The sequence below is a fragment of the Toxotes jaculatrix genome, chromosome 12, assembly GCF_017976425.1.
Source record: "Toxotes jaculatrix isolate fToxJac2 chromosome 12, fToxJac2.pri, whole genome shotgun sequence".
Taxonomy (NCBI): Eukaryota; Metazoa; Chordata; class Actinopteri; family Toxotidae; genus Toxotes; species Toxotes jaculatrix.
This window is the reverse complement of record NC_054405.1, coordinates 7,630,113-7,769,891: the sequence shown is the minus strand read 5'-3', so window position 1 is coordinate 7,769,891 and position 139,779 is coordinate 7,630,113. Positions and strand designations below refer to the sequence as shown.

The window sequence follows — 139,779 nt, the reverse complement described above, 5'->3', positions numbered from 1 at the left end:
CAGCTCATGGAGAGCATTCATAGATGCATAGTTGACGTCTCTATAACTGAAATATAAACTAGATAAACTGTATTATTACGTCATTACTGTCGCTTGTAGTTTTTCGCAGGCCATCCTCTTCCTGGCCTCGACCATGCTGTATATGTGCGGGCGACAGGAGTACCTCGGCTTCTTGGTGCTGTGTCTTGCTCTGAGCTGGGTGAACCTGCTCTACTACTCCAGGGGTGACAGACACATGGGCATCTACAGTGTAATGATACAGAAGGTAGTCCACACAGGCTGAGCTGCACCACAGTGAACGTCACAGTGAACGCTCTCAACCCTGAAGCCTTTTGTCCCTTTTTGCAGATGATCCTCAGTGATATCCTGCGCTTCCTATTTGTCTACGTTGTCTTCCTCTTTGGATTTTCAGCAGGTATTTTCATTTTTCCTCTGCAAATGAAAAGAGTCATTCAAAATTCTCTCAGGCCTGAAAATAGAACTCACAAAGTAATATTATCAAGGTTTTACTTAGTTTTTATCGATTTGAAAAGTTGCGCTCTCTTACAATTACTCTCCAAAACAAATAACAGGAGCTTTGAGTTAAGAACTTGTACCAGCATCACCACAATCATCCTCTTCTTGTGTCCTGTCCCAGCGGTGGTCACCCTGCTCATAGAGCCTCCTGCGAGAAACACGACTGAAAGTAGTACACGGATGGGTCTCTATGGTCCCACTGGCTCTGATGAGGAGTGCGTGAAACCCACCTTCAGAAACATCTCTTACACCACGCTGCAGCTCTTCAAGTTCACCATCGGCATGGGTGACATGGAGTTTACTGAGAGCTACCAGTACAAGGAGGTCTTCTACGTGCTCCTCATCGGCTACATCATACTGACCTACATCCTGCTGCTCAACATGCTTATCGCCCTCATGAACCGCACCGTGGAGAAGATCACCGCAGAGAGCACCAGCATCTGGAAGCTGCAGGTGAGGCATCCTGAAGGTTCATGGGGTCATGTGAGTGTCTCTTACAGGAAGCTATGGTTTGACCGAGTGCTGTGACTGTTTTCAGAGAGCCATCACTATCCTGGACATGGAGAAAAGGCTGCCTTGCTGTCTGAAGAGGAGGTTACGTTGTGGGGTGCTGAAAAAACTGGGCACAGCTCTTGGCGATGACCTTCGCTGGTGTTTCAGGTTCACTTCTTTCAGATGTATATTTTCATAATATACATAAATAAAGACCCTGAAAGCCCAGCTGCTGTGTGGAAAACACACAGCTGAAGCACATATAACCTATGCTTGGGCCATGTTAGGGGTGTGGCTGTGGAGACGGCAACGTAGGTCTGTCCCAACAGCACTGCCATGTTGTTGACCTTTGTGGGTTTGATGTCTCAACTAGACAGCTGCACAGATTTCCATGAAATGTAGTACAGGCAACTTTTCATCTAGGCTGAGATTTTTATTTGTCCAATACTTCTACGTGCAGAACTAATGACATTCCCATCAGCCTCAGCTGCACTTTGTTTGGTTGGTGCTAAGCAAATACGGGCATGCTAACATGCTGAATTAAGATGGTGTATGCTGTAAATAGCTAAATATAAGCAAGTTAGCATTATCATTGCGAGCATGTTAGCAGGAGGGTTTAAGCAAGTGCTCAGATCACTGCTGTGAGTAAATAAAGTCTTACAGAGCTTCTAGCATGGCTGTAGTATCTGAGTCTTGTTAGTATATAAATGGTGCATATTCCAAAACAATGTTGTGTATAGTGAAGCTACTACATGTAATCTGCAGTGTGTGCTGTACCTGCTGGACACTGAAGTCACTAAGCCGCAGAGTCAGAGTACAAGTGATTCAATAAGCCCTCCCACCCCCAGCAGATGAATGCTGCCCCGGATAAAGAACAGAGAGAGGAACATGATGGTTGAATTACATTTCCATTCGTTAGAGTTATTAGTGACAAGCAGAGGGAAGTTTTGTGATGGCCTGCGCTATTCATATGCCCTCTGCTCAGTAGTGGCCCAGTATCGTCTCCTGTTGTGCTGGATGAGACACAACATCTGTGTGTGTGTCTATAAATGTCTGGGTGGGTTTGTGTCAGGAAGGTGTTGCTGTGAGAGGTGTAGGGCTGTCATCTGACCTATACAGTTATACAGTTACTATACAGTTTTTTATAGTAACTGGGCATGAGACATTCTCTGCTATATTGCAAGGTTTCATCTCCTAACATTGAGCACTAAAAATCCCTTGCACCAAACTGTTTGACTCTACAGAACAATCTCCTGAGCAGCAAAAAAAAAAAAAAAAAGCAAACAAAGGTTTAGGCTTGAAGATTTAACTAAAAATGCAGCTGTGTGAGCAGGATCGATTGAAGTGCGGCACACTGTTCTTCATTAATTTGCCTTCTCTGACAGCTGACTGATGTGTCACACAGCAGACAGTAATTGGAGCATGTGTCTCTTCGTGTCGTCTCAGAGTGGAGGAAGTCAACTGGAACAAATGGAACATCAACCTGGGCAAAATCGATGAGGATCCCGGCTGTGATCATACAACATCGCCTGGTTTACACTCCCCGCAGCGCAGACGAAACACAGGTGCACAAACATGGATGCAGATTCAAGGTTTCTAAATGAGAACATGCTTTTTGGTAATTCTGCTCTAATAACATTTCCTTCTTTTTTCCACAGGGAGGAGCTGGAGAGGCTTTTTCTTGGAAAGCAGACGGCAGCGGCGCACAACTCAGCCCACGGAGATGAGTTTTGTGAACACCCCACAGGTCTAAAGAGACAGCAGAGAGCTTCACTCTCAGCCTGACGGACTGGAGCAACGAGGCGTTCAAACCTAAAGACAGTGTTCAGTTTCAGTTCCCCAAGAAATTTAACCACCATGTGTTAACTGCCTTTCTGATACTGACTGATACTCCACTGCCAGCCTGATCTTCATCTCTGAAGCAATATTTCACCGACATGAGCATAGGCGAGGAGGATTTTGTAGATATGTCTGACTGATATAATTATATTAACAGGTAGAAATTGTGAATGCTGAATGCAGCAAGGAAAACATGCATCTGAAATACAGTTAATTAACCAAACCATTTAATCCAAAGGCTTATGCGCATGCTGTTTCTGCCAGGATGCACATCCTCTCTGCAAAAAAAAAAAAAAAGGTCATAACCTGCCAGCACCTATGGCATCGCTCAAAATCCTTCATGGAGTAATACTGATCACGAAGGTGCTGATCCTGCCCTCCTGCTGCGTGCCCTTTATACAAGTCCCATTTTCATCACAGCCAGACAAGCAAAATCTACTGTAGCCAGATCGTCCTGCGGATTTCACAGCTTGCTTTGTCTCCCGTTCTTCCTGTTTCTATTTGGCAGAGGCAGGCTCGGATAAATGGCATGAAAGCACAGCAACTGGTGCTACAATCACCACTCGTCAGCACTGGGCTGTCACAGTCACAAATCATATGTGGGTGAGACGGCCCCTTTTGAACCGTTCAGCCACTTGTTAGGCTGACTATGTAAGAAATGAGAGTATGAACAGTAACCCACCTGAAGAGCAACTGTTAAAGTTACTGTATCTAAACCCATGAGTCACCTGTGGTTAGTTCAGACATGTTCCACATCATCCAAACCACAGTTAAGACTCTTTTCAAAGCATAAATTAGAACTTTATTTTATTATTACAATATTACAAAAAGAGTAGCACAACTCTCACGCTCTTGCCTCTTATCTGTCGTACAGAATGACACAAAAGAAAGGCTCATGGACCTTCTTCCATTTCACAGCAATAGTACAAGGAACAAAGGAAAATAAAATTTAAATAACAAGCAAATCAAGTATTATAAATAGTCACAACTGCAAACTGAAGCTTTGAAACTTGGAAAAAAAAGTTACAGCTCTGTAACTACACATTGCTAAAATATATAATTACAAAATATTACTCCTCTTCTTGCGTTCCAATAATAAAGAATCTCTAAGGAATTGCCTGTCTATTCAACAAAACTTCATTAAAATAAAAAGACCAGAAAAAAACAATGCTGTTTCTGTGTTTCCTTACCATCTTTTCTTTCTCCTTATTGTTTGGGGTTTTCATTAAAACCATGCTCATTTGCAAAGGAAAGTCCAAGGACCAAACACTTAAGGCTTTATAAGGGCTGTTAGGGAGTTAGGTGAACAAAACATGGGCGTTGTCGTGTTTACACACACACACACACACACACACACACACACACACACACACACACACACACACACACACACACACACACACACACACACACACACACACACACACACACACACACACTCACCCTGAACTCTACCCACATCAGCAGGCAACATTCACACACACAATCATTAAATTTTAAAGTTACAGTAGTCTAGTAGGTAAGCCAGTGTACAAGAAAATAAACAATGCATTTGCTGTTTCACTTTAAACTTAAAAGTCAGTTGTTTATGTCTGAATGATCTTGCAAGTGATCAATTTGGTCTTTTCCAGGCAGACTTCACATCAGAATCAGTAGCAACTACACAACTTAATACACTTAAGTTCCTGCTGTCAAAGGATCAAAACTCTGGTTAGACTCGTAGTTAGATTCTACATGACATTAGTAACACTATCACTAGTTCTACTCCAGAGTTTTGTCCTCCTAACTAACCCATCCCCCTTCAATACCTGCAAAACAAATGATTTCAACATTCAAGTAATACATTTTTTCATGGATACAAAAACAATCTGAAAAGGAAACAAAAACAAAATGGCACATCTTCATAACAGTGGGTCCTTGTTAACCTGACTTTGGCCATTTTAAGGTTTGAGAGTTAAGCTCTCATGACTTCTTCTGCACTGGTTGCAGTCTTGTTGCCAAACCTTCCTGGCATTGTCAAAAGTCTTTTTTTAAACACCTGAATTCATTGCAGCATTTTAAGCAGAACAGAGAATCCCCCTTTTTAATGTATTTGCTCCCTGCTGGATCTTCACTATGTACAAACAGCTTGATTATATGTTTCCTTAACTGACAGAGAGGAATCAATCTTGAATAGTCCTATTATACAAATAAATAATTACATTTAAAAAGAATAAAACCTCTGTGTACATGTGCATACCACAAGCTGTACTTTGTAGTCTCCAGTGTCTGTTAGGTTTGCATTGAAACAAGATCATGACTCTCTCTTATGTTCTCTGATGACTGTGTTTAATCTTGAAGTTACTATGAGAATTGAGCGTTAACACCAAAATCAAAATCAAGTCACTTGTCTAATCAAACAATAAAATTCCTGACAAGACCCCGTGAAAAACATCCGTCGGTAGATGTTTTGTTTTTTGTTTTTTTTTTTTGTTAGTGGGGGATCTATCTGGTTTTCCTCTTTCTTACATGCATAAGAAAACATTACTGAAAGATCTGAAGTTGAAATAACAGCATCTGTTCAGATCCAGGCACACAGACAAACAAGTGTGGTAGAGGAAGAAGCAGGGAATGACACACACAGTAGACATGTACGCACACGCACGTGAAAAAGTTCCCTAAAGTGCCAGGTAAATGCACTCATTAACAAAAATAAAAGTAGCAATTGATCACTTGCAAGATTTATTTAAAAAAAAAAAAAAAAAAGAACAAAAAAAATACTGTTCTTCATTAAATATATTAATTTACCCTCTTTAACATTAGCAGTCATTTGTTTAAGTTAGCAATTTAGTTTTATTCATGTGTTTCCTTTAAGACTAAACAAAAGGGTTTGATAACTGTTGTGTAGACAAGGCCATAGCTTATCTGTACCCTGGGTGCTGGATGAGAGCGGTTCTGCCATCCCCAACCTCTAGACCTACCCTGCTCAGAGCAGGCCTGTGCATCTTGCCCATCAACCCTAGATTCTGATCGCGGAAGTAGGGCGTCTGGAAGTCCCCACCCAAGTAATCTGCCGTTTGCATCAGAGTAGTCTGGGCGGAGGAGGCGGAGGAGGAGCTCGCTCCTAGCCTGTAATGGGGAGCCCCAGGGGGCCCACAGTCTAGCGTGGTGCACCCCCCTGGGCCCGCACCATGGAATGACATGGCTACGTCCTGAGACCCGGAGCTGTCACTGTTGGGTGTGGGTAGGATGCTGCTGTTCCAAATGTGGGACTGGAAGTAGTGACCATTAGTGTAGTGGGCCATGGGGCCGGGCATGCCGTTGTTGTTGACAGGGGGAGAGGGGGTGGGCCTCTCTAAGGGAGGTTTCAGTGTGTAAGGCTGACCCACGCACACCTCTGCAGGGTAGCCCATGCCCTTGAAATGGAAGGCGGGGTCCCTGGAAGGCTGCTTGCAGAGGTGGGTCCCACCGTTCTGGATGTGGGGTACATGAGCCAACTGGTGCTGATTCCAAGAGCGCATCTTCTGCTGCTGTGTGTTATGTTGTATCTGCTGCTGCTGATTCTGTTGCGGATGCAGATGCGGCTGCAAGTGGTGCTGCTGCTTGAGATCAGTGTGGCTGGAAGGCAAGTGGTTCATAGCAGCCACGCTGGGTGGAGGGTGAGCTCCCACTGGGACCGTGGCTTTCTCTTGAGGGCCAATAATGCAGTTGGGTGGGGGAAAGCCAGGGGTGGCAGGGTTGCTGTGCATGGAGACCCTGGAGCAGGCGCTGATAAGCAGATTGCGACTGATGGGGCTAGGGTTGGCGATCTGGCCCTCGCACATGGAGGTGGCTCCTGCACCTTGGGCTCGAGCTTGGCAGAACTGGTTGATCTGATGCACAATGGTGCTCAGGTCGGCCTGGCGGCCCTGGTGCAGCCCGGCAGCCATTGAAAGTGGAATGGTTGAGGTAGAAACGGTAACATTGGGTGGTGCGTCGCCATCTGGCAGCTTTCTGCCCCCCTGCAGGCCAGGTGGTGGCTGCTGCTGAAGGTGCTGCTGCTGAAGCATGACAGTAGGGGGCCCCTGTGGATGCCCAAGGGCTGGGTGCTGAGACAGAGTCTGAAGTCTGGGTGGGCCCTGAGGGTGCTGGGCCATGGGAGGAGGGTGTCTGAGGCTCTGGGTGTGACCCTGGTGCTGAGGGAGGGGCATCTGTAGAGTCTGAGGTGGGTCCTGCGGTTGAAGGGGTAAGCTTTGCTGTGACCGGGGAAGGTTTGGCAGAGGTGGGTGGTGGTTTAAAGTGCTGGTCGAAGCCACTTGGTAGGGTCCAGTGGGAGGGTTCATGATGATTTCAGGGTGCAAGCGAGCCCGGCTGCCGTCAAAATCTTTCACGATACCTTTGACCGTGGGCACCTTGACGATGGCGAGGAGGCCTGTCTTGGCACTGGCCTGAGACGAAGGGTATGGGCTGTAGCGCTGGCCTGACGTATCCAGCCCGTTTACTGTGCGGCGCACGTGGTTTCGCTGGGGGACCTTGACGCTGTTGGGGAAGATCTTGATGGTGAGGGGGTTGTTGGCAACCTTCTTAGCATATGCATCCAATTCTGCAGGGGTTGGAAATGGAGCGGATCTCATCCTTTGTGTGGTGTCCCCTGGGGTGGAGGACAGGACAGGTCAGAGGAAAGACAGAGACAGAAAGCAGGAGGAGCCCAAATTGGAGAGATTAAGAGAATGGAGAGGAGAAAGAGGCACCACGAGAGAGATAACAATCCAGTGTACAGTATATGCTACAAAAGAGCACATCAGTTGTAATCTGAGCGGCTGAGAGGAACCTGATTTGGACAGTGCTCTCATATTCCATACCTTACTGTTTTTCTCCTAAAACCCTCACAGCTTCCATCTCATGAGGCCAAAGAGAGAGATTTCCAATCTCATTCTCAGCTGAACTACTAGTGCCGACACATCCCCTGTCTAAAATCCAATTTTGCTGTAGCGTCTGTGACTTTGAGGTCAGGAGCTTTTAGTGGCCTTAATTGACGTAGCATCCGGGCAAACAATAAGTATGCAGCTGAGGAGGGGGGCCGCGCTGCTTGATACTGACTCACAAAATAAACAAAGAGTGAGCGAGGCAGCGACGGTCCCCTGTGGCTGCTTTGGGGAGAAGGAAAGAAAGAGATAGACGCAGAGAGCAGAGCTCCATGACAGCAGACAAGTAATCAGACACAGCAGCAGCGTCTCTGATCTGCAGGAACACCTCCCAGGCCTCAGCTCGCAGACATTTGTTATACCTGCTAAGCACCGTGGTTAAATTTAACAATGTCAAAGTGACAATGTGAACATGATTATGTGTTTGTGCATGTGTGAGCGCGAGGGTGTGTTTCATTCATGAGCCTGTTTAAAATGCAGGTGTTGGCTAATGTGTCAGTATCTTGTGCGTAATAAACCCGTTTTCAGGCCGGGGAGATGTGACTGTGTGTTTCATTTTAACGCAAGTGTGCTCGCTTCCACTTCCTTCACTAACACAACAAAAGGCAGTGATAACAGTTTAACTGTAGAGAATGACCTACAAATCACCTCGGCCCCGCCAATCTGACCTTCTTACACCACAACTTCCAGACTGACGGACATGAGCGCAGGGATCACTAGTTACCGAGATACATTTAACTTACTTTTTCATTAGTTTTGAAGAGGGGCATTTTCAGTTCTGGTAAAATAGATGTTGTCACCACAGCTACTTCTCTCCGTTGTTGAGTGAGCAGTAACTTGAAATGTCTGAATTGCTGGCAGAGGTCTGCGGTTTCATGCGGCCGTGGCTGTTATGCTCAGTCTCACAGAAGGCGGACTGGGCTTGTGGGATGAGGGACGGAGCTGAACTGTGAGCGCTGACACGGCGGCACCGAGAGTTGTGCCAACTGACTAATTAATTCCTGCTTTATTTGTGAACAGGAAACAATGGGCAGCGATGTGCGGGGCCGGTATGGGGCTGCACACAGGGGGCTCCTGTGACTAAGTGTTCAGCCTGCTGATGGCAGCCTCATTAATGCAGGGGTCTGGGCCAAGGAGCTGGAGCTCGACACCCGCCATCACTGAGGCCTAATGTCTGTCGCTGAATAAATGCCAGGGTAAGCAAACACAGATAAATGAACACTTACACACAGGCACACGGGCATGCTGAGGATGGACTTCACCTGTCAAACACAGGTGATGATTAATGACCTCATTGGAAATTATGCCCTATACAGTGACACGTACAATACATAAGATTTTAGGCAATAAAACTCAATAAAACCACACTTTGATAAATGCAACTTGTTTGTTATCAGTATTCGAGATATATTTAGAGCTTGTGAGATTCTGGCACAGCCTCTGCAACTGTTGTCAAAACCTCATGTCAGTGTAGCTCTAGAACGGCTTCTGAGTAGGTGGGAAGAGAGTATCATCAGCTGTTGAAATGAATAAAACATCTTTAATAATTTCATGGGAATGAGATCTTCTGGATGAAACCAGGATCGTGGACAGCTTGAATGAATGTTGAAGAACGCAGTAACTTTGCATCATCATCATCTGTCAGGGTTTGGGGATATCAGGGTGCACACTGAGCCGAGATGGATGGGATACATCGGGGTAATTAATACAAGCATGTAAAACTGATTGATCAAAGCTGTAACACTGGAACAGCTTCAACAGAGAAAAGAATAACATTTGGTTTGAGCACAGGTTTCTAATTTGAGGTCAGACTCAAATAAGTAATATGCAATTTCACCAGCTGTTCACATGATAGATTTACCAAGATTTGTCTTCTAATAAAACGGACCAGGCTTTGTTTAGTAGAAAATCCATTAACTGTGGACATGATGAGGTGGTAATGACGTGTAAATTTAATATAATACATGAAAGGAATGACTAATTAAAATAATTGCTGTTATTAAACAATGCACTATTTTTAAGATAGAGAGAAAAATAGCTTTCACTTAAATAAAGCAAGAAAAACAGCAGCAAGCATGTAACTGGGAACAGTGTTATTTCTTTGCCACTGGCACTTGTATAATGAGTTTTATACTTAAGTTGTAAGACTCAGGCAAATAGCAAAGAAAGCAATGTCTATGTCTGGAAACTGACCAATCCATTAAATTGGAAAAGGGATTATACATTGTTAACAAAGCTTAGGCGGGTATTTTGAGGGGAAAAAAAGCAAATCAGAAAGAAGATTTTAACAGAACCGCTGTAAAATGTGCAATGAAATTGGTAAATTATTGTTTAGAGCAGTTTCCCCTAACAGTGGATAAAATCGACCTCTTGCCGTTTACATCTGTTTAAGAGCCCTGGCAGCTGTTGATTATGTGTTCTAGTAGGAAAGTGTAGCTTATTAGCATTTCAACCTTAACCTGGAACCTGGATTAGTTGAAGTTTAAAGCATCAAGGCAGGGTTAATGAGGATGTGAGTGAAGTTTGTAGGCGGCTGCTGGTGGCTACAAGCATATCATCTCTCAGATCTCCAGCTAAGCACGTTCCCAGGGAGGGAAATGGGGGAAAGAGGCCAGTCCAGCCATGCATTAATTACCCCGCTGCTAGTTAGCTAGCTAGAACACAAGTGCACAGTCAGCAGGCTCTAATTAGGGTTTCTTTTATTCAAACTACCGTTTTCATTGAACAAGGTTTAAGCAGCAGGGGGCAGGGGCTCATGCTGCTGTAAACTGCAATTTTCACACAAGAGAAGGAAATTAGGACTGAGGCTTCGGTGTCAAATTAGATACGTGAATTTAGTTTCTCACATGAAGAAACCTCCTTACATTTTTGCAGACTTTTGAAAAGAGTATCCCATGCTGATAGATCAACATCGCAAGACCTTTGAAAAATGGAAAATATTATGAGGAGAGGAAGAAAGGGTGGTTGCTTTTGATCTCAGTAGGGACTGAGATGTGAAAATCAGCCGAGTGGTCCAGCTGTACTCACTGTTTGTTCTGCCTGTAAGAACTCAGGACGAAAGGGCCACTTCCTGGTACTTGAGTCATCGTGCCTGGAGGATGAGCCGTTTTCTCCGTGACCCAGTGTCTCTTAGCATACCTGATCTAGTCCTCTGACAGCCTTTACATTTCACAGCCATCGTCTGTTCACAGTCACTCCCTGATGATAAATAGAGCAGCTGCTCTGGCCTTGCCTCTGACAGCAACCTGCAAGCTCGTAACTTTAAATGACTCTGCTATGCACAGATTCACCCGCAGGAGAGAAGGCGATCTGGAGCGCTTAGAAAATAGAGGGAGGGGGCTGTCAAAGAAAAGATTCTGTGGCACAAGACTTAGCGTTAGAGTGCAGTGAATAGATGAATGGATGGAGGTCAAGGATAAGTGAATAGGAACACAAATCGAAGCTAATTATGTAAACTCTCCCTCTCTCCAGCATATTTTTTTTTTGTGGGAACTAGAGAGTACAGAGTATTGAATACAGATTTCAAGTGACAACTAGTCTATGAATTTCCCCTAAAAGCAGTCAAGCACATCTCTTATGGAGCTAAACTGTCAAATTATCTTCCATGCTGAGTAAACGACTGGGCTCTGGAGAGACAATGAGTCCTGTGGACAGCTAGGAGCGAGAAAGAAGAGTAACTGGAGGGTTGAGGCCCGGTTCTGGCTGTGTGGTAGCGCACAGGGAACTAATGCCTCAAAATGTGACAGCTGCACAACCTACAGACATGCAGAAGGTGATCTACAGGGCCTGGATACTAGGCAGTGAGGGCGGCAACCTGAGAGTGTACAGATTTTTTTCTTTCTTTTTTTTTTTTTCTTTTTTTCCTAAGGTACTTTGATAAAAATGATTTAGTCTAAATGAAATACAGCTCCATGGCTTTTGATGTAACACCATGTCTGTTAATAGTACTTTGAAGAACAGATGAAAAGGAAAAGCATTATGAAAGAATGACGAGGAGAAAGAAAAAAAAAAACACAGATTGAAATTATACCTCTAGGAACGGCCGTGCAGTGGGAAGCACGCTCCATCACCAAAATGGATTACAGTGTTGGGCAGAAAAACAAATTGAACTCCAGCTGCCCCTCGTGCTCTGATGTGTCTTAGAGTGTCACATAAAGGAAGAGCAGAGAAACAGTGATGGCTGCACCATGTCACAAGCCTGTCTGAGTGAGGCAACAGACGCTGGCACTTAGCAGACTCCCTCACGCTCACTGATCTCCTGGGGGTTGGCTGATTACTGTGATTCTGAAATTACAGTCTTGATGAGCTGGAGCATTTTACAAAAAAAAAAAAAAAAAAAATGCTGCAGAAATGGGTCAGGCTGGGGTTGAGTTTCCACTCAGAGAGAAACAGGCAGGCGGAAAAGGAAATGTAGACTTTTTATGATCAAACAAACAAGCTGACCAACTGGATGGACCTTAATCAATGTCTAGGGAGTGACTGATCTTTTGGGTGCATCTAATAAAGCTTGCCAGTACAATCTGAAGTATGAATGTGTGCAGGCATATATATATGAAACCATATATATCTCACCATTACAACATGTATGAATACAGGAATTTATATGAATGTAAATTTGAATGTATTTAAAAAATAATAAATGATCATTTGCACTTTTAAAAATGGTGAAATATCAGTTTCAATGTGTTTAGGCTGAAAAGACAACAGGTACACCACAAAGACAACAACACTGACTTATAGGTACTGTTCCCATTCATCAACTTGTCACGCATTAATGTCCTCCAGAGCCAATTAGTCTCAGCTCTCGCTACTGATTGCTGACTTCAACTCCCCATTCGTGCTGCTGCCCCTCACACCCTATAGAGTCCAAGTCTGTCAGCAGTTGAGTTGCAAAATTTAAACACATCGAATTAACTGGGCCAGCTCTGACTAGTCTGCTGTTAAACCGGGGCAGCAGATTGCGTCTTAAACTCACTCACATTACAAGATCATCAGGGCAAAACCACTCAGCCGCAATCTGTCTGCGTGTCTGACAGAAACTGGCTCGTCCTGATGGTGCAAAGTAAGTGAGACGGTCAGATCTAACACATGAATACGCCAGTAGTGTCGTAGTGAGCACACAGGACCACACTCTTGTAGCAGACAGATCTTCAGGGGCGATAAGAGAGGGAGGGAGGAGAGTGGGCTAGTTCACTGTTCATCAGCAAATTAATGGTGCAGTTCTTCCTAATTTCCCTTGAAGACAGATCTATGGTCCTGGAGCACAAAAATATTCTTTCTCTCTTTCTGATTTTAACACAGAGCTGCAGAAGAGAACCAGGCCAGGGCTGGCATGGGGATCTGACGTGGGGTGGGCAGCAGGATTGTAACAGCTTGGTTTATTGTGTGGGATGGGGGTGGCAGTTAATAGTGTGTGTGTGTGTGTGTGTGTGTAGATCAGTACTTACATTTCTGAAGTCCAGTGTTCATCTGCGTGTGGGGGAGAAGCTGGAGGGGGAGGTCACCTGGCCCCGGCAGACAGGCCAGCATTTCACACAGACACTAATGCAACATGGGACACACACTTCTCCTCACACTGCAGAGAGAGAGAGAGAGAGAGAGAGAGAGAGAGATGGGGGGGGGGGGGGGTCAGCAGGCAGACATAACTGCAAGGCAGCACATGGTGTGTGGCGATACAGTGGCTGGGTCCGGACTAATAGAACTCTGTGGCCTATCCCCGGAGGCACGGGGCTGAGGGAGACATAGTTACCTTTCAATTAGAAACTGATTCACACCTGGAGCATCAGGTAAGGTGACATTTGATGCCAATAACAACTTCAATTAAACATCAAACAGCTGAAGTAAAACGGGCAGACTGGGCCTGAGGGGCAAGCAGCTTTAAATCGACTCGGTCCCTCCTCCTCCTCCCTGCCCTGCATGTTAGTCAGCTAGCTGGACCCTGCTACCTGAGCTTTACCTCTCCGTCTCCACCGGACCATGGCGGAGGAAATTAATGACTCCTGTACACTCGAAAATAACACACTCAAGATGCCTGGAGCTGACAAGTTAGTGAGTCTGTGATCGATACTGCAGTCCTCCAGACCTCAAAGCGGCCTTTATTTTGGGGACATTAAACAATGGAGCCGGCTCAGGATGTGGTGAAAAGAAATGAATAAACAGGGCTACAGCTCCAATAAATGCCTGCCACTATGTGCAATAACCTGATGTAATAGAGAGGGAGAAAACGTTAGCCATGCTCCACTTGGCTTACCGCTGTATTCACAACACCACAGATGCTTGCTTAATCAGCACTGAAGAACAGTCAGGGAGCAAATTAAGTCTACAGAGTCCGTGCCCTCCCCTTTTGCTGTGTGACATCAGAAGAGGGCGGCAAGTGTGCACAGACAAACAGCGTCTATGAGAGAGGCAATTACCCACAAAACAACCTTGGCATGCCTGTCTGCCGCAGGGTGATGGCTTAAAAGTGTCTTCCCCCCTGCAGGGAGAAGAGACAAGTGGAGGAAAGAGTGACAAAGCGAGAGAGAAAGGTGGAAAGAGAGAAAGACGGGTGGCAGGTTTGGGGTGGTGGGGTGCCTGAACTTGCTTTAAAAAGCAGGAGCTCAAAAAGGTCAGGATGACAGCTCATTTAAATCCTCCCTGTGAGAGGAGAAAAAACAAGCCTTAATGAAGCTGCCAGTTCTACACAGATACCTGAGAGCGTTGCACCTTGGGGTGCTGCAGGGGCTGGGCGACAGGGGGGAGGAGAGGAGAAAAGGGTAGAGAGAGGGGGAGGACCGGTGGGTGGTGGAGCTGCAGTCTTGAGACAGATCTGAGGCTTTTGGGGGTGTTTTGTGCCGCTGATGCTGCGTCACCTTTCTGTTGCCCAGCCTCCCACTCCTCTCATCCTTCTCCCTTTCCCCCGCTTTCTGATTTACAGCCTGGACCGCCATATGGCAGCAATCCCTGCCCTCGATTCAGCATGTCACCATGCATTAACTTTAATTGGCCTGATATGTTATTCTTTTCCCTCGGCCTTGGAAGGATTTTAGGTACATAGCGCCTTGATGTCAGCAGGCAAGATTTCCAGCCCTGTCTCATTTATCAGGGTGCCAAGATTTCACACAAAGATAACAGCAATCTCTTTGACAACAGGCAGGTTTGGGGTGGAGGCAAACTAAATATCAAATACAACAGTGTCTTCGCTAAGGGATTCAAAAGCAAAATGGTGGCAGGAGAATGAAATGCTGTGGGAAAAAAGAAAAACAACCAACATAAACTGTCAGTTCATTTGTTATAAGAACACACACATCAGCACACTACAGGCAAAAAAAAAAACAGCCAACAGGCCATCAGCCCACCCCCTTCCTGCCACCCCCACAGCGCCCCTGAATGTCAGAAAACTGTGCAGTGGGGAGTGTAGCGGCAAAGGTCAGCCTATGGTAATGCCCCAGCTGACACTCTGCTTTAGAGCGGGGAGCAGGAGGAGATGAAGCCCGACAGACAGAAGCCTGACGTCTACCGACTCGCTTATCAGCACCACTGCCACAGCAACTTCAAATATACATCACACGCCAAACGCCGGCGCTTTCTACAAAGGCAAACACCCACACGCAGGCTTTTTTCAACACATTACACTATTTGTAACAGGAGCAGGATGACTACACCTGGCAGGGTGTAAGTCCACACAGGGACTGAGCTCACTAAAGTTGGAGGTGTCTAGCTCCGCTGCTGGCCTCTGCTGAGTTCTAATTACCCTATGACCACCAGGCAGGGGGTTCAGACTGGTCTGGACATGGGCTTGACCCTCCAATCATCCATCCACCCAGGCAAGTAGGTGTCTACCCCAATGGCTTAGTAGCCTTTGTGATATGGAGACACAGCCCCTCCTGTCCCGAGCGGAGAAAAAAAAGTTGTCTGTAGAGGCCCAGCCGAGCCAGCTGGGCAGACTGGTGGAGCAGGGATTGGCTTGGTGGAGTTTAGCCAGGCGTCTCACACTATCAGTCCCATGCAGACAGACACCATGGGGTTCTCAGAGTATTAGGGGGGCCCCCGTGACTCGGCAAGTCTCCACCAGCTACTTATAGAACTGTAATAAAAGTGTGTGAATAACTGTGTGGCTTCCATTATAGACAAATAAAGGCGGGCAGACAAAGCGGGACTTGAGCAAGTGATGCACATGGCTTGTGTCATGTGTCAAATTGCTCCCATAAAAGCTGACCTATATTTTCTTTTCTTTCCTCAGTGGGGAAGTAGAAAAAGAACGACATCTGAAAGTACAAAAAAAAAAGAAAGTGCACAGAAGAGAAGAAGGAACAGGATAGATGGAAGCCATTTAGGAAATTAGACCAGCTGACTGCAGTTATGTGCAGACTGCTTTGATCAATATCCACTCCATCAGCGATGAGCTGCATTTGTTAGAAATTTGGGAACAGCATCAGGCTACCTGCATAGGAAGCTGTCTATTAAAATATCCAGCGGCAGTAATGCATGAGGAACAGCGTGGATTGTACGCTAAAAATAAGCTCATTAGGAGGAGAAACATACAACAATATTAGTGAAGAAAAACTATAAAGAAAAAAAAAACAAGGTGAGAAAGTATGTTTGCTCGTTGGTTGAATATTAGCAGCTTTTCTATACCAATTAAAAGCAAAAGCAATTAGGAGAACCAAGTCACCATGTTGTACATGGCTTGTGCTAACGGGTGAAGGAGAGGAGAGTAGAGGAGAAAGCAGGCTGCTGTTATTTTAATTGCATGTTTACCCCCAGGTTATGGGTCTGAAATAGAGCCAAGAAAAAAAAAATGTTGCAGTGGAAATTCAATGCAACTTCACTGTGTTGATTCTCTCAGGGACAGAGAGAGTGAAATTACTTTTCTTTGCAAGCAGAGTCTCTGAATAGGAGGTAAAGAAAGAAAAGGAGCAGGAAGAAGAGAACAGCTTTTTACCCTTGAATACCAAGCCAGAGCATTCTGTCAAAAGAAAGGGGAAAAAAGCCTTGGCTTTTGAGCATGTTAGAAAGAAATAACACTTTGGTATGGCCTTCATTAGCCCGTCAGACTTTAGCAACAACGGAGGTAGAAAAAGATTTCTGCTACTAGCAGAGGGCCACAAGCACGTTAGGCTGTGACAGGCTGGTTCACAGTCTCACACAATGGATCCTGATGATTCCAGCACATCCCGAGGCGCTCGGGACAGGCCGTTTGCTTTTTGAGTCAGCAAAGACCCCCTCGTCAACCCGCAGCGTTATCTCACACCAGAAGAGAAAGGGCGAGAGACGGGGAGATGGCCACGATAGCGAGCGGAGGGTGGAAGCGAAGAGAAGACAACCAACCCAAACCCAAGTCGCACACAGACTGAGAGTCTGTAAAATAGCGGTTTCCAAGTTGCAAGACACAGTGTGTCAGGGATAAAACTGTCAAACAAGGAAACTGCTGCAGTAGAGTGGGAGAGGGGAAGACAGCTACTTGAAACTACTCTTCTTTAGAGGGAGGGAGCGGCCTGCAAAAGAACTGGGAGGCTGTATGAACACTCAGTAACTAACTGATGAAAAAGTGACAGTTCCCTAAGGTGAGATGGTGGATATGGAGCGAAGACAGACAGCGTGCCCCTAGAATAATGCATAGTCCACAGCTGGATCGGATAAATCTTTGCATACGTATCAGATATGGAACGCTGGCTTCACAATGAGAACAGCAGCTCTTAGAGGAGCTGTGTACCATGAAACTAAGAAAAGGAAGAACACTTTGAAAGTATGATGCCTCCTCTTATCAGAGTGACCTCATTCCTCCTCTCTTGTCTTTACATCACTGGTTTGGAGCCTGTGGCTCGGCCTGTTGGATGACGTCCACGGCCGCTCGCAGTGGAGAAGATGACAGCACCGGTGGCGAGTCGAGAGGATGAGAAGATATCAGACAGTGAGTGTCCTGGCCTGGCCTGGCCATCTCTGCCAGAGCTATGTCATTGTCATTACCCGTTCACCACGCCAGCGCTGCGAGGACAGCCAGCCAAGGTCCATTCTTCAACTTGGGGTCAGTTTCAGTAACAGCCACTTAAGCCCACTTGGCTTCCCAAAGAGCTCTACAAATGTGGAAGGTAGAGCTAAGTGTGCTCAGTCATGTCAAGCCTGGCCAAGGTCAGGCGGGCAGACAGAAAGTGCTGGCAGCGCCGCATGCGTGGCGTCATGAATGCCAAAATGCCGGGGCCCCTGGCTGTGCCGTTTGACAGACATGTTTACACCTGATAGAAAATGCAGTGTGGATGGCCTGCCAAAACAGAGGGGATCCAAAGCGAGGGGTGCCAGCCTAGTTATTTATTTATCTGTTGAAAATCCATCCAGAGTGCAGCCAGAAGCTGGGCATGCCTCAGTGAGGAAAATGCCAGCTTACTCTCAGACATGACACTCTTAAACCACTTGGGAGTGAAAAAAAAAAAAAGATCTGACATGTAGTGAAAGAAAAAAGCAAAGATCTCTTGAAGCAGCTCTAGAAATTGGATTTGATTCACGTGTATTCTTAGTACATCTCACACTAATCAATGATTAGCACATGAAATGAGTCAAATTAATCAGAGGCTGCTCTGAAGACCATGTTCAGAGGCTGGGCCTGTTCTTACTCAGCACTGCAGTTAAAATCCTTTGACTAGGAAGCTGACGAGGAGGCAAATGTGAATCACTATGATTCTGAATAAAATTTTCTGCTAACCCAGAAGATCTTAGGATATTTCACTGGATAACTAAAGAAAACTTTGACCTGCTAGTAGTGGTAGATTTAAAGACAGAGCATCACCAAATTCATTAAGATCCATCCTGTAGGAGCCATGAACATCTCAACAAAAGTTCATGGGAACTGTGGTTGGGGTATTTCAGAGGACCAAGGCTGCCTTCCCTTCCCTCTTGCCACGCTACACTACAGTTTTCGATACAGCAGATGACAACAGAAACACTGAGAAGCACAGGAATGCAGGTAAGCACCACAGAAAAGACTCTTTATCTTCCGGAGAAACCTGAGTCATCTCGGAGATGGTGCTCATACATATGAGATCAACGCTGCTGCTTTCATCTCCTCGGTGTGGTGCCACCACATCTGTGTAATCTTCACATATCCCCCATATCACACCAGACAACAATGTGCTGAGTCACATGCTGCCGGGTCAAATGCAAGACTCTGGGATTTGGTGCAGGGCTGGGATGGCATGATTAGAACAGCACAGATATACAGATAGCAAACTACTGCACTCCTATCTGTGTGTGACAGAGCGTGTGCATTGATGAAATTCACCAGACTTACCGAGGCTGGTTTTTCAAGTTGCTTGCTTGTGTGAATGCTGCAGTTATAAATTACATAGCTGTGGTACAAGCAGGATGGAGAAACCTAAACAAACACATGAGCTTATGTTGACCTGATCTACTGCAAAGATATTCAACGGACAGAGACATGTGTACCCAAAATGACTTCTGAACTACATCTCCTGCTCTGTAGACAAACGTAGACCCCTCTGGTTCTGACAACAAATTTCCATCTTCACATTTCCCAATTCCTACAAAATAATTCATCTGAAAACACAGCGTACGTGTAATTCTCTTCAGGTCTGAAACTGGGCCCAGTTGCCCATCACAGGTTTAAAAGTAGACTTCCGAGCCCTTTCTAATTATTTGACTGTAAGTCAGCCAGGCCTTCTGCCTGGTTAGTGGGAAATAACTCAATGTGCTGAGAGCTAAAGCGCGGCAGCATTGTTCCAGCTGGCGGAAAAAGGGGAAATGAAGATGGAGTGGTTTGATTTCATTTGTTAGCAGGTGCATCCATTTTGTGTTCTTCCCCACACCCACCTCGCCTCTCTCAGTCAAAGCGCTTATCAGAAATTGGACACCCCAGTGACAAATTGAGCCTGCGATTAAAGGGAGAAAGAGGAAAGCTTTGTTAAGTGCTGCTGATTGGGATCCCAGGCTACCCTCGCACACCAGAGGTGTGTGTGTGTGTGCATGTGTGTGTGTGTGTGTGCATGTATGCTTGGTACAGAGCCAATAGCAGAGCTGACACCACTACCACCTCTTCTCCCATTTTCCCCTCTCTCCAGGTGTTCCCACGGCTTACATTTCTGCTCTGAGTACTCAGCAAACAAAACCAAATCAATGCAGCTGTTCGCCCATTTTTCTGTATCTCTCTCTCTCTCTCTCTCTCACACACACACACATACACAAGTATATATATTGCATGCATAGGAAATTACACAAGCACACATACATACAGTATACACCAGTGATTTTCCCCTGCAGGAGTAATGACTTCCTCTAGTATTTCCAGTACCTTCTTGACGCTGTGTTTAACAAAGAAAAAAACGTAAGTATCTGTGTTTGTCCCACTCAGACCCATATCATTGACCCAGCATTAACCAGCCCTGGCCTGTTTGTGAGCGTGGCTGGGCAGCTTTGGGTTGGGGGGGGGGGGGGGGGGGGGGGGGGGTTGTTGGGGTCAGAGCAGCTCTGCTAGGCAGAACTGTGCAAGCGCTGACTCTCACAAATCATCCTAAAAGGGCTTAACGCACAAAACCAGCTCCCAGTGTTGTGCAGGCCTGCTGCAAGACATTTATCCACTGTACCATTATACTAACTGCCCTCTCTCCCATATGAGCCGTACATATACCAACATACACACACATACAGAAGAAAACCTTAATTAGACTTATGCCTGGTCCAACACTGCAGGAAAACTCACTCAAACAATTAAACCCCTCACTATTCTGCACTAAAAATACAATTTTATTTATGATAAGCCTTCTTTTCTAATGTCGCCATGTTACTCACATGTTGCACACTATTGGTTCAGACACCCTCATATCTTAATTTAACTGTGAGGTGCGACGTAATGATGAAAGTGTGAGTGGTGTCTACATCTGTAAGAATAGCATCGGTTTTTAGAAGTTAGATTCTGTAATAACTCAGGGCCACTCAATTATTTATGAACACTGGCCCCCAAAAGAATTTTAGTGAACCAGAGCTTCATCTTTAACTCTGTTATTTTATGTGCAGTTTAATTTCTTATTGTTAGTTTATGAAGGTCTTGACACAGGCCTTTGATACAGGCCAAAGAAAAAGCTCTCACTGAGACTGTACTGAAGTACAGTGGTTCAGTTAGAAAGACTGGATCATTGAGATGAGTATCTACAGGATGTGATTTCACAGAACCGGTGAAAATATTCTGCTGCCTCGAGGAGTACAGCCATACAAGTCAAGAACAAATCTCTACATGCCGATTCCAAACCCTGCTGTGTGCGCGGTCAATAAAAGCTGATCTGTCTCCATCTTGTGTCTATGGAAGGTCGGTAAGGTCAGCCGCCTTCACGGCAGCTCTGACATTCACTCTGGCCTCCAGCGAGACCAAACGAGTCCCCTTCGCACCTACAGACCAGCCGAGGAATAAATGAGATCTTTCTCCACCGGACAGGGTTGTGTGAGATTTGTTCCTTTTGCCCCTGGCGACACACAAGACATTTGTGGTCTCCTCTTCATCTCCTGTGTATATGTGAGCACCTCTCCGCTGCCAGCTCTTTCCCCAGCACACACCGGCTCGGGGCAACGGGCAGCCAGCCTGTGACTCTGTGGAGAGCCAGGCAAACACAGGCCTGGCGTGGCAAACATCTCACGTCCGTGTGTGCATGGGAACATCTGGCCCTCCCAGGCTCGCAGGGGCCTCCGTCTGTCTGCCTGTCTGACTGTGAGCCTACACACACTGTTGGTGTGTACTGGTGTTGTCATGGCACCAGAAATTTTACTCCCACACAGGTACAAAAGCAATCAGTACAATACCAAAGCAAACAAGCCAAATGTCACATAACAACCACAGCACTATGTTATGATTATTAAATGACTAATTTAACAGATTTGTTTGCATCTTTAGCGTAAGCACTCGTATTCTGGGATGTCAAACTGCACTGACATCCCAAATCCATGAGCTAAATAATTCTACATTCTGCCCCTGATCCCACTTTAGGTGGATTAAGATTCAATTCTGAATTTCACTACATCTGTGTATCGAACCTTTTCATACTGAGTATTGAAAACTGTCAGGTACTCACAGCTAGCATTAAATGTCTGTTAGATGTGTTTTCTTGGTTACATATTCTTTTTGTTAAATAGTTCCTGTAGTTTTGCCAATTCTAGATTGTTTTATAAATTGATTTTTTTGGTATATTATGCTGTGTCATGTATTGAAACACTAAAATATTAATATATGCATTGAACACACATTTATAATTCCAGCCATACCTGTGGTTTAGGGCTGACTGAAATTCTGAACTATTCCTGAAGACATAAAGCTTAAATCAAAACACTCAGTCTCTTCTTCTAGTCTGTACCAATAAGATAGAGTCATATGAGTAATAGACTTAGTCCAGCTGATAAAAACTCTTTTTCCTATCACTCTCTCTCTTGCCTTCTTGCAACATGCCCGCTCATACAGATCTCCTGCAGCCGTCCAATGATTCAAGACTGATGAGGCATACTCAAAGGTCTATGCCATTGAACACCGCATTAATGCACCCAGCAGCAAATTTTTTGCCATCGACCCCCGTTCCCTTCAATAAGGACAGAGCTATCAATCAGGCCTAGATAGCCGACACCAGACACAGGCTGATGAAGTAGGGGACTTTGGAGCTAATGACAAATGGATCTCTGAGATATGGTCACAATATACTATGACAGTATGCCGAGAACACTTGACCTTTAAACGAAATCCTGGGCCACTTTTTGCCGACACTGTACAAAGCAAAAACGGAGAATATGCAAACTGCTGTTGCTGTTCGGAAACTGTGGTTATTGTGTGAGAACTCCTGGGTCCAGCTGAGAGTCTCAGCCCCGTCACTCTCGGAGCTGCCTCTGACCAGCCCAGCTCCGCTCTTTATTCACACCAAAGCTCTGGGAGTGACCTTCAGCAGGCCTGCTAGTCCTGCTAATTGGGGTCTCTACAGAGCACAGCAATCCACCCCTCCCTCCCCTCCCCTCCACACTGCTCTGTAGGAGGGACTGTGGGGCAGAGGCAACAAGAGATAGCAGGGGCCTGTGTTAACAGCTTAGTGAGGAAAAAAGTGAAACCTGGGCTTAAAAACTGAACTTCAAAACACACAATTAAACTTTAACTGCACTGAAAGGGAATCAGTAACACAAATGAGTCCTTTATAACATGGATATTGAATAGATAAATTCAAAAAAAAATATAATCTAACACTGACCAAAAGATTTTTCTGAAATTAAAATATATCACAAACTCTTCATAACTATAGAAAAAAGACCTCATATTGGGATAAAAAGGTTATGGAGGAAGCTATAATTAATTTAGACATTTTATGTCTAAATGCCATAATATCAAGATGATATACACTACATGATTAAAATGACAGATATTGACAGATGAATGACAGATAAATGACTGATATGTTAAACACCATTTCACAACAGTTACAAACAGGGCTGCAACAAATGCTTCATTTCATGTCAGGAACTGCTGATTTTTTCTCAGTTAACTGACAGTTATTTTTATTAATGTTATTATAGAATGCTAGAAAAAAAAGTATAAAATGTTCCTCACAGTTCATAAAGCCCTAGGTGATGTCAACGGATGTCTTGTTTTATGCAACCAACAGCCCAAAACCTGAAGATATTCGGTTTAACAGCAAATAAGACTGAAATAACAGCAAATCCCATGGTATATTACTGACTGAACAGCAAATATCTACTAAATTAAAACTGTGACAAAAACATGATGGTATTTAAAAGGAAATGTAGGTCAGGCAGGTCAATTTTATCTGTGGGCCAACAGGATCAGTGCTCTGCTCTTGGGAACACGCAGGGAACAATGACACAGGTAATTTCGAGCAGGCTCGGGCTGGTTGCAGCTGTGCCGAGCTTGCCAACACGACACATCATCGTATCAGGGTCACTTCCTATCAGTGTGATCAGCACTCAGTAATAAAAGGGGAAGAAAATGTACAGGAAGTCATCATGTAAAAACAAGATACTGAGAGCCTTTGTGCTGGGAAAGAGTCAGTGGACTGGTTTTTCAGAATGTTTAAGGTAAAAGACACTTTTCTGAAGGCACTGAAAGACATACAGTAAACCTGGAAACCATTTTAAAGTAGGTTTGTGACAGATCCAGTGAATCAGACTTTGAGCAGGAGTGGCCTGAATAGAAGGGTCTACATTTAATTTGCTAATCCATCATTCCAATTGTGCGCAGTAACAAAGGGAGAGGAGAGTGGTGGGGCATTCAGAGGCAATGGAGCATGCTGAGGGGTGCGTGTGTGGTTCTCCATGGAGCCAGAGAGGCCGTGGCCCTTGGCCCTAAAAGCCTGGCCGCCACTGGGGAGAATGGACTCTGATGAGCTCAATATAGGCAAGACTAATCCCTTCATGTCCAAAGAATTGTTTAACTATGTTTGACTGATTAACCCAAACCCCTCGATTCCACTTACAATCTATTTGTTCAATCAAGTTCCCTGCACTCATCATGCTGCAGTGTGTGGGTGGTGATGGTGAGAGAGAGAAAGAAAGAGAGAAAGAATGACAGAGGGAGAGAAACAAAGGGGGCTACAAAACAATCCATTTGGAGGAAGCATACAGAAGTCAAAAGGACAGCTTTTTTGTTCTACTTGCAATTCTCCAAATGCACATAGCACATGAGTTTCTGCGAACCAGCTGTTGCTAACATTCAAAGGTCAGAGAACTCTTGCCTTGAGAGATTTCAAGCAGAAAGGCTGCAGCAGCGTGTCAGCATACTGCTCCAACACAGTGGTTTTTACCAGTTCATGGGAAATGGAAATTTAAAGGCACTCTCTCCTGCGTGGAAAAGAGGTTGCCAGGAAGATTAACCCAGCTTCCTTTTATAGCCTCTGACAAGAGGTTAAATCACACATTACACCGCCTGAAATGTCTCCTAGTAATTAGATCAAGAATATTACTCTCTCTTCTTCTCCTTGCAGACTGCAGCTGATCAAAGCCTAATGATGGTGTCAGTGCCATAGGCAGTGCTGGCTGGGTAAATCTCCCCATCGGGATGGCAATCTGTCAGGGCCGCAAGCCCTGCTAAACAGCGCAGGACATGAGTACAATGGTGCTTGACACAAAGTAGACTAAATGAACCACATCTTTTCCCAACAAGCTATCCATCAGCAGTGGACCATTAAAATTCACAGTAATGATTAAGCATCTCTTTGTTTTGGGTCTAAGACTGTGTGCTTATATGTACACAGTCAGCTGAGTTGTATGACGCGCCAGAGATGCTGGTTACATGCATGTGAGTTTTACCCCAATAACAGTGACACCCACCACCAGCATATCTGCTGTCTTTCCATGCCAGGGTAGATCTAAGCAGCACCTGGTCCCTCCATGGGGTGAGGGGGCTACTGGCTATTAATTACAGAAAGCCGACACGCAGCGCAGGCAAACCCTCGCAATGAGACCCTGGGACGTCAGATACACAGCAAGACGAATGCTTCTCTGTCACACAGCAACATGACCTGCCTCAGGACTCTTAGCACACGAGCACTTTCAAGTATGCTTTTCAAAATGTGGCCCACCCTTCTTCCTCTGCCTCCACCCCGTCTCCCTCTCTATCTCAATCACATTCTGCGGATGTTACACTACTTCAGGGGATATTTTCTGACTAATGCAAAATGGTTGTGCAGTAGCATGATAAAAGTTGACATTTTCCTTTTCTAATTCAATGCTTCCTTTGTAAACAACCTCGCCTTTTTATGTATGCACACACACAGGCTACAAACACATCACACATAACGGTCAATTTCACTATTTGCTTTCGAACTCAATGGCCACAAACAAAAGGGGGAAATGGCAGGAGATATGCCAATCATTTATCATTGAAAGATGTCTGACAAAAGACGCCTTAAAAACCTGACAGCTTTTCTTTTCCCCAGCCTAACCAGCTCCTGAAAAAGGGGCCCCAAACAACAGGCTCCAGCAAGAGGTCTGACCCCAGTTTTAACCCCATACAGGTGGCACAGTGCTAACACAGGAAGCAGGATGGCTATTCAGAGGACACAGGGAGAACACGTTCTCACCCGAAGACCGACACTCAGAGATCATTTAAGCAGACACAAAGACAGCTCAATGCCAGTTAAGTGTATTCTAATGTGTTGAAAAGCAAATCCCCTTGAACACATTACTGGTAAAGACTTGTTCTCTGTGTGGACTAAAAGCATCTGGTGAAGGGGGTTTTGAGAGTCGCGGTGTAGAATAACTGTGCAGCAACATCGCATTATGCTGCAAAGGCTGCTGTCAGAAATTTAACAGTTGTGGTTCAAAGTTTAAGAAGAAAAGTTTTAAACCTTTTAATGCACAAGGGGAAAAAGACATACATCTATTGTGCAAGCAACAATCTCCATAATAAACCTAATAAAACCCTGCAAAGATCATCTCAGTTCACAAAACCCGTAATGTCAAGTGTGGTCGTCTAGTTCAGGAGAATAATGCGGCTCCTACACGATTGCTGCTCAGTTGAGTCCAACTACAAGACTGAACTATGAACTGTGATTACAGCCAACATCCCCCCGCAGAGCGACAACTGCATCTCTGCACATTCCAGGAAACACAGCCAGCTGAAGACAGCAAATACACAAGAGAGGAGGAGACATAAACAACGTAAGCTAGTTTGAGAGCTGCACCGATGTTTACTGTCTCACTAAGTGCATTTCATCCCCTCTGCTTTCACAGCAGTGGCGGTATTTCAGCATGCAGTACAGAGGGGCTGCTGATGCCACAGGTCTGTGTACAGAGGGCTCAATCACAGGCTGGAGAGACTGTTTGGACAATGTAGGTGTCAGACACACTGCCTGTCTGGAATAACGATTCAGTTCAGCCTCTACAAGACATCCTCTAGTTCCTTTACAGTGAAGGTTCAATAAAAAAAACAAAACAAAAAAAAAAACAACTAACTGACTGTTTTTGGAGTGTAACTGTTGAAAATCTAAGGAGAATTTCTGCCTTGTTTGACTTGGTACATTGCTATCAGAGAGAAAGGTCTGCATTTGCTTCAAACAGGCAGTGAATGACATACCAGAGATTAGCCTCTGAAGGTCACAGTCTTAGCCCATCCTTTCAGCCGCTTTTCACAACATAACCCTGGGCCCTTTTGAACAACAGGAAGAATGTCATCTGGTTACTTTTCAAGGCACGGAGATACCATTCACTGCGGCCAACAATGGCTGCAAACAGCACCAGAGGGTTAGGAGGTTATAAAGGGCCCCATTCTATGTGCCACTCGCTCTCCGGTACACTGGACGCACACAGAAAAAACACACCCACACACTGAGGCCTGGAGAAGTGGTGTAACCGATGATAAACTGAGGAGGGTCATGGCAAAGTGCCTTCCACTGACCGCTCACCTCAGCTCTGCCTTCGTTCCCTCCCCAGCACAGCTCTTAGCACCCAGGCCTTCAGATGCATTCACCGCTTTGTCACTTGGGAGATAAGTGTATGATACCTTACACCCTATCCTTCGGGTTACTGTGTCCTGTTAAAGATTACAAAGAGCAAAACACTGAGTTTTTCACTACCATTTTCACACAGCTACTCTCTTGGCAAGACGACAAAAAAAGGGATTTTTAAATACCTAAAAAACATGAATGTCATTGTATCTTAAAGCAAGAGAGAATGTAAGATAACTGGGCTTACAGATAAGAATTAGGAAATGCAACCATGGAACACAAATGAAATTCTGGGAAACAAAACTACCATTTTAATAAAAAAAAAGAAAACATTGTACAACGGCGTTCAATGACAAGACTTAAAAGAAAATTATCTGCTATTATTCAGGTTGTAAGACGTGTCCCAAAAAGGACCTCAGACTACAGCCAAAGCTGAAATCCTTCACCAATTTAGTCTCTAATGAACCCTCTGAAATATTAAAAATAAAGCCCAATTAGCTGACAGCATTTTACATCTCATCCCTCTCTAATCCTTCGGTAGCTTAGACTTATCTAATGTCTGCGCCAACTATGACACTTTGAGTTCACTCTCCTTCCTTCCCCTCCTCTTGATATCCCCCACAGCTTTACTGGTGCTTTGTCGTGGCATTCTTTTTGACCCCCACACACTGGGTCAGACTCTGGTGGAGGCTAATGATGCCCTGATATGTCCAGTTGGCATGGACGTTGGAAAACTGCAGCAATAACAGCGGACATGCTAATGGCATCTATTAGGATTACTTAAGAGTGATATGAGACTCGCCTGGCAACCTCTTATTACAGAGGGCTTGGTATTGGGGGTGGGGACTGTCTGTGGAGGGTCAGTGATCCGATTGAGACGGCCTTATCTTGTGTCATAACCAGATAACAGTATCTGCCTTGCTCTTCTGCTGTTCCTGTGAGATGGAGGTGGATAAACAGCCCTGTCGTCTCCAGTGCCTCCGACAAGCCTGATCAGACAGATGCGGTCCTAAAACCAAGCCCTGTTCCTCCTGCTGCCACGACTGCTGTTTTTGCTGTGCATGTCACCGGGAGGCTCAGATTCTTCCCAGATTGCCCTGCAGCTGAAGACACAACAATTTCAGAGAGCCCTTTGGTCTTGGTGTTTGTAACATCAGCTTGCAGCACTCCCTGGCTTAAGGCCTTGGGTTTGCTGATTACGCAAACTACCCAGCAATAGTGGGGCTTTTTGCCCTAATTGGACCTGCCGGCTAACATGCAAATCCATGCCAAAAAAAGCCACAAAGAACACAAAAATGTAGCAAACAAAGACACAAAGTGTATCGTCAAATCAGGCCTATCGCCTGCAGTTATCTGGCACAACATTAAACAACCCATGTGAACCACACTAAATAACATGCAACAGCTGACCCACAGCCTGAGCCCTGCAGGTCAGTCCCTTGTCCTCAGAGGTATCCAGAAGTTGCCCGTGATGTCCTAAACACCTGATCTGGATGTATCATGTGGCTGCAGTTCTTTACTCCCAGCCTGACCTACGTTTGACCCTCACAGTGTCTCCTGACTTTGGCCACTCACACAAAGGCTACCAAACATCTGCTCCCTGTCTGTAACCAGACTCATACAGCTGAGAAGGCATCGGGTGGCCTCACAGACAGTCTCTCCAAATGGTGGGTGGCTGAGTGGGTGAGTGTGGGCCGACAGCTGCACCGGTCACTGGAGGACTGAAAGGTGGAGCCGGCTGGTAGATCATTGGTACCTGGGAAATCTCTACCCTGCTGCCCGGGATGGGGGGGGGGGGGGGGGGGGGGAGTAGACAGCCTCGTTTAGCAAATGGATGATATTCAACAAATGCCGCTCATCTAAAAACGACCGGGGTGAGGAAAATAAAAATCTGCTATGCACATGAACTTCACAGACAACACCTGCAAGAGATTTAACACACACACAGACCCCTGCCGGAATATGAAAGGAACAAATGTATTGCATTGGGGAGAGTGCACGGTTACACATTTCCAATTCAAGTACCGTCTCTAAAATGCTACATCAAATGACTGGCTTTGAATACACCAAAATGAGCAACAGCCAAGTGGCTCATTCCAGCACAGAAAATCATTGCATCAAAAATATGCTGGTTAGTTGAGCCATTTCACAGTCAACAATCACAGAATCAGGACTGTTACTAATCAATGTATTTTAATGAGCTCCCTGTGAATCCCAACAACAACTGAAACATAAAAGCTGCTCAAGTTCTCTGGTTCACTCTTTGTACCTTGTGATCTGTTATTCATAGTCTTGCTCTGAAGTCTCCATGAAATAAAGCAAGGCTTTGATGTTATCCTCTTATTACTGGTGTCTGAAATGAGACTAATGTTGGGAATCAGACCGTTTGGCTGTCATGTGTCGAACCCTCTCAAACGCAAAACATCTGGGCTTCAGTGTAAGGTGATCAGAATGATTGATTTTGCTCTGTGAAACCAATCATAGCTCACTAATAGGTGCTTTGCTGTTTGCTTACAAGAGGAAAGTTTGATAGAGTAAGATTAGTATCTAGAAAACTGTGTGGGCGTGCACATTACATTCATACCCTACTCGCTGCTCTACTTTAAAGCTTCCACTCAAGTAAGCTTAAACATGTAGGTGTGTGTGTTCCCCACAATATGTAATTTTTTTCTTCAGTGTTTTAACCTCGTCTACAGGCAACTGTAGACTGAGCGGCTAAAGCAGCCAAGATGCTACACAAGTATTTTAGAGGAAATTACTCTTCTCTGCCCACAATGTAAATCAATATGTTCCAATATACTTGTCAGTGGTTGGCTGGGGGGGAAAAAAACAAGGCAAACTTGCTTTCCTGTCATTTCGCCCTCAGCAAAAACTCTGACAGGGCAAAGAGTCAGCACTCGACTCATGGGCAGCTGAGGAGAGACACTTTGAAAAGCCGTGCAGAGATCTAATTAACACATGCATTCAAGTGGTATTTCAATTTGGTGAAACACTGTAATTTTCTACAGCGCTGACCAGCATGACATGAACAAATGAACCAGGTGCTCCTGACATTTGGGCTTATCTGGCCGCCTTTATAAGTAAGAGAAAACGCAAGTCTCTTTTTTTTTTTCCTCCCCCAGACTTAAATAAAAGTAAGCACATGCTCAGGAGCACACAGCGAAATTCATTAACTAATGCACTAACGTCAAACTTTTACTTTAAACACTAAGCTTTCAGCTACACAAACTATATACCGTATGCATTGTAATAAGTTATTAGCCTTTGCATCACAATATCTCACAGCATCTGTGAAGCATTTTACTTTCATTCTTCTAGGTATCTGTCAGATTGCTGTCATTAGAGGCAAACTGCATTTTACAGATGGGGAGAGGCCTTACAGTCATTTGTTTCTAAGACCTAATTAATCTTCATTGTGCTGGGAAATATAGCACCCCAATGCAAAAAGGGTTCCTTCTACACGATAATTGCAGAGAGTCTAGGGGCCTGATTTTCCCAGACAACATGGTCTGAAATTTAATTATCTGCTCTTCGGAAAATGTAGGGGAAGAAAGCTACATTGCAAAACTGTACTTTTGGGCAAGTAATGTCAGGCTGTTGTTTGAGTAAGCACAGGATGTCGCTGAGCACATCCTCCCTGCTGACATAAACTTAACTGTATCACATTTGTTGTGGTGAGGAAAAGTTTAATGGCGTTTTACCTTTAGAAAGATTTTTTAAAAAAAAATAAAAACATTAAAAAATAAAATTATCATTCAGGTGCAGGCATGCAAATGTGGACGGAACAGATTTTTCTGTCTCTCCGACAATTCTCCACAACATTTCCACAGTTTTATCATCTTACCATGTGCAGCGTGAACCCGATCACTTCCATAGTCCAAGTCAGTCACAGAAGTGTTGGCTTTACTGCGGTATGTTTTCTAATCATATCCGTCAAGCTCCATGTCATTATAGACCGACTACAACAATAAAGCCGGAGACAGAGCAGCCAAAGACAACACGGACAGGCTGTGGCAACATTAACATTCCGCCGTGTAAAGATCAGGCTTGGAGGGGGGAGAAACATCGATAGGATCCCATTAGTTAAGTGCGCCCTTAGGATACCCGAAATTTGATCAGAGACAGACCTTTTCCTTCCAGACGCGAACCATTAGACGTTATAGCCCAAAAAGAAAAAGGAAAAAAAAAAGAAAAAGCTGCTCTCCTCTCCTCTCCTCTGAAACTACTCCTCCTGCACTCCTCCTCCACCTCCTCAGTGGTCGAGGTTGTGCGGCAGGATCAGGATGAGCCCGGTGACGTCAACCTTTTGTTATCACCTTTAACACTTGCCTTTGCAGGTGGAAACACTTTCTCGTGTCGATATATTAAGAGGCGCTATTCGCAGGCACGCGGCAGGCGAGCGAGAAGCGTGCACAACATCTGTATCACGGCTGAAGATGACTGACACTAAATTTGGATATGTGCATGCATGTCCTCATGGCTGTATCGGATACTGGCCGCGGGAGACAACTTAGTGACAGCTATACCATACTTTGAAAGCCAGGAATAGGATAAGATGACCACACTGCCAACTTCCAACCCACAGTCCGGCTCAGAGGATCTTACAAAACTACCTGCACCCCGTTAACGAAATTTACAACGATAAAGATGTGGTCACGTTGATGATTTGGCAGGCTAATGGAGCACCACACAGTCCTCAATGGTTGCTGTCATATAGCAAAAAAAAAAAAACAAAAAAACCCCCCCAAAACTACTAGCTGACCAGCTCAGCAACACGAGCCCAGTTTCATTCAGTTAACACCAGTTTCCAACAGGAATGTGTGGCTCCTTCAGTGCCCGAATAAAAATAATGTTTTGGCTCACGAAGAGGCAGCTGAGCCGTAAAGACTTACAGCAGACATACAGACAGTACAGGGGAGCAGTATAGTAGCTATAAACCTGCATGTTGCCAGTGTGCCAGCTGACTGCCCAGGCTCCTGGCTAGCTAACCTAGCCAGCCAGTCTGAAACATACACAGTCCCATTGTTGCCTTCTCAACCTTTCCTGACATTTATGCCACAATTTGAGAGGATGTCACACAGTACCGGGCAGCAGCCGTGTTATTAAGATACAACTACTTACTCTCCGTGTACCTCTGCGAAAGGCATCGTTTAGTACGTCGCCATGGTTTAAAACGGACAGATTTTCTCCCGTTGCCCTGCGCTGCCGAATCACTGCTGCTGCTGTCTGCGGCAGCAACTTTCGGCGCATGCGCAGTACCTGGGACAGTTCCAGACTGCGCTGTGCGCTGCGCAGGACAAACGAGGGGTTTAAAGGTACAGTCAGGGTGGGATTTAATTGGACGATTAAATATTTGTACGAGAGTGGGAGGCGAAATTAGTGAAATGACACAAAATAGATGTCGATGTTCAATCATAGTGCCTGCTGCGTGAGATCACACTACATGTAAAGCTCTTGTTTAGCTGTGCTCTGCTGCCTGTCCTCAGGGCTGCTTAACAAACTCCGTATAAAAAGCTATTAAAATTTAAACAGCAATTTTTAAATGTACTACATTTAAATGACAGCTGTGGTTACTTTGGAAATTTAGTGAGTTCGTAAAATATGGTATATTTTTATTTGATTGATTAAACCCAAACCCAAACTTGTTAAAATTAGGGAGATATGTAGAGCATACATATATATTGATATAAAAAATGAAGCACATATGTACATATACCTGGGTTTATGTACATATATACATTATATCTTCCATCCGCAGCATAAGTTTAAATCATTTTCATGCTCTCATCAAATGATTCAGTGAGCCTTTGTGCTCTGAATGGGAGCGTCTGCACTTGTGGTGTTTGTACACCAATCAGTTCAGGTTTTTCCTTTTGGACCTGACACTGGCACTATCAGTTTGGCTAAGTAACATTAGGGGTACGTATTTGTGATGTGGGTGAAAACGTTGAATCTAGATAAACTCTGAGCTTCAAGATGGGGAGCAAACTTGTGGCAAGGATGTCACAAGTCTCTGACATTGTCATTTGTCATTTAATAATGACAGTCATTGTGTCTTGCATCAACATCTTCAGTTTACCTTTCAAAAATACGGCTTGTTCATGCATTTTACTGTCCCAAATGTAATGTTCATTTGATACACTGGCACCAGATTTGCCCTGAGTTGTATTACTCTTGGATTTTGTGTCATTGAGCTCTTCACATATTGTATTATGCATCTTGCTGGGAAGATTAAACCCAGTGAGATGACTCGACGGTCAATAGTGTCACATGCTTTGTGATTTGATGAAAGGTTCTATTTGTGCAGCCTGATGTGTATAGCTCCCTAATCAAAGACTTATATTTCTGTGACAACTAAAATAAATTACTCCATTACAATCGCCCACCTGCCCTCTCCACAGTATTGATACCATTTTATTACCAGAGAGAGACAGATGGACAACACAGAAGACTGTGGCGAGTTACGGGAATGCCTGAGAATGTGTGTGCTCATGGCCATGTAATGTCATGTCAGGTTAGAACCTGCACAAAAGCAATCAGAAAAGATGATTAGAAAGAAGATTACACGTGTTCAACTCCACAAACATTTCAGAAATACAACACTGCAAAGGATAACTCCATGGCCTGGGTTCCAGTATGGACTGGGCCTATTACAATACTCTAGCCAATTTAGGCCTGCAAGCTTCACTTCCCCCATCAGCAAGTGAAAGAGGGGAGAATTTAGTCTGAAAGCCCAATCACACACAGCGCTCTGAGTTCAGCAGGTGGGGAAGTAGCAGCAGCAGGCTCCATCAGGCAATAATACAAAGTTAATGATGCAGAATGGTGTCTTTCTCCATACCAAAGAAGACGTCAATACAGGATGTTTAAGAACGCTGTTCCTAATTACGCTTTTTAAATTCACCACTGACGTGATTGATGATTTCAAAGGGAGGCATTATTGATCCACTTCACAGACAAGTTCCATCGATTGCAAGTCTAGAATGAATAAAAGTTTTTTTTCCCTTTATCTCCCCCACTGAGAGAGAGATTGTACAATCAGAGCATCAGTGTGACCTATATGGGTAGTTTGGGAGCTAAATCACCTCTTTTAAAAAGCAGTCTGAACAAGAACATACAGTATAGAGAAGTGATTGCCGGATCGTGGGACCTTGGGGGACCTTCGTGGCATCACATAACAGTCAAATCTCGCTGCTTTCTCATTTATCAGATGTGGAAATTCATCCATCCATTCATTAATCTGTGGGATCTTTTACAAATAACTTCTCTGCGCTGGGAGTTCTCAGCGTGAAAAAGTTTAGCAACGGCTGTTTTATAGACAGTCAGCCAGCTGCGCAGCATCACGACTCTCCCTGCAATCAGCGGTGATGGAGTGATGGATGCTCTGACGCGCTGACAGATTGTTTTTTCCCACCTCTGCTCCCTGCTGACATGCCCCACGGCTCGTGCTTCTTATTCCATGAACTTTGTTATTCCTCATGAGCAGCAAGGTCTTCTTATTAGTGGAAAGCTGCCAGTTATTGCATGTCTAATCCCTGATAGCGTTATTAGCAAATCAACAGGGGAGGTTTCAAGAGCAAAAGCTCTGTGTCTGACATCACCTGCTTCAGCTGGAGAAAAGAATTCAGCATATTCAGGGACATCTGACCCATACCCCGTCAATACGGTGTGTTCTGTTTAAATTACAGAAAACAGGATTGATCAGGAATCAACAGCACACTGAATTACAGCTCACTGAGAGAGGTTTTCCATAACACCATGATGAATCTCATTGGCAAGTGCACTTCAAATGGCAAAGTGGGCTACAGCTTATGATTAAATGGTCTGCAGGCGAAGCCTTTTTGTCTTTTTTTTTAGAGAGAGAGAGAGAGAGAGCTCTTTCTGAAGGCCAAAGTTAATGCAGTCATAGAAAGAACTCTGATACACTCCCACGTGAAATGGCCATGTGAGGAAAGCCCGGAGGGAGAAAAGGCCTTGAATGAATTTGAGAGGGAGAGAGTGGGAGGGAGGCAGATAGAGAGAAAGTTCAAACATTACTGATCCTCAAATATCCTTTTGGTTTCTGGTTCAATTGGAATTCAGCAGTAAGTGTCTGCTAAAAGCTCCATTTTTGTTGCCCCTCCATTGCTGCTGAGCTTTTAGAGTTAGATGATGACAGATTGTGAGCTACCTGATATCCTTCATCATCCTCCCCAGTGGAGGTGTTTGTTCCGCCCCGAGCAAGTCCTCGAGGACTAACAAACAGCCGGCGCGTTTGATGGACTATGGGGAGACATCTGCTCTGCCTGGCTTTGCCATACAGAATGAAAACAACGTATTACAGTTATCAATCAATATGCAAACGGTGTCCTTTGAGTCTGATGATTAACCTTACAGACTTCGTGGTTATCAAGTCATTATATAAACTTGTCATTGTGAATTAATACTGAAGAGTTACGGGGTGTGACTGTGGGATAATGCCGTGTTTTTCCTCAGGTTGGCAGGTTGCTTTAAGCACAAATGCTCCCTATATCCTCAGCAGCATTGTCACAACTGTGCTTCAAGCACCCTCGGGGATAAGCTCTGTTGTGTGTACTCAAGGGACAAGAGGGAAGGAAAAAGTCTGCTCAGTGCAATCTGATTTGTGGTTATAGGCGCACCATCCCTCACAAAGTAATCTAGAGAATATCGCCCGAGCCAAAAGATCCTCTGAGCGCCGTCATCCATTTTAAACTGCGAGTTGCTCGTGTCTGCAGATGTGTTTGTGCATTGTGATGAGCTGATCTGGAACTGCCGTCGGCTGATTTTAGCCTCTGAATAGCCTACCTGCTGCAGACAGGTGGTTCCCACACCAGGCCGCCCGGAGTGTTGAGGCAGTTACAGAGGACGTGCTGCAAAATGACACGTGGCTGTTGTTTTATTTAGTTATTTCACAAATGAATGTACACGTAAATGTAAATTAACCCTGTCATTATTTTTACTCAGTGGTTTTACAACCTGTGGAGCAGCTTTTTTGATTTCTTCTCTTTCACGCTGATGCTGTGAGTCCAACAGCCTCCACAGACAGCAGGAAGACGGCAAACTAATCATTTGAAGAACTGGGCGCCAGGGGGCGGTGTAGCCTCCACCCTGACCCCTGTGAGGACGCTCTTCACAGCGGAAGACGTTTGTCTTTGGTCAAAGCAACATGGTTTCACCCTGTGGACAATGTGAATGTAAACAGGCAGGGCCCAGCTCTTAGACGATAAATACTGTCAGAGCAGCAGAACCACAGCGGTCAGCTGTCCTCAGAGCTGAATGGCTTTCAGGGTGTGCGCCCGGTTTTTCAGAGACTCCGTCGTCCTCTGCAGACGGGTCGCTGTGTCCGGTCCTCAGGAAAGTGCGTCATGGTTTCTCACAGCCGGTCAGTGCTCATGTGTTTTTATATGTTAGCAAGGAAACATACAGAATGGTTAAAATGTGCGCTTCAGACCTCAGCAGTGGACTCTGAGCAAATCAAAGCGCCTCTCCGCTCCTCTGTGTTAATACACGAATAAACACGGTATTATGCTGCTTTTAATGTACCTGTGTCCACTGAGGCGGTGTGTAGGGGGATAGTCAGACAGAATAAGAGACAGATAATAACATGTGAGGTGGGAAAAAGGTGTAATTTTCTATTTGAACGCTGCATTTTTCACTGTTTCTACTGCATCAGCCTGACAAGGCAACACCCAACAGTACAAACACAAGTAACTTATTTTCCTAAAATTATTCATTTTCTGAAGTCCCCACCTCCACCATTTATAAAGACATATTTTTAACGTATTGCTCCTTTAGTGGGATGTTTGAACTATGGAGACGTGACTCTGCTGAAGCCTCCAGGTCTCACACACTGAGAATGGGTAAAATAGCAGACATCCTGTACCCAGCAGTTAACCTGATGAAATGAACAGTGTTTAAATATTCATATGTTCTGTTTTTAATGAAGGTGAAGGAGCAGATGTAATTTGAAGATTTTTTTTTCTTTTAGTATTTTTATGTCTTAATACATTTCTTCTCTGGGATCTTTAAAAATTTAGTTGGTTCATACATTGGGCAGCCTGGGTACAAATGGGTCACCTGCACTACATCCCTGCATTTGTTTAATGCATACTTGCTTGCTAGCAGTCTTCTTCTTCTTCTTCTTCTTCTTCTTCTTCTTCACTGCCTTTACTGGCGCATTGCAAGGTTTGCTGGTGTTACCACCACTAGCAGTTTATCAGTGGAAATTAGTGTGAAACCAGATGGAGGAATTGAATTATGCTGCCACATGCTCATTCACAGCACTAACAAAATGAGGACACACTGGGTAAAAACATTGCTCTGTAGCCACCAGTGGTCATAAACGCCACAGGGTGACTTTAAGGTGCATCACATTTTGGTAAAAGTTGAAAATATTTATAGCAAATTTTGGTTGATCTCCAAAAGTCTAATCAGTCTGCACAAGCACTCCAACACTTTATTGGAATGAGATGTTTCTGTGAAAGATTTTAAGACATGATACACATCTTTGACAAGGACCATCTGAATGCATGAAAACACTTTGTCAGATTAACATCCAAGTAAGCTCAGTCAGTTACCTTGAAGCCCTGCTGGCAGCGAAGTGATGGAAATGTTGATGTCTTTACAGGAAGCGCTGGCTGCAGCAGAGGAGGGAGGAATGGATTTATCTTCACTCCTGCTTGTTTTATTACATCAGAGGCGTTTCTCAACAGACTGATGAAAGGCAAAGCAGCACAGGCAGGCGGCAGCTTTTATCGCCTCCCAGCTTCAGTTCCACCGGACAGCGGTAACCAGACCACTGCCTCGCAGATTTACAATCCCAGACTCATTCTGATCATTCTGGCCCAGCCTGTTTCCAAAAACTGCAGACGTCATCCTTTCACCAGTCTCATGTTCTAGTTCCCGTTTTCACTGCTTTCATATTCACTCTTGGTGTCTGTCTCATGATTAATTGCATTTGTATTTTTTCAGGTGAACAAGTATCTTTGTTGCTGAGACATCCAGATCAGCCTGACAACCCAAAAGTTTTGAAGGTGGCTATAATAGGTGCCCCGAATGCTGGGAAGTCCACATTGTCCAACCAGCTGCTTGGCACAAAGGTCTCTGTCTTAACTGTTTCTCTTTCAATCCTCCGCACTGTAATGTGTCTGTCTCACTGAGGAGGAAATGCTGCTTGCTTTGTTAAGTCAGTGCATCTTTTCTTAAAGGTGTTTGCCGTGTCCAAGAAAGTGCACACGACGCGGTCACGTGCCCTGGGTGTCCTAACAGAGGGTGATACACAGATAGTAAGAGCTTTTTTATTTCCACGTCTCTTCTGATGCCTTTCAATACCATTGAAAAGTCAAATGCTTAAGTTAGTTATATGTGTATTCTTTTTTTTAAAATAGATTTTACTGGACACTCCTGGTCTCACATCTCCAACAAAGGTTAAAAGGTGCCTTTCTTTTTTTGGATTGTTGATTGTTGGTGTTATTCAAAGTCTGTAGGCTCCATACAGTGTAATGTATGAATGAACCCTCTGTTTCCACAGACACAACCTGGAGAAGTCTTTGCTTGTGGATCCCTGGAGCACAGTCAAAGAAGCTGACCTAAGTATTATATATTTTTACTCTGAGCCATTTATTTGTTGAGTTGTTTTTTTTTTGGTGTCATAGATTGATTGTGCTTAGTTTCAGTGGTTTATAATTGGAATTGTTTCCAGTGGTGGTGGTGGTGGATGTGGCAGACAGATGGATGCGCAGCAGGCTTGACTTTGAGGCGCTCAAATGCCTGGCCCAGAACCCAGACATCCCAGCAGTCCTGGTCCTTAATAAGGTATTATTTCCCTGATACTAATACTGAACACACATGTCACATTATCATTAACAACCTCAACATCCTATTTTAAATTTCTTTGAAGTAGCTGAGGAAGATTCTAAAGTGAAATGATAAATGATTAGACTGTGTCTCAGTGCTCACCTGCACTGTGGTGTCATATAGGGGTCTTGACTAATGCTCTTCTCACTTTAAGGTGGACCTGGTGAAGGCTAAGGACAAGCTGCTGGATATCACAGCGGAGTTGACTTGTGGTGTGGTGAATGGACGCAGAATGCGGGTCAGACCAGTGATCAAGCCTCCATGGGCCGAAAAGATGCCAGAGAGGGATTCAGAGTTATCGCTCGACGAGGACAACGCAGGGCCCGAGGGCAGTGCTGAGCTGGACTCTGTGCTGAACAAAGAGAAGCTGAAGGAGCTGAAGAGCCAGCAGGGCTGGCCTCATTTCAAAGATGTCTTCATGCTCTCATCTGTGGACAAAGAGGACGTGGAGACGCTGAAGGTATACATTAGATTACGGTCATAGCAAGAAATTTTTTATTGTTTGTTTTTTTTATATATATTAATGTATGTTAATAACCATGCTATTTCATTCTTGTAGAACTACTTTATGGTTGCCGCCAAGCCAGGATCATGGCAGTACCACAGTGAGGTCCTGACCGATCAGAGTCCAGAGGAAGTCTGCACCAATATCATCAGAGAGAAGCTTCTGGAGCACCTGCCCCAGGAAGTGCCTTATTCAATGACACAGGTGACTAATGAAGCAGTTCTGCGGGGACTCGCACATGACAATACGCTGACAGCTAACTGACAACACCTATTACACCCGACTGCACTGATTCTGTGGCCTGGTAAAGCCCTTCATACTCACCTTCACTCTGCGTGCTGTAGTGTGCTTTGATGCAGCTATTGCTCTCAGCCTCCATCAGCTTCACTTCTGCTTTCTGCATACATCTTACAGGGCCATGTCACCTGTGTCATTTCCCACTCTAGCTTTCATTTTTATTGCTGTCATTGTTGCTTATCATGTTGGTGTGTGTTTATTACTTTTGCGTGGTACAGAGCCACACCAGCAAGTCAGACTGTAGATTTTTTTTACTTTGATATCATAACCAGACTCATGTGGAGGACATCTTCAACACGCAAGCAAAGGAGTCTGGGATATGTAGCAGCTGACATTTCCTGTTCCACTTTCATCACCTGTTCCCTTTAACCCACACTGTACTGGCTTTTTGAGAAATGTGTCTGACTTTTAACATTTAAATGTCTTTGTTTTCAGTCTATTGAACTGTGGCAGGATGGAGAAGACGGTGAGGTCAATATTTCAGTGAAGCTTTATGTCAAGAAAGACACTCACATGGTAAGTGCTCTCTGCCGCCTGCGTCTTGGATGTAAATGTAGACTCATCTGTAAACATACAGTATGTTCAGCTGCAGCATCGAATCCTGCAGAATGTCCCGACGTAGCCTGTTTATTGTCACAATCTGATGCCAAGCTGAATGTTTCCCTGTGTTTATTTTTACAGTTATCAGATGTAATGTGAATGTAGGACGAACAAATTACGTTAGAAGAAGTACCACCATTCTAAAAATCACAGTTAAACTAATTCCAGAGGCTGAGTCAGCGGCAGCCACGTGACTGGAGGAAGCGAGGTGGCATCTGAAGCTTCTCCGATAGCTTCTGATATTCGTTTGTTGTTCCCCACGTACCTTGAGATTCCTTTTTCCTTGTGTTTTTAACTTGTAAATATTTGAGCAGCTTTTCTGAGCCATACATATTTGATGGCAACGAATATTTGAAGCTACATCTGTGCCACTGAAATGTTTCAAGGCGTGGTGACCTCCAAGAGGAGTGACTCAGACCAACACCGTTCTTCAGCTTTTACATTCAACAAAGACAGAACTCCAGAAATGGACATAGTTTTAGAACTCACAGGGACAACTGACCAAAGAAGTCATCTCTACATCTTCAGTTTTCTTTGACTAAATCCAAAATGATATTTTTTGAGTGTAACGGCTCAGTGCAGCCTTAGACAAACCTCACACAGCCTCAACAAGAGGCTGTATGTTGGTATTTTTGTATTTAGCAATATCACAATACTGTTTTCCACAGGGACGTTTTAGATCTAAATGTATGTCAAATAAATACTACGGGCCTGTCTATGTACTGGTGCCTGATGTTGCTGTGTTTCTTGCGTCTGCAGCGGATGGTGATTGGCACAGCTGGCCAGATGATAGCACGGATCGCCCAGGAGGCAGGCGAGGACCTGAGCCGCATCTACCTGAGGGAAGTAAAGCTGAAGCTCTCAGCCAAGCTGAGGAAGTGAAGAGGGTGGAAGGACTTTAATGTGGTGAAATCCTGAAGAGGGGGAGAGAGAACCCGCAAACCAGAGGAGTGAAAAACAAAGGATAAGATCTCGTCATGAGTCTGAAGCGGAGTTACGAGGTGGAATATACTGTAACCACAGTCCCAGAGCTCTCACTGAGCTCGTAGCTCTTTAAGGAAAGGAAATCTGATGGTTTCATCAGCAGCATTCTTTCATGCAGTCCCATAAGACATAACAGATTTTTATGTATAGATTGTACTGTCATTATGTGAGAAAAATGTGATAAAACTATCAGTGCTGTAAAATAAAATACTTTAAAATGTATTTTTTAGATTTTGTGGGGGGAGGGGCATTTTATGCCTTTACATGATAGCCGACAGTAGAGAGCTGACAGGAAATGACAGGAAGGAGGAATGAGCGGGTGACGTGCAGGTCCTCAGGTCCTCAGCCGGATGCACACCTGGAGCATTGTGGGTCATTGCCAGGCCTTAACCTCCAACCCACAGGGTACTCCATTCCATTCCCACTCCAACCAGTTATTCACCAGTTTGATGTCTCTCAGTCAGTGAAATGGAGAAAACATGTTGATTAAAAGCAGCTGACACAGTGTAATGAATTATAGGCGTTTATTTAGCGCTGATATATTTTAGGTAACAAACATCACACAGACTCTCATCAAATGGATGTTTTGACACAAGTTGTGACAGTGTGTTTATGGCTGAGCTGGTCTGGCGAGCTGTGAAAAGGCCGATGGTTTATCTTTGGCTCTCAGAGCTTTTTACTTGGCGGGTGCCTTGTGCAAACACGGACTGTAGATAAAATGAAGTGGGATCTGCACAGTCATGTTCACTCAGATGTCCCTGATGTACCATCCACCCCTCTTCCCTGCACTCCCTCATCACTTTAGCCTTCTCCGCTGCCTTTGAAGTGTGGCCATCCGTCCCTCCGACTATCACTTTTTGCTCTGCCGCTTCTTCCCTTTTTCGTCTCTCCTCCTCCCTGCCCCCCCCCCCCTCTCCCCTCTCTACCCTCCCCCCTGCTTTTTTGGCTCTTACAAAGCCCAGCTCTGCCCCCGAGGGCTGAATTGTCTCCCTAATGGATGGCAAAATGGAGCACTAACCTGATGCTAAAATGGGTCAGATAATGGTGATTAGATTCATTCCTGCTGCCTGTGAGTTAACTCGACAGTTACTCATCCGGGGCATCTTGATGAATAACCAGCCAGTGGCCTGAAGCAAGGGCGATGGGAGAGAGGGAGAGGCCTTCAATGTCTCACGGAAGCTGTGTCGACCCCTCAAGCCCTTTCTGCAATGGCTGCTTCCCAGTGATTAGACAAGCCGGTCGCGCAGCAGAGATCGCCACTTAGACAAGCCCAACTGCTGCTTGAAAATATTATAGTTGATGTATGTCAGCCGGCACATTAAAGCAATCCTTCAAACACAAGATATTTAGAATACTGATGATGATGCTCTGCTTCAGACGAGTTTTTAACCAAAATAATGAGCTACTCGTTTGTTTGGGAGCCATAAGCTTTATTTTACATGCATCCAAGTACATTTAAAAATGGGGTCAAAAGATGGTTCTTCAGAAGCTCATGAATAACACATCAATCACAGACTTTTCCTTTTGTTCATCCTGCTGGTCCAGATGACATCGAGCAAGGGCCATATAACCCTTACCATTACTAAACTCAGTAATGGTAACGGTTTGACGGCCCTCCTCTGCAGTGTGTCAGTTAGGACTGAGTGTGTGCTGATAAGCGCCGGAGAGGGAATGAAACCCTGGATAGTACATCATCTATACTGTAGTGTCTCTTTAATAAACTTACAGTATAAGATGATATCCTGTCCAGGGCACAAGACGTAACTGTCAGCGGCGTGTTGCTGTAATCTGCTAGATGAAGGTAGACGACTCATTTGTGATGCAAACAGAGGTCAGTCAATGAAAATAACATGATAATAATAAAGAAACGTAAAGATGATGTTAAATTAACTTATGTATTTTAAGAAAGTTGTCTTTTCAATAAAGTTGCTGTAAAACAAACGTCTTTAAGCCTGTGTCTCCTGCTTCAGAGCCATGGTACCCTATCAGGCCTCAGCCACCTCCTCTCTCTCTGTCACACACTCACCTGTTTCCTTGCAGTGTTGCATCTTGTACGGCTTGCTAACACTTCCCCATTGGCTGCTATTGTCCACGTCAGGTTCACAGTCTTCTAACCGGTCTCCCGTCCGGGCTCTGGCACTTAAAGGCCCCTGGCTCATTAGCATACTGTGATGACATCTGGGGTGGACCAGACAGCAAGGGCTGAACTTTTTTCTTATCTGGTCCTAACCTGACTGCTTCTGTCCACTGATGGTCCACACCCTTATTACACCCAGCTGGACATCGCACAAATATGACACATAAATTCCATTTTCTTTTATACAGCAAATACTGTAAACTGTTATTAGAAAAGAAAAACAGTGGACAGAAGTAAGAACCTGTGCAGATACAACTTTTTTTAATTGATATGATAGAAAAAAGTTATTGGGCTGTTCTCACTAGTTTATAATATTGTTTTGTGCCAAAGTTGTGTTTTAGCCACACCTACAGTATATAAGTGCTTTTCTAAAATAACTCAGTTTTTTTTAATTCTCTGGATTCATTTAAATTTAATCCATAAATTGCTGCAAAGGTTTAATAGGGGGTAATTGAAAAAGGTCAGAGTCATGAAGTGCAGGATGTACACAAGAATACATAGGTATGGTGATTTCTCCAGCATCACTGATAAAAGCACATGCTCCAACACCAAATCAGTAACATAGAAATATTGACAGTATACTCATCTTCAGTTATCACTGCACCACTATTTTAAGGTCGAGGTCATTTATCACAGTTGCATATATATTAAGGACGGACTGGAACTCTTTGTATTTTAACCCAATAATTCAATTCAGTTCTCATGTCTTTGTTTATGGATTCTATACGTGAACTGTGACTTGTTTTTTAGGAAGGTCTGGGCTAGGTGGGATGTGGCGGTTGCCATGGTAACACACTCCCTGGTTAGGGCGTGGGAGCTGGTTCGGGGTGTGAGAGGTCCTCCTGTAGGAACAGATAACAGTGGAGGTAGGACTATCTGGGTGGTTTGGTTTCCCTCCAACTCTTTATCTGCAGCAGAAATGCTTTGGCCTTTTCTACACATTTCTATTTGCTTTTCGAAGATAAGTTTTTTTTCTTTAGTTAGAGACAAAACGAGGGGGAGGGGGGGGGGGGGGCGCTCTCATCACGCAACAAGCCAGTTTTATCGGAAGTGATCAGGGGAACTTGTTGGAGTTTGATTAAACTGTTTGCAGTTAGGATCTTAATAAAATGACATCATATAGAGGCCCTCATCCCTCATTTCTCTGCCCCACTCCCCCCATCCCCACTGGCTCAGAGCAAATATAACATTGTGGAAATACATTTTATATGAGCAGACTGATGAAGAGACATTGTGATCATTGTCTGAGGGACTGTAAGGGTTAAAAGAAATGAGTGAGAATTTAATTTTTCTCTCCCATTTGAACTTTTTTTTCTATCCTTCCATCATTAACTGAGCGTAGTTCATGTCACCATGTACGAAACATCTGGCCGGGAGTAATTTGAGCCACATCATTTATTTTTATTAGCAGGGAGATGGTGTCCTCTGGGAAGGCCACAAACATGGCTGCAACAGCTACCATGTCTCTAAAGGCTGTGGATGTATTTGCCAGGATGTTAATGATGCTGTGATGATGTTTGCACTTATTTCACACTTATTTATGGAAAAATAAATGTGCACTAAATTTAAACTGTGTCATACCACAGCATGTGCTCAAGGAAGATATTATACTTTTTACCCCACCCCAGACGTCTGACAGCTATATCTAACAGCTGCTGTTCAGGTTAACACATAACATTATATCAACAAATGAAAAGCTTATAGAACACAGTGCACAGTGTTATAGATAGAACCAGTGGTGATAGTGATATGTGATGTTTATAATATTTATTATTTCCAGGTTTCCAGTTACTTTAAGTTTGATTTTTTTTCTTCAGTACAGAAATGAACTGAACAAACATCAACTTAAAAAATCTGAATTAAGTCATAGTTTTGGAAAGTAGCAGTGTTGTAGTATTACTGGTAGTTTAGTCATTAGTCATGGTTATTTTTAATTAACAGCAGTACTGTTGGAGTTTGCTGCTGCAGGATCAGTGCTCTCAGTCAGTGTTTGTCAGGTGACTGTGACTGCCCCCTGCAGGTTGAATATGAACTGTGTGTGGGTCAGCCTGCACAGTCATGTCCTCCTTCAGCTGAAGCTGAACACAGACACAGCACAGTATGATGTAGATGGTGACAACAACAATAGCAACTAGATAATTTCCCTTTGGGAAATCGCGAGAGTGGTGCATTGCACTGCTAGTAATATTGTGTGTCTTTGCACTGCTAGTATTGATACCAAAGCATTCTTGTATAAGTATTTCTGAGTGTGTATCTATATGAGTGTGTGTCTGTGTGTGTGTTTGTGTGCCTCTGTCAATATGGACTGTGTGTGTGTGTGTGTGTGTGTGTGTGTGCTGAGGCAGCTCACAGGTGCTCTGACGAGCTCATTTTCGGCCGAATCGGGCCTGCCAAACAACTGCTATTCATGGAAAAACAAAACATGGTATCGCTAAACAAACGGCACCATCAAAGAGAGAAGACTTTAAGGAAGACCTGAATCTATTTTTTATGGTCCTGCTGTCTAAAATGTGGATTTTACAGCGAGTTTACAAAAAGGGGATTTTCTGCTTTTCTCCAAAAATCCTCTGCTCGATTAACATTGGAGTCAATGGAGCAGTTGAGAGCTCCTCTTGTTGCTAAAAGGCACGCCAAAGAAAAACCGTAAATCCTACAGAAAAAATGAACACATTGTGAGAGAGAGGACAAGTGTGGCTACAACTTTGGAGAATTTCACTGCTCTAGAGTAAATTTTGTGGGCTTAGTCGTCGTGTAAAAAATTTCTTAGAGTTTTTTTTAAAGCCTCTCCACTCTAACCTCCCACTCTAGCCTGGAACATTCCGCAATACACACTCATTGAAAACCCTGAAGTTTTTCAAAATCACTCATGATCAGTTAGAGCTCACAGTTTAAAAACTACACAACTTAGGAAAAGGTTGAATACACCCTGAATACACGAGACTTGTGTCTACATTTTACAGTTTGAATGGTGTTTCTAGGTGAAAGTATGCCAGAGCAGTAGATGTTTGAAAAAGGGGGAGAATTCGATGATAATTTGCGACTTTCTTGACCTTTTCCCATTCATTCTCTATGGGAAATTTTTCGCAGTTTTTTGCGAATAACTTTGCGAAACGTGAATATTCTGTAGAACAAAAAAATAGCACACCGAGTCCGATCGAGCCGCACGTTTTGATGTATCATTTGTTAGTGTGCGCTCAGCGGTGTGGGACGAGTTACGAACCGAAATTCGGGAAGGAAGAAGAAGAAGAAGAACCGGAAGAACAATAGTGTGCATGCAAAGCAGTGCACCACTAATAAAATCACCTTTCTCAAGATAATACAAAAATCATGCAGAGGAAAAGGAAGCAGCCAAACACTGCTGATATGACGACAACTTCCACTGTTCAGTACATGAGGCCATGAAAAGCAACATGAAACAGCAGCCTGGTGGAGGTCACTGACCAGAGGACACATCTGCTCCTGGTGACCCACGGCTTTTTTTTATCTCTGCCTTCATGTGGTGGCGGTCTGCTGGCAAGAGGAACGACAGCATGCTCAAACACACAGCAGAGTCCCCTAATGATGGTAACAACGGTGCTTATCCTCGTCTGATGATGAACCTTCCAAATATTTAGACAGCTAACTACATGTTTGAAGTTGTTGTGTTTAGACTTTTTAATAACTCTAAGTTTTATCTTTCTTGCCACCGTTTGTTTTATTATAAATTACATTTTGCATGGACAGTATATGCTGTGTGAAATCCTCTTGAACTATCAGTGTGAGATGCCAAATCAAACCTTCCTGATCTAATATTCTGTAAGTGACAGACACTGAGGCCAACAGGAGGTGGCATAGCATTTATTATAGGGAGACACACAACACAGACTAACATGAACACATGCTTAAAATGCCGTGCTGGATCACTTTTCCAAAGGACAGTGTTACATGAGAAGCCACAGGAGAAATCCACAATATAATCTGAATGGAGATTACAGATTGTTTCCATCATAGACAACACATGGACAGATGCAGACAGGAGGTTTGGTGAAGGTCTGTAATGTTTGGTCTCAAATGCTACTTGTCACAGGATGTTGCCACTATTCTGATTAAACAATGCAAATTAAGAAAATGAATGTTTTTAGGCACACAATATAATGGCCAAAATAATGAATGAATGGCCCAGATTCTACAGGAAAAGCTGTTAAATGCTACTTGACAATCTACATTTCGATTTAATTAGCCGTGTCATATACATGTGTTCCCTTATACATTTGTAGGACTGAATGTCATAAAGTACATAAAAGAGAAAAGGCAGAAAGAGCAAAACTTACAGTTGAATACTACATATTTATATATATATAAAGTTCACATATTCTACAAGTCTTTGTCCTACAGTAAATTCATGATAGAACATCCCATTAGTATTTCCATGTGTATGATTGACACTTGACAAACTGCACATTGAAGTTTCAATGACCTCCACACTATTTAACAAAGGCACTGTGTATAGAAACTAAATCTGTCTCTAAATAAAAGGATTGCAAAATATAATATTTTAGTTTTTTTATTTTTAATCCAGATGAGCCACCATGTTTTTCTAGTTTTAAAGTAGACTGCTAGAAACGGGTGCAGCCATTCACTGAGGCGTACAAAGGTTTCATGTTGATGTCTGTCAGTCATAGTGATGTTTGTCTCGGCCTCACAGTGCAGTGAGACAGCGGAGGACTCTGCCAGGCTGCAGTGACTCATCACACAGTAAAAATGGGGCAGTGGATCCATGGTCGGGTGATCTACATCAGGTTTGAATGACTAATGACTGATATTAGTTGGTACTGATCACATACTGGCCATTTCAAATTACGGTAAAGAAACTGGTTATTAACATTGGTGTGTTTGTGAAAAGCATGGCAGTGTTTTCACCAACACTTACAGCAGCTACGGAGACACATCAGAATTTGGAGGAAACTGTAACATACTGTATGTGTCAAAACAGAAACAAGATGAAATCTGCTCAGACCAAACCATCCACACACCTTATGTTTATTTCACACAAAATAAGAAAAATAGTGTGATTATTATAACTTTATAATGGTCACTGATTAAAGAAAAAAAAAGAAAAAAGGGCAGCCAAATGTAACTGTGTGCATAGTAAGCACGTTGGATTTCGCAGCAAAACAACAGAGGCTGAGATGAAAAAATTAATTTCTAACAGGCAGCAACAAAAGGCTCATTCAGTTTAAGGAGTAACTGAATAGGGGTTAAAATCCCTCTCAGATCCTGCCATCTGGAGGCTGAAACTTACAGCTTGTTGCGCACTGATCCCACACCACAAGTTTGAACCGCTGCATTGGTCACTGGCTATCATGTGGATTTCCATGTTTAAACGTTTGTAACAAACTATATGTAGTAATTAGACTGACCCGATCAACACGAAAAAAGAGTTCATGATTCACTTTGATCTACATGTCGCAGTAGGTGCTGCTACTTCTTCGTCCTTACATGTAATCATCACATCACATTTACCAAACTGAAGACCACCCGAGCACAAACACCGAGTACGGTGTTTACAGTCTGATCACATGCTTATTTTTCCAACTTCCCAATGAATGAAACCATTGAATTCCTGCTTTGTCATCACAGACTGGATGTGGTCAGAGGTGCAACACAGCAGCAACTTTCAGCCAACAGAGGTCAGAGGTCACTATTCTGTCATTAAAAAAAAATAAATTTAGTGTGGGGTTATTCTTGAAAATTACAAAATATGTACACAGCCTGCAAAAGCGAACTTTTCAAACAACATCTGAGAAACACGCTACTACATGTGAGTAAGAAGGAGAACAAACACTTCATCTCAGGAGGAGGAAAGCAAGAGTCAGGAGTAACAAAATGAATTAAAGCGCAGACCCTGAACGTGAACCATGTGCTACTTGAGGTAATATGGAAATGTTCAGTAAGCCTGGCAGGTGTCCAGGGTCTCTGTTAAGGCTAATCTTTTCTAAGTATGGCTTTGTGTTATGCGTTTGCTTAGCATTTCTATCTGCCCGTGGGTCCAAGTGTGACAAGTTACAAGTAAACACCACTGTTAGTAGAAGCAGATGTTACAAGAACAGGGAGCAATATTTAAACATCATCCATCTATAACACAGTGATACACTCTGACATAAATCCAACTAAAGCCAAACCACTGTCCTAAGGTTTGGGCACTTGAGTGGTGAACAGGCACTGCACATCATAACGAGAAGACAGGCAACGTGACGATAAACCACGAGGTAAGGATTTTCATACAAATGATTCAAATATCAGATACTGTAATCTACTGGAAATTATACAATCACAGTGGGTGAAGATCTGGTGAGCGTTAAGTGAAACAGCTTGTTAAGTGTGGTAATCCATCAAGTTCTCTCTGAGTTAGCGGTAAATCTAAATAATCTGTAAGAATCACACTTTAAAGAAAGAGGAAATTAAAAGTAACCTATTTCACACTGTGCTCAGTCTGCTGCAAGCTACTTCACCAGCTGGGCTACGAGCATTAGGTGAATCACGGTTTAATGAAGAGGCAGGAGCTGGCACACTCTGCTCCGCTCCCAGAGGTGAATGAATGTCCTAACAGCTGACAGGGAGGTAAAGCGCTCCGAACTCCAGGCAGAAATTTAGACAGCTCTGGAGAGGAGTAAAATATTCAGATTTGTCCTCAATATTTTGGACTCTTTCCAACACCTACTGTTGACTGTGGTGTCTGAAGACTGTGGGGGTTTTTCTTCTACAAATGATGTTCAACACAACATTAAAGCTGACTTTTGTCTCTGGTGACTGGTACGACTGAGCAGCATTGCAGCATATAATCCTGGCTAACAAATTCAGTGTGATCAAAATCAACGTGTCTAAAACGAGAACTTAAAAAAAACCAACAGATGATACATACAGTCTGGTCCTTTAGAAGGCTCCAGCGTTTTCTCCTTTAGAAAATTAAAAACCTCTTAAAAATACAAAAACCCTCTTGGTTGGTGTCAAGTGTTCTGGTCAAAGGCAGTTGCATAAGGGGTCAAGAGGCTGAAAAAACTGTTTTCATGCTTGAGGCAGATATACGTTGGAGGATTCAGAGTATGAGTCTCTGGCCTGATTCATCACATGGCTGTTTGGCACTGTGGGCTGGTCATCTTCTGAAGCAGAGGGATCTGTGGGATCAGAGGACAGAGGGATCAGCTGAGAGTAAGGAACATAAAGGCCTAGCATACAGTGCCGCCACAATGTTCAGACGCTACAGCTACGTGTTATATTACGCTGTCAGAATCAGAATCAGAAAAACTTTGATCCCCGTAGGGAAATTCTTTCTGTCACAGCATTTCTCCACTTTGGAATTTACATCTGAAGCTTCTTTCCCAAGAAATTGCAGGTGACTGCTGGTAAGGAAAAAGTATGAGAGCATGGATGTTTTTGGACACATTAATCGTTTAAATCAAATTAGATTTTTACAAGGTAAAGTATGACAAGAGCTTTTCAAAGAGTCACATCAGCGCCCTCTGATGGCCAATCATGGCCAACAAGTGAAAGACATTACCCGGAGTCAGTGTGTGCATATCCAGATATGTCATGTACAAAAACTGGTAAAGACTGAATGAAACCTGTAGGAATGATGAAGAGAAGTGGTCTGAAAAAAAACCCACAAATGGTGAAAATCCTAATTACTTACAGTGCATCACTCCTGTTTAGTTAGTTATTATTATTATTATTATTTTTTAAATTACTTTATTGATCTCTTTCACCACCACCGTATCTGTTTTTTGCACTTGGTCGAGGGATCGAACCCACGACCCTGAGATTAAGAGTCTCATGCTCTACCGACTGAGCTAGCCGGGCTAAACACTCACTTCAGTGAATTTTTAGCCACTCAGGGAGCAGCTGAATAAGCTGGAACAACACTGACATGAAAGCACCTTATAAAGTTGTTACGGTGACCGTGTTAGCAAACTGTTGCCTATTTACACAATAAGATTTTCATTTCTAAAGCATAACTATGAGACTTTGTTCATATGTGGGTTGTGAAATTCTCCATGTAGCTTCCCAGGCTGCTTCCTACTCTGCACAGCATTCATGTGCTATTTTGTTAGAAAGTCCCTGAGGACGTGAATGAAAAACCAACAGCACGAAGGCTGTAGCTTGGCAACAATTGTTAAACGTTGGTGAGTGTTAGTGCCCTATGGTCGGTTGTTGTAATAATGTTTTTATTTTCTAGCAAATATGTGCATCGATGACAGTATCATCAGGCTGCTCTGTGATCTATTTTTCGTTCAAGAAGTTCAAACACCCAAACCTTCCAGCAATCAGAAGCAGGTAAACAGCTGACCCTGAAGATAACAGAGTCAACATAAGGATTAAGCTTCAGAGGAGGGGTCTGATGACATATATTAACCCCTGTACAGAACAGTGCCTCTCTCACCTTAGTCAGATCCACCCCAGTGAGGGCGTTGACAGAGACGGGGAGTTCAGCTAATAAGCGGTTCACCTCTCCGGTCACGCGGCTGCCTTCTCCGCTCAGGATGACGATCTCGTTGGTCTTAGACAGGGGTGCAGCCACCTTACCGGCAATCTGATTAAACACAGCGAGCATTTGTTTGTTATTTCACTGACACAGCACTCTTCCACTCCACACCATCTGTACATGTGAGGACTGACAATACTTATATAAATATAGGCTGTACCATTCATTCTGTTCCATTCCTCAGAAAACAAACAAAAAAATACCTTTGTTCTCCCTGTGTTCTCCTTACCAGCATCTGACTAAATTACTGGTATCAAAGTCATCTGTCTGTGAGACTGTAGCTCTCACCCGTGGGCCTGCTAATGCTTTAACAAACACTGCATAGATATTGTAGTGGATTAGCATTACCCTAAATCTGAGAAAATTAGTGTTGTAGCATCTGTAAAGCAGGAAGGACAGTTTAATGACACATATAACAGGCCAGGCATGTTAAGTGCTGACAATGGCAGATCACTTCTCTTCCCCTGGGACTGGAGAGACAGCTGCAGTATCTTTTAATACTGCTGATATATAATTAACTTGGGTGATGACTAGTTTGTTGACACTGGAGTATAAAAATCAATACCAACTCCAGAATAGTAAACAATATTTATCATTTTAACTACATCAACTATGATTATTTATTATTACACTATGTGTTTAATTATTAGCATTCGCTGGGAAAAGCTGTTTAAAGACAACACAGAGGTGACTGTGGTGCCAGTCCTCTACTGGTAACAGTGGGTATTTAACCCAATAAACCAAACCTGGTTGAAATGCTGGTGATTGCTTTTAAAACCAGTGCTGTGTAAATGTGTACCACAGACCTTGGGCAGAGCCTCCAGGACCAGAGCTGTCTTAGCAGCCTCTCCATACTGCTGGTAGGATTCAGCTTTCAGCCTCATCTTCTCAGCCTCTGCCTTTCCCACCGCTTCAATGGAGGCGGCCTCTGCCTCACCGACGCAGCGGATCTTCTCAGCCTCTGCCTGTGCCGTCAGCACCTTCTTTATCCTGGAGGAGGATCAGAGAACCATTAAAAGGACTGTTTAGTCTTTGGTTACATTAGCAGGCTCTCGTGTTATGTTATACATATTAAAAACATTAACATTAACATAAAGCTTAAGCTGGTGTCTTGTATAAGAAAGACGTATTAATTGCTGAATGTTTGAATCCTGTGTTTCAAGTGTTGGAGGTGGAGCTCCTTCTGTTTACATTTGCAGTAAACACTGTGTCTTTAAAGGTATGTTTTGCCAAAAACAAAGTTCAAGAATTGGCATGTTTTTCTAGTTTCCTGTTCCCTTCCTGATTTTAACCGATTTCACTGGTGCTCATTGGGAGCAAAGGTAAGGTATAAAATAATACAGATCAGAGGTGTGTACTGAGATGGGTGAATTGTGTGGGATCCACTCACTTCTGCCCCTCAGCCAGCTGCTGCATCTTGTAGGCTTCAGCCTCAGCAGGTCTCTTCACAGTGGCAATGAGCTCCTTGTCAGTGCGGTCGATCTCCTTCTCCTCAATGGTGATCTGTTTCTTCCTCTGCACCACCTCGATTTCTATCTCCTCCAGACGGATCTTCTGCTGCTCTTTGGCTGCCTGCAGCTCATAAGCCAGCTGAGCCTCTGCTTTCTAGAAAAGGCAGTTGGTTTTATTAATCCTCTACTGTCATGTTTGATTGTTATTGGTAGATTCAGATCTATATTACCTTTGTGTTCACTTCCTGGTTGAAGGAAGCTTTCTGCATTTCCAGCTCTCGTTTTGAGTCGGCCATTTTTGTGTCAGCTAAGAACTTTATATCCATCATCTCTTTCTTGCACTCAGCTTCCTGTAAAAGACAGTGGGCAAAAGGTAATGACAGGGAGATGGATTAAGAGCAGTCTGCTGGTTTTCTAATGTGATTGCTATTAGCTCTTAGCAATCAGAGAACGGATGTTTTTTTAATTGCTATTTGTAGTGCTGTTTGTAGTTTTAATTCCCTCTTAAAGCTCCTCTTACCCTGATACCAGCGTCTCGCTCTGCCTCTGCCACTCCGATGTCTGCATCTCTCTGTACTGCAGCTGTCTGAGTTTTGCCCAGTGAGCTCAGGTACTCCACTTTATCATATACATCCTGTCAGAAAGATAAATAGCAGCATGGTAAGTTATTCAATCTTTATCATTTAAATTTGCATAATTACAAATAGGTAATTCAATGACAGATGCATAATGAAGCAAACTCCATGTCTCTCCTTCTCATACCTTGATGGTGAAGCTGAGGATCTCGATGCCCATGCGACCAACATCAGGTGCTGCCACCTCTCGCACCAGGGTGGCAAATTTGTCTCTGTCTTGGTAAATCTGCTCAACAGTTAGGGTGCCTGAAAGAAGGGAACAGTGGTCAGCGCCTTCACCACCACCACTTCTACAATTATCATAAAGTACGTTTCACTAAAATTGAACACACTAAGATGACTAAGCAAAATGGCCAAAATATCACTGACATTGTCACATATATAAAATCCTTGTTTTGTTGTTCTCCACCAACAACTAATGTAACACAGTAATGATTCAAGCTACAGTCCATGATAATTTCTATGTTCACTGTTTAACACGTGCTCCTCTGATGTAGAGGACGTGATACAGTTTATGTATAAGTAAAATGCTCTTCAGAGCCATTCTGTCTCCCTTGTGCTTACTAGCCATTCATTTGACATCTGAGTGAACCTGATCATTCTGAGTTTGCAACAGGCCCCCACAGAGCCCTGATCCCAACATCATTACCTCAGTCTGGGATCATATGAAGAATGAGAAGACACAGAGACAGCTTAAATCCACAGAAAAATTGTGGCAAGTTCTCCAAGATGCCTATATAGACCAAAAAGATCTGAAGGTCTGAAGATTTGAAAACTAGGTGAATGCACATTAATGCTTTAAAAACAAAACAAAAACAAACACACAAGGAAGCTACCCACCAAGGATGGCACGCAGGTGACCCTCGAGGGTCTGCAGGATGACACTTTTGATCTCCAGGACTGACTTCCCCAGGAACTGTTCGCAGGCGTAACCCAGCAGTTCACTCTCTGTCATCACCTTCACCTGGTGCCAACATGGACAAAGATCATCAGATGAACACACATGCACAACACGAGCACAAATACAGGCACACACAGGTGCGGGACACATCAAAACATGACATGTGCTAGCTTTTGTGGTATCATCCAACAATCATTTTCAATCTAATTCGTTATCAAACACCATTACATCATCAGCAACACAGAGAAAACAGCTGAAAACACAAAAGAAAGTAGAACATACTGGGAAATCAACACATGAATAGAGTCTAATGAAATCTTATAAAGTCTGAAATGCATTAGTGACAATCATGCACAAATCTTGGGTTGTTTTGAAGCGACTTGAGGTAGAAGTAAAACTAATAATCATGCATCATTGCTATTGACTTGGTAAAAACACCTTGCACTGTGATGAACTGATTCAATGCTTCTACAGTAAAAAGGACTAGAAACACATTAATAAAGCCGCAGCAGCAGCAGCCTGCTGCACAGCAGGTGTTGGGGGATGGATGGCTGCAGGGATGATCACTGTAATTGTTATCGTGTAAACAGTCACCATGTCTGATTAAACAGGTGTTTAGAAAATATTGGGCATTACTGACATGGAGCACAGTCTATATGGAGATACAGATCAATTAGATCAATCAGTTTACATTTAAGTTAATTACCCTAATCTCGTATAAATCATCATAGTATGGTGGCTGTAAATTTGACTACAAACCTGTGCCTCTTGGGCTTATGATAATAAGCAAAGCAAGCTCTGTACATACATAACTGCAAATGAAAACGCTCCATGAAAACTTATTGATGGCCAAAAAGAAATGCAAGGATACAGGTCCTGTTCACGTAACAATTACACTGAAGAAAATCTGACATCTAAGGTGGATTCATGGCAATGCAGTGCCAGACACAGCACAGAAATATACTGTATGTTCCTGTTACAAGGTCAAAGAACAATGGACAGGTTGACTTAAATTTGAAGGAATTAAAGGAAGAAAAAAAATTAGAGGAATCATTGACATTAAAACAAAACAAAAAGAAAATCAATGGCAATGACCTGAGGTTCACAAGGTAGACACAAGGGCTGTCAGTGACAGTACAAGAGCTCACACAGACTGTTAAGAAATCAAAAATATATGTAAGACATAAGGTTTTGGGTGATGTACTCCATTGGAGCTGTAAGAAGAGAGAGAGTGAGCTGGGTCCTTAGGCGAGAGGTCTGCACATGGTTTTGTTTTGCAACATGCATTCGTACCAGGAATGAGGGTAACACAATGTCAGGGAGGATGGACGTCATTCCAAGGAAACACATCTGAAAACAGAAAAGGCTACAACCCAGCCACACAGCCACACACAGGACAGCTCAAACAGACAGCAGGGGGAGCCGTGTTGTGGCCGAGACTGGAATAAGGACTTGTGTGCAATGGTAATTTCTTTCCCTTCACTGCTGACATGCTACCCCAACCCCTCCCGTCCCACTCGTGACACCACCCTTCCTCCTGCCTCAAGATACAAAACTGAAAAGCACTTAAAATAAAGAGAATATGACAGAAAACTATTTGTTCAATTCATGTTGTTCTTCAGAGGAACAGAAAATATTTCCTACAGGTGATGGATTTTGTTAAGTCCTTCAAATTATGTGGTTTTACTGGAATTGACCAGTAGAACATCAGAGTAGAGACACATAATCTGGATCAAAGTCACGTGGCAAAATGTGATGGAAGAATGAGATTGTCTTACAGGCAACGAAGTTAAAACAACATCCCAGATTAACATTACGCTCTGGTTTCCTTTAAATTAACTGTGCTGGATGCCTCCCTCTGAGCCTAAACATATGTGCCTCTTTAAGTTAAGAAGGACACACAACCCCTGTTGCCATGGAACACACTCCACAATAGCTGTGGCTAAGCCTGGACCAATCAAACGGTGGCATGATGAGCCTCTCTGTGAAGTGAACCGTGTGAGAGTGGGGGGCTGTTCAGCCTCAAATTGTAAGGTCATTGTCAGCATGCATGTCGGAAAACACAGAGAGGAACACTGGCATGTCTGTGGTCAAAATACAGAACTGATAATGATGCATCATATTCTAAGTGCAAAAAAGAAATACTGGCATGCGGACAAAAAAAGGGAATTGAATAACAACAGGATAATCATTTCAAATGGAAATGCAGAAAACAGTGGCATATTGTTTTGCAAGTTAGTCAAAGAGGAAACCCACCATAAAAAAAAGGAGTTCACTCTATTTATGGAACACAGTCAACACTTGTTTTCATCTGCACAGAAGGTCCAAGGACTGGGACAGCCAACAAGAAGTACGGATTTAGACTGCTGATCAGTGACACATAAAACTGCTTTGGTTAAATTCCCCATAGTATCGTGTTAACTCCCTTTGACTGAAGAGTGGGACAATAGAAACGTTCGCTTTGTCTCAATAGAGAATTCGGACACTACTCTGAATCACTGTTTACTGCCTTTCATTCACTGCGACAGAGAGCGACAATCGCTGAGAGCTGAAGCAGTGGAGATTACTTTACTTGAAAAGCAGCAGATTACTAAGCCTCAACAACGTCCACCAGCATCAGAAACTTTAAGGAGAAAACACAAGCAGGCCAGGATCAACAATCACAGTTCATAGTTTCATGGAAAGGTCACATGGAAAGTGCTATAAGTAAAGAATATCATTTTTATGTGTTTAGTGTCCATGTCTGATGCTAACTTTTAATGAATAAGCACAGTTTCCCAAATAGACTGAAAAAGATACATGGTGAATTTCATTTTAAGGTGGATTTCCTCTTCAACAACATTTCAAGGTATCAGCCTAAAAGAGTTTATTTTGGCACATCAGGTCTGAAAAACCAAGTAACAGATACCAAAAAAAAACATAATGAAGAAAAAGAAAAAAACAGAGATTAACACTAAGATGCACATCAGGCTCTGAAAATAATACTGTGTCAACAAAATGTGCTGGATTACATCAGTGTGGTTGCGCTTCAGGTAGCAGTGAGACAATGACAGTGAAACATGAACCAGGAAGTTCAGTTTGCCAACTGAATTGCACCAATTGTGTAGTCTCACTGAAATGAATAACAAGGCCGTGCTTACTCTGGCACAGTGCTATTGTCAGTTGAACTGCAACTTGATCAGAGAAGTTTACCTGGATGCATTCGGCCCAGATATTAGGATCAATCACGCAGACAACACTTTAACCCAACATCTGTGTGTGTGCATCTACATGTCTCTTGATCAAAAATACAGGTGTACATCTTAACTTGAGCCCTCTGTATGAAATGCCACCTTTGCTGTGATTATGGGGTGATGCCAGAGAAAAGAAGGATAGAGGGGTGGGGGGGGGGGGGGGGGGTTGGGGGGGTTAGTGGAGTCTGAGCTGGCATTCCCAGAAAAGTGTGGTGATTTACCTGAGCCACCCCAGTGACAGTAATAGCTACACCCTCCGCTGTCTCTACATCCTCACACTTGGGCTGCAGGGTCATAATCTCAAGCGTTATCCTGTGAAGAACGTGAAAAAATAAAAAATAAAAATTGACATGTTCGGAGGGAAAGCAAATGAAGGGAAGGACCAGAACACAAGGGAAAAAAAAAACAGGACACAGTGAAGCCATTCACCCAAGGACTCCAGATCACTAACAACGGAGCAAAATGAGATGCAGTCCAAAACATAAGTCCTATCAGATTTAGGTTTTCCTTGTACTTATTTTAAAACGTAGCATCATTCAAATGATGCAGTCTGCATTTTGCATTGGGTTCCTCAAATCATTTTTCAGCCATTTCTACAGCATTCATTCAGTGGCCCCGTTGCCAAAGGTGATTCAGAGTCGAGCTTTATGGTGAAGCCCAAGTTAGTGACAGCTGATTGTCTCCTTTTGACTGCAGAAGAAAAAAAGCAATGAAGATGAGAAGAACAAACACACACAGACAACATTAGCTTGTTAGTTGAACCATTTTCCTGCGTCGTCCTTTGGTCTTGAGCACCAGCCACTGCTTTTTTTTTTTTTTTTTCTTTTATGGTCTTTTGAAATGCATTACCTGAGCCACCCCTGTCACATCCAGGGGAACACCCTCCGAGGTTTCGATATTCTCACAGCGACAGAGGATGGTCATAACCTCCAGAGACATTCTACGCAGACAGGCAGGCAGCGGGAATAGCAGAGGCAAAACAGTAAGTTGGACAACAGCTGTTAGGAATGTCAGTATCCAAGGTCAAGAGGAAGAAGGAGGAGAGAGGGGGTAAAAGACACAACCTGACCTCTTGTTTTTCTGGTTTTAGTCCCTGAGGCTATTTTGTGTATGTTCGTATTGCTGGTGACATCTCTTACAGAGCTGCCACAGCTACAGCTGAGCTACTCCTCCTGCCCCTGCTAATAAATATTTAAATAACCTGGGGACAAAGAGCAAGATCCATAGGTAAAAAACTCAAGTCGGCGTTGACAGGATTCTTGATCCCAGTCACTCTCTCAGAATACATTTTGTATGGAGATTACACAGGAATGTCCTTTAACAAACAATCACATCCTCAGCTTCAGTAATAGTCCGGCTGGACTGTTTATGTGAGGTTATGTTTCAGGGCTGATAAAACAGCCAGAGCTGTTCCTCTCATAACAAATCAAAACTTGCTGTCGGAGTAAAAGATATGGGAGACTGACTGTAGCAACACTTGGAGAGACGACTCTCTGGTTAAAAGCTCCACCTCCTCCTCCTTCCCAGAAGAATTGGATCAATGAGTCACAGGCCTGGACATTAACATGATTACTGCAGCAGGAACGGGAAGCCACACTCCCTCCCCCCTGGTTTCTATAATGCTGTCCAGCTACTGGCTTATGCACACAGGCCTTTTAGCTCAAGTGCTCACTACTGTGAAGAGGAGCAGGAGCATCTCTCCTGTTCTCATCATCCAAGAAAGCATCTACAATATTGACCAGTAAACTGCACACTGCAAAAATGTACGATAGGAACAGATGAGAGGGGATTCCTGGGACAGCTTGTTTCTAAATGAGGATTTATCAATCCAGACATCAACTTTATTCTGTTGTTAAGGTCTACCATTACGTTTCCTAGCAACTAAAGACAAAGAACAGCATTTAATGGGAAACTGGTAACACGAAGGAGACACATTAGGGCTGAGACAGGCTGAGATCAACACCAGACAGAGCAAAGCAGATTAGCAAAGTCGAAACAAAGAGGTAGGCAGACACATAATATTTCTATTATTGAAAACCAGGAGCTCTGACAACCGACAATATTATCATGGGTTAGTTCATTTTCACAAAATTACTGCACGCTATCTTTCACAGTTACTTATGTTACAGTAACAGTTAGATGTTTTAAAAAAGAAAATAAAAACACCTCAGGTAAATGATTTAGGTGAAAAATAAATACACTTCGATAATTTCCCATAATTCTGGGCAGGTCAGTCTAAATTTGTGATGACTCAGACGTGAACAAGTCTAATCACAAGACAGCCCAGAGTCAGTAAACTGTTTCATTACAAATAAAAGCTGATTCACTGTCATTAAAATGGTGACATGTGCCACAACTCTGAGATTTTACAGGGATATATGGGTACATTTTAGAAGAAGCTAAATGCTTCACAGTGGGTTAAAGGTTGAAAAAAAAAACTGTGGAAGTCTACAAAGTGTCAGCGTTTCAGAAGCAGGTTTGGTTTCTTTTTGGGGCTGGACTTGATTAAGATCAGACTAAAGATTTTATTTTCTGGTTTCAAGCTCTGGCAGAGCGACAATTATCTAAAACCCAAATTCTGCTGGTTTATTTTTGGCAAATGAATAATATGCAACTTCTTTTCAGTTTCTTTTCCTTTGTTAATCCTTTGTTTCCCTGACCTCACCATTATATACCATCTATTTATTTTTCCAGTGTTATCACTGAAGCCGGCCTGTTGGAGCTGCCTTTACAATCAGCAGACAGTGATGAGCTGCTGTTTACACATCATTTAAACATTAGTTTTTAATACTGACGTGGTTTGTCTCAATTCACCGCAACTTGTTTATTCTTCAATGGACTGTAGAAGAGTAGGAACGAGAGAACAACCATGTCTCTTTACTGAACGAACTTAGTGAACTTCGTCAGGGTACCTGAGAAGTCAAACTGAAAACCTGCACATTTTAATGTTACACAGACATGAACATGTGTTTAGTAAGTCATTTATAAAAGGTATTTTGAAAAGCTTGGCATATTGTGGTAAAGATAAATATCTGTGTACATTATGCTGTAGACTCTGTTAATTCTTTGTTGTGTTTAAGAGGATCTGTAACTGATAGGTGGAAAGTGGGACTTTGGAACTGAATAAAGACGTTTTTTTTCAGCCTGTGGTAAACCTGTTGTATGGACCTGAAAATACCCTGTTCTACCTGACTGAGTCTGTGAGCACTATGCCACCGAAGACTCCACAGCTCTAAGCGACATTTAAGCATTTTCTCTGGCCTGGAGCCAGAGCAGCCATGTCTTACCTCTGGACGTCAGAGATGAGCCACCAGGCCCATGCCCAACCTCCCACGACATACGTCTTTTCATCTGAGCCACAGCAGCCACCTTTGGAAAAACAATGAAATGCATGTCACACGGCTACAATCAAACTAACATAAAACTGTAAGATCAGAAGGTAGGCCAAATGCAATAGGATAACCCATTACAGCAGCAATTTGATTTGGATTGTTTAGACCATTCACATCACCAGCTAATGACTTTAACTGTCTACTTTCTTAAACAGCTGTAAAAAACAATATTTTGCATGCAGTTAATTTAACACATCCACAAATATTCACAAGAAGGCATACATTTAGAATAATACATAAATACATAGTCCTATATCTACCTGTAGCAGCAAATTGTTTTTTAAGCTTAAAGTAGAATAAATGTATTGAGACCTATAACAGTGACCCAGTGTTCATGTTTTTCTTGTAGTTTCACAGGAAGATGATCATGTGCTGTATGAATGTCATAAAAACAAGCACCACTCACATTTGGCAACCACAGTCTCTAGAATATTGGTTCCTGTGGTGTCACAGTGCACGCACATAGTTTATCTCTGCTTTCCAGTGCCTCTTTTAATCTTTTGATTAAATGCCACCTCTCCCATTCACACAGTTAGGATACTGTCATTTTTCTCAAATCAAGCTCTTAAAAGGTGTAACGCTTGTGTCTTTTAAATGTACATCTCTCTTGACCCACTCTGATTTAGATGTTCCTTTTAACTTGTAATAGTATTTAAAAAAGCTTAATCCGTCTTGTTAAATGCTATGTGCATGTGCTGCAGCATGTGGTTCCTCTGAATTTGATTATCCATCATATTAAATTTTCCAGACTATGCTCATGAATGCAACTCTAACAAATACTTTTTTCTACTCAACACGCACAAACTTATTTTCCTGCAGGGACATGCAGATCGCATCAGAAATAACCTTAATTTCAAAACAGCATGTGCCAATGCAGCCCTGAAGTAATTATAGTAACAACAGTTTTAAAGTGAATGTCAGATCTTTCTAGATGAGATGCACATATCAGTCCCATTCACTGGCCTCAGTCTGATAGTTCATTCTCAAGAGTTTAGTGTGACATTCCCAGCTGTCACACGTTAACTGATAGACAGAGGAGGGGGAGGAGCTGGGCTATCTTTACTCAGACATACACCCCAGCCACCAAACATTACAGCAGGCCATACTGACCCACATCGCCCATGTTTCCACAACATTCCCACCAACAGGATCAACAGGATTCATTATCTTTAGAAAAAAAAAAAAAAAAAAACTAATTTAGGATAATACTGTAGCATGTCAAGTCTAAAGCAGAAATCTCACTTTCTCACAGACTTCACACTATACAAATACTGTACTTTCTGGGTGTGACTGAACAATATCCTCAGGAAATGGCAGCCTTATAATGTGCAGATCAGGAAAAAGATGGAGTACTTGGGAAAGTGAGCAATACTGTTGTCTACACTTGATTTCATGATGATGTCCTATTGAACCAGTCTGTCACACACATCTTCATGTTGCCACATTTCTCTTGTTCTTGCTTCAACAGTTCAACATCTGAAATTTTTGTTGCGTTTAAATATACCGTTATTATACTGACTGACTTTTTTAATGAATTAACTTTCATTTTTCCCTCTTGACTTGTTGAATCCTGAAACTTTGAGCAGAACGTATACCATGAAAAAGATTTTTTTGGATGTGCTCTTACGATATAATTGAATTTATACATACTAGGAGGGGTTTTCAATAAAGGAATGTGGGTAGGACAGGCTTTTAGCATTAAAATCCACCTGACTCTTGCCAAATGCCATTGCTAAATAAACAGCAGGCTGAGGACCTATAGAAATACTTGGACCTACACACCATTTTAGTCCCAGTTGCTCCAGTCTACCACTGGCATAACTGAGATTCCTGCCTGCTTTTACTCTACAGCCGAGGGGGGAGGGGCTCCATGCAAATGAATGAGAATTTACACAAGCTAAAAAAAAAATTGTAACTCATAGTCGTCTTTAGTTTTCTTGATGTGGGGCTCTGTTCTTGAAAAGTACTGCCAGATAAGCTGGTGTTGCTTCACACTAAGCCAATAAAGGAAATTCTGCTTTTGCACTCTTCCTCCTCAAAATACAGAAAGCCATTTTTTTCACTTTGATCAAAATGTACAATTCCCAATCACTCACCTCTGCCCTATGTGCTAACTCATATACTCTTAGAAATTTCTTCACAATGGAAAATCCCTGAGCTGTTTCTATTTTTTGTTCATCACTAGTGGATAGACAGGAAATTGTACCTAACAGGTTCAGTCACAGAAATGTGCAAGGAATCTTTTGTGCACTGCATTGCCAAACCAAATTTGTAAACCAAGGCGAGTTTTTTTTAACAGAGGCAAAGGTCAGGGACTCTACGTTTTTAAATGGGGGGGCTGTGATCGAGATTAAGAAAAGCCCTGGGTGTCCTGTGTCTTAAGCATTAGAAACATTAGCTGATGGTCAAACTAGGAGACTCGTTTCCCTTGTAATTAAATGAATTTGGGTGTACCGTTATTCTTTCTGCAGTAGAGAGACGCCATGTCCTACCTCCACTGTTCAGACACAGACATATAAAGTAAACTCATTTTATGTTTTAGCCCATCCATACATCTCAATTCCTCTAAACAGCTCGATAATGCCTGTTTTGGTGGACAAAAGCAAACCAGTCCCGCGAAAAAATGTTAAACTGAGAAAGTGAGAACAGACGAGGAACCAAAACTGATCTAATCACAACCATAAACACATACTGAGAGGCCACTTGAACACGCATTACAGCAACGATATAATACATTTAAAAAGGATCTTAAACAGAGAAAACGGGCAGATTTAAATGAGAACATAACAGAAATATTTCTGAGGAGAAAGGTGAAATGGTGAATATTATGTGCTGTCACTCAGTTGTCATTAAGAGCCCCAAAAAACGACATTTTAAGGCGAACTTTAAAAAATGGAAATTTGCAGTCTTTCTTTCGGGGACCTGTCAACGGCTGTACATAAAATAATTAGCTGTTTTGTTGTAACATTACATGTAATGCTAGCTTTTCGAATAAAGGTTAGGAGAGTGTTGTGATTATCTCTGTAAGCCCTTTCATCGAGCCTGGCAGGAACCCAAGAAGCCAGAACACATCGTGAAAAAAAAACGTTTTTGTTACCTGAAACTACAAGGGCCTCGTTTGGTCCGACGGTGTGGCAGTTTCCCATTTTACCGACAGAAAAAAATCGTATCCGAACCTACTCGACGCATACAAAACTAATTCGGCGTACAAACACAATTCCCCCTCGTTTTTTTTCCACCACAGTCCCAGTAATTTTCTCGTACAATTGCTCCACGCCCCTGTCAGTGTTTTTTATTTTTTTCCAAGATGGAGAGCCGTGTAACAGAAGAGTCACATGAACCGCAATGAGACGGCGCACTTCCGCTCAAGACTTTCAACATAAAACTCGTCTTGACGAATGTAGTTTTAGTGATCGTTTGGGTTTTATTTGGAAGATTACACTGCTGAGCTCTCGCCTTCGTTTTTCTGTCGCTTGACTCGGCTGATTAGATACCCCTCCTCTCTGTGCTGTCCCTGCTACACAGCAGATGATACGATTTCATAATAATACAATAGGCGTGGTTGTCTTCTCACGCAAGCAGCAGCTAAAGCAGCAATCGCTGTAGATGTCCTGAGGGATCCTTATCACTTAGCATTTCTCTTTTTCGATACCATTGACATAGTCATGGATTGCTGTGATATTGTTATAGCGGAAATATATTTGCAATTCTAAAACCTGAGATAATGCCACTCATTGCAACTCAGCAGTTGTCTCTGTGTCGTACGGTAAACTGGCTAATAAGCCCTGGGGTGGGGCGGTCCGTGCACATGGCCACAGACTCCCAGCCTCAGCAGAATCAAAGTACTGGGTTGGTTTTGATCGGTCAGATGACACCTGGTGATTGTTTATTTGCGGATTTTATCAACTTGCCAAGTATCTTTTTCCACTAAAACCCACAAAAGCGACTGGGACTGCCTATGCAAATCGGGTCTTTGATTTCTCATGCTACAAGTGCAAGATCTTCAGGCTAACATGGAGGCCTGAGCGAAGCTGGTGTGGTGAGGGTCCTCTAATATTATGGACATCTGCTCATAAGGTAACAGGGTTGAGCCATGGGCAATATCCAAACATCTTAATTCCCATTCCTAATTCTTAATCTTTAACTGGGGCGAGGAACTAAAGTATGCCAGTTCCTGCACTGAGTATTAATCTGTGCCCACTCTATCCAGCAGGTGGCCCACAGACACAAGAACAGAATCTCACCAATATAAGTAATGGAATATGTCATAAAAAAACAATTTAAAACAATTTTTGAGCTCAGTGTTAAACTCAGTGTTAAAGTAGATTGTACACCGTTAGGGCTACTCCATGTGGTTTGAACATGATAAGAACACCGGTTAGCTTTTGGATTTGGGTACACGGCCAAATGGACCTGGCCTGCTGGATGACTGACATCCTGGGCTTATCCAGACCTTCCAAAAGACCAGTTCATCTCTGCTGCTGCTGCAGGTGTCAGTTTGAGGTTTGTGTTGTTTGAAAGTGGATCCAATTTTGTCATACTAAAACTAAAATCACAACAGGAAGTGGATTACCCTGCTCAGTTCTTTCCAAACAAAGCTCCTGTCTGATGTCTTCCTCATCCCACAGCCCCACTGCTTTACTTTTAATCCTCTGCCTCTCCTCCATCACACAGACCTTTCTCTGCACCATGTTCCTTCTTCCAGCAGGGTTGGCTCTGGCACAGTGACCGGAGGCACGTTTGTCAACCTGTGATGTTCACCACTGCAGCCCTCTGCTGCAGCCTTCTCTTTTCATGGTGGGCTGCATTTCCTCTTTCACTCAGCTTCCTAGGGGATGCTTCATACATACACAGTAAATCTTGCCCACCTGTCTTACCCTGTAAATCCCAGTGTTTATATGCCATGCATGTTGATACTGTACATCCAATATCCAGTCAGTTGACTTCCTTTGGATAAATGACTACCTGCAGCCACTTGTGTTGTGAGCTGTTTGTACACTGTGTAATGTTTGCCAAATTGAGTAAATGTTTTCTCTAATATCGATAAATATGGTGATCTCTCATGAGTGATGTGGGACAGTGTAGGAAATCAATAAATATCCGACTGGGACATGAGCCTAATTACAAAGACAAGCACAAACAAAGAAAGCTAACTGATAAATGCTCTGTAGAAAGCTGATGGGGCCTTTTGTTTGTTGTTTCTCTTCACTGTGGAGCTACTATCCATACCTCTGTGCTTATAATAAAGGTTATCGCTATAGGAATGTGGTTTGTTTCACCTTGGTGACCCCACCTGAAATCTGTGTTACAGCACAGAACAAAATTGTAATTTTTCCAGACCCTCATGTGTGGCGTACTGCTCTACACACTGCTCCCTTTGTCTTCACTGGGGAGCTTCAGATTTCTAGTTGATGTGAAGGTATTGGTGTGACAGAGGAGCAGAGAGATGGTTTAGTCTGTAAGAAGGCAAAATGGTAATTTGTCATAAAAATAGTTTAATATTTAAGTCTTGTCTGTTTTCTTTGCTTGAGCTTTTTAACTCTGTAGATAATAATTGTTGACCCTATCCTATCAGCTTTGTCAGTTATATATATATATATATATATATCGAGAATTTCCACACTTTTTAACAATTAATGTAAAACACTTACTTTAAAGAAAGTAATCCATTTCACATCCACCTAGAAAATTATATTTACTTGCACTTATTAAATGATTTGTTTTGGCCTTCAGCAGAGTAAGTAATGTAGTCTATGTTGTGAATAATAGTCTTAAAAAAATTTCTTCTCAGAATAAAAACTCAAATTCTTTTGCCCCTGCATAGTTTATATGTTATTCAAAACTACAGATTCGGTGAGTTTTGTAACATCTGTTGAATAAGACAATCATATCCCTCTTCTGGAGCCTCAGGGCTCTGCATGCTGGAGTGTTTCTGCTAGGCTAATCATTAAGGATCATAAAAAGGAAGGTTATATCACCCAGAGACATTTCAATTCTGGCCAACCTTTCCATGGAGTTTGTGGTGACAGAGGGAGCACACATGGATCAGCAGCTCAGCAGACCAACATGGAGCCGGCAGATAGAGTTCACTCTGGCTGGCATTGGCTGTGCTGTGGGTCTGGGCAACGTTTGGAGGTTCCCCTATCTCTGCTACAGGAGTGGAGGAGGTGAGAAACCAAAAACCAGATAATTCATCCACAGACTGAATTATGAAACCAGACCATCTTCTGTATATACGGTATTCACAGGCCTCAAAACTGGGTCCAGAGGTTAACATGATGTGTTGTTAGTGAGCATGTTTTACAAGCTCATACTGTGCACTAAAGATCTGCATGTACAGTTGATGGGAATAATGGTTTGTGTCAACAAAAATGTAAAATTACAAATGATATGAGGAAGGAAATGCAGGCGCATGATGACTTTCACAGAAGTTAAAGATTAGAGGACACCATAAAACTAACACAGCAGTAACTTTCTTTGCCAGCAAAATGTGTGTGACAGTTGACTCGCCATCACTTCCTGCCAGGTGCCTTTCTGGTGCCATACCTGCTCATGCTGGTGGTGTTGGGGATCCCTCTGCTCTACATGGAGCTGACAGTGGGTCAGTACACGAGGAGAGGGCCCGTCCATGCTCTGGCTAATGTGTGCCCACTGTTAAAAGGTACAAAGTGGCATAAACAAATGTTTCCCCTCACTGAAAAGTGTCCAAACTGGAAAATGGACATTTGTCTGACGGTGAAAGACATCATTTTTTTTGACATTGTTTTTGTCTGTCCTCAGGAGTGGGCATGGCATCAGTGGCAATCTCCTTCATCATGTGCACCTACTACAATGTTGTCATCACCTGGGCTCTTTATTATCTCTTCAGCTCCTTCCAGGCACCGCTACCCTGGCAGAACTGCAACAACACCTGGAACACACCGAACTGTACCAGTCACGCCACCAACAGCAGCTACTCCTCCACAGCTAGCCAGGAGTTCTTCAAGTACGTTTCACTGTGTGGGAGAAACCAGCGCTGCTTCGCAGAACATCAGAAGCAGGCTAGATAATAATTACATGACTACAGGATTGCAGAATCACTGTGGTTTCACAAGAAGCTGCTTAGAGAACACAAACTCTGCTGATTATATCAGCAGTGACCAAAAAATGCACAACTGAATACACGACATAAAATTTAACTGAAACCACATCTTATCACAGCCATGTGAGGGCTATCAGTCAAAGTGAAGGTTAGTGATAAGAGTTTGGCAAACACAGTAAATATCTTGAGAAGAGTGGAAAATGTTAAGTTAACCTTTAAATTTCATCAATAGTCTAATGTAAAATGTGGAGGAAAATAAGGGTTGAATTAGTATTGGTTTTCCAGTATGCAGTTTTCACACTGAAGATTTTCATAAAGAACTGACATTTTTCACTGTGAACAGCTTGCTGTTTAGACAGTAACGTGAAACCTCACGTTTTCAAAACGGTTTACTCATTAACTAGTTTAACTGCAGTTAGTGGATAAATGTGGGAATGGTATGAAGGTTTAGGTCAAAATAATTTCTGCTCTAAAGCATCAGCAGTAAACACCAATCTGCAATTCCAGTCAAACTGTCCCAGCTGAGAGTCTATACCCTTCACTCGTGGCTCTGTTAGACTGTAAGGCTCTTTGTAAAGAAGAAAATCAGTTTGTTAGATAGATAAAGGTTCACGTCCAAAATTATTCATTGATCTTTAGCAGTTCAGTTAAAATAAATGTAACTGTAACCATGTGTGTCCGCACCCATCCATGCAGTAGTTACATAAAGTAGTTAGTAGTAGTTAATTAAAAGCCCAACATGTTAACCTTGCGGTGGCAGTAGAGGAAAAGTCTGGGGATCACCAAAATCATTAGCACTGATGAATACCTGTACAAAATTCCATAGCAATCCTTTGACATGTTGAGCTATTTCAGTCTGGACCAAAGTGGTGCACTGATCGGCCAGTATTTCCATCCCTAAAAAGAAAATCAATAGTGATTTCATTTCTGAAGTTAGAATTTCCCATTATAAATCACAATCAACTGACACAAAATCACGTTACAGTTTTCATCCTCTCAGAGCAGAGACGGATATTGCATATATTCTGGCAAATAAACACTAACAGGGGACAAAGGTAGTGCTGATAAAGTGGTCAGTGATCAAGGGTGGTCAGATTAAGACAACATAGAAACCAGAGTGGATCAGAAAAATGAAAAGGCCCAAAATGGAACCGTGAGGTCCACCACGTTAATGCTTCCCTGATTACAATGACTAATTTATCACAACAGGGAAGACATTTGGACTCATTGCTTTGTTAATCCTTATAGTGTGTTCAGTTTTGAGGCACAATGTCAGGATTAATCATCTTAAAAAGAAAAATAACTCCTGGTTGACTTCTTTGAAGATATAAGATGCTGGAGCAGACCAGTGGAGTGGAGGAGACAGGAACGATTCGGTGGGAACTTTTCCTTATCCTCCTCCTAGCTTGGATCCTCATTTACCTTTGCATCTTCAAGGGGGTGAAATCCACAGGCAAGGTGAGGGAATAGAGAGAGAAACTGAAACAAGGACAATGACTGATGGACAGACAGCGAATAACACACCTTGTTTGTCTCTGAGTGCAGGTGGTCTATTTCACGGCTCTGTTCCCGTATGTTATCCTGATCGCCCTGCTCATCAATAATGTGCAGCTTCCTGGAGCATTAGATGGAATAACCTTCTTCATTGTGCCAGAATGGGACAAGCTGCTCTCAGTGGAGGTAAGAGAGAGGAAAGAGCACTCCATTAAACTGGAAATAAATACTGGTTCAGTCTGACCTGTCTGGCACGGGAGAGCAGTTAGCTAAAGATTTATTTTTTTTTAGTATTGGCATAGGTGTTGTTGATTGGTACAGGCAATTATCAGCTGTGTTCCATAGTTTTGGATGAGCATCTTTCTGTGTTGCAGGTGTGGGTGAACGCTGCAGCTCAGATCTTTAACTCCATTGGGATTGGATTCGGATCCCTCATGGCCATGTCCAGCTACAACTCATTCAACAACAACGTTCTGAAGTACCGTAATAAGACAGAAATCTTCGTCCTCTCATTTTTCCCCTTCAGTGGCAGAAATGATCTCTGAGCAGCAAGAAAGTCATATAAAACCCATCTTCTCTCCTTGCAGGGACACCCTGACTATATCCATCATCAACTCCCTCACCAGCATCCTGGCAGGCTTTGTCATTTTCTCTGCCTTTGGATACATGTCTTATCTGCAGGGCATTCCTGTCAGTGATCTGGCTGTGGATGGTAAGAAACTGACAGTACTGGTTTTTGGTATCTTCATCATAGTTTTCATGATCTCATGTCACTGTTCATTCTTTAGAAGGGTCGTGATTTACTTTTTAGTCAGCAATATTACACTGACATCTTGTGTATCTAGGTCCAGGGCTGGTTTACGTTGTATACCCCCAAGCCTTTGCCAACATGCCAGTGGCTCAGCTCTGGGCTGTGATCTTCTTCTTCATGTTGCTTTGTCTTGGACTGGACAGTGAGGTAGTTAAATTGGAAATTGGGGAAACAACAGTGCAACTCTGGAGATAATGTGCAGAAAATAAACTCTGGTAATATGCACTTATCCTGAAGAGCTTAAGTCTAACCCAGGATTATTTATTTATTTATTTATTTTGCCAGTTTGCAATGGTTGAAGTGATGGTGACCAGTCTCATGGATGAATTCTATCAACAACTCATCACATTTTTCAAGAGGAAGGAGCTGTTTGTCCTTGCTGTTTGCGGTGCAGCCTTCCTTTTTGGAATTCCCTGTGTCATGCAGGTACAGACTCTAATTTACCAAACGGTGAGAAGCTCAGATGCACACCTGCAATCACTCAATCAATCAATCAAGAGTGTTTCTCTCTGTCCAGGTGGGAATCTATGTTTTCCAGCTGATGGACCATTACACTGCCATAGTGTCCATCATGTTTCTTGCATTCTTTGAGGTTATAGCCATCTGTTGGATTTATGGTGAGAAAAACATGTTCAGCTATTCCTTCTTTAATGGTCAGTTAATGTGATGATACACAGCACCTTACTCCAAAAGTAGACCTATCTTCCGAATTGTAAGTAGTAGTATCTGACTTTAATTTTCACTGCCACAATACTGTCAACATGCAAATAACATACGTGTGGCTGTTTGCTGACCAGTGAAGGTTTATCTGAAGTTGCTTTCCACTTCCAGGTGTGAAACGACTTTCAGACAACCTAGAAGAGATGACCGGAAAAAGAGCAAATATCTTCTTCAGACTGTGTTGGCTAATAGTTGCTCCTGTGCTGATCACTGTAAGTCAGCAGGTTTAAATTTTTTAAAGTTTTCTAAATATAACTGAGATTCATCCAAAAATGTCACAACTAAACTTTAAATATTTCTATCCGCAGGTTATCCTCATTTTCTCCATCATCCAGTTCAAACCAGCCCGTTATGGGGACTACGTCTTCCCTCCCTGGGCTCAGGGTGTTGGGTGGCTCATTGCCCTGGCCTCCATCATCTGGATTCCTTTGGGTGCCCTTCACACAATGTGGGTGCTGCCTGGCTCATTCATGCAGGTGATCTACATTTACCTTTTACTTGTTCTCCATTCAAGACATGTACATATGTTACCATGTCATGTACATTAATATTATTGGAACGTTTCTCCAACAGAGACTGAAGCTGTCAATCACGCCACATGGCCTGTATGAGAAGTCAAAAATGCCATACTATGAGAGAGGAGGAAGAGACAGCTATCCAGTCATAGCTGTTATCAGCTCCAACATCTGTTCACCTGAAAAACCTCCCATTGAGACAAAGTTCTGATACCTCTGTGTTTTGCACAACTGTAATGTTGTGACTATTTGTGGCAGATTTTTAGGAAGCTCAAGTTAATCAGAAATTGTTTGCCGTTAGTGTTAAATTTTGAACAAACGTCTGGTAATATAAATAAATGAACAGAAGTATGCTACAAAAATTATTTACATGATGGTGAAAAGGTGCTGCTGCATGTCTGCTACGCAGATCATTTAAAATGGCCATTTTTTGTAAGCCTGTTAATTTAATTTGTGAGACTTTGTTGAACTTCTGCTGTTTTGTTCATTTTTAATGTGAGAAGATGTGTAGTGTTTAGAATCTGTTATTGTTGTGTGCGTCTTCAACATCTGGCCTGCATTTCCTCTGTTGTGAGAGCTGGAGAGGAGGAAGGATTGAGTGGCACTCAGTACTAAACACTGTTCTCATTTGTGGACTTTATTGAGCTAAGGGTGCCATCTTTTGGCCATGTGTGTTGATGCAGTTTTGAGTGTTGACAAGTACCACTGTTTAACATTCACAGTTCATACAGCGGAACTTTTGTATTGAACCACATCCCTTAAAACATGAAGCACTGTGGACCAATTCATTTAGGATGACTTATTTATTACGTCAAAAACAGGGCACTGCTGATAAGAATAATATATACTGATGGTTAACGGATGAGTACATGGGTCATGCAACTCTTATGTCATGTCATGTAAAGTGTAATAAAAACATGTCACGAAGTCCACAGCTTGTGTCTTATTTCTGCAGTGACAAGCCGACACTAGCAGTCTGCCTGGTGAACACAACACAGAACATAACTTACTTCTGGGCAATAGTTTTTATTTATCCATTTAATGAGAAATTTCCAATGACCAGTACACATTTCTAGGGTATACTTGTGCACTGAGTTAGTCTCCTCCCCTCAATAAGTTGCCAATGTTTCCTTCTTATAACCCACAAATTAATCAAAAGTGCAGAACTGAAATTACACAGGGAAAGAGGTGGATTATAAAAACTCATGTGCTTCACGGACAATGACATCTCTATTTTATACTTTTCCTGATTCCTTATATGGGGCTGAAAACTGGATAGATCCAAAGAAGGGTAACCAAATGTGTTTGTGAAAACATATGGTGAGTGCAGGTGGCAGGATGGACAGACGGCTGAAGGTTAGTTACAGTGAGTAGGAGACAGTATTGTCTATGGTTAGTGAGAACGAGACCACATCTATATATGATCAAGTTAAAATATTTATAAAAAAAATTATAAACAGCAATTACTCTTTCCATTTAATTTCAAAAAGATATGTCATTTGACCTACAAAAACAAAAAGAAACCAAAAAAAACATGTGCAATCAATGGCATACTCTTCCCTCTGAAGTAATGGTTGTGCAGATGACGTGCAGAGACGAGTTGCACAGCAGCAACTCTCCCCTTTGTTATTTGTTCCTACCGTAGTCTGGAGTCAGCCCAGCTCAGGACTTGGCTCAACAATTCACAAATACCAGGTTGCTGCATTCAGTAGTATTTTCATAGTGGTTTACAAAGTCCACGCCCTTCATTTCCTTGCCCAGCCTCCTTAAGGCTCCAGCCCTCCTCGACCACATCCCTGCAGATCCAAAACAGCTGTAGTTGACTTGTTTAAACCCCCCTCCCCTCCCTTGCCCAGCAGAGGTTGCTAAGGAGTCACCATGGCTGCTGTCTGTCTGCTCCTCCCACAGCTTCCTGTTTAACTGCTATGACACCTGCTCTACTGGCCTCATCTGCACATCTCCAATCTGAGGACAAGAACAAGGGACATCAATACAGAGAGCAAACCATGCACATGACGGTATAAAAACAAGAGAGAGAAAGAAAGAGGTACCTGGACATGAGGAGGGGCACTGAGGACAAATGTGACTGCACTGGCTATGTCCTCTGCCTTCAAACACTGAGAAGTGGAGACAGGAGGGATTATTGATGCAACAGTACTCGGGTTATTTTCACTTTGGGAAAATATACGTTTACTCTTACTTTCATACTCTCATACACCGCGGCTGCTTTCTCAGGATCACTGTTGTGGTGCCGGAAGGCAAACTCTGTCTCCACTATTCCAGGAGATATACACTGCAGAGGAGGGAAAACACACAAGAAATGTACTGATTACTGTTACTACCTGCACGCACAGACAAAAACACACGGTCTCTTATTTTAAAGTAATGGCCTGCTGTATAGAGTAATCTGTGTGGTCCATTATGTTACCACATGCACAGGCCAACAACCAACTTACTGTAGCTCTGATGTGCGTGTTTGCTTCTCGGAGCTCTTGTCGTATCCCTTCAGTCAGAGCAGTCACAGCGTATTTAGTGGCACAGTAGAAATGCTCATCAGCACTTGGCACCATTCTGTGCCCACCCATACTGAAGAAGAAGAGACAGAGATGTTGGAGATAGAATCCAATATCAGTTCTTCAAACTGTTCCATGTGCACCGGTGTGGGGCTCACAACTGGCATTACTTAACGCCTGCTGGATCAAAATCACCTTGAACAAACTGGCTCAGGTATTTTCAGATTCATCTATATGTTCGCTCTGAGAATTGAACGTTGTCCCTTTAAACTTACCTGTTAATATTGATGATGTGGCCGTCATCCACATTCCTCTCCTTCATTGATTTGTATGCCTCACGGGTGCAGATAGACAAAGCTAAGACGTTCACCTGCAGGGGAAGTCATCAATTTCATTTAATCATTTATGCATCAGTCAATGTATCTATCAATCATTTTCAGAACTTATTATTATTAAATCACATTTAACAATGCCATGTGATAAGACTATCAGTTCAGCTGACTGATGTTTACTGGGTCAGTGTGTTAGACCATCTGAACCTGCTGTTTCTGTCCAGGTTGTGGCCTCTAATCTGCTCCTGTAGCGATACCCATAGACGGCAGGTTAAAGCCAACATGGTGGAAAGATAGAGAGGTGACCAAACCAGGTCAACGTACAGATTAAACTCAGGCTAAAAATACACTGCTGTACACATTCATGTGGACTGCCATGACAACAGATAGATGAGCGTTACAAATGCAGGACTCTGGAGACAGAGACTTTAGAGTAGGGGGTCTTTAGTGGTCAAGAGCTCAGTGAATCAGAATGTAAAGTCCCAACAAGAGAAATAGTGCTGGCTTTCATTAGTGGGCCTCTGCCCTGGCAGGCCTTCTCCTCAGAGCCACTGAAACTGCCTCTGTGAGGGGAGGGGATCGGGAACAGTGTGTGTGTCTGTGTGTGTGTATGTGTGTGTGCAGACCCATGTGTCTACACATTTCTGCTTTAACTCTTACTCCACAAACTCAAGGCATCCACACACACTGGACTCCCCCTCTGCTTCTCTATTTGAGCAGGACAACCATTAAATCAACACAACATACAGCAGGGGATAATTCTACCCATCCCGATTCAAAATCACAAGTTTCTTTCCAGCTTGTTTCTGCTTCAGCATTAGTATTTGTGTGTCTGTGATCCACCCACATCGATCATGTTCCTCCAGCCCTCTGTCTTCCCGCTGAGCAACGGCTCATTGTGGGCCAGTCCAGCGTTGTTGATGCATACGTCCACGCCCTTGTGCAGCGTCTTGATTGCTGAAAACATGGACAGGATCTCCTCCTCGTTGGACAGGTCACACTTGTAAGGGATCAGCGTGCCACTGTAGCCTGCACTCTGACACTCTGCTGCCAGCTTCTGAAAAACACAAATCAGATCCAATTTCACAACCTGAATTACTGTTAAAGGATAATAACACAAAATTTTTAAAACACCGCAAGTTGCCATGTAAGTGGCCATAAATTGACTATCAGGACTGAGACACTGTTAGGTAAGAGATAGAAATGATTAACCTGCAGCACCGTAATTAAGACTGAGTCCCACCCTTCACCCTACTGACTCAGACACTGAGAAAGCAGTGAGAACGCGAAGCCATAAAATCAATACCACATCAGTAGAGTCAGCACCACTGTGAGCATGTTAATTGAAATTACACTTTCAACCAGAATCCATATCATGACCCCAGTTGAGAAGAAGCAAGCTTTGTGCCGATGGGATGCCTCTTTCCTCAGGATACAGCCGGGGCTGAGCCTGCAGCAGGCCGAGCAGGCTGCACTCCAACCAGGTCAGCTGGCTGTCCACCACTGCGAGGTTTGATACAAACTGACACAGATACACCCTGCTAGGCACAGCTGCACCAGTCACCTGATGTCTCATTCTGGGTGCCAGTCAGATAGGAGGGGTGCGGGTGATTAGGGGGCGGGGCTGGTGGCAGACAGAGATGATGCACGGCGCTGTGTCACACTCTGCCTGCGTGAGGGAGGATAAAATGTGCAGGAAGTCTAAAGGAAAAATTGACACTCTAAACCTTTAACATCTCACAAAAGCTACTGTGCCCTGCAATAAGCATATTTCAGCACAGGTTCAATGGATTGTGTAACACACCATCACAGCACTCTCAGATGAGCTTAAGTATCCCCGCACTGACACCAGCTCATACTCCAAATATGTCCTTATGAATGGATTATAAACTGGTCATTTAACAATACTGGTTACATAAAAGTGGAGATGGTTACCATCATTTTCCATACAACTGATTTTAAATGTTCAGGCTTGCTTTGGTCAACTCTGAATCCATACTACGACCACTTGGAGTGAATGTTTCAACCACTTATACATTACTTTTAGCCAATTCCAACTGCTTAACAATACTTTTAGCAAATGATTCCACATATCCACCAGCAACTGCAGATGGTACAAGTGCCCCCTGGTTGGGAATCACAGATTTAAACAATCAAAAAGAAATGCTGACTTCGATTTCAGTCCAACATGAGGAAACAGCAAGAACTCCTGTTGTTCAACCACACAAGAAGAGATCCATCACAGCACTGGCAGAGATACTAACTTCTGCACAGTGTGTAATGATATCAAACCAAAATTCAGAGCAGTCGCATGACATGCTGAGGGTGAGACCATCAGTATATAAACACACCAGTACTCAAGCCAACTAAATATTAAAATGTCAGGATTTATATGTACCTATCTGTGGATGAAAGCAGCACCCCAGAACAAAGAATTGCTGATCACAGCAGCCAGTGTAGCAGCTCCTTAAGGAAATGAAGTATACTTTTGAAGCCTTCTTTTTATAATCAGGATGAAATTTAATAGAGGGATCACTTTGGCTTTTTTTCTAACAAAATATGTAATAGAGTGAACGCACCCTATCTCGCACTTGGAGTGTGCAGATTTCCCTGCTCTTCCTCTAAGCTGTTTAACGCGGATTATCCAGAGAGATGGCATTACCCGAATAAAGCTGTCAAAATGCTAAAACACTGAAAACACTTGTTTCATCTGCGAAGACTAAAACTAACTCTTTTGATCATGTTATAGAAAGGTGAAGCTCTCCCTTTTGTCCATTTCCTTGCTGTGAAACTGTGATCACCAATGTGTGAACAGACTGTAATGTAACTTAAAAAAATAGACCTTCAGACTTGCCTATAACAGCCTGTGGACTGATTTCTATGTAAAACATGCAAAAGATGTGACCTTTATGCTCACTCCTGACTGCCTTGCCTCAAGGCCTCCCTTCAGCTCCCCTGAAGCTAACTTTAGCTTAGAAATGGAGCTCGCTAACGTCAACAAATGACAGGCTCCCAGCAGAAAACAAAATGTCTCTTCTTTAGAATCTGTTACTTTGCAGACTTTATGTGCCGTGTCTCCAGTCCAACGTTACTCATCCCACTCCTGTCATCTGTTCATAACTGACGTTATTTTGGTGTTATCATTGTCTCAACCCACTTTTGTATCATGTTGAAACATTAGCAAAATGAGAGATGTGATGAAAACTATCACAACAATAATGAAGCGTGGCAACACGTTATTTATAATATTCAGTCTAGTTTACTAACCGTTAGCATCATCATCCAGAAAACTGAAGCTCTGCTGACACTGCTGAGCCTCTCAGTGAAAGCTAGAAAACAATGATTGATGAAGCTTGCCAGCTAGCTAATGCCAGCACATAATTTGAATGCAGTCATCTTGTAATGACAATGGATTAGTTCTACATCAGTAGCCCATATTGTGCTAACTAACAAGCTGATAACGATGTTACCCTCTATCAATTAAAAAAACATTAGCTAAAATATAGCCTCTCACTATAGCCAGCCCTATGTTCACTCCTTGTTTTAATGCTGTGCCAGTGATGGAGAGTCAAATATAGTCTATAGTCAAACTATTGTAACAGTCACACTCATCTATCAACATGATGCCAGTCAGAAACATGCAGTCTGATGTATGTCATGTAACTGTTTTGGCCGATGCTCGAAAGAAGATGGATGTTCGAAAGAGTGAGAAACAGGATGCTGACTGCAGTTCACTTAACACCCACCAGTGTCATTAATAAAAAAGAGTTTTCTGAATGTTACACATAGTACCTTTAAATTCACACTTGCCTACATCTCTGGAGGGAAAGGCTTTCAGGCTGGAGGGGGAGAAGACAGACAGACCAGTGGAGAGGCTCCTCTTTATTCAGAAAGGAGGTTAATGTAAATGGGAAGCCAGGTCTGTCCTTTGTTAGGACAGAATTAGTTGTTTTACTAAGACTTAAGTGGGAGCAGCAGAGCAAACAGGCTGTGATCTTTGTCCAACTACAGGAAGTCTCAGGCTGTGAATGTGTGTGTGTGTTCGGACACCGGCTGTACTGCTGCGGTCAGTACCAGCCCACATACTGGCCATGCCTACACAAATGGAACTGCCGTCTCACAGAGAAGCAACCAAGCCTGAAAGAGCAGCAACAGCATAGTTCAGTCTCTACACACAACTCATTCATTACAACTAAAGTGAAACTGGAAATCTTCAGGCTTTGGCATGTTCAGCTTCACACCCTCAAAAGGCTAAATAAAAAGAAAAACTTAGAGTGAGACAACCACACACCATTTCTCAGTGGTGCTGCTAAATGAGCCTTGGGGAAAAGCAAAATAAAACTCAAGCTACAAAGGTTTGGGTGTGTGCCGGAGGTGCACAGGACGCACCCAAATCAATCAATCAATCAATCAAACGGAACATCAGAATCCAATAAACCAGAATGGAAACAGCTAATGACATTATGTTACTATTCACTCTAAATGCAGCATTCACAGTCTGAACTACTCAATGTACTAAATTCATTTTTCCACGCTGTTGTTTTTCTTTGGATAATATTTACAAAACGCAAAACATTTTACCTGCATAAACCTATTTTCATATCACCCATATTATCAGGTGTTTTCACATGATTTGGTCTTGTGTGGTCAGGAAAGCCTGCGCAGATAAACAGGCCTCTGTAACTCAAAGAAAACCACTATTTGCAATTACCCAGACAGTCTTGATAAGACCAATACTAAAAGATAAGACTAAAACGACAAATTATGTTACTACAGGTCATAAAGCTTTTACGTGTTACAGTAATGGGTGTATATATAACCACGTGGCACTCTCAGATGTACATAGTTACATTCATGGCCTGTAACCCCTGCAGGGGGTTGTTATATAAGGTCTACAATGCAAGGGACATTGCTGTCCCACACCATTTTAATCAATCATTCACCCACTCATGTGGAACTGGTGTATATGGACTGGCAAAACTACTCACTGGAGTAGGGGAAAGTGATAAAAATAAAAATGCCAAAGTGCTGAAGACAGACAATCTTTAAGAGGTAAGCCAGATCAATAGCACAAGGCAGCAGCCACGAGCAGAGACAGCTCTCAGGTTGACTTGGGAGTTGCATCAGACAAAAGAGGGATTGTGTTTTAGGGTGCTGTGACTCCTCTTATTCTCTGAAGACTGGGAGGCGGTTAAAAAAAATAAAAAATTAAAAGATGCAATGCAGCCATAATTCAGCCACTAACCCCTCCCCTCTCCATCCTTCCTGTTCTGTCTTTTAAGTACCTGTGACACACAAAACAATTTTGCCTGTCATAATGCATTTTCATCCTCATTACCGAGACTGTTGTCCAGTGATCACAGAAAGTGTGCAGAAGGAGGGAGGAAGAGGGGGAGGGGGGAAGGGGGAGGGTTGGCAGCTAGAGAGTGAAACAGAAGGAGAGAGAGAGGGAAAACAAAACCTAAAGCATACTGCATTAAAGCTGATCAGAATGCATTCAGATTTCTGTAGGATTTACTCTGTAAGAAGACAGGAGAACACGACTGTCCTACAGCTTCATGGAGAAAATCCACCCAACAAATGAACTCACATATGACTAATTTAGTGCCATTATCTTCATAAGTGTAATCACTGAAATGTAAGAAACCCTTCCCCCTAAAGTCATGAGCCAAAATGGTATATGAAGCCACTCCACAAAAAAAAAAAAAAAGAGTAAAAATCATCCTTCATTTAATGTTTTTTTTTTTCTGAAGACAAACTAACAAGAATGTCTCTGAGGAACACTTCCAGTTGTAATGGTTTATTCTGCTAAGTCCCCTCACACATTCTCCAGCTGAACTACTGTTGTGTGACATAAAAATACACTCTTTCAAGTTTCGCCTGGGGTCAAAGGTGACAGCAGGCTGTATAATAGGATTGCAGCAGGGCAGAAGGGATGGTTGTGCGATTATCTTTTCTTCACACACTGATAGACTGCCACTAAAAGGTCTAAAGGTTGAACAGGGCGGTTTTACAGCGCTTGAATAACCATGTCCACTTTGGGAAGCCTTGCAGGACTTTGAAATAATGTCACAAGTATCAGCCCTGGGCATAAATAACTTTAAATCCAAATATAGTGGGTGATGATTCAACTGAAAAACACTGTCTGTGATTATGAGTACATGACAACTGATATTTGGTATGAGTGTGTGGCTTAAATGAAAAGGCTTTTATAACCCTAGAGACAGAGCAGGCAGCCAGGTGTTGTGTAACAGACTGGTGTAACCAGTGCGGTTGGATGTTATTTTCCCAAACAAAGTGATAAAAACCAGGAAGAGGCAGAAGCAGATATTTATTGTAAATGAGAAAAGAAAACAGAGCGAGCATGACATTTCTGCAATACTTCAATACTAGATTAGCTACAGAGAGCAGCCATTATTCATACATTCACATGGGTATCAGATGATAAAAAATAAAAATGGCTCTCCACTTCTGCTGTTTGTAGCTGAAACATGCCAAGGGGTGAAGCTTGAAGCTTCCTTCCTGTGAACCAGCAGCAATCACGTGCCTCCTCTATCTCATGTGATGTGTTTTTTTTTTTTTTCCCCTGCACCTGATGCTGGCCATCGCTACAATGACTGAGGGTGGCCCTGATGCCGGCGATGAGCCACGTCCTAATACATGCTAGGTTTACGATAACTTGAGACCTGAGCCGACATCAAAAAACAGACAGAGGACAGTCTCATGGAGACAGTGTTGATCTGACACAGTCCAAAATGAAAACCTTTCAAACTGGGCCAGCCTGGGCTGAGTCTATACAGCATGTGTGCTTGGAGTAGCCATAAAACGTTTCCAATATCAAACAAACACCCAGCAACAAATCCAATTTGGCTGCTGTCGAAGCCAAAACAATCTAATTTGCATTCTTTCTTGTCAGCCCCCGACCCCAAATGGAAATACTGAACTTGGTGAACTCAAGTTGTCTTTGTGTTGCAGATTCATATAATCCTTTTGCTGCAAAGTTGCTTTCTTTCTCGCTCTGCTACAAATATACAGTACACCCACTAAGCATTTTATTAGGAACACCATACTAATACTGGGTAAGTCCTCCCTTTGATCTCAGAACAGCTTCAGTTCTTCACAGAACTGATTCCACAAGATGCTGGAAACATTCCCCATTTCTAATGATTGATGTGAACATTAACTGAAGCTCCTGACCTGCATGTGCATGGTTTCATGCATTGCACTGCTGCCACGTGATTGGCTGATTGGATAAGTGTGCAAATAAGCAGGAGACCAGGCTTTCCTAATAAAGTGCTTGGTAAGTATATATTCAGTTACAAGTGCTGGCCTGCTGCTGCAGTTACATGACATCTAGCTCCCTTGCACCACACTCACACTCACACTCACACTCACACTCACACTATACACACAGAGAGGAGCTTTCCAGCAAGTCTTCAACAGGACAAGACAGGACAGGACAGGACAGGAAGCACCCTACCTATCACAGCAGGAGGCCCGGGGAGGGAATGTCAATGCCAGTAAACCTTACACCTTGACAGATAAGCACAGAGAGGACAGCACAGTGGTGGTGCAGGGGGATTGGCTCATAGGGGTCACTGAGCTATCTAGACAAATCAGACTGCTAACTGTATGAAACCCAGGTGATCTAGCATGATAAGTGATCAAAAACACTCCTGACTGAAGAATGTTATGTAATTCACGGAGAGCACTGAGAAACATAACTGCTTTATATGCAGCAGCAAACCTGGTTGTATTATAGTATTGCAGGAATAAAGGTCTGAGACAAGAGTGGGTACATCCCACCAGATTCTGAGTACAGACTACAAACAGAATTCATTAATAAAACTGAAACCTTATTAGATGATTCCCACTGGCTCTTTTAAGGTTAGGGGGGTATCAGTCCATCAGTCTCCTACCTATTGTACATACCTACAATGTACTGTTGAGATCAGTATTGTTTGTACACTTGGGACCATTACAGGCAAATAAATCTGTGTCCACGTAGGGCTGGGCCAAAATTATTATGGCAATATTTTTTTTTTCATTCTGATTGATACAGATAATCATTAACACTTAAATTTAATCCAAATTAATAAGGAAGGAAACACATTCAACACATTTGTTAGACCTCAGGGATACACTGAGTAACACTGAACGTAAATAGAACTTCCATTCCTCCACAGGGCATCATTTAATTTAAAGTTCAATGAAAATATGCAGTTTAGGACTGAATTCTAAGCTATCTTTAATTTTTTTAATGAGTAACATGATGCTCACTCCTACTAAAGTATAGTTTTGGGCTCTTATATGGGGCAATGACTGAAAAGGCAGACATGAGCAACTGCTGCTGGGGAAGCTTGTCATGGATCATGGCTGCCAGTGGTAGCAGTCTGAGATGGCAGTCTGTCTTTCAGTGCACTCTGTGGGATAGTACTTTTTCAGATGGTGGAAAAGGATTGTTATGTTTCCTGTCTTTGTCAGCACTGGTCACCTGCATATCGTGCTTTGCTGTTTACCAAGCTTCAGAAATCTGAGCCATTTCTAAATCACCAATGCCATGTGACCTCTCTTCGGCACAATTTCATCGTCTTGGTCAGATGTTTGACTCTCCTCACACATCTTAATTTTTACATCTCCAAAAATGTGTGTTTTTTAAGCTTGCGTTTGCCCTACACTCACGTTTACTGAAAGTTACTCAACAGTTTATCATTGCTATTGTGGGAATTTGTTTTCGTGACAATTAGCCTTATCATTTTATCTCCCAGCACTATGTCTACATACCTGTATGTCACTGATATCGTCACAGCAATCTGTATTGCTGCTTTGGGAGGATTCATACATGAGAAAATGTTATTTGTTGTGCTGGTGTGAATGTTGCTTCTCTTGGGGGCAGATTCCATGGACACATGATGGATTATTAGTAAGGTATAAGTCTTTGTCAGCTCTCAGCTCTAGTGGAAAATACAAAGTCAGTGGAAAAGCTTTCTGCATGTGTAAGACAAAAACACGTTAGCTGAAGCAGCCATGATGTAACTCAATGAGTTCAGGAGAAAATTGACACGGGAAATAAAACAGCAACGGTGCAGGTTAAGAAAGCAGCGCTGTGATTTCTCATACAGCCGATAACAAGTGACACACCAAAAAGCACAATCTAAAAACAAAGTGATGGGACTATTCATAGATATAATATTTAAGGCACACAGGCTAAATGGGTTTATGAAATGTTTAAACAACCATCTGACCGTACATTTTCACATCACACACATTACCAAACTTTCGAGACACAAAGAACAAGACAGAAAAATAAATAAAGAAGAATCAGGACACAAACTAAAAGAGAGACAGAGACACAAAGTGAGGTGGAGTGTGTGAGACAAAGAGAGTAAAGCTGTCAGGCTGACCTGACCCACTTCAAAATCCTTTCTGGAGTGAAATCTATTCACTGTGAATAGACGGGCTGTCCAGACACAACCTACAGGAGGTGGTTGAGTCAGCGTCAGATTTGCAGACACAGAGACACTGACTGACTTTCGTTGTGTCACCTCAGCGTTTGAAGCATGACTGAGCATCTTTCAGCTCCTTCAGAATGGGCACCAAATCAGAGCTGGTCAGCCAAGGTCTGAAATTAACCTTCTGGCTCACCTGCCAAGGGCTTTGAGTTTTATTTTAGGATTTACTCACTCAAATAAAAGATGCTAAGGCCAGTTAGAAAAAAAAAAGTGCAGAGGCTTCTGCTTTGTGCAGAGCTGCATTAACAGGCAGACAATTGGGAGCCTGTTTGATACAAGCCCACTGGACGCCTTAAAACAGACAGAAACTGAATATGATCACTGAGTTCAAATGCCATTATCTAAAAGAAGCTGTCAGCTGGAGTGGTGGGTGATTTAGCATTTGATGGGTACAATTTCAGAAACTGTGACAGCTTTACAAATCTCTGCTGAATCAAACCAAACCAAAGACCATCAGTGCTGAAAATCCATAAAGAAGAAAATAAGATCATCACTCTGTCACTTATGCTCCTCGTATTCTCTGCTTTCTTATCCCAGACTTTTCTTTAATACTGAGCACAATAATTTGACATAGATTATCTTCTCTGGGCATTTTTTTTCTATGCAGAATCTCTTCTCAATCTCTTGCTAGCACAGGCTCTTTGTGTGCCAACCACCAATCTGTTTAGCACTAAAAACCCACAAATTATGTTTGCTAAATTTATTTCATCTAAAATTGCAGCAACCAAAGCTCTGAATTTTGCATCCATTGTGTGTGTAGCCTCAAAGCACCCAGGAAATGTCAGTTTCTCTTTATCAGTTTTAAATGGACAATCTGGACAATACAGATTTAGATTTGGACTGTGATGTTCTTTCTGCATTTAGTCTGGGTTAAAGCAAATGTGATTACTTGCTGTTAAAAACACTGAATCATTAAGTTAAGAGTTTTATTAACCAGTGAAGGGACAACAACCGAGACCACGGCCCTGATGAAAAACTACATTCAATAATTTGTGAATTATTTTAAAGGAGCATTAAGGGTCGGGATTTGATGCTTCTGCATTCACAGCGACACATACATTTATACTTTTTAGATGCATAGATGATCAATCGATTGATTATGTGACAGACCCCACACCATCCTCCCCCAGAGCAATGGCAGCACTGACACTCATCTCCTCTACATCAGCACTGACCTGCAGATCATGCAAAAACATAAAAATTAAACTTTGTTATCTCATATTTGCAACGTAAAGGCGTATGCTAAATGAAACTCATATTAGCAGCCTGATTATGGGAGATGCAGACAGCAAACACATTTCATTATAACTTTTATAGCCAAGCTTTATTTGTCAAATAAAGTTTAGCAATTCCATTTAAAATCACTTTTATCTAACTTGATGGTAGGTGCTGTGCGAGTAAAAAACTTCCCTGCCAAATGTGGTAAAGGAAAACAGATAAATTAGTCTTAGTCTTAAATCTAATTTTTTTTGTTTTTAAAGGGATTATTTGAGTTGTGGTGATTAGCAGCAGGAGTTCATCCTCCCATAAACCGTGTATTTACTACTGCATCATATTGTGCTCGGTGAGCAGATACCTCAAATGTGCAGATATGCAGGCTATGGGGGCCAGAGCACCTCACAGGTCGAAGTAAAAAAAGCCTTAGTCAGTAACTAGGTGTTGTCTTCTTCCTCCGAGTCAGATGTGAGCTCAGACCTAAAATCCTTCTAATGTGGCAGCAGTCTCACAAACAGCGTGCATACAGGTTTTTCTAGATGCCCCTTCTGTTTGATGGTGTCCCTCCTCACCACTCAACTCAACTGCTGCCGTACTTGGCTGCGCTGAACGTGTACATACATATGGCTCTGAATGGCATGCTTTAGGACGGCACTGTCCTCAGCTCAGAGGCCACTTCTGAACTTTTTGTAACCTCAAAGAATAAACTGTAAACGGTGAAGAGATTTTTCTTCCAGCTAAATAAAAGCTTCTTCCCCTGGTTATGGAGGGTTTCGCAAGAGTTAATGAGACACTGTGTTGCTGCTACTTGGATGCGGCCTTGTCATCTCCATTCCTGCACAGAGCCCATGGTGACCACACGTCTCCCTCCAGCTTGCTGCTCCCCCACTGCCTACTACACAGTCTCACAGACAACAAAACAATACTGCTGCCACAACTCTCCACTCCCCTCTCTCCATGTTTTGTTTATGGAGAAAAACATAAACCCGTAACATTTGAATACATTTTTCCTATTGTTGTTTTTCTTTCTGGTTTGCTATGAGGTGAGAATATTGCTGTTGGGTAGGTTGGAAAAACTGACCATAAAAGCTTTATTTCCCCAAGTAAAGAAATAAAGTCTCAAAGGGAAGTAAGGAACAATTACTTAGTGATGGACACTTGCATCCCCCACTAGCAGCATGCCAGGTTTGGCATAACTTCAGCAAGAACCCAGTTTACATAGCGGAGGGAGCACAATACTGGCTTTGTCCCTCCACTCGCACAGACATCTCTCTAAGGTCTTGTACAAGTGAGGAAATCAAAGAATGGAAGATATGGAAATCTGTCACTCTACACAACCTGATATCTTCTCTGTAGGCTGGCCAAATATTTAGTTAGTTGAATTTAAGCTTTGATTTCACGTGTTGTAATCCATAACAAAGAACAGTTAAGATTGCTCTGGCTGTGGTGTAGCCAGCTCTTTAAAGCTGACTGACATTTGCATTATGTAAAAGCAATATAAAGATTTTAAATGTTGTGACCTTGCTTTAGTTGCACAAGTCACAGACAAGTGCTGAAACAAGCTGCAGCGGTTAACTATTGACAGGAGGGACCATGTGACCAGAGTATGAATGGAGGGAGGCTATCTATTGTGCAATTCACACTCACTGCGTGCATGTATGGGGATGGGTGTGTGTGTAGTCAAGGTGGGGAAAATGCTTGCATGTTAAAAACAAAACCTAACTGAGATATGGGATTTTTTTTTTAATCACTAGAAAGGAAAACTCTGAAATAGCATACACGCCTCTGTGGAATTCAAGCTTTCATAACACCATCATCAGCAGAGTTCCTGAAATTGATGTTGTGTCCATACTCTTGTCAAGTTTCACCATGTTATTGTTATTGCAACTATGTTTCTGCAATCTGTAAAAAGTGCAGGTATAACAGCTATAGTACTGTATAGAGGTGAAACGATTAGTCTTTCATCGATTAGTTGATGCACTGTGCCTTATTCATCTCTTCAGCTGACCTCTCTCCCAACTTGTAACCAGGTCAAATTGATTTAATAAACTTCATATCAGTTAAATTAGCCTGGTGCCTTAAAACATGACAATTCATCTATTTAAAGAATAATGGCTAACTACATTAGTGGGAAACTAAACGTTTGAAAAAAGAAATCATTTACGTGACTGCTACCATAAAATCTTACTGCACTTTGTTATTCAATGTAGTGAATTTTGTACACGAGAATGTACTTAAGTGCCATTCTACAGTGCAACACTAAAATATTTAAATATGGCAGTGTTGCTATTAACAACAGGTATGACAAGCTCCACTACTCTGCATTAAGGAAAACACATTAGCTGCCTAATAGGTGGCTAAACATAGGTGTCATAGGTATTCTGCAGCCCAGCGTAGGAAGCTCAGACAACTGTGGAGTGAGGACAGAAAGGCTTAACTATTGGTCGACAAGATAAGCGAGGTGCAGTGCCTTATGGCTTATGGTTAGACAAGAGTTAGTAGGGTGGGGCCACTGACACCTGCCCTAGAGGAGGCGTCTGCCTTCAAGTTATACTCCACCAAAGCCTTTGTGCCAGAATGTGTGTCACAGACGTTGAATTACAACAGCTGCATTTAATCTGAAAATTTGCTTCACCTGTTCACCTTCATAATTAATTTGCTTCTTACTTACAGTCATAAAGTCACAGGTTCAATACGCGGATGACAAATTTGCGTGCAGTTCAAATATAATCACCACAGGCACTAATTACTTTCAGAGTCACAGTGAGATCAGAACTTAAACAATGTTTGGACTCGTCTTTTTTCTTTTAATTAGAGGGTGTGATTTAAATTCTCTATGATACAGCTAATTACAGCACTGACCTCAAAAATGTGATATGTGCATCATATCATGTTTGACCCAGACCTCATCAGAAATTAATGTTGCTGCACAAAGTCCACGTGGGAAAAATGAAATATAGGAGTAAATCAGTGGAACAGTTTGTAAACTGAGATTTACATGACCTGGGTTGTGCCAAACTTATTTTTGTTGTTAAACCTATTATTGGAAAAGACATTTACCGCAGACAATACTTAATTTACAGCGTCCTACAAGACCCTGACACCCCCTCTTTGGACACCATGGTGAGGTAACCTGGCTCTACCTGAACAGGTTTATTACTAACATTGGCAGTGGGTGAATCAGGGGCTGACAGGACGACCTACTATTTACTAACCCACACAATGGTCAGTTGTTAGCAGTTATCTTGCTTGCTCAAGTGTCATTTAGTACACACACTGAAGAACTGACCGCTCTGTAAATGCTGCTCTGCTGCTGACCCTGAACTCTGGCCTCATTGGAGTAGGTCAACCAAAAGAAAGTGATTTTTTTTTTTTTTTCCAGCGAGGATTAATAATAGAGATTATTACAGATTAAGGGTACAGGGGATATGCAGTGGTAGGAGCTGGTGTAGGAGCATCATTGCTGCCTCATTTGGTGGGAGGGACTGTGTGCCATCACTTAGCTTCTCAGTGTTGAGCAGAAGTCCAAGGTACAATAACATCCCTGTAATATTCATATGGGAAGCTGACAGCACTAGCTTGTTGTGTTTTAGCTATAGATCACACCTCTCATGATGCCACAGTTAATATAATCTATAGTCATTTTGGATTAAGATTAATAAAATATATCATCCCTTTGAAACTATCAGGGTTGATGAAGCATTTGTTTTTTAAATGTAACTGGTTACCCCACCTAACATCATGCCTGTCTTGTTAATTTCAACACAGAGATAAAAACGGCTGCATTACCTGCGTTTAAAAAAACGTTAGACAACGTCCAACGTTGGGGCTAAAGGTTTCTAGCTGAAGTTGTAAGGCTAATGTTAGCTAGCGGTTAATGTCAGTTAGCCGGTTTGTTGTTGCTCTAACAGAGCTAGCTTCTCCCGTGTGTCCGACCGACTTAACTCACAGCTGTTAATGACATTAAATTAAATTGCCCACCTCTATTTTGTCGACGTTCCTGGCACAGCCGACGACCCTCATGCCTTGCTGGACCAGTGCCCGGGCTGTAGCCGCTCCAATCCCCACCGAGGCTCCGGTCACCAGGGCCACTCTGCCTTTCCACCGCTCCATCTCCACCACAGTACTGTCTACACCGGCACTGTAAGCGAAACAACAGCTCCCGTGCTGTTCGTCTGTCCGCTTAGCTCAGCTAGGAACAGCGGTCACTATTATGTGGGATAGCTTCAGATGGAGGGATGCAGCACTACAGCCTCCCGTCTCAGTCTGTGCAGCATCCAGGACAGCGGCGGCCAGTGTGCGTAAGCCCGGATCCATGCGCTCCTCTGGATGATATATGAAGAGCCCCGGAGTGTGTAAATGTTTGGTTCACATCACCTCCCACTTTCTTTTTGAGCCCTCGGGCCTGGACTGCCCTCCCTGTGTGGTTATCTACTCCCACCTACTGGAAAGAAATACTATAACACCACAAGTGTTTCTCACGTTGCCATCAAGTGACTCCCGCAATCAAAGCGTTTAGCCGAGAAACCTTGCAAAAGAACACTCGTATAAATAAAATAACGCTAGTTTTGACAAATATCGTGTTGTTTCTAGAAATCAAGCCACACCGAGATATTCTGAATTAATTAGCCGCTGCAACCCAACTGACATTTTAAAGGATAAATCAACAAATATATGTGGCAGCTGAAAATTTTAAAACATATAGCGATGAGTAACACAAGATACAAAATCATAAGTTGTATTTAAAGTACTAATATCATATTAATGATACTCACGCACACATACACTCACACCTACGGGCAATTCAGAACAGCATGCGCATGGTTTTGGGATTGTGGGAGGAATACACAGACACAGGGAGAACATGCAAACTCTACAGAGAGCCCAGACCGGGGTTCGAACCTACAACCTTCGTGCTGCGAGGCGCTGAACCTGATTCCAAGCAATGTGAGGCGTAAAGCTGAGCATTTCCCCCTTGATTAACTCACATTTACGGTAAATCAGATCACATTGGATCAATATATAAAAAAAGTGCTCTCAAATGTACAGATGGTACCTGCTGAATCCTCAAATTACCAGTTTGACAGAAAATCCTTTGAACAAAAGGTCACAACCTTTTTGTATTTATATTACTTCTTATTTACTGACATTGGATAACGTTCCTCACACATCCAGTTTGTTTTGCAAGGACTAAACTAGTCCCAGATTGTGATACACTTAAAATGGAGATGTTCATTGTATACTGTTCTAAACTCAGGACCAAACTTACACCTGTGTGGTATATTGGTACTGTGTTCATAGTGTTTCACTGGTAAAGGCACCGGTAGGGCTGGGACTCAGAGTAAGAACTGTGGTATTTATCAGTCTTCTAAGATCAAAATATAACTGAACTCTCAAAAGGTCAAGAAGAAAAGGACAAGTGTGTAATGCATACTAATAAATATTCTTTATTTAGTAAATTTTGCACATTGCGCTCTTAACATCACACCCAAATCCTTATTACAAATGGATGTTTATTCTCTGTAAAATCTTTATATTTAGAATTTCTGTACACATTTAATGGTACAACCTTTCACCACTACACTGAAGTGTCACCAAAGTTGAAATGAAATAGAAACAGAAAAACACCAACAAAAAAAAAAAACATAAAATAAGACTCCTAAAATTTATCCCTAATGTCACAGCTTGCAAAGCTTGATTACTGATTCCACTGTGCTCTTAACCAACAACCCTACAGAAGACCAATAACAAATAGCTAGGCTTGGTCAAAGAACAATTACAGGTGCGAAAATGGCCAAGAAATGAAATGGAAAAGTGTGTTGGTGTAGAAGTGCAAAAGACAGAGAGAGAGAGAGAGAGAGAGAGAGAGAGAGAGAGAGAGAGAGAGAGAGAGAGAGAGATGATGACCAACAGAAAGTAAGAATTACATTTACTTCAAAGGAGAAATGACTGAACAAGACACCAAGTGTAAGTCAGAATCTTATCTTTTCTAAACATGTTGCAGCAGTGGTCATGAGTGTTTTTCCCGGGGGAAGATGTCATTAGTGCAGTTAGTTGACACTGGTGGTGACAAACCACTTTCCACAGACTGGCTTACTCTGCTCGGTGGCGCGGCAGTAGTTGGTGAATTTCTCTTTCAGGAGCTGTCGGTACTGGTGGCGGTTGTTGTAGAAGGATTTGTTTCTTTCTAGAAATGCCTGGATTTCATCCTGTGTCAGACAGTTCTCCTCATCTGAACTCACCTCTGAATCATCCTGTATGAAGAACACAACGGGAGGTTACATAAGTGCCTGTGACAAAGGTCTATAACTAATCATTTAAAATGACGTTTACATCACTAACCAGAAGCTCCACCAGACTTATGTTTGCCTCTGGAGGCCTAGCGTGAAGGCTGAGGTTCTTCTGATGTACTGTCCATGGCAACCTTAGTGCAATGCTCGCAAATCTATCGCCACATAAGGAGGAGAAGATTTCTTTGGTTCGGCATGTGTGTGATGATGGTGGACTGTGGCCTGTTGTGTTCCCAGCTGACATACAACCATCACCTTTTTGTCCCTGTAGAAATGTACATACTTTAATTGGTATATAACTTGGTATATTCTGCATACAGCATGTGAATGCTCAAGCTTGTTCTCTCACCTGGTCGTTGCATAAACCCTTGCCCTTCCTTTTCTTTTTTTTACTCTTGGATTGAGTGTTTTCCTCAGAGTGTTGCCAGCAGTCCACACAACTGTCTATTCCATCCTCCTTGTCTTCAGCACAGTGATGGATATTCGGGTCATCTCCTTCAGAAGGTAAACAAAACAAACAAACAAACAAAAAAACCAGACTGTGAGAAAGCGGACGATACTACACTACACTGTACGCTTTAGACCTTGACGTGGATTCAGATTTCAGAGTCCTAAGCATCTTAGAGCTACTGAAGCCTGACCTGTTTCGTCATGGTTGCAGATCCCCTCAGAGCAGGCAATGTCAGAGCCTTCTCGTGATCCTGTCTCACTGCCCTCCATGCTTGAAGAGTAGCCGCAGTCACTGCCATTGCTGTGGGTGGATAAATCTGAAGAAACATAAAAACACACGTTCTTTCCAGTAATTTTTCTGTCATTTTTTTGTCCTTACAATAGTCTTGTCTTGGTAATGCAGTAACCAGTAACCATGGACATACAGGTTTACTGGGGTCGGGTGATGTCTGTGTGCATCTTTACCTTGTTTGGTGTTGTCTGGGCAGCTACAGGAAGTACTTCCATTGGCAGTGATGCCCTCCTCACAGCCGGCCTCCTCCTCCTCATCGTGGCTACCACAGGCCTTGCAACTGCCCTCCACAGACTCAAGAGAACCCTGCAACACACCGAATGTGTCAGACTGAAATACAGACAAACAGACATGCAGCTGCAGAAGTACACAGACTCTTAAATAACGTGCAGGGGGAGCTTCGTGTCCCAGACTCTCAGTATTAGTGGAGGATTACCTCGTCCAGATTTTTGTCCTTGTCCTCTGCTTCCTGTTCAGTTATGTCAAAGCCGCACTTGTTTTTGCGTCGATTTTTTCGCTTTTGCCTCTTTTTCTCCTGCTTCAGCTCTTTGGCCCTCTCCTCCTCAGACAGCTCCTCGACAAACTGCTCTAGCCGACTGATGCCCTGCATCTTCTCCACTGCCATCTAGAGGTATGATAATAGACACAATGTCCCACAGCCATAATGAAATAAAGCATTCATTATCTGATAAATCAGTCTGAAATCACACCACACACACATACACATACACAAACACACACACACACACAGTGGTTTAGAAGTTGTGTACCTCAAAACTTTTGCGTAGTGCATCAATTCCCAAATGGAACAATATCTGCCAGGTCTGCTCCTCTGCTCGCAGTTTCTGCCAGATCCTGTGCAGCCGCTCGTAGAGGTGAATACCCAGACAAGTCAGGACCTCCTCTTGTGCAATGTCAATGGTCTTGGCATGTCTCTCTCTGCGCCTTTAAAAAAAAAAAAAATATTATGTGTTAAAAATATGATGTATAAATACATCGAGGCATGATAGAAACTGGCTCGAATGAAACAGACTTCTTTAGCGGGGAAGGAGAGCTGTGCAGCAGGATAAACCTTTACTCACTCATAGCCTCCTGCAAACTCAGGCTCTGCCCGGCCAAGCAGGTGAGCGATGAAGTCCGTTTCACAGCACACATGGATGTGGCGTTCATGGGGGCAACAGCATAGTCCTTCATACAAGGCAGCACAGTACCCCTTCTCTTTACTGCAGTCCAACTCCCCCACCAGGATGTTGTATGCCCTCAGCACTTTATTCTTACAGTCAGTGCAAAACCTGTGGACGACAAAGCAACACGCAATTAATCCAGGTCTTTTTAAACCTCTAACAAATGTTTAAGAGATGACAAAAAAGTAGGACATTTTGGAAATAAAGGCTATGCCAGTCACACATTACCTGTGTTTCCGCAAGTATGTCTCCAGTGTCTCTAGGAGACAGGCACTGTCCACCAGGACCACTTCATCCCTGCACTCCTGAGACATCAGCTCCCACACATCCATCCAACTTCCCCTGCAAGCAAAAATACAGTTGTTATAGCAATGTCATCACAATGCACAATTATCATCTCTTAGATCTGCACTGACAAATTTTTTTAGCCACTTGAGAGCAGCGGAAAAAAGTTGTATACACAACACTGACAAACCTCTTAAGCTGATATGGTGACATTATTGTCTCAGTCACAGAGCAACATTAGCGTTCATTAGGAGTCATGTTTCTGGCCACTCTCCTTTAAGTTCTGTTTTGGTTTCTACAAACTGTTGAGGGAAGTATCTGGTTCTTCTGCTAAATAGTCCACTATGTTCACTACACTTAAACAATACCGGCACGTCTGACTGAGGTCGTCTAATCCCACTGTCCACTCTGTCTTAAAAGCATGGGACTGCTGCTACATGTCCCCAACCACTGTGTAAGGGTTTCTAAAAGAACACAATATTATAGTGATGGCGATGTAAGTCCCAGGCTATATACTAAAGTTGTTTAGAAAAACAAAACAAGAAAACATGTTTTTAAATTATCATTGTCCAAAGGTATCAAAGTTTCTATATGTCAGAGCTACAAATTGCTGCATTCACCACATCAAATAATTCTTAGCAAAAAACTCAACCCTGGTCAAAACAGTTACAGTGAGACAACTTCCTAAAAAGCCTCACCACACCCCATATTGGTTTCTGTTTAATTTTACATTTGTTAGCAATAACGCTAACCAACTTTTTTTAACTGAAGTTTATAGATGTGATACTGATGTGATGATACAACAGTTTAATGAGGGAAACAAATGAAAACAGGTGAAGTACTCACCCCAAAGGCTTAGGTTTGTGTGTGTCTAAGGAGTGTAGCTGGCACCGCTTGTTCTTTTTACTTTTTGGAATGGCATCAATCATGTCATTCAACTTTGACCTGTAAAAAAACCCCCAAAAACAGTAAAAATACAGAAATAAAACCAGAGAGTAGTGGGTAAAGAGTAGTGATTCAGTTTGGTATAGCATTATCCTTATGATGCATTATCATTATTATAAATTTTAAATTTTAACAAGCCCGAGCAAGAGCTTGATATCACATATTTGAGTTTTAGATTTCTGGTGTCTAACTAACAACTGCTTTCCTTTCATATTTGTTAAAACTGTGTTTTTTAGCTCAACTCTTTTGACACATGGTTTAATCCCTTCTTTATATCTTACCCATGGATGTAGAAAAGGGTGTAAAGCTTCTTTACATCTGCTAAACAAGCCTTAGTGACAGAGAGCATGCCCGTAGGTTTCACAGTGAGGGGCTCCACGGCTGGGTTCCCTGATTCCACCAAATGCGAGAAAAGGCGCTCCACACTTCGTCTGCAGCCCACACATGGCACCAGCTGAGATAATGCACTGTACACCTCTCTGGATGTCACCATCAGGGCAATATTCAAGTCCTGTTGCTTCAACTTGGAGTGATACTAAAGGCCAAGAAAACATATACCTGTCACCACCTTGCCGACAAGTCACATTAAGACAAACTACACACATTTCAGCTCAGTTATATGTGTGCTTAAAAAACAAGTCATGTCATGTAAAATAAAAGGAATATTTGAGGTTGTGCCTCAAGTTTCCAGCAGATCATTGCCCACTAGGCAGCATTGCATCAAAACTAAGGGGAAAGTGTCAAGTTGGTATTCTAAGCAAAGAGGTGCTGTCTCGGCATAAAATCACAGCTCGGCTAAAAGTTTCTAAACGGGCAGTGCATAGAATTCAGGAACACCATCAGAAGATTAATACAAGAAACTTAGTTCCATGAGAGATAGAAAAGCATCTTTATCACAGATACAGAATTTGCTAAATAAAGACGCAAGACTCCAATCAGCAAAAATATTGTCAAAAGGGGGCTCTGTTGAAGTCTCAGAGGACGAGTAGCAGTTTCTAAATCACTTCTCAGAAGGCAAAACAAGGCTGAAGGCTCAGGGTGGGCTAAGAAATACCAGCAAGTGGATGACTAGAAAAAAAGTCCTATTTACTGATGAATTCAAGTGTGGGATGAATAAGACAGGGAATGATACAGCAGTGCATTCAACTCACAGTGAAACATGGTGGTGGGAATATTTAAGTCTGGGGTATTTTGCTGATGCTATCATATGTGATGTAAAAAGAAGAAAAAAAAATCAAATGCTTCTATACGTTACAGGAAGAGCCACTATGTGTGAAAAACTACTCACCTCAGAAAATTGTTTCCAATGAGAAGTGTTTATTTCATGGCTGTCAACATCCATGACACTATCAGAAAATTCCATCACCATCTGACAACGTGAGATAATACACAACCGTTAATATACATCAATGACTCTGAGAATGTTCTGTGTCACGTTGACATTTCTAACATGTCACCTTTTAAGCGCATGAGTATCACATGCTAATGTGATATGAGTATCACAAGCCAACTATCAAAGTCAGGATTGTCTTCTTGGAAATTAAAGTTTATACCAATACCATTAAAAATTCTAGACATTTATTGCATGACAGTACAATAGAGGGACAGTACCCTCTGAGGTGTACACTGAGGTGTATGAATGTAGTATCTCATGTAATATTGAAGAAACATGGATGTACTTTGTCATTATCAGTATTGCATGTGCATCACCCCAACACACTAACACAGCTGACTGAATACCTTCTGACACTTTGTATGAAGTGTGTCATAACACTTCACATCTGTGATCTTAATAGCTATTCTCCCTGAGGTCATAAATATGGTAAAGCTTGCTTACCGTGAGAGTATCATCGATATAAAGGGGGATCTGTCTGGCGAGAAAGGAGTAGTCCTCTTCCCCTTCCCTGCAAACGGCTACCAGACGTGCCATGACTTCTTCCAGTTCCGGCTGTGGTGCAGCTCGCCTGCAGGTGACACACAAGAGACCGAGTCTGACATCGGCACAAGCTACAGCACTAAAAGCTAATGCTAATCGATTGCAGGTCATTGCGGGGCGAGCTACATCATCACCTTGTCCCTACAAAAAGCCTATCTTTCAGACTATCTGGAATTAAATATGTTACAAAATGCCAACCATTTGTTGAAGTTAACAATATCTGATTTAACGTCACTAACACGGTTGCAGCCCACACAGATTTGCCTTGACCCAGATTTAACCAGCTAACCAGCAGAACAACCTGGCAAACGAAAGCTCGAAGGGGAAAGGGCTATGCTGCTTTTAATATATAAAACCTGTTTGCAAGTGTCTTGTCTAAAGGTATTCCATTTATGAAAACAGGTTTGATCACGCTAATTTCTGCTGGGTAGGATAAGACAGTAACCGGAGCCTAGCTAGTTCAGGTGAGCCTGCTAGCTCACTGCATTTGATAGTACGGTATTAGAAATTGAGGAAGCCGGTCAGTGTATGCTGTGCGCCCTATTCTCAAGCGATTATTGTGCACATTGGAGTTTATAATACCTTAACAAACAATAAATATGTTGCAGTGATGACACAGTTTGTCAACGCCCTGTCGATGAGAGCAAACTTAGCTAACTTACTAGTTAGCTTAGCTATCCTACACAGCTAACGTTAGCAAGCTTGGATACGGCTAATATAAAGTTAAAGTAGGTGTCTGGCCACTGTCACTTTCATCAGCTTCTCTAACCAAAGGTTGACCATAGCCTGTCACCTTGAAAAAATAAACAGACAACTGACAAAACCCAAATATTGTTCGGACTTACCCGCTTCTAAAAGTTCCCCTTAAAAAATTAAACAAGTGCGACAGGCTGCTACGGTGGCGGAATCTTCATGACTGATTTGACCTTTGCCCTCCGACGTAGTAGCTGACGTTACACTTCGTGTGGCCTCCAGGGGGCGCGTTGTGGCTCTGCATTGAGAGGAAGATGTTCTTTCATTCAATCAAGCAAAGCTGTTAAAAAACCTTTGTTAGGAATGATGTTACGGATTTCTTAATTTTTACACATGATAAATTATCTCATATATTATGTTGCTGTATTAGATTTTAACCATAGCTCTTGTTTTTAGCTGAGGATTTGGTGCAAAAACTGTAATGATGAATTTACTTATTTTAAGTGTTGTAGTCACTGAGATTTGAGTAGAAAGTGAAGATGAAACTAAACTCTCTCAAAAGCAGCTATGCACTGAGTAATGAAACAAGTAAGGAAGGAACGCAAGAATTCATAAGACAGAAGAAAGCACATATATACATATACATATATAGATATAAACATTACAGACTATGTTCAATTGCTACATTTTAAATGCTGTTTTCACTCCTGACAAAATCATTCTTGCTGCTTACCCCGTCTTAAAGTCCTAGTAAGATCCAATATAAGTGGAACGTATCATTTAACAGCAATGACTTGACATTTCTTAAACATAAACAAATGCAAATAATTTGAGAACACTTAACATTGTCTAGTTTCAAGTCCTCACTTATTCAGACTTTTATCGTGACACATATTTATTTTCATAAATAAACATACAATGCATAATAGCATCTTCAACATTAAAAATACCTTCTTACAACATTAAAACATACATATGAACCATATAGTTTTACACATGTAATTTTACCAGAATTTCACTGTAATTCCACAGAGGTGTAAAACATATATTACAGAGCAATTCACAAACATGTATATTAGTAAAACACACACTGAGAATGAACCGCTGCAGCTAAGTGTGTCCACTATTGAGTTGGTCAGTCCTGTCATGACATTCGCAAGCAAGAAAAATAACAACTGATTCCTGCTGACAGCTTGAACAAGGCAGAATCTCTCTATTTCACAAGTCTTTTTGTCAGAGACTGAGTCTGACTGTTTTTTATGCAAATTCCAGGATGAGGGTACACAGTGACAGCCTGATGTTCTCTTGGAAAACAGTAAAACCATATCCGCTATACCAAGGCAGGAAATAAAAAACAAAGACTGAGCAACACTCCAGAGGCAGAAAGGTAAATTACATAAGCGGCGAGACACTGGCTCCACCAGCGTTTGACATATGTACAAAGCAGTATACAGCACAAAACTAGCAAACAAGAGGTTTAAAAGTAATTTGAGCCACTCTTTAATGCGGGATCTTGGCTGCATCACATAAAGTCCAACTTGAACCCCTGCCATGTAGATGGCAACATAACCTACTACTGAGAATATGCCCTCCTTGTTAGCATACAGAAAGTCCTTTTCTCTGTCATTGTTGTGGATAATGAAGTCCTTCAGCCCTGAAGTCTCCAGAGTGAACTGATAAAGTCCGCTGATCAGAAGGAAAAAGATCCACGACCGATTGGCTGGTAAAACAGCCAGAAACATAGAAGCCACAACTCTGACAATGGCTAGTGTGAAGAAGAAGTTCCAGTGGATGCCATATTCTGTCACGTGTTCATGGTAGTCAGTCATTTTGACGCTCACTAGCCTTCCCAAACCAATAACAACTAGGGGCCACACAGACAGGAGCTGCTTTGTGATATGATTCATCTTGGATCCTGAGATGTTCTTCCTCCGTGCCTCTGGACAGACGAGGGCATTTGCAAAGACAAACGCTCCAACGCCAAAGTCCATAACTCCTGTCCCATAGGTTTCTGTTTTAGCATATCGCCTTGGGAAGATACTGAAGTCTACAGCAAGAATGCTGATGGCTGTTTTCACATTTACAAACACTCTAAAGATGGTCACAAAGGGAACCTGGCTGAACTGAACATGACTCTGAAGGAAGGTGCTGACAGAGGTCTTTGGGTGCAGAGTAGAAGGGTGGCTGTTGATCGTGCGGTAGATATAGCAAAACACACAAGCCGAAACGAACATTAAGCTCATGATGACCTGGTGAAGAATGTTGCTCAGGATGGTGCATGACATGACCAGTGGAAGAATGAGCACAGAGAAGTCTAAAAGCAGGTGTGAAATCAGAGGAAACGGCAGTGGAAGAGTTCCTTTGGCCTGATGGTAGAGGATCAAAATCAGCCCTCTGCTGATGAGGCATACTGGCGAGAGAAATGAGCCCAGCGCCACCTCCTGCAGACTGGTCCCATTAAGATTACTGACAAACGCTTCCTTCTGTTCCCTCTGAGACATGACCTGCAAGCAATATAATTCATTATTCACTGTGTGAGACACTGTGCGTAGATACATCCTGAACATTCTGTTTAGGAAACTATGACAGCACTTATGTTAAACATACAGGGATACTGTTACACTTTCTAATTCAGAGCTATAAAAGAGTGTTACTAGATTACGAGTGGAATGACATCAAGTTGTCCAAGCTACAGTACGGTGTTTTATAAGATTGTTGTGACTACTTACGAGTGCTTACCACGGGTTTGTCGCCTAGGCGTGGGAAATACAAGTTCTCAAAAATACCTGTTTTACAGCATAGCTATTTGTAGTTGCTTGCAGTCCCGAGCAAACCCAACCATGCTAGCTACAACACGACACCGCCTCCGCTCGTTTCCGTGTTCAGTCTCATGACGCATTCAGGCAGGCTTGGATTTCTGGCAACTTCCGACCTAAGCGGGACATGAGTTTCTAGCGTGTTAAAATATCCTGAAAAAGTAGTATTTGAACTAACACCAGTAAAAGTCTATCATAAAAAGCTCTGGTTTAGTATCTGTTCCAGGCAACTGATAAATACATGGTGACCATCAGTGTGTGAGTTTTTACATACACAAAAGAAAGAAATAGACATAAATTAATAAATATGAAGTAATTTCAAGTTTCAAGTTATGTGGCAATATAAAATAAGTCCCAAAGCAACAGGGTTCTAAAGTAAGAGTAATAAATGTGGGCAGTGGTGGTGGACAGCTGGACAGCATGGAGCATCAGGAGGAGGGCGGGAATAAGACTGTGCTGTGGGAGTCTGGGAGGCAGTCGGACGGGCAGAAGGCAGTCGGGAAGTTGTTGTCCTTGAGGAATTCATGTCGGTAATGGAAAATGCCATGGTTCGGGACCGCAGACTAGAATAACCACAACCCGTCTTAAGCGGATTTTTAGAAATAGTTCTTTTCAAAGTTTTTCTGCCGAGTTTTAAAACAGACACGAGGGTCACGGTGAAATCAATGAGTTCTGCGGACGACCGACGAAACGTTAGAGCAGGACACAGAAATGGAGGGGGGACGGTAAGTCAGGACACAGGAGGATCCGTCTACAATTTCGCAACCGGTGGTTTAAAGGTTTCCTTTTTTGGGGTGGGGGTTTGTAGACTGTAAAGGTGAAACAGCTAGTTTAGCTGTACCTGTAGTATCGGTCTGTAACGGTTCTCCGTTTTGATTGGTCGCGTCGTTTTCAAACGCTTTGTAAAAATGTTTTATCAGCTCATACCTGTGAATAACAACAACATACTCTAACGTTCAATGCGCCAAATGGAAATAGTCCCTACTTTTCTTAAGGAGTAAATGACGCCTTGCTATAGTAGAAAAACTGGCAACGTTTTTATATCTTTTTCTGAAACCACTCACAGAAACGTGACTGAAGACTGTCAAATTTTTGTGGGACGCTTTTACTCGCAACAGCAGCTATGCCAGTAAATTTCAGCATGTAGACATGACTTACACCCGCTGCTCTACAGTCGTGTGTCTGTCAGTGACTCAGAATATTTAGATGGTGTCTTACTTTGGGTCTTGCCAGTGTACATGACAATATTCACTAAATTGCTATATTTTTGACTGCAGTTTGGTTGGAGAACAGCAGGACAAGGGCCACAGGTGTCACAACACTTCAGGATTCTCTTTGTTTAATGTCTTGTCCCTTATCTATATGATTGTTGTATTAGAAGTATTTACCGGTATTCTTAAGCCACCTATTGTTTTGTGAAATCATAATACCACATACCACTATAACATGATACTTTGTGGTGTTAATTCTACATGTCATATTGTGTTGTGTATTCAGAATAGTATTTGTGTAGCGTTAGGAATTAAATTCATGTCATTTAGACTGTTTACATGGCCTTACAGAATGATGGGATGTAGGCTACCTGCTATTGGATTAAATCTGTCTGCACAAATTTAGTGACTCAGACTGTTGACAGTGCAGATTCAGGCCACGTGATCCTGGCAGGATAGGGTAGATTGGCATTTGTCAGTCTGAAGTGACTTTGACTGAATGAATTACACTTGTCACACTGACAAGTACGCAGTTCTGTAAAAATACAAATATCAATTACCTGTGTAAGACTATGGGTGGATTTAGCTTCTAAAATAAACCTTTGGGTAAATGAATGATGTGAGAAATCATAATTGACTTACAAATATGATCTGTGTTATAATGTTTGACAGGTCTAAAAGCCAAGATTAACTTAAACTTGAATATTTAGTTGCACTGAGATGAAATATTTTAGAAGCTTCATGACTCAGAAAAATGTCGTCAGGTTTTGTGAATGCACAGAAAGTTTGATTCAAAAAGGAGACTTTAATTTACTGTACTGCTTTGAGTCTAGAGTGAATCAGAACCTCATCTTGCTGCAGATCTAATGTCAAGAGGACATGAGAGGTTTTGACACATCTGTCTGGTTTCTGACTTCTGGAAAGAGACGCTTATGTTTCAAATAACAAATGCAATATATGTAAAATATTCCTCCTCTCCCTAGTGTTTGTTTAATCAAGTTGATCTTTAACATTAAATGTTTTCATATTTTAAGCACAATATTCTTTGTGTGTGTGTTTGCCTCCCATTTGATCTCCTACGTGTAGGTGAAAGGATTTATCCACAAAGACCGTTCTCCTCACGCGTCCCTCAATGATTCACTGGATGGAGAAGTTCAGGCTTTCCTCACTGATGAAGACCAACTCCACACTTATGACGACCTCACTAAAGTCAACCCTGTGACCCCTACTACAGGTAACCAGTCAACATGGAGGGCACTTAAAAGTCTCTTCTAGAGTCCGTAAAGTACTTTGAAGACATGATATATCATGGGGCTTGGAGGTAGTTGTGCTCAGTCGCATTTAAATCATTTCACCTAATATAAATCTTGGTTAGTTTTGATCCACCACTCCTTTCACTTGATAAGATGATCTTGAAATCTCAAACATTAGTTAGTGTTAGTGTTAGTGTTAGTGTTAGTGTGTTTGATATGTTGCAGCCAGTGTGACACAGTGTTTTCCAGCTCATGTCACCTTGGACTGCAACATTTACTGTGTATTATTTACCCATGTCAAGATAAAATTTGCAGGAGTGAAGAGAAAATGAAGGCACGAATGACTGCTATGCAGCCGAAATGCTGCAGTACACACAGTACTACTAAATAAACAATGATTCTTGTATTCCTTACACATCTATAATATGTTAGGACCATAAATAAATATGAAGTGTGATATCTTAAAGTGTCAGTGTGCAACATTTTTAATCATTTGTCATCATTGTTATCTCTCCATGGTTTGTGTTGACATAATAATGCAGTGTCTGTGTATTATGTGAGGAAGAGATCAGCATTTGTCACTGATGCTCTGCAGAGATTTTAGTTCTGTTTCATGCTGCTGTTCATTTCAGCCCAAAGGAAGAAACACAACAGTACAACTTACTAACAGCAGAGGTCAGGGTAACAGCATGGGATTGCTATAGGGCATTTTCTTTTAACATTCTTGTACTTGTTATGTTGTTCCTGTTAAATGGATCATGTTATTTTATATAGTGTGTGTATATATATATATAGAGAGAGAGAGTCAAGTCCTGCCTCTGGTGGTTCTCACCTGTGAAATATTGGCTAGTCTGTTTTTTTCTGGTTAATATCTAATAATATTAATGTTTTTCCCTGGCAGTGCTGAAATGCCTGCAGGCCAGGTACAGTGTGAAGGTGTTTTACACCCATGCTGGCTGCACCTTGGTGGCTCTCAACCCTTTCCAGCCAATCCCAGGCCTCTACTCTCTGGATGTGATGAGGGAGTATCACTATGCTCCTCAGCCCCAGGTATTTACAACATCACAGCAGTCCCTAACTTAAGGATACTTGTGTATAGGGGTTTTAATTATAATGGGGAAAGATGGATTGTGAGGGTTAGGGTGGGTGCGTCAGAAGAGTTTGGCTTTTTCAAAGGGCTGTTTCCTTGACTTTACAATTAAATCACACACTGATTCAGACCTTCAAAAACGACCCAGCTGGTACCACATGTGTCAACAGGTCAGCAGCAATTAATATTTCAACAGTATGTTTGATGAGTTTTAACAACTCTGCAAAGCTTTAAAGTGCAAAAAACATAAAACCCATCTATGTTTTATGGTCACTTAAATCACCACTCAAAACACGAACTCTGCAGTTGCTTGTCTGCCAACTTCTGTCACGCACAGCTTTAAAGTCAAACTCATTAAACTCTGGAAACTCCACAAGGCAGCAACAGCTCTCCCTGTGGCTGTGATTGACCAGCAAGTCTTTATATTTTCCGACAGGATTTCAAACCACATATCTTTATTGTGGCAGAAGAAGCCTACAGGAACGTTCAGGGTCAGCTGGAGCCAGTGAACCAGTCCTTGGTGGTCAGTGGTGAGAGCGGTGCAGGAAAGGTAAACCAGCACAGACTGTGTTCTACCCAAAGGATAAATATAACACACTGCGTCAGTCAGGGGTGCAGAATGTCAGTTTGTTTATTTTTGTTCTTGTAGCAGCACAGATTCAACTCAGTGAGTTAGGATATTGGCCAATTTACAGTGTATAGACTAAGCTGATTAGAGTTTTGTAAGCTGGCTAAGAATTTCAAGTCTCTGTGTGATTCATGCTCTGTATATTTAGGAAAATGACTCTGAGTTACAGTAACATCAGATTGCAATTAGTATTTTTTTACATTTCATGTACTTAATTAGTTGGTTAATAGAATATACGAATAATTAGTGAGTAAGTTATGTGGCATGAACACCAATAACCACAGTGTCACACAACTTCATCATCTGAAAAGCCTGTGCAAAAGATGTATGAGCACTCTTCACACTGTTAGATTGCTAGTTGGTCTCTGGGAAAAACATTACAGCAATTAGCCTGTAGCAAAGAAGGAAGAAGAACATAGATAATGAATTTTCAACAGTTTTGATAATTGATCAATCATGACTTGTTTATCAAGTAAAATGCCAAATGTTTCCTCATAATGTGAGAATTTTATGCAATTTGAAGACGTCTCTTTGTTCTCTGGAAAACTGATAGGAATATTTTGCTTTTTTCTGCCATTTTTACTCAATTTTAGACTTAAGGTGAAAAAATAGTTGAGAGATTAATTAATAAGGAAGATAGTTGTTAGCAGCAGCTCTAAACGTGTGTGATCTCTGTAAATTAGGTCACATGATTAGTGTTTAGTTGACCAAAGATGAATGGTTTGTTTTGTCAGGTCTAACTCTTTGTGGTCTATGAATGATTTGTTTCTTTACAGACATGGACGTCTCGTTGCCTGATGAAATACTACGCCACTGTGGCGGCCTCCTCCTCGGTGGTGAAGAGCCAGGACACAGTGGAGAGGATAGAGAGGAGGGTGCTGGACTCCAACCCCATCATGGAAGCGTTTGGTGAGACAACAGATCACCAGCATCTTGTTCATGTGAAAATCTGTACTGTAGACAGTCATTCATCAGTAATATACTGTTCATTAGGAAATGCCTGCACGCTACGGAACAACAACAGCAGCCGCTTTGGAAAGTACATCCAGCTCCAGTTAGACAGGTACCTGCTGTACTTGCTTCATCCTTACATGAGAAAACATCAGCCACATGGCAGCAGCTGGCTTTCTCAATGTCAGCTATAGGATAGATTATTTAATCTGTTCAACATGTTATATTTCACATGAAGGTGTCAGCTGTTAGTGGGGGCGTCTGTCCAAACATATTTGCTGGAGAAGACCAGGGTGGCCTGCCAACCGGCGAACGAGAGGAACTTCCACATCTTTTACCAGGTAATTTAACAGACCGGCACTAAAGCCCATATGCTAATATGGTGTTTTAGTTTAATATTAACACATTTATGCAGATGTAAATGCTGTGAGTCTGTTGTGTTTCAGATGATGAAAGGGGCAACAGATGAGCAGAGGAAGGAGTGGAAGATGCCACATGGCCAACATTTTGTGTGGCTGCCAAAGGCTGAAAAAACAATTGAGGGTTGGTGTTTAATTTTCATGTGCACATTTTCACCTTAATATTTCCTTTTATTTGTTTTTTATTTTTGTTTTTTTTTTTTAACACATTTGATTCATTTTACATAGAGATTTTTTACACTGTTCTTTAATGTTTTGGTAGAGGATTGTTTTCATGAGACTCTCGAGGCAATGGTTCATCTGGGCATTAACACAGAAAGGCAGGGACAAATATTCAGGGTAAGGTATTGTTCCTCAACCTTCAGTGTAGTTTTGGGTACATTTTTTTGATTTACTTGATTTATCTGGAAGTATTGTTTTTGATTTCTCTGTTTATTGTAATGCTTTACAGATATTAGCAGGACTTCTGCAGCTGGGGAATGTGAATTTCTCCTCTTCAACAGATGAATCACAACCTTGTAACGTAGATGAACAGTCTAAAGGTACTGGATATGATTTTGTTTAAGAAATGTATTATTTATTTATTTACAGTTTCTGAAGGATGATGTAAACACAAACAGTCTGATGTTAAGGGGATTTATTTTGAAGGATTTAATACAGGTTCTACTTTTATGTGTCATACTGACATGACATCTCCCATCTCTCTGACATTAACTATCAACAAACATGTTGGTAACAAACACGTAGTTAGTGACCTTCCTGTCCTGCCTGTGTCTTAGACTTCTTGCAGAGGGCTGCTGAGCTGCTGTGTGTCCCTGCTGCCGAGCTTCAGATGTGTTTAAGAGTGAGGACCCTGAAGGCAGGGAGGCAGAGTGTGCTCAAGCCCTGTTCCCAGGCAGAGTGCGGCATGAGGAGAGACTGCCTGGCCAAGGTCATCTACGCCCAGTAAGAATGAGGATTTGATCATCAAATAACACAGCAGGTTGTCGGACTGTGGTGTTACGTGACAACGGCTGGTCCTGCAGGAGCTTGTTTTTGTCCTGTGACTAAGACTCTGTTGTCGTCAAACACTCCTTTCTGCCAAACACTCAAATGTGAAGCCATCATGCCTTTTTCTTTACAATAAACAGCGAGCGAGATGTCTGATAAGTGAAATTCACTCTTTATTGTCAGAGGAATTAATGTGTCACTTTATTTCCAACAGATTATTTGAGTGGCTGGTAACATTCATCAACAACAGCATATGTGCAGACAAATCCTCATGGTGCAACTTCATAGGTAAGAGCATGATGCTTGTTTGTTTTTTTTTATTGACCACACTGAATACAGAGCTCCAGTTTCTTACCATGAGCTCACACAGTGCCCTCCTCTCTGTAATCTCCAGGAGTCCTAGATGTGTACGGGTTCGAGTGTTTCCAGATCAATAACCTGGAGCAGCTGTGCATCAACTACGCCAACGAGAAACTGCAGCAGCACTTTGTGGCCCATTATCTCAAAGCTCAGCAGGTAGTGGTGGTGTCTATTAGTTTTCTCTTTCCATGCAGAGAGATCTCAGTAGGGCCCTAGATTCTCTGCTGGTAATCTGCTCACTGCGTTGATGTCCAGGCCTCAGACAATTCTGTCTTTATGAAATCTTGAAATCAAAACCAACAACTTGTTGCATCTTGTGTGCTATGTGAAAAATGGATTTTATACCTGAACATACATGTTTGTATCTTTTCTCCCAGGAGGAGTATGTCTCAGAGGGGTTGCACTGGTCCTTTGTCAAATACCAAGACAACCAAAGCTGTCTGGATCTTATAGAGGGGAGCCCAGTCAGTGTGTTCTCTCTTCTTAACGAGGTGTCCTGGTCATTGTTTTCTTATTTATTATATAATTCTTTCAGTTTTTTTTTATTGTTCAAATTAATTTTTAAAAAGACAATATACAATATATTTTTCAAAAATAAATTATATAAGTATGAATTGTAATTTTTTATAATGTGACGACATAAACATAATTTTCCTTCAACTCTTTTAAGCCTTTGCTTCCATGCAGATGAGATTGCATTCATTTTCTGGTTAATGCATACAGTGATTTCTTATTAAATGTTTTTCCAATACCTGTTCTGTAGGAGAGTCGTCTGAATCGAGCCTCAGATGCGAAGACGTTCAGGGTACGTTTGGAGAAGGAGCTCTGTGATAATGTCAACATCAGCTGGGACAAGTTCAGCAAGGTGCCACACTTCACTGTGGCCCATTACGCTGGCAAAGTCAACTATCAGATAGAGGGCATGGTGGAGAAGAACAAGGTAAGAAAAGCTTTTAAACGGCTTTCAGAGAAGATGAACGCACAGATCCATCCACTCATCTTCTACTGGATGTGGTGTTTTAGGACCCAGTGCCACCAGAGCTCATCAGTCTGCTTCAGAAGTCTGATAACTCCCTGCTTCACCAGATATTCACTGACAAGGAAACTGAGAACCTGACGACCAAGGGGCTCAGTAAAGTCACTGTGGTCTCCAAGTTCAAGGTAGGAGACAGCTAAAGCCCTTATCGCCAGGGTCATGTTACCATGTCAGGCCATGTAGAGTTCATCCTGAGAGGATTTACTAAAGGCCACAATGATGTTAATGTCTGATTGTAGAACTCTCTGGAGAGCCTGATGAGGATCCTCCACATCACAACTCCTCATTACACTCGCTGCATCAAACCGAACCCAGAGTGCAAGCCGCTGACCTTCAAAAAGGAGGAGGTAGATGTTCTGCACACGTTTAGAACTGTTCTTTCTCTGCAGCACCACAGTGACGACAGTGAGAGGCAGTGCTTTCTATATTCACAAAAGGGAAAGGTGTCCATGAATATTTCTTATCTGCTGTCAGGTTATCATGCAGCTGCAGGCCTGTGGGATTGTGGAGACCATACACATTAGTGCTGCCGGTTTTCCAATAAGGTAAAATATTTCTCCTTTGTTCAGCTCTTAATCTTAACGTATTGTTTTGTTTCTCTCGGATTTTGGTTGACTTGGTGTTTCTGTTGTGCAGAATTCCTTTCAGAAGCTTCATGCAGCGTTACGGGCTGATTGCAAAATATTCAAGGTTCAAGTCAGAGAGTCATTGTGTTGTTGGTAAGCACAGTTTGTTGCTGTGTTCATTTATGGTCAGTTTTGGCATGCTGACTGTGGACAAAGATTGATTTTATTTCCTCTCTTTAGGTCTGCTGGTTTATTCTCCTTTTCCTTCACTAGACTTCTTAGTAAATTTGACCCTCAGTTCTCTACTCTCCTTGGGACTTTTCAATTTGGTCAAAAAAAACGGGACATTCTAACAAAATTTACTGCTCCTTATGAACTTTGAAGGTAAATGCATGTGCTTCTGACTATCAGATCCTGCTTTGCAATTTAACGCAGTCTAATGAGTTTCATTTCTCCAATCGTTCTTGATTGAACTTATTTCTCTTAACACACTGTTCTGCTGCTTTTTGTGTCGATGTTAAGAGAACCTGCTCACTTAAGCTGAGTGCTGCCAAATATTTAGTTAACTCTTCACATCTCTCTTCTCTCTGTCTTCATATGCACATGCATGTTATCGGCTTTGAAACACGTATTGAATCCACAGTAATAAAATAAGAGTCTTTGGAAGCTGTGCTGTTGACTCTCATGGATTTCTTTGTGCTCTCAAGCTTTACCCACTGAACACTTCTAACCTCACTGACTGATGTACTGTTAAACAAATGCTTTGTGAGAAAACTGAATCTCTAGACAGTTTGACTGCTGATCAGCCAGTACTTGAATTATATCGTTCATGCTCCACTCTGTCTAATTCATGTTTGCTGCTCTGTCTCAGACCTGGAGACTGACAGCAATGAAATTCTTCGGCCAGAGGTGGAGAAGCTCCTCAGGGTGGTGTTACAAGACCCGGCTTTAGGCCCCTCATACTGCCTTGACAGTGGAAAACACAATTCAGTGGTGCACTGCGGAAGGACTAAAGTTTTTCTCACCCAGTCAATGGTCAGTCCTTTATAGACACAGGCCTGGTCATATTGTCCTCAGTAATGTTTAATTACTGATCAGGACTGTAAAGCAAGTTAGCGCTCTGGTCTGTTTTGTGAGTGCTGACCTGTCTGGCCTTTGTCTCACAGCTAGATTTGCTGGAGGATCAGAGGAAGAAGATCCTGTCTCAGTGCGCCTTCTCCATTCAGTGCTGCTGGCTGCGGTATCAGCGCCGCAGACTCCACGCCCGTCGGAAGTCTGCTACTCTGATCCAAGCAGGTAAACTCTTAATGCCCTGGCAAGGTACTGCTGCGTGGAATCAGCAGACCTGTGTGGCTGTACTCCCACTGTGTAAGTCTGCTGGCTATGACCTGACTGACTGGCCAACAGGAGCCAGCTGGTGGAGTCTGTACACACTGTTTTCACGCTGACAGTTTATCCTTTCAGAAGCAACAGAAGCTGCCACACATAGAAGCTGATTAACAGTTAATGACAGATGTTCTTTTGATACTCTCCTCTGAATGGGAGATTAAACTTGCAGAGTGAGCCACTGTTAGATATTTAAATGTGTTTTTTATGTTGCCTTTAGTGGTGCGGTCCTGGTTGGTCAGGAGGCAGGTCCAGAGATGGAACAGAGCGGCTGCAGTCATCCAGGACACCTGGAGAAAGTGGAGGGTGAGATTTTGAAAGAACATATAACATCATGTTTCCTCACTCTTTCCTCAGGTGTAGTTGTGTATAATATGTAAATGACTGGCTCTTGTGGCAGGCTCTGTTGAAATCCTTGGCTGAGGCAGAACTTGATGATGCAAAGGACCTTGTGGAGGAGGACGTGCCTGCATTGAACTCTGTTATCAGGGAGCGGGGCTCGGTGCAGCTCTCCACCATCCAGGAGCCTGTCACGGTGCGAGGTTGGCCCATGGGCCTGGCTCTGGCCTCGGCCCCGTCCATCACCGTGTCTCTGACAGCCACGGGCTTCCAGAAGATGATGTCTGTGATGGCCTCGCTCAACCTGCCCTCCAGGAGAGGGGAGTACAAGGTGGAGACCAACCAGTATACGCAGGGGCTCGCCTCCATACGGGCTCAACCCAAGGTGAGGGCACCTTTGTTAAAACTTCTATGAAGTCTCTGTCAGCTGGATGATTTTTCTGATCATTCTTTTTATTCTTAATTTTACTTTGCCACACAGGGATCTGTAAAGCTGCACTGTCAGCGATCTCCACTTCTCTATGCTGACAGGCAACCAGACCTGAAGACCGCCGTGAGCGGGTTCAATGAGATCCTTCTCGAGAAAACTTTGTAAGAGTTCTTTCTTTTCAGAACACTAAAGGCTGATTTCATGGATCTGGATAAAAGATAATCTGACACAGTGGGAACAAACCTGCTATTTCATGCAGCCATTTTGCTTGTTTCTGTATCTAACTTAGAACAGTAACCATTTTTTTAAGGATGCCAAACTTCATCTTACTCAGTGTTACTCAAGGAGGCAAAGGACTTGCAAAACTTGCACCTTTGCATAATAAATATTTTTAACCTAACTGGGGGTCAGGTAAGCAGTGTGCTACAAGCTTGATTTTATTATCACAAATCATCTTTAGTGGCTTTAAGGTGCAAGAATCAAGTTAAATTCAAAATCTCTGTCAGTGGACTGTTGCGATAAGGCGAGTAAGATTTCTTCAACCTTTGTGTTTCACATATTGAAAATAATGATTGGGGTGTGAGTTGTCATTTTAAAAATGAGTCCCTTTCTTCAGAATGGAAATTACATGGCACAGTCACAGCACCTTTAAAAACAGACGACTGCAGGTTTATATCTCATTATTGCGTCTCTGGATCATCTGACTGTCAGTCATAGCGTTGGGTGTTTGATAAGTGCCTTTTTTTTATCTACACTCAAAAAAAAACAAACAGGCTATATGTATTTATTTAAAGGTGATTATTTATGTGTGATTTCATTGATGTATTTTCAGGTGTAAAAGCACAGTGGTGATTCAGCTGCACGCTTGATTGTAGGTGTTAATGTCATGCATTTATTTGACTGTGGTTGATTCTGGGAAAAATGGTAATGAAGCAAGTATTGCACATGTAAAGCACATATTGCACATTGAAACCACACACCTGCTCACGCACTGCAAGAGACGGACAAAAAAAAAAACATTATCAAGCAAACACATCACTGGTGTGAAACAGAGAAGAGGTGAACCCAGGATTATTCATATTGCTGCTTCGTTTGATAGATGATCTTTATAATATGCACATCAGCCAAATGTTTGACTGAGCAACTTTATGTGTTGATTTTCATCAGCTGCAGTCCAAAGCATTGCCACTACTGTATAACATACCAAAGTCTTTGTACACTACAGTATTTTGTGTAGGAGAACAAACTTTAACAAATATATTATTGCAGTTAAGCTTTATGACAGTTTTAACATTTTTCTTTTTACCATCAAAGCTGTTATTAAACATGATGTATGTAACTTAACACTAATGTTTATCCTCCTAGTTTTTGATCCAACACGCACAGGTTCAGCTCTTTTGAGTCCTGACATGTCTTCATCAGCTCACTGAATAATTTCCTCTTTTTTTTTTAACTGTATTCAGCTGTAGATTCGCATAAATATGTGTCAGGGTCAGTATGTTTTGTTTCATCTCTTTTTGTCAGACGTACCAAGGAATCCATGCACAAGAACTTGAATTTTGTTAATATTTAAATGACTGTTTTGCTTAAATAAAATCTTTAATGTACAAGTTTTCCTTACTACTCCTGTGATCCGCTCTTTTACTATAAATCCTTTAGTGTTGACTCAGGAAGTGATGTTTGTAAAAGTGTAAACATTTATTTAAACACTATACACTGTACATTCTATAACATGACAAGGCACAACAGAAATTAAATCAGCTATACAACATACATGGTACAGTGCGGACTATTTATATCAAAAAACTTTCCCCCTGAAAAAATATCATCAAAAAGTGATCTGATAAACAAAGTAATCCAGACAGGTTTACAAATCATCATCTTCATTAGATGCTAATGATTTTTCTTCATTTTCTACAATTTTCAAACACTGATCTGAAAACTCAACAAACAGAGGCTCCTGCATCGCAGCCCTCATGGCGTCGTCTTTGCTGTCTTCACTGTCAATTGAGTGCAATACCTGTCTCAGGTGGGGGTTGCAGAGAAGATCTCTTAACTCTTTTGACTGACCTGTAGAGGAAATAAGAAAACATGAACTAGCCACTTATGACATTTGCTCTAATGTGGTCATAAGCGTTAGCTGAAGGACGATTTGACATGTGAAGCTGCTGCCAAAAGGGTTAGGGTTAAGAAGAAAGGTAATGTTTAAGATTAATACCTAACAGTTGGAGCCTCTGCAGAGGCACTTTGTCAATGATGTTATCTTCATGCAGAAGATCCTCAACAGTCCAAGGCTCTGCAAAGACAGTATAGCAAAAGGTGCTTTTCACACAGAAGGATGACCTCTATTGGTAAATTAATCAGTTAATCTCACAACCTGTTTGCTGTGATTTCATCTATTATGAGGACATTTAAAAAATAGATAATAGCCCCATACCAGTGCTGTAGGTGTTCTTTTCTTCTGGTACAGTGGGTGTGGGCTGTTCAACAGGGAGGCAGGTGTCTATGTAGAGAAGAAAACAGATTAACGATGAGCAGTCTAATATTTCCTTTGAGTATGTCACAGCTAAACATCACCACAATAAGAGACTGAGACCAAGCCAAGTTACCTTTATGCCGCTTGTAACAGCCAAGTGAACAGCTGCAGGAAGAAAAACACCTTGATTTAGTTTTTGTTTAAATAATGACGCGTGTAATACTGAATAAAAGTAACAAACACTGACGTCCGAGATATGTATATATGTTCACTCGCTTAGATATTTAAAATAGGGGGTTTCATCTGTAATAAACATGTAACCCAAATTAATAGTCATAATGAATTAACTACATAATAAATCAAACTCGAGGCGATGTCGTTTAACTGTATGATTTCTGCTTCGTATACTTCCAAACCAAATAGTAAAACGCTTTGACCCGCATGGGTTGCCGTCCCATGTGGTGGTGATGTTCAAAATTGTTTTCATGTGTAACTTTGAGGAGATTACTTTCAGACTTTGGCATGGTCTCTAAACATGCTTTATTTATTTATCTTAAAATTTTGTTACAGACGTTCCTATGTTTTCACCCTGTGAGAACCAGTGCCGTGTTAAACAAATGTGCAGTAGTGCACAGTAGCATACTCATAAATTAGCTTTAACTCGTGGTAGATAAAGCAGCTATATTTGTTATTCTTTTAAATCCAACAAACGTGCCCATTTAGTTAACCACAATAACAGAAAACTGTCTTCCACAAAATCGGCTTGTGGTCTCCTTTGACTGTTTTCAACCTGTTACTAGCACCGTAGAAAACTAGCCAAACAAATCGGAAGCTAACCAAAGCTTAGCTAGCTAGCTTCCAGACAGAGAGCTGAAGTTACTTACTATCTTATTTTGCAAACTGGACATCTGTATTTCGGTGTCTGTTCACTGCACACATTGCATATCTGCATCCTGGCGGGTAGAAAAAACGACGAACAATTTTATCAAGTGGATACGGCTAGCCGATGGCCGATGTGTGAAGATCAGGAAATGAGTGACATTCATTCCGGTTGGGTAGTCTCTCCTTCAAAATAAAAGCTGGAAAATTCACCTAGGGCAGGGGTCTCCAACGTTTTTCAGGCCAAGGACCCCGAAAATCTCTTTTGATCCTTTGATCTTCTAAAGATCAAAGGCGCTGATGAAAAAAAGCACGGCTTTGATAATTCGATGACGTCATGATCACAATGACGTTGTACAGTACCTTTTAAATTCAGCACTGCAGTCTGGACACCGCCAGAAGTACACCGCCTACAACACTGAAGACCCATCGAAGAGCAAACAGGAGCAGAAGGATACCGCCAGCAGGACACCGCAGAGCCACCGACGACCAAAGAGGAGCAGAAGGCGCAATAAAATAAAATAAAATAAAATAAAATAAAATAAAATAAAAATAAAATAAGTATTTGTATTTGTATTTTATTTATGACATATCTGACATTTATGTTTGTGTGACTATTTTTTTCAGAGAAAAGGTTCAGGCCCCAGGACCAAAGAGCACCAGGACACTGCCTACAACACTGAAGACCACAGGATCAGGAAACCCTCTACAATGCCTACAACACCAAAGACCCCCAGGGAACCAGAACACCACCTTCACCGGCTTGTAGGTGGTGTCCTGGTCCAGATGATCCTGGGTTCAGTGAGCAGCTGGGGTCAGAGAGCAGCTGGACACACTGCCTAGAACACAGAAGACCCCAGGACCAGAGAGCAGCAGGACACTGCCTAGAACACCTGGTCCTCTTTGGTCCAGATGATCCTGGGGTCTTCAGTGTTGTAGGCAGTGTCTGTGGTGTCCTGGTCCTCCTGCCAGTCCTCTTTGGTCCAGCCTACCAAAGACCCCAGATGATCCTGGGGCCATCTGGGGTGAGCGAGCAGCAGGACACCGCCTACAAAACCAAAGACCCACAGAAGACCAAGGAGGAGCAGGACATTGCCAGCAGGACACCACCCACAACACGGAAGACCCCAGGATCAGGACACCTTTTACAACACCGCCTACAACACCGAAGACCAAAGAGGAGCAGCAGGACACTGCCAGCAGAACACAGCAGAACCCAGGACCAAAGAGGAGCAGCAGGTGCAATAAAATAAGTATTTGTATTTTATTTATGACATATCTGACATTTATGTTTTTGTGACTATTTTTTCCAGACAAAAGGCTCATGAGAAATAGGGCACCGCCACCAAAGACCACAGGACCAGCGAGCAGCAGGACATCACCTACAACACCAAAGACCCCAGGACCAAAGAGCAAAAGGACACTGCCTAAAACACAGAAGATCTCAGGATCAGGACACCATCTGGGGTGAGCAAGCAGCAGGACACCGCCTACAACACCTGGTCCTCTTTGGTCCAGATGATCCTGGCGTCTTCAGTGTTGGCTGCAGTGTCCTGGCCCTTATATGCGGTGTCCTGCTCCTCCTGCTGGTCCTCTTTGGTCCAGCTTACCAAAGACCCCAGATGATCCTGGGGCCAGCAAGCATCTGGGGTGAGCGAGCAGCAGGACACCGCCTACAAAACCGAAGACCCACCGAAGACCAAGGAGGAGCAGGACATTGCCAGCAGGACCCTGCCCACAACACGACCAAAGAGGAGCAGCAGGACACCAGCCATAACACGGAAGACCCCAGGATCAGGACACCTTTTATAACACCGAAGATCCCAGGGGTCTTCAACACCTACAACACCGAAGACCAAAGAGGAGCAGCAGGACACTGCCAGCAGAACACAGCAGAACCCAGGACCAAAGAGGAGCAGCAGGCACAGTAAAATAAGTATTTGTATTTTATTTTTGACATATCTGACATTTATGTTTTTGTGACTATTTTTTCCAGAGAAAAGGCTCATGGCAAATAGGACACCGCCTACAACACCAAAGACCACCAGGACACTGCCTACAACACCGAAGACCCCAGGACCAAAGAGCACCAGGACACTGCCTACAACACCGAAGACCCCATGATCAGGACACCTTCTATAACACCGAAGACCCCAGGGGTCTTCGAGGTCTTCAACGCCTACAACACCAAAGACCCCCAGGGGACCAGGGGACCACCTTCACTAGGCGGTGTCCTGCTGCTCGCTCACCCCAGATGCACTTCAGTGTTGGCTGCAGTGTCCTGGTCCTTATATGCGGTGTCCTGCTCCTCCTGCCAATCCTCTTTGGTCCAGCCTACCAAAGTCCCCATATGATCCTGGGGCCAGTTAGCATCTGGGGTGAGCGAGCAGCAGGACACGTCTACAACACCTGGTCCTCTTTGGTCCAGATGATCCTGGGGTCTTCAGTGTTGTAGGCAGTGTCCTGGTCTTTATTTGTGGTGTCCTGCTCCTCCTGCCGGTCCTCTTTGGTCCAGTCTACCAAAGACAACCAGATGATCCTGGGGCCAGCAAGCATCTGGGGTGAGCGAGCAGCAGGACATGTCTACAACACCTGGTCCTCTTTGGTCCAGATGATCCTGCGGTCTTCAGTGTTGTAGGCAGTGTCCTGGCCCTTAAATGTGGTGTCCTGGTCCTCCTGCCAGTCCTCTTTGGTCCAGCCTACCAAAGACCCCAGATGATCCTGGGGCCAGCGAGGATGTGGGGTGAGTGAGCAGCAGGATACTGCCTACAAAACCGAAGACCCACCAAAGACCAAGGTGGAGGAGCAGGACATTGCCAGCAGGACACTGCCCACTACACGACCAAAGAGGAGCAGCAGGACACCGCCCACAACACGGAAGACCCCAGGATCAGGACACCTTTTACAACACCGAAGACCCCAGGGGGCTTGTGTCCTGCTGCTCCCTCACCCCAGATGCACTTCAGTGTTGGCTGCAGTGTCCTGGCCCTTATATGCGGTGTCCTGGTCCTCCTGCCAATCCTCTTTGGTCCAGCCTACCAAAGTCCCCATATGATCCTGGGTCAGTGAGCAGCTGGGGTCAGCGAGCAGCTGGACACACTACTACCTACATCACAGAAGACCCCAGGACCAGCAAGCAGCAGGACACCGCCTACAACACCTGGTCCTCTTTGGTCCAGATGATCCTGGGGTCTTCAGTGTTGTAGGTAGTGTCCTGGCCCTTATATGCAGTGTCCTGCTCCTCCACAATGCACAAATAATCTCAGCTACAGGCCATATCGTGGAGCATTTTTGAAAGAAATATTCCCTTGCATGGTGTGTCTGGGCCTTCATGCCACTCTGCTGAGATATAACAAGTAAACCCCCCTCTTTCCCCTAGAGAAAGATCTGACAGGAATTAAAAACAGAAAATAGAGAGGAGGAGGAGGAAAAATGGCTCTGTTGATCAAATAAAGCAAAATAAAGATAATGGAGGGATAGATTCTGCTTTAATAGAGTGTAGAAGTACAAAACAGTGACAAAACTAGAATTAATGTACTTAACTAAACCATCTGTACTAAATCAGCTAGAAATTGTTTTAATTCAACTAAGAGCAACAGAAAATAAGACGAAGGTTTAGTTAACACCACTTTTATTGAATTAATATCCAATATAATATTTTCTCTAATATTTTCACCAACAGAAATGACTATATCTAACCATATATATATTAACCAAGCACACACCACTGACCTATATAGTTCAACACAAACTATTCTTGCACAGCTGTAACTTGAGAGAAGCAGGTCTTGTTACAGGGTCGAGTATGGAATGGAGAGCTGTCTCGTGACTGCTTTCTGGGCATGTTCCTGTTGTCACAGCGCTCCATTCACCGGGACAGGAAAGGCAGAGACACCTGGTCATGGTCAACATCAGAAATCCAACTTTTGTCCAAATCTGTGTGGAAATCAGTTAAATGGTCATTCACAAAGCACATTCTGCAGCTAAAGGTTATTTTTATTCAATTTCAATTCATCTGCAGCTTATTTTCTAAATGAATCATTTGGTCAATAAAATTTTAGAAAATAATGAAATATGTTCATTATTATTTTCCAGAGCCCATGTTGATATATTCAATTTATAATACACAACAAAGGAAAACAGGAAATGCTCACTTTTGAGAAGCTGAGACTGGTGGATGACTTAAACAATAAATAGTGTATCTATACTGTTGATTTGTTGTTGCCTATAAGTTGACTAATCATTTTCAGTTTTCTTTGAAGATGCTATGCTGGCATGAGTTATGATGACAAGCAAGTTATGATGTAAACATCAAAAATATCAATAAAGGCTGTGCAAAAAATGGCACATGGTCTCATTTTATTATGATACAAACAATAGGTGGAATACAAACATGTCAAAGAGGGAAATGCTTGACCCATATGGCTTCACATATCAGAGTGAACAAGCTGACAGAGCAAAGCAAACATAAAACAGTTTACAGTGGTTCTCACAAAAGCAGGCGTTGTTCACCTCACATTTATGGGAGTTAACTGCTTGACTAGTCTGCAGGATCTCGTTTATGCAAATATCGAAGCAGCACGAAGCAGGCAGTTTTGTTTTCTATCACAAGAGCCTTTGGTTGAATAAATAAAAGCTTTTCAACAACGAATAAACACTACTGTCAGACTACAAACCGACACTATTACCTGTAAACATCGAGGAAAGCCATCAAGACGACGAGCTCTTGGTTCTCCTGCGTTTCATCTGGCTGTTGTGATATTTCTCTGCTATCTTCCTCTCATGTCCGGCGGGGCAATGGCGGTTTGTGTTCAGCTCCATCTCTCTCTTGGATCTCCCTTTGCCGCCAGCATGGCACGAGTATTCATGCAGATTATAATAGTCATATTGATCGTAATATGCCTCCTCGAAAGAGACGAATCTTTCCATGTCTGTCGCCATTTGGAAACGAGGTCTAGCTGTTTTCACAAGACGAGTCTCGGACACAGTAAACAGATGATGTCACCCCGTGTTTATATACACGTGGTCACATGACCATGGCTGTTCCACTCGGCAGCTCAGACCAAGGAAATGGGAAATATGGACTTTATGTTTTAATAAATATATTCTGTTTGTTTTCAAGAAATACAGCCATTCGTTTGTTCCATGTCATTTATCTTTTTACTTATTTCTGCCATCCCATGCTTTTCTGTTTATTTTGCTTTGTTAATATTTGGACTAGTGCATGCAGTTCATGAGAAATTAAACATTTACATCGAACCAAAGATTGAAATTAAATGTGTTATATTATTTTGTAACTGAAGTAAGATTAAGGACATTTAGCGACTGAAATGAATTAGGGGAAATATCGAAGGAAGTAACGGTAATGGTTTACTTTGCACATTCTGAGGCTACGCTTATTGGCATGTTTGCATATACTCAATTTATAACAGAATATTATAACAGTACGTTGTTCGAAACCTGTGTGAAAACCGTGCATTTGCTTGCACATTAGATGAGGACAGCGTTTCCGCATAAACAGCCCTGCTCAGTGTTGATGTACTGTGCTGCTCCAGAGCTCGGGGGCCCGCCCCTGACGGTGTTGCACGTTCTGACGCTTTTCCACGTCGCTGCTCTGTCTCACAGGCGAGCTCGCTGCGTGTGTATGCGTGTCTCCAGCTAGGCCAGAGAGTGATGGCGGCGCCCGTCCTGAGAGTGTCCACCCCTCGGTGGGAAAGAATAGCCAGGCTTCTCGTTTGCCTGTTAGGCATACTGTTGTCTCTATATGCTTTTCACGTCGAGAGGGAAAAGGCTCGGGATCCGAGTTATACGGCGATGTGCGACGTCAGCAGCTCCATCAGCTGTTCAAAAGTGTTCAGCTCAAGGTAATTTGAATTCAGCAAAGAGCGCCTACAGTGGCGCTCAATGAAGCTGGCTGCTATTGTGGCAATCTGGGAAGGGCTGCGCGGTTTAAACTGTCAAATGCACTGAGCTAACATCTGCCCGCTGCCTGTTACCGGCAAAGCCAACTGCAAACCATAACTGCTGGCATGCTGCGAGCTCTGTGTTAGTTTAATAATCTACGTGAGATAAGTTAACTGTGGGCTTATCATTTAATAGGCATATCGTATGCTATATAGTTAGCTCGGCGAAGCTAACTTTGCTAACCGTTAGCTAACGAATCCCATTTTATACTTCTCAGCAGGTTTGCTATGAGCAGAGAGCCGTCAGCATTGTTAAATTATAAAGTGATGAGTTGCTGGTTGTTAATGTTAATTTGCCGTATGGCTGCTTTTTGTGTGCGCAAGGATAACACATCTGTAACACAAACGCAAGCACAAAAGTTGACGATAGCTTGCTCAGACTAACGTGATTGTTGTGTGTTTGTGTTGCTGCTGATGAAGCCATTCATTCCGCCGCAAAACTAGGATTTCTGGAGATTAGCTTAATGTTGGTAGTTTTGGGTAAGGTAACTTTTTTGACACTGCTAGCTAGCGCTCACAGTAGCTGTCATGCTGCTGTCATTAGCTGTCGTGCTAATGTCACCAGGCAGCTCTCAGTCAGTCCAAGGGGTTAAACCCTACACCCTGACCAGGGACAGTGCTCATACTGTAGCTGCTCCGGAGGTCAGTGAAGGGAACTCTAACATTGTTGGCTACCTCAAAGTTTCAGTGTGCCACGCATTGTCACCAGTCAGATAAGTAGTCTCAGTTCCACAGGTAAAGCTGCTGCTAGAGTATCACTTAGACTTTGTTCTGATTGGCGAATAGCTGGAGTTGATTTACTATAAAATATGAGTTTGCAGGCAAAATGAAATTTAGAATAACAGACTTTTACATTCATAAGATCACAGTTAGCTGACATACCAGCTGTACCGTGGGCATAATGAATCTCTTTAATCTCACTGAACGAGTCTTTTCAGGCCTTGACCACACTGACAGCACAACTGGAACAACTGGAGTGAATTATCTGAGTGTCTTTCAGAGTGGGACAGTCTTGCCATTATCGCCTAAAATAAGCTGTAAACCATAAGTTGTGAGTATTTTTGTACCTCAGGGACTGAATGTCATAGTTTGCTTCCTCAAAATAAAGAGTTTAGTCTAAACAGTCTTGGTTTCCATCAGTCTAATCTCTATTACCATCAAGGGCTGTAGATAACGTGAAAACCCTATGTTGGGTAATGCAGCTTATTGTATTTGTTCTGTATATTTGATTACCTGTTTTGTGCATGTCTCCTCAAGTGCTTATCGGTTGAAGATAAAGCCTTGAGACTCTAACCACAATGTCTGCTGTCATGAAATGAATGGGAGGCTTGAACTCATAATTTATCATACACAGTGAGAATAAGCGCCCAGAAAGTGGTAAATGAAATGAAATCGCTAAACATATCATGCACACTAAGAGATATTGTCACGTGCTTTTTAAAAATCATTTTAAGATGCTAACATACTTGCATGGAGGCTTTAAACTTGTATCATGCCTAACTCGTACTAACTTTGTTCTCAAATATTTTATAGAATACCATATAGAAGTTGATTGTGGCCCTCCTCAGTTCTTAAGACAGTCATTCTGAGGCAGAAATGGGCATGTTATTGTGGTAAACGAGAAGAAATAAAACAAAGGTTTGAGTTATTGAACCAACCTTGTCTCCAGGCTCCCGCTGTATAACTTCAAATCTAATATGAAAGACTTTAAACATTCATACTGAATTAATTCCGGGGCTCTTATAATAAGAATAAAAATATCATGAGAAATAATTAGTATAGAAATAGAGATACACCTTTATAGTTGCACGTAAACAAGTATGTCAGTCGATCAGTATATATACAGTTACTTTCAATTTGTCTAATAGTCTTCTATGCTGGAACCCTGGAACATGCTCATTGATTAATTGGATGTCCTCTTTTTTTTAAGTCATATGGCAGGATTACCCAAGTAAATAGAATCACATTCATAGTTTTAAACATGTTGTCACTTGTAATCTCATGCAGAAAATTAAAGACTGACTCTAAATTTTTGAAGCACTATGGAGCAGAAAGACTGAGTCTCAGACTCTGTGAACATTCAAATTTTTGAATTTGAAATTAAAGAGTGATATGTTTACTGAATGTGCTGAATATGTTAACATTCTGAAACTAAGTATTTTTTTGATTAAGTGAAATAAACGTACATCTGTCTTATCGTGTAGTGCGCTGGCTGTTGTGGTTTCCTATGAAAGAAATGTCCATAAATAGAATCAAACTCAAGACAAACAGCTTCACAGCTTCAGTTTTACCAGGGGCACAAACAGCAATATGAGACTGCATGTGACACTCAACTTCAAAGCTATTGGTGAACAGGGGATTGGTATTAACCGGTGGAGACGAGAGAATATTTAACCAGGTGTTAACCATTGGTTGTGCTGCTTAGACACAGACAAATGAATTGTCACCCTCTTGAGACTGTATTTAACAAGTTCTTAAACAAGAGAGTCAAGGGGTTATGATTTTAGTGTGATTTCAGTGTGATTGTCCTCTGCAGTCACAACAATGGTAAGTAGATGGTAATAATAAAGAAATGCTATTTATTTTGTAGCCTTTGTTTTCTGCTCTGCAGGAAGTCCAGATAAGTTTAGTTTGGCACATATAATCCATCCATCAGAATGCTTTAATGTAGAGCTGCAGCTATTAGTCAATTAATCAATTTGTCAATTGATCAACAGAAAATTAATCATCAACTATTTCACTAATTGTTCCAGTCATTTTTCAAACAAAATAGCCAAATATTCTCTTGTTGTGTGTTCTCCAATGTGACCATTTGCTGCTTTTCTTTGGTTTATATCATTGTAAACTCCATATCTTTGGGTTTGAGGCTGCTGGTCGGACATAAACACATACATATGAAGATATCAGTCAGGACTGTGAGGGACACATTTGAAGTGTTTTGTGACAGTTTTAGACAAAACAATTAATTGAGAAAATAATTATTTAATCTTCAGATAAATTGGAAATAAAAAATAATAATCTAGTTCACTGAAAACAAAAATGCTTGTTTGTCAGTAACAATTTGGCTGTCTTAAAACACAGTTTGGCTAAAAAGCAAACCTCACTAAGCTGGTATTTCAGGTTCCTGAAAAAGAAAAATTGTGAAGTGTGTTAGGGAAGTATTTTATCACTCGGCCTGTATCTGATTTCCATAGTGATTTTTTTTTTTTTTTTTTAAAATCTTCTAACTCTTAGTCTGACTTAGTGATCCAGTTGCTTTATTTTGCTGCCATTCCTGAAATAATGTGGGTTTTTTTTTGGTGTTTTATTTTTATTTTTTTTTTGTCGTTCAGGTGGGGTCGAGGATTTGGACTCTTGGGCTCAATTTTTGGAAATGACAGTGCACTGAACCAACCCAACAGTGTCTATGGGATTGTCTTTTATGCCTTTCAGCTCCTACTGGGTAAGATGTCATTTTATTCTGAGTAATCTATTGTTTCAGCAAAGTCAGGCGACAAATCTCCTGAGTTATTGCACTAGCCTCTTGTGCTGACTCAATACTTTTCCTTCCACTGCCATGGCTTTATTTAACTAAACCTGATTCACATGACACTGACGTCATATTAAGTGACCATGTATAAATACAATCATATAGTTTAGGCTGATATTTTTTTAAACTCACCCCAGTGAACTGCAAACAATATTTTGTGTTTTTGGTCTTAATTCTCAGGTTATCAAAAGGCTTTAACCATTGCAGCTCCAGGTTTAGTGGCTTCACTGTTTTAAGTTTGACGTCTAGTAATCCTGCGTTTTCTCTCAGTCGAATTTTGGCACTGAGGGTTAAGTCATGATAAACATTTCTGCTTATGTGTGATGTGCTGTAAGTTGAAGGCTCTTCCCCCCCTTGGTCACGTTCATGGCCACACCTCCCCTCACTGCTGTGATGGCGTTGCTGACTCAGTCGTGCTGGTTTGACATGTTTGCCTGCTGAGTGGTCTGTAGGCTTGCCTGGCCACCTGGCGCTGGCACAGAACAAGAGGTCCTTTTAGCCACAGTAGTTACCACTCATTTGACTAACACAATAGCAGCCCAGTTAAGCCAAACGGCTACAGCGGGTCAAGATTTCCATATTAAAGTCAAGGCCACTCAGTTTCACAACTTGGATTGTTCTCACAGCTTTGGACCATCTGATATTTGTGAGTAGGCATGAATTAAAATCTCCATATCCAGGGCTCTAAGTCCTGATCAGTGCCATTGTACAGCTTGGAGGTTGAAGGGGCTTTTACTATAGACCCACATTTCACATCCACACAACATTAATGCTATAGTTTTGCCTTTTTTCAAGACATTCTCTGCTGGTATAACCAGACAATAATGTTTGTTTTTAAATAATCCATCAAATGAAATACCTGTCATTGCTGGAAATATCATAGAAGTAAAAATACAAAGTGTACATGAACCAGTCCTGCACACTGAGTTGCAGCATTACCCACAATGCCCTAATTGTGAAATATTATTTCAGAAATATTAAACGTTACAGGACTTAAGCATCTGTTACAATGGACAAATTTATATTGCTTTAAGGAATATCCTGTCATGTTACTCAACTCTAGAAGAGAACATACTGTCAAAGCGTGCTTCTGATATTTCCCATGCTAAAAGTACAGCCACAACTTTATAAATGTCTGGTAGTAATTGATGTTACCTAACACATACTGAGTAAGTCAGAAAGGGAGGACCTAGCTAATGACGAGGTAGATGAAATAATTTGGAGGGTGAAGGAGAATCCTCATCTGTTATTTAAGCACTGATGTTTACGAGCCTGTTGAAATATCCCAACCACAGACACTGAGGAAACTCAGCCGTAGAACTATGACTGTACCTCATGTGACAACAGAATAGTATGATCAGTCTGTTCAGTGTTTGAGCTGAATGTCATCACGAGGAGGCTGATCACATAAAAAGAGAACTGAGGCTGAAAACTTCGTGACAAGAGCAGACTCACTCATCAGGTTGCCTCTGTGTTGCATGGCTGTCTTTTTTTTTTTTTTTTTTTTATTTTACAGTCACTTGCCTAAGCCTTAGTTTGTGTTTCTTGCCCTAGGAATGACTGTCAGTGCAATGGCCGCCCTTATTCTCATGACGACATCCATCCTGTCAGTGGTGGGTTCGCTCTACCTGGGCTACATCCTCTACTTTGTCCTAAAGGACTTCTGCATCATCTGCATCACCACATATGCGCTGAACTTCATTCTCTTTATTCTCAATTACAAGCGACTGGTTTACTTGAATGAGGCCTGGAAGCAGCAGCTGCAGGCTAAGCAGGACTAAGCTGTCGAGAACGGCAAGAAAAATACGACAAACAACATAAAAAAAGAAAAAGAAATGTGACCTCTGAACATTTGACTTGCCACCAGGAGACCTTGCTTCCAAACAATGTTTATTCTGCTGTGTGTTCAAAAAAAAAATGAAGAAATTTAACTTAAATGTTGGGCCTGACATCTCAATGTTGATTGCAAACATGGAAGGATTTGTAAGTGGAAGATGATTTTCTTTTAATTTCTTTTACCTTGTTTAACATTGTACTCACTTAAGGAGGGGGTGGTTATGTGTGTGTGCATGGGTGTGCGTGTGTACGTATGTGTGGGGAAACACAACAACCCGAGCAACCAGAGGCAGAGGGCCACAATACAGAACGATGGAGGACAGCTCTCTTTTGAACAAAAAAGGATCGCAGAATGGAAGAAAAAAAACAGGACATTAAAGGGGTTTACTTGAAATGGTTAGAAAGGTCCGATTACTGCACAGCAGGTCTGCACTAAAACTTGGAGCGGAGAAATGGGTACCAAAATTAGAAAAACACTCAATAAGGTTATCGTACGGTTTGCCGACGAGGTTCTATGGCAGGGTGAGGGGACAAATTTATACAAAATAGTTTTTTTTTCATGTTTACACTTTGTAGTACATTTCTTTTTGATGAGGACCACTAAAAATGAATATGGGACAATGTGAGATATTGTGTGTAGATGAGTCAGATTGTTTTGCAATTCTGTAAATAGCTGCTGAGCAATATCCCAGGCTAGATTGTGATTTAGTGTTGACACAAACCTTTAAGGAAAAAAAAAAGCAACCCACAAAACAGGAGAAAACATCAGTAAATCTGGAATAAGAAGTGATGACGGTCAAAGTTAGCTGGATGAGTCTGAAGATGTGCTTGGGACATCTTCTGTCCTGTTGTCCTGGTCAGGCATGCAGTTCAGAGTCGTGTGGATTTCTTTGTTGTAAGTGGTTACTGTTTCATCTGAAGCCACTGACACAAGTGTTTTAAACAGAACCATAGGTTCTTTTCACCAAGTTTGCATAAAGGCACCCTCACCCCTTTTTTTTTGGGGTTTTGGTATTGTGTGAAAAGCATTCCTGACCACCACACAAGTGGGATCCATAAAGACTTATGTGCCTAAAGGAGTGTTAAGATGAATTACCTTTTTTTTTCTTAAAGTTTTGGGTGGGGGGTTGGGGGGTACTATGTTAACACCAGTTTTGCTCGTTTTATCGTCACAGGTCCAAGGCTTTATTTTTCTGATCACAGTTTTGTAAATTAAGATACCAGTGAAGTGTTTCTCCCTCCCTAATAGAGTCTCATGAGGTAGCAAAGGCTGCTACACTGTGATTGTCTGCGCAAGAGTAGAGGAGCCTGGTGGCACAAGCATCTCTAATCTTTTCTGTTTCGGTTGCTTTAATGTTCGTCTGGCTTTTGTTCACCGTCCGGGACTGTATACATTTGATGTCAATTGAACGGTAACAGTGATCTTGCCAAGCTGAGTTACAGTTCATTTGCGGGACGTGAACAAAACTTTTGAAAATGTAAATCTTTGTTGACATGAACGGCAGAAGTGTAACAAGGTGGAAGACTCTGTAAGAAAACTAAACAGTATGTTAAGCCATATGTGGAGTTTGTGGGATTTTTGCTCCAGTAGGAAAGACATCCAGGCTGCTGATGGTTTTGTCACACTGAAGCGTTTCCTTAAGCGGCTGATCTAATATAGCACGGTTTCTACAGAGATGGATCACAGTGTGAGCGAGAGCAAGCACAGGCTGTAGTGGCTTTGCTAGAAATCCACAGTATTGTCACTTCAGTGACAGGGTAGGACCATTGTCTCTTTTCCATCCAGAATCCACTGATTAAAGTATCCTACTTGTCAGATGCATGGTACACTATCTCCTGGCTTTAAGTATATGTTGGCCATCGGACAATCTTACACTGTCGCACTGTCAAAGATCTGTAACAGTTGTAGTAATAACTGTAATAATGTGATTCATCTGTGGTGTTAAACCAGCTTGTTAATAGTTTCCATCACTGCTAGTCTCCATGCCCCTTCATGTTTTAATAGAATACAAGTTCTCCTAGACAGTTGTTTTATAGGGTGAAGGTTGTTGTTGTGCTGATGATAGCAACAGTCAGGAAAGTAATTTCAGTGGCGTGCTTCCTGTGGTAACACATGATATCATCAGTTGTATATGACAATGGAAATTGAGGTGATACTTTTTTTTTCTAGGATATTGTCAAAGTGAAATTGTTCCATTTGTTTTTACAAGTTGTGGCCAATTTACTACTTATCATATACAGCGGGATCCAAAAGTCTGAGACCACTTTCTCATTTACTATAAAGGGACAGTGGACTCAGGCTTTTGGATGGATCACATCACTGATGACTATTTTCCAAAGTAAGTGTCATATTTTTGAAATAGTTTTTCCTACATTTCCGACAGTGGTTTCCATCCATGTCACCATGGGATGACTTAAACATTAAGAGACTTGACACTTCCATTGCTTTGTCCTTCACAGTGAAGATCATTTATAATGTTTGTCAGGTCAACATTTATCCTCCCAACTTGAGTAAAAAGTGGTATGTCTGATGAATATGAAATAGTTTGAAATTTCTATCTCTACACCGCCAGATTTTTTTCATTGTTTGACTTTGTCATTTGAGGACATTTCAGATTTTGCGCAGCTCACTCTGGAGCAACAAAAGGCTTTATACACCTTTTTATTTACATAAGCAATAGTACTCTCCAAGACCTGTAAATAGACTTGATGTGTGAAATCAGTGAAGTTCCCCTTTAAGCAAATTTCCAATCTTTGCAACTTGATTTTCATGCCATAAAAAAAGGATGTGAACCAGTGGCTGCTTCAAAGATAAACTAATTTAAACACTATGACGTGCTTTGGAAACTGGTTGCCAGCTAAGTCGACCTGATTGGTAGTAAAGTGGCAAAAACATAAGAAAACCAGTACATACCTATAAGAAAGCGTATGGTCCTCCATATAATGATTTAAATGTTTCCATCATCTTTAAGATCTTCCTTACACAGTATTGCCTGGTCGGGCTTTTATCAGGTTCTTTTTCATCTAAACTCAGAATGAGGTTCCAACACCATAACTCTGTCTAGTTTTTGTCCTTCTTCTGGGAAAGCCTCCTATGGATTCACTCGTCCAAGTTTTTTTTTTTATGTTGACAAGTCAAACTGACATTACTTGCTGATTTTCTGGCAACAGCTATCGGTCCCTCGAGTATTGACCATAGAACTGACAAGTGTACATTTAAGTAGCCTATCATTATGTTAATGGCTCCAGTCATATGCAAGCCTATTACACTAGTTGTGTGCAGTTACTTTAAAGAAATGGATAAGGAATTTGGATGTTAAATGTCTGAAATCTTTTGCTGGTAAAAGGATCACCATGTCGTGTGATGATTTAATGTCAGACAGGTCAAAATGATAGATACTGCATTCTCATGAATATTCATTTAGGCCCAGAGGTATAACTGCCATGTTAGTTGCATCACCAATGCCAACAAAAGTGCCTTCTGTTTGATCACTAGGCCTTGAGCCTAAGACGAGCAACAGTAATAGCCTTGGAAAACGAAGAATGGTAACTGTAACAGGCACTTCTGCTTGCCTTCCTTAAAATGTAATCTGATAAATTGGCAATTCCCAAAGATTTAATATTTAATGTCAGTGCAAAAATCGATTCAGAAATTGCCAGACAAAATGCCCTGTCAGATCAACGGCCGTTCCTTTTTTTCCCTTCCTGAGCTCCACTATATAATTATCATCTTTAATTTTGTCTAGCTAGGATGTTTGTTAGCTAAGAATACACTCTGTTAAACTACATGATTGTAATGTTCTTTTTTCATCATTAATTATGCCCTTTAGCTGTATAGACTGTTAACATTCTGGGTTATTTTAGTAAAAAAAAAAAAAAAAAAAGTCGAGGGGTTGGAGGGCTAGGAATCCATGTGTCAGCATAAACTGTTTATTAAATTTCTTTGTGGAGGAAAACTTACTGGGTTTGCTTCTGTATTGCCAAATATGTTTTAAAATGCTGTATTTTCTTACATGGAAAAGTGTTACATGAATGGTAGGAGGGTGCTGGAAAAAGTAATCTGTTTAAATCCAGTTTAAGGGAAAACTGTGGAAAAGGCTGACATGAGTACATTTTTAATTGTGTCATTGTCATGTGGAAATGATCTACCATTAAAACATTCCCTCTGAACCTGTCATTTTTAGTTATTTGAACGAAATTTAAACTTAAAAAGCGACTTAACTGAAGGGGGATTACTGCTGAATTTAATAATTTTGTCATCATGGCATTAAAAGATGAGTTCACAGATTTTCAAGCCTGACAACAGTCAGATGCCTATATGAACACTGAACACTTGTAATCATTCCTCTTGTTCATACTGGTCAATAGAAAACATATCCCAGAGTTGATCTGAAGTTAAAGCTTCTGCAGTCTTCTCAAATGAAGAGAATATCTTCAAAATTTAGTGTTTTTTTTATGCTAAATCCCCCCTTTACTGTCCCTCAGTCGCAGTTCAGATACTAAAAAGAATCAACTCTGACAGATATCCACTTAATTCAACTAACTCTGTCAGCTGAGGATTCATTTTAACTTCAGATAAACTTTGGAATTTATTTTTTGAACAGAACAAGGACTGTGGATTTTGTCCCCCAGGTCTTCCATCGGAGACACACCATGACGAGATCACTTACTGGCCAGTATGAAGGTGGAGGAATGAAGGAACACCAAGAAAAACCTGTTTCCATGTTCAGAGAACCGTGTGTCTAAAGCTTGATGTCAGTGGGACTAAGAAAAAGTATTAACTGTGGATCAGCCTGATACAGATTCAGTTTACTGGATTAGTTCTAATGTTTCAAAGAAGCTGAACAGTGTGTTTAATGAGACATCAATGCAGTTATGCAACACAAATATTGGGTAAACAACAATTATGGCTGGACCAAATCCAAACAAAGGAGGAAAAACGTGCCTAAAAAGGCTGTTTTATAGCTTTTCAGGTTTTGTGCTGACAGTTGAATAAAATGTCTTGTAAGTAAATCTACTCCCAGGTACTTGAAAGAAAACCAAAGCAGAGTCTAAATATCCAGTATTTGTCCAGCAGTAACACAAAGGTCAATCATGTAATGAGGGCACAAGCAGAGTCACTGATAGTGAAAATCCGATTGCAGTCACGCCACCATCAACAATCAACGCGTCACTTAACCCTTTAGGTTATATTTTATATTGAATTTTTGAAAACATTCATTCACAGTGATTTAAGGAAACAGCACCAAGAATGTAAAGTACACTTCAATGTCTTCTAAAAAAAAAAACAGCACTATAAGTAATGTTGAAAATGTTAGAGATGATTAAAAAAGAAAAACTCAAAAATACAGTTTGCATTGGCATCAGGTTTTGTTTTTAATATCTAAATTCCTATCAAAACTGATTTTTATTCAGCTGATTTTCATGTATAAAAATAAAGCACTTTTCTGGTTAGATTCAGCATCATAATCCACATTAACATAACATGTATAAAGTATTTGAAAAAAAAAACCCCCAGAAATGATAGAGGCTTACATTTTTGAAAACAACTTCCAACAAAGGTGTTATGTCAAACTCCGGAAACACTAATCAATGTCTTTATTATAGACAATGTTTCCTTAAACACACAGAGGAAAGCTACAGTAGTGGAGATAGTGTGGTGACTTCTGTCCTTTACAGTGTCTTTGTAATGTTAGGTCCTTTGTCTGCCAGGCGTTCTCATCATCTGACTGGAGGAAAGGTCAGAGCTAATCACTGATGTAGAAGGATTCTAACTTTTTTTTTTTTTTTTTTTTTACCTGACCTTTGTATTACAGAATCACACAACCTCACACATTGTTATCAGAATAAACTGTAACAACTAAATAAATTCCCCCAATCTAAACTCAGACAAATCCTACAGAAACCATGTCACAGTTATTACTGTAAAATGTGAATTCCACTAGAGGCTATTTTTTTTAAATCAGCATCAAAAATTGTTTATATGTTCCTCAAAATGTTCCAAATGGCTGGAAAAACCCTGAATATAGTGTTAGTGAATCCAGACCTCAGGAATAGCATAGCCAAACTGTGTTTCATGGTGGTTTGACCTTAGATGCACACAATGAAGTGGCTTCAAAGGAAGTGTTCCATAACGTATGTGCTTAAGTAAATGTCCTCAAGAAACTGACTGAATTTTCCCAGCATTTTTTCCAGGTGCCATAGTGCTTACTTGGGGATGGAGCCTGTCCTGGACTGGGTGCCCTAACAGTGGCAGGTGTCAGAGCGAGCAGGGGTACTTGGTCCAAGAGGGCAGTCTGCCTGTCTCATTAGCCACTCTCCAGTACCTCTCCTTCAGGACGAAGGCTGCTGCTTTGGGCTGCCGCTGCCTGCTGAAAATACCCTTCTTGTTCCCCACCACACGGGTGATCCCTGCAGACACAAGATCAACAACAAGCTTGTCATGCACAGGACGCAAAAAACACAAAGGAGCCTTTTGTCAGGTAAATATGCAGATCCATTAATGTGTGAAGAGATTCTTGTTTGAGCAAACTGTATTTCCTGACTGCCGAAAGCAAGAAAGTTAAGTCTACACCTGTAAGTAGTTAGAAGTGTGCAAAAATAGCTCTGTCAGCCAGGAACTCTGTCATCCTGGTTTTCATGATGTTTGGGAAATGTTATGGAAGATCCACTAAACAAATCTGGTTATTAATATCCCTGTATGGCTTCTGTTCATCTGTGCAGGAGTGTCTACTCACTCCTCCACATCCCACACAGTCTCATTTGTGTGCTGAGCTGCAGGTATTATCAGTGTGAGGCTTTCACTTTCGGATATCCTGACCAGGCTTTGTGATTCAATGTTTATTTTGACACACACACATTTTACTTCTGAATCAAAATGAGTAAAACAATTTAGATTTGTTTTTAGGTTTTCCAGGTGAATAGTTTTGCATTAGGAAAACATTAACGGCTGATTTTTGGTGATATTCTGTATTTTAGTACTGTCTATAATATTCTCAATTATATTAATATATAATATCCTCAATTTCAGAGTCTTCCTGGAAGAGATTCAGAGCTCTACATGATTCCTACATAGCAAGGTGAGCAAATGAACTGCGTGTTCACACAATAAACCACAACCAGCAGGTTAATGATATGACAGTATCTGGCAGAAGCACAGTGTGTCCATCTACACAGTCTACCTGTAGCCTCCAACTCAGCATCAGGTGTTTAGTGCAGGGTGTGCAAACAATGTAATGTGTGCATTGAGTAAACTGGGAGAAATGACAGCAGTTCTGGTTCTGCAGGTTGTTGTGGTGTGTGGCTGTGGTACCTTGTGCAGTCATGAAATCGGCAAAGTTCCAAATGAGTTCACCGACAACATACTGCTTCCTCTTCTGGTCAAATACGTGGTGGTAGCTCTGCAGGACTACCTTCTGGTACTCCTCAGTAAACATCATGGGTGGATCCTGAAAAGTGAAAAAAAAGATGTCTTAGGAGCCCACAAAAAATATAATACATAATATATAATACATAATACATATAAATGGAACCGGTGTTCAGGTAATTGAATTGTGTGTATGTCTGTGAATCCTCACACTGTGAAGCCCCAGCACTGCATCTGCTCCATATTCACTCTGGATGATGGGTTTCTTGTACTTTCCATACCAGTCCTCAAACTGAGTGTTGAGCTGGATGGGGATGACCTCCAGGTGGCCTGGATCATGGTACCAGGAGAAGTAACTGTTTACACAGATCACGTCCACATAAGGAGCCTAGGGGACAAGATATAAGACAGTTAATCTTCAAATGAACAGCGTTTGAATAGTCATCTCAGAGAGAGTATATTCACCCAACCAGAGGCCTTTACAAATTAGAGGCCGCAGAAGTCAGTGGCTGCAAACTAATCAGTGCCTTTAAGCTACAAACATTACCCTGAGAGATATTCCTCACAGCACAGGAATGTGAAAAATTCTCAGGCATGTCAACAACTTAGTCAACAACAGCTTCGGCATTTGAACAGATAAAACTGTGAAGGATACCTTGACAACTCCACTCTGACACCCTTATTCTTCTTCGAGCACTTCATCTGATTCACTAGAGGCCATTATGTTAATGTATGAGAACATTCAGTCAAGTGTCATGATGGGACTTGCAGCACTGAGAGGCACAAAAGTATATTCTGCCCCTTTCTTTCTGCAGATGTCTTCCATATGAGCCGTCTTTCTCCTAAATAGTGTTTCGAGCTTTTACAGTATTTCAGAATATGCAGGTTCTCACATTGGTTCTCTGCTGAGACTGTAGTGAGTACTGTAAAGACTCACCCCTTTGTCCCGAGCATAATTACTGTCTGTGATATAAGTGACAGGTCGGGTAGGGTCCAGAGCTTTGGTATGTTTTATCAACGTCCTGTAAGAAAAACAAAGCGACTACATTACAAATGTGGAGTGGAGAGTGTAATGTGTTAATCCATTAATCAGGTACATTACAATGATAACAAATAAACACAAGGATGTCACAAAATGCTAACAGTCGCTAAACTGTCCTATTACACGTGTTTAATTCAAAGAAACTGTGCTGTAGACGTATATGTACACTTTGTTCTCCACACACTTACCATAGCGTTTTACTTAGTGAGTATGGCAGTTTGGCAGGTGGAGCATTTGTTTGCCCTGTTTGTCTCCCTGAAGCCTCGGGCTATTACTGAGCTCCAGTTGTTATTATTCAGGGCAGCTTCGTGACTACTTTTACTGCATTCCACACATCAGGGTAAAGGGATAGGCTGTGACTGACAAACAAACCAGCACCTCTCCTACAGACACCCTTTTACACAGTTTACAAGTGCTTTACATTTTTTAAAAGAATGGGGTTTTCAGGGGCGTCCTGGTGGCCCAGCTCTTCTCTATCTCTACAATGTCAATTATCAAATGATGGCAAAAAATCTAAAAAAAAAATACTCACTTGAAATAATATTCAGCAGGGGGCATCTCTGCAGCGGGCTCATTGGCTACTGACCACATGACCACAGAAGGATGGTTCTTGTCCCGACGTACAAGCTCATCCATGACAGACAGGTGATGGGTGAGGGAGGCGTTTCCAAAACTACGGCTAGATTGGCAAGGCACAAAAGACACAGCACACTTTGAGCTGACAGACGAACATACCAAATTCATTCATCATTTCAGGTTGGACACCATCTCACAAGACAAGGCAAGCACTCATCATTAGTTTGGCAGCATGCTAGAAATAAACACAAAAGTACGGCTGAGGCTGATGGGAAGGTAATTAGTTTGGCAGGTATTTGGTTTTAAGCTAAGGATCAAAGTGATTACAATTAATTGTGATGGGCATGTGAATGTGTGCATCACATTTCATGGTCATCCATCCAGCAGATGCTGAAATATTTTAACTGGAAAAGTGACAGCTGTGATCAGGTGGATAAATCTGAGGACATGAATGTCTGGAAAAAAAAATTCATGGAGCACCATCTAATAGTTGTTGGTGGAGCTACAGACCATTTGAGTAACAGACCAGCAATGCTGACCTGCTTCTGATCAAATCAAACTGATGCAAACTGCATTTAATTAAGTGGGTGAACTTGTATTAAATTTAGATGGGAGCTGTGTTGTAAGTGGGTGGTCCAGGATCTCTTAACATGACTCATAACAGTGTTAGACTGTCCTAACTTTGACAGGGTGAAGGATAAGGCACCACAAGTAAGTTTGTCCTCTGTCCTCATATACTATTGACTACTGTGAACTGTCATACACACCCAAAGGTCACAGAGACACTTACATGTCTTTGATGCCCACTCCCGGACATTCATCTATCACTACAATGCCATGGCGATCGCACATCTGCAGGATCTCTTCAGCGTAGGGGTAGTGGCTGGTGCGGAACGAGTTGGCCCCCAGCCACTTCAACAGGTTAAAATCCTTGACAATCAGGGGCCAGTCGAAGCCTTTACCTCGAATCTAACACACAAGGTGATCAGAAGAGTGGAGGATTAGATTACTGAAGTGTTAGGACAGGTAAGCTGCTTCATAGCTACATGAGACTGAGTCTTTTGCTTCCCTCTAGTGGTACTCACATCTGCGTCCTCGTGTTTGTTGACTCCATGGAAATAGAATTGCTTGTTGTTGATGAGGAACTGGGTGCTGGTGACGTTTACAGTGCGGATGCCAACTGGTAGAGTATACACATCTTCATGTGTCGTGCTGCCAATAGCTGCCACTAAGTGAACCTGGATGTTGAAGTGAACAAGTGCCAATGTCAAAAAATGTTTATTTCTTGATATTTATGTCTGCCAAATGCATCTCTTCCCACAGAAGTTGCATCGACAGATTTAAGATTACTGCCCACAAATCTCTCTCACAAATCCAATGGCAATAGTCATGTGACCAGAATTTGAGACTTTAGGTAAAAAGTCACTTTAACATGTATGTAAACATACTGTCTTACCTCCAAAGAGTAAAGATAACCCGGATTCTCGTGCATCAAGTATGGCCACCACAGGTTGACATCTACCACTTTGAGCACTCCGGACTGATCGCTGGAGGAGGCTACGCAGTGTCTGTCTTTGTCCATCAAAGTGACCTTCAGGGTGACCGAGGCAGCACCTTGGACCGATACTTTGTATTTGACTAGACCTAAGACACAGGGCCAAACAGAAGCTGTGTGATGCAGATGATATTCACTCCCTCTATCATTTTGTTGTCAATCACCTGTTTACAGATTTGAAGTTGAATAAATGACGTTCATTTACCAGTGTTATCCAAGAAGTCAGTCACCACAGTGATGTCATCCACATACACCTTAGGAGTAGTATACAGCAACACAGGACGGTGTATTCCAGCATAGTTGAAGAAATCAAAGTAGATGTTTTGTACAAAAAAGCCATCAGGATACCTGTTGATCAGTTACATTTTCCTCATTATCTGAATACTCACGGACAGCCAGCTGTGCACATTTTAATCTAGAACAGACTCGACTCTCGGATATAGCAAATGGAAATTTCTAAATGTGTTAGAACGGCAGTAACATCTAGAACGGAGCTGAAGTGCAAACAGTGAAAAAAGGCAAAGCAAAACTAAAATAAGATTTAAGTCACCTAAGGTATAAATGCTAAAAGCAGCTGAAATGTCATTTTAAGTTTGGCAGCTGACAGGAGTTGAAGTATCACATGTATTGTAAACACCAAAAAACAGCTTAAGTGTAAGGTTCACTTGATGTGTAAGGTATGAAAACAGGTGAAATGTCTGTCTATGTGTAAGCAGCAAGACAAGCTGAAGGGTCAGTGTGAGGACAGCTGTTCTTTGTGACGTAAACACTCTGATCCAGTGTGATCCACACCAGCGCAGATGTCAAACAATTGGTCAATTAGTTGATTAGACAATGGACCGAATATTAATTGGGAAATATTTTGACAAATCACTGAAATATTCAGTCTCCAGATCCTGAAATGTGAGGCTTTGATATTTTTGTTTGTCACATATGATGCTAAACAGAATATCTTTGAAGTTTGAACTGTTTAACAGATATAACAAACAAATCAGTCAGATTAATTGAAAATGCAAATAACTGTTAGTTGCAGGCCTACAACAATCTTCAAATCTGTAAATGTCTAAAAAAAACAACAACATTAAACTGCAATTTCACAGAAACTGTAAGTCAGTATTTTAATTAAAACTAAAAGAAAGAGGTTACTTGGTGTGGTCGTTCATGTGCTGGATGCTTCCTGGAGGAAGAGTCTCCAGGGTCAGGGTGTTGTTGACAGCGATGGTGATCCTGCACGGTGTAGCTGGGTCCTTGCGGATTAAACTCCCTATCTCAGCCTCGAAAGGAAGATGTCCACCATTGTGTTCAGTCACTTTCACCCCGTTCACCCACTGCAAAGGTAAAGAGTGATTTTAAATAAGGCAGACCATAACTGATGCATATTGAATACAAGCAGGTATAGCTTAGTGACACACTGTATATTAGTGATACCCCCTAAGTTTTTACACCATCACGTGTATCATCAAACCTGCAGCATATGATGCAGCTGACTTTTGTTTTTCAGCTCTGATTGGTTAGAAACACGTGATACTCACCACCACTGAATAATAGTGAGCACTTCCCACTCTGAGAACCACTCTTGTTCCTTCACCTGCGACCCAGCGGGCAGGTACCACCACTTCCCGCTCATACCACACCCAGCCAATGAAATCTCTCAGTGAGGGGTCCTGGGTGACGTCGTTGTAGCTGGCAGGGACTGGCATTTCAATCACCGGGCCGGTCTGGCGGAAAACAGACAGTCAGTCAGTGTCAGCTCACAGTGTGTCAGCGTGCGGACTGTACTGTGCTCTGCACTCTGGTGTTGTTTCGGTAAGTACATTTACTGTAACGTATTTCCGGCCCACGGAACTTGCTGCATGGTGTTCACGGGTTGTGATTTACAGTCAGTGAGGGACCCTTTTCCGCTTTTTAAACTGTTAAACAAACAAAGCGAGTTGCCTCGCTGTGCCCCGCTCACCTCTGCCAGGCGACTTTTGTACCATGCCCTCTCGAAGCCCTGGTTCCTGTCCGGGGACTTGTCAGCCCTGAAGTCCCACAGCCCGTTCAACTCCTTTACCTCCCTGGAGGAGGACTCCCGGGGGAAGAGCATGCCGCTGCTCAGCAGACACACCCCGTCAAACACGGCACACAGACACAGGGCACCCAAAACCAACCCGAGCCGGCCGGGGACAGACATCCTGGAAAGGGTTTCAGCACACTGAAACACTGTCCAACGCTTGTCGTTGCTGAGTGGAGTCACATGATTTAGTCATGCACTCACGTGACCTCAAAGCTGCCTCTCTCGCGTTACCTTCCGTTATAGTCGGAAATATATCGACTGAGGCATCGTTTCTTCTTCATCGACCAAATTAAAAGCCTGGCAAACGTCGAGGCGGTCAAAAGAAAAAAGCACGGGGGAAAAACAGTTCACAACACGGGGAAACTTTCTCACTAGGTTGAAGTCGCAATCTCAGCGCTGCACTAATGAATAAGTGACAATAGATGGCGCCAGACACACGGATATAAATGTTAATGGAAGAGGACAGAGGAGGCAGCTCAATCCATCAATCTGTCTTTCCAGAATTGTTGCCAGTCACTTGGTGGCCCAGTATGGCTGAATCATGAGGGAAATACTGGGACTGCATTCTGCAAGTGTGCTTGGAGAGAGTGGTTTGCTATGATCTTAATATGGTATGTGGAGAATGATGGTTAGATTGACCCATGTGGAAGAACGGTTCAGAACTCTGTAACCTTATTTCTGCAGATTTTTGAGAACAGGAGCAAAAGCCTAAAGATAAGACTGTTCTGTCTTATCTGTTGTGTTTCTTTCAGTTTGAAATTGATATACAACTTTTGAGGTGAAGGAAGAGCAGTGAAGGAAGGAAGAACAATGCATCAATATTGTCAATGGAAGTTTTTATCAAAACTTTTTTTTGTAGTTTTGTAGGTTGCTTTCCCAATTGCACACGTGAAGTTCTGTTGACCTATATTGAACTGAATAAATTGGAGCAATATACAAAATACAGTATGTCTTCAATCTTCAGTTTTTGACAGTCTTTGATCATAAACTGGATATGTTGAGCTCAAGTTTAACACTTCTGTCTCAGTGAATGGATCTATGCTTCAGTACAGTTTGGTTTGCAGTGCATGGGGGATTGGCTTATTCTCTATCCAGGTATGTTTCCCATCT

The 139,779-nt window shown here is 42.3% G+C and overlaps 12 protein-coding genes across 20 annotated transcripts in view; 5 read left to right on the top strand and 7 right to left on the bottom strand.

The window, feature by feature from the left end:
• Positions 1-3,198, top strand: part of trpv1 (transient receptor potential cation channel, subfamily V, member 1) — a 9,069-nt gene extending 5,871 nt beyond the window's left edge. For both annotated transcript variants that reach the window (XM_041050994.1, XM_041050995.1), the window contains exons 11-16: positions 100-265; positions 349-415; positions 638-969; positions 1,055-1,176; positions 2,455-2,573; positions 2,667-3,198. In XM_041050994.1, coding sequence (XP_040906928.1) covers positions 100-265; positions 349-415; positions 638-969; positions 1,055-1,176; positions 2,455-2,573; positions 2,667-2,761 — 901 coding nt within the window. In that variant the 3' untranslated portion in view covers positions 2,762-3,198. The remainder of the gene's footprint in view (positions 1-99; positions 266-348; positions 416-637; positions 970-1,054; positions 1,177-2,454; positions 2,574-2,666) is intronic.
• A 439-nt stretch (positions 3,199-3,637) lies between these two features.
• fam222ba (family with sequence similarity 222 member Ba) lies at positions 3,638-32,381 on the bottom strand. 2 transcript variants are annotated; one of them, XM_041050997.1, is made up of 3 exons: positions 32,261-32,381; positions 13,178-13,305; positions 3,638-7,456 (listed from the first exon to the last, which is right to left on the bottom strand). In XM_041050997.1, exons 2-3 carry the CDS (start codon positions 13,257-13,259, stop codon positions 5,748-5,750), a joined length of 1,791 nt encoding a protein of 596 aa, XP_040906931.1. In that variant the 5' UTR covers positions 13,260-13,305; positions 32,261-32,381; the 3' UTR covers positions 3,638-5,747. The 2 variants fall into 2 exon arrangements, with proteins under 2 accessions (XP_040906931.1, XP_040906930.1); XM_041050996.1 differs by lacking the exon at positions 32,261-32,381 and adding an exon at positions 30,984-31,155.
• A 3,908-nt stretch (positions 32,382-36,289) lies between these two features.
• Positions 36,290-41,603, top strand: eral1 (Era-like 12S mitochondrial rRNA chaperone 1). The gene is made up of 11 exons (XM_041050746.1): positions 36,290-36,521; positions 37,767-37,925; positions 38,111-38,238; positions 38,347-38,424; positions 38,527-38,573; positions 38,670-38,731; positions 38,841-38,953; positions 39,150-39,455; positions 39,555-39,704; positions 40,233-40,313; positions 41,157-41,603. Exons 1-11 carry the CDS (start codon positions 36,416-36,418, stop codon positions 41,277-41,279), a joined length of 1,353 nt encoding a protein of 450 aa, XP_040906680.1. The 5' UTR covers positions 36,290-36,415; the 3' UTR covers positions 41,280-41,603.
• Positions 41,604-47,339: 5,736 nt separating this feature from the next.
• LOC121190364 (flotillin-2a) lies at positions 47,340-65,068 on the bottom strand. Of its 2 annotated transcripts, none has more exons than XM_041051030.1 (11): positions 64,746-65,068; positions 61,544-61,625; positions 59,106-59,196; positions 54,963-55,086; positions 54,250-54,368; positions 54,008-54,121; positions 53,718-53,837; positions 53,427-53,641; positions 52,843-53,026; positions 51,935-52,084; positions 47,340-50,672 (listed from the first exon to the last, which is right to left on the bottom strand). In XM_041051030.1, the coding sequence occupies exons 1-11, from the start codon at positions 64,792-64,794 to the stop codon at positions 50,622-50,624; spliced, it is 1,299 nt and encodes a 432-aa protein (XP_040906964.1). In that variant the 5' UTR covers positions 64,795-65,068; the 3' UTR covers positions 47,340-50,621. The 2 variants fall into 2 exon arrangements, with proteins under 2 accessions (XP_040906964.1, XP_040906963.1); XM_041051029.1 differs by lacking the exon at positions 59,106-59,196 and adding an exon at positions 58,478-58,568 and having other exon boundaries at positions 64,746-65,060.
• Positions 65,069-67,566: 2,498 nt separating this feature from the next.
• si:ch211-283g2.1 (sodium- and chloride-dependent GABA transporter ine) lies at positions 67,567-72,947 on the top strand. 2 transcript variants are annotated; one of them, XM_041051822.1, is made up of 13 exons: positions 67,567-67,815; positions 68,175-68,309; positions 68,429-68,633; positions 70,055-70,187; positions 70,275-70,409; positions 70,598-70,701; positions 70,811-70,935; positions 71,069-71,181; positions 71,320-71,460; positions 71,552-71,651; positions 71,866-71,966; positions 72,063-72,230; positions 72,328-72,947. In XM_041051822.1, exons 1-13 carry the CDS (start codon positions 67,659-67,661, stop codon positions 72,478-72,480), a joined length of 1,770 nt encoding a protein of 589 aa, XP_040907756.1. In that variant the 5' UTR covers positions 67,567-67,658; the 3' UTR covers positions 72,481-72,947. The 2 variants fall into 2 exon arrangements, with proteins under 2 accessions (XP_040907756.1, XP_040907757.1); XM_041051823.1 differs by having other exon boundaries at positions 67,693-67,815; positions 68,133-68,309.
• A 140-nt stretch (positions 72,948-73,087) lies between these two features.
• dhrs11a (dehydrogenase/reductase 11a) lies at positions 73,088-90,189 on the bottom strand. Of its 2 annotated transcripts, none has more exons than XM_041051824.1 (7): positions 89,823-90,189; positions 75,962-76,171; positions 75,058-75,152; positions 74,726-74,855; positions 74,470-74,562; positions 74,321-74,386; positions 73,088-74,234 (listed from the first exon to the last, which is right to left on the bottom strand). In XM_041051824.1, exons 1-7 carry the CDS (start codon positions 89,952-89,954, stop codon positions 74,193-74,195), a joined length of 768 nt encoding a protein of 255 aa, XP_040907758.1. In that variant the 5' UTR covers positions 89,955-90,189; the 3' UTR covers positions 73,088-74,192. The 2 variants fall into 2 exon arrangements, with proteins under 2 accessions (XP_040907758.1, XP_040907759.1); XM_041051825.1 differs by lacking the exon at positions 89,823-90,189 and adding an exon at positions 76,468-76,580.
• Positions 90,190-91,263: 1,074 nt separating this feature from the next.
• On the bottom strand, positions 91,264-98,155 carry ggnbp2 (gametogenetin binding protein 2). The gene is made up of 14 exons (XM_041052414.1): positions 98,069-98,155; positions 97,125-97,251; positions 96,576-96,656; positions 95,569-95,822; positions 95,189-95,287; positions 94,286-94,399; positions 93,956-94,165; positions 93,644-93,818; positions 93,310-93,498; positions 93,047-93,179; positions 92,773-92,898; positions 92,481-92,626; positions 92,184-92,396; positions 91,264-92,095 (listed from the first exon to the last, which is right to left on the bottom strand). The coding sequence occupies exons 2-14, from the start codon at positions 97,215-97,217 to the stop codon at positions 91,892-91,894; spliced, it is 2,037 nt and encodes a 678-aa protein (XP_040908348.1). The 5' UTR covers positions 97,218-97,251; positions 98,069-98,155; the 3' UTR covers positions 91,264-91,891.
• Positions 98,156-98,799: 644 nt separating this feature from the next.
• Positions 98,800-100,795, bottom strand: pigw (phosphatidylinositol glycan anchor biosynthesis, class W). Of its 3 annotated transcripts, none has more exons than XM_041051735.1 (2): positions 100,656-100,795; positions 98,800-100,420 (listed from the first exon to the last, which is right to left on the bottom strand). In XM_041051735.1, the coding sequence occupies exon 2, from the start codon at positions 100,415-100,417 to the stop codon at positions 98,921-98,923; it is 1,497 nt and encodes a 498-aa protein (XP_040907669.1). In that variant the 5' UTR covers positions 100,418-100,420; positions 100,656-100,795; the 3' UTR covers positions 98,800-98,920. The 3 variants fall into 3 exon arrangements, with proteins under 3 accessions (XP_040907669.1, XP_040907668.1, XP_040907670.1); XM_041051734.1 differs by having other exon boundaries at positions 100,646-100,774; XM_041051736.1 differs by having other exon boundaries at positions 100,703-100,772.
• A 421-nt stretch (positions 100,796-101,216) lies between these two features.
• LOC121190863 (unconventional myosin-XIX) lies at positions 101,217-112,430 on the top strand. 2 transcript variants are annotated; one of them, XM_041051883.1, is made up of 24 exons: positions 101,217-101,457; positions 103,030-103,177; positions 104,098-104,246; positions 104,723-104,836; positions 105,691-105,823; positions 105,908-105,977; positions 106,104-106,206; positions 106,312-106,408; positions 106,547-106,623; positions 106,736-106,826; positions 107,064-107,229; positions 107,489-107,562; positions 107,669-107,790; positions 108,012-108,125; positions 108,398-108,574; positions 108,658-108,795; positions 108,910-109,017; positions 109,145-109,215; positions 109,307-109,389; positions 110,108-110,271; positions 110,403-110,532; positions 110,843-110,928; positions 111,023-111,346; positions 111,443-112,430. In XM_041051883.1, the coding sequence occupies exons 1-24, from the start codon at positions 101,398-101,400 to the stop codon at positions 111,554-111,556; spliced, it is 2,913 nt and encodes a 970-aa protein (XP_040907817.1). In that variant the 5' UTR covers positions 101,217-101,397; the 3' UTR covers positions 111,557-112,430. The 2 variants fall into 2 exon arrangements, with proteins under 2 accessions (XP_040907817.1, XP_040907818.1); XM_041051884.1 differs by lacking the exons at positions 110,403-110,532; positions 110,843-110,928; positions 111,023-111,346; positions 111,443-112,430 and adding an exon at positions 109,477-109,620 and having other exon boundaries at positions 110,108-110,240.
• Positions 112,431-112,541: 111 nt separating this feature from the next.
• On the bottom strand, positions 112,542-114,890 carry znhit3 (zinc finger, HIT-type containing 3). The gene is made up of 5 exons (XM_041051885.1): positions 114,752-114,890; positions 114,001-114,032; positions 113,829-113,894; positions 113,610-113,687; positions 112,542-113,461 (listed from the first exon to the last, which is right to left on the bottom strand). Exons 1-5 carry the CDS (start codon positions 114,817-114,819, stop codon positions 113,259-113,261), a joined length of 447 nt encoding a protein of 148 aa, XP_040907819.1. The 5' UTR covers positions 114,820-114,890; the 3' UTR covers positions 112,542-113,258.
• A 5,474-nt stretch (positions 114,891-120,364) lies between these two features.
• On the top strand, positions 120,365-129,982 carry vkorc1l1 (vitamin K epoxide reductase complex, subunit 1-like 1). Its single transcript, XM_041050913.1, has 3 exons — positions 120,365-120,610; positions 124,042-124,151; positions 125,793-129,982. Exons 1-3 carry the CDS (start codon positions 120,420-120,422, stop codon positions 126,017-126,019), a joined length of 528 nt encoding a protein of 175 aa, XP_040906847.1. The 5' UTR covers positions 120,365-120,419; the 3' UTR covers positions 126,020-129,982.
• Positions 129,983-131,431: 1,449 nt separating this feature from the next.
• On the bottom strand, positions 131,432-138,852 carry gusb (glucuronidase, beta). The gene is made up of 12 exons (XM_041050910.1): positions 138,568-138,852; positions 138,146-138,331; positions 137,760-137,941; positions 136,819-136,961; positions 136,515-136,702; positions 136,144-136,296; positions 135,849-136,027; positions 135,015-135,161; positions 134,378-134,462; positions 133,652-133,828; positions 133,387-133,522; positions 131,432-132,485 (listed from the first exon to the last, which is right to left on the bottom strand). The coding sequence occupies exons 1-12, from the start codon at positions 138,784-138,786 to the stop codon at positions 132,334-132,336; spliced, it is 1,947 nt and encodes a 648-aa protein (XP_040906844.1). The 5' UTR covers positions 138,787-138,852; the 3' UTR covers positions 131,432-132,333.
• Positions 138,853-139,779: the final 927 nt, after the last annotated feature.

Coding starts and splice junctions, on each gene's coding strand:
- fam222ba (XM_041050997.1), bottom strand. CDS start 13,259: ATGCTGGCCTGTCTGCCGGGGCCAGGTGACCTCCCCCTCCAGCTTCTC. Junction 7,457..13,177: donor GAACACTGGACTTCAGAAAT/GTAAGTACTGAT, acceptor CCTCCACCCCAG/GGGACACCACACAAAGGATG.
- dhrs11a (XM_041051824.1), bottom strand. CDS start 89,954: ATGGAGCGGTGGAAAGGCAGAGTGGCCCTGGTGACCGGAGCCTCGGTG. Junction 76,172..89,822: donor GGAACGTCGACAAAATAGAG/GTGGGCAATTTA, acceptor TGTGTTTTTCAG/AAGCTGGCAGCAGAGTGTCA. Junction 75,153..75,961: donor GCTGGAGGAACATGATCGAT/GTGGGTGGATCA, acceptor CTTCCCCTGCAG/GTGAACGTCTTAGCTTTGTC.
- si:ch211-283g2.1 (XM_041051822.1), top strand. CDS start 67,659: ATGGAGTTTGTGGTGACAGAGGGAGCACACATGGATCAGCAGCTCAGC. Junction 68,634..70,054: donor GCTAGCCAGGAGTTCTTCAA/GTACGTTTCACT, acceptor ACTTCTTTGAAG/ATATAAGATGCTGGAGCAGA. Junction 70,702..70,810: donor TTCAACAACAACGTTCTGAA/GTACCGTAATAA, acceptor CTCTCCTTGCAG/GGACACCCTGACTATATCCA.
- LOC121190364 (XM_041051030.1), bottom strand. CDS start 64,794: ATGGGAAACTGCCACACCGTCGGACCAAACGAGGCCCTTGTAGTTTCA. Junction 59,197..61,543: donor CTCATCTCTGACGTCCAGAG/GTAAGACATGGC, acceptor CTGTCTGCGTAG/AATGTCTCTGGAGGTTATGA. Junction 53,027..53,426: donor CAGCTGGCTGAGGGGCAGAA/GTGAGTGGATCC, acceptor ATCCTCCTCCAG/GATAAAGAAGGTGCTGACGG.
- gusb (XM_041050910.1), bottom strand. CDS start 138,786: ATGTCTGTCCCCGGCCGGCTCGGGTTGGTTTTGGGTGCCCTGTGTCTG. Junction 133,829..134,377: donor ATTATGCTCGGGACAAAGGG/GTGAGTCTTTAC, acceptor CTTGTCCCCTAG/GCTCCTTATGTGGACGTGAT. Junction 133,523..133,651: donor CAGTGCTGGGGCTTCACAGT/GTGAGGATTCAC, acceptor TTCACTTTTCAG/GATCCACCCATGATGTTTAC.
- vkorc1l1 (XM_041050913.1), top strand. CDS start 120,420: ATGGCGGCGCCCGTCCTGAGAGTGTCCACCCCTCGGTGGGAAAGAATA. Junction 120,611..124,041: donor TCAAAAGTGTTCAGCTCAAG/GTAATTTGAATT, acceptor TTTGTCGTTCAG/GTGGGGTCGAGGATTTGGAC. Junction 124,152..125,792: donor TGCCTTTCAGCTCCTACTGG/GTAAGATGTCAT, acceptor TTCTTGCCCTAG/GAATGACTGTCAGTGCAATG.
- ggnbp2 (XM_041052414.1), bottom strand. CDS start 97,217: ATGGCACGTCTGGTAGCCGTTTGCAGGGAAGGGGAAGAGGACTACTCC. Junction 96,657..97,124: donor ATATCGATGATACTCTCACG/GTAAGCAAGCTT, acceptor TCACGTTGTCAG/ATGGTGATGGAATTTTCTGA. Junction 92,096..92,183: donor TAAGTCTGGTGGAGCTTCTG/GTTAGTGATGTA, acceptor TTCTTCATACAG/GATGATTCAGAGGTGAGTTC.
- LOC121190863 (XM_041051883.1), top strand. CDS start 101,398: ATGAGTTCTGCGGACGACCGACGAAACGTTAGAGCAGGACACAGAAAT. Junction 108,575..108,657: donor GCATGGTGGAGAAGAACAAG/GTAAGAAAAGCT, acceptor GTGGTGTTTTAG/GACCCAGTGCCACCAGAGCT. Junction 110,272..110,402: donor TTTTTCTCACCCAGTCAATG/GTCAGTCCTTTA, acceptor TTTGTCTCACAG/CTAGATTTGCTGGAGGATCA.
- znhit3 (XM_041051885.1), bottom strand. CDS start 114,819: ATGCAGATATGCAATGTGTGCAGTGAACAGACACCGAAATACAGATGT. Junction 114,033..114,751: donor CCAGTTTGCAAAATAAGATA/GTAAGTAACTTC, acceptor TTCTTCCTGCAG/CTGTTCACTTGGCTGTTACA. Junction 113,462..113,609: donor GCAGAGGCTCCAACTGTTAG/GTATTAATCTTA, acceptor TTTCCTCTACAG/GTCAGTCAAAAGAGTTAAGA.
- eral1 (XM_041050746.1), top strand. CDS start 36,416: ATGGCTTTCAGGGTGTGCGCCCGGTTTTTCAGAGACTCCGTCGTCCTC. Junction 38,425..38,526: donor CAGAGGGTGATACACAGATA/GTAAGAGCTTTT, acceptor TTTTTAAAATAG/ATTTTACTGGACACTCCTGG. Junction 39,705..40,232: donor TGCCTTATTCAATGACACAG/GTGACTAATGAA, acceptor CTTTGTTTTCAG/TCTATTGAACTGTGGCAGGA.
- pigw (XM_041051735.1), bottom strand. CDS start 100,417: ATGTCTCAGAGGGAACAGAAGGAAGCGTTTGTCAGTAATCTTAATGGG.